This window comes from Natrix helvetica (assembly GCF_964273705.1).
Source record: "Natrix helvetica genome assembly, chromosome: 3".
NCBI lineage: Eukaryota > Metazoa > Chordata > Lepidosauria > Squamata > Natricidae > Natrix > Natrix helvetica.
The window spans coordinates 81,147,950-81,292,128 of record NC_138549.1 but is presented as its reverse complement, the minus strand read 5'-3'; the positions used below and the strand labels follow the sequence as shown (position 1 = coordinate 81,292,128).

The window sequence follows — 144,179 nt, the reverse complement described above, 5'->3', positions numbered from 1 at the left end:
GTATTTTAAGGTTCTTTTCTTTCAACTTAGAACTGGACAGCTCTTCAAAGATCCACACTGTACTTTTCTTTGAACATTAACACATTGGAACATAAGATTCCCAAATGTGTTGTATGACAAGGAGTTTGTTTGCTGTACAGCCCATCAAAGCCATGTGTGTGGCCTGAAAATCTCTTCAAAAGTTGCTTCTGGGTTTAATTTTAAAAATGACAGACGAGATAATTTATTGATATATTCTATTAACTGTTTTTCCATTTAATCATGTGGACTGCATTTAATTTTACTCAAATTTACGTTTAAATTAAATTAAATCAAAGTCAGTTTTTGTCCTTTTTTTTCTGTCCATTTTTAAACTAGGTCTGAGAATAAACATGGATATACTGTATATAAACATATAAATATGTTCTCAGCCCTAGGAAAGGGCTGTCTTTTGTCATGTGAACCTGATAGATTATTTAATTATGCAATATCCATAACATGGCAGAATATAATAAGATTAAAATATAATTAGATTAAAATTGACATGTTAAAGACATTCACCCAGTGGTGGGTTCCTACCAGTTTGGCCTGGTTCAGACGAACCAGTAGTGGTTAGGCAGCCTGGGTTGCTGGAACCAGCAGCGACCCAGGCCTGCCACAGCCCAAACCGGTTCTTGGGGCTGCACCATAGGCGTCACCATGTTGTTCTTTGCTTCTGTGCATGCACAGAGCAATTTTTATTGCACTGTGCATGCGCATGCAGCACGCATCAAGCATGTGCGCGGGATGCAACCATAGCACACCTAAACTTTTGGCGGGCTCGTCTCTGTCTCTGGACAGATTTCCTAACTCCCTCATGGTGTGCCTAGTGATTATGCCACTTTTTCCCTAAGGACCATCATTCCCACCATTACCCTAGTTATGCAGGGTCTCTCTCTCTCTCTCTCTCTCTCCCTCCCTCCCTCTCCCTCTCCCTCTTATTTTGTTTATAAGCAACTCAGGGCAGTGAACATACTAAATATGCTTTTCTCCTATTTTCCCCACAACAATCCTGTGTAAGGTCTGTTAGATTCGGGCAACGAGAGAACAGACTCCGGACAACAGTGACTTAACAGCTCTTTATTAGTAGTAGTAGTGATCCAGCTTAGCGTGTGGTCTGAAAGCTGCCCTTTTATAGGGATCGGGTACACCTCCCATCCAATCAGAACGACCTCTAGTTCCCGCCCTAGCGGCGGACCTGAGTGGAGACTTACGGCGATATATGCTAATATCTAACACCCCTCCCCTCTTAGACGGAGTGTTCCTGTTAGTGACAGTCCTTTAAATATGTTGGTTTCTGCCTTACTCGGGTGGATCGTCTGAGTTCGGGTTGAGTTGGAGTGGGCGTGAGATCGGCTTGTTCTGCTTGTTCCGTTTCACAGTCAGGGGTTGGAAGACTTTCCTCGCTTGGATGCCGTTCCGTTCTATCGTTGATCTCCGGTTCCACTCCTGGCTCCGTGATGCTGTAGTCCTCTGCGTTTGGGGTCTCGGGTTGCTGATTTTCCGACAGGGTGTAGTCCTCGTTAGCAGATCGCAAGTTGGAGTGCGTGAGGCGACCCCGGAGTTGGTCTATGTGCCTTTTCCAATTTCTAGCGTCCTCTAGTTCCCGCAAGTATGATCGCAGACCCGTGATACCAATTACCTTTGCCGGTATCCACAGTGTTCCCCCTGCATAGTTGTGGGCGTATACTGAATCCCCTATACTAAAATTCCGAATTTTGCTTGTAGAGTCTGGGGGCGATGTGGCAGAGTAATTTGGGTGAAGTCGGTCCAGGTGAGACCGTAGACGGCGGCCCATGAGGAGTTCAGCGAGGCTTCTACCCGTTGTGGCACTAGGGGTAATATGCTGGATTAGTAGGTAATGGTCAATTCGTGTTTGCCAATCACCTGGGCCCATCCTAGCGAGGGCCTCTTTTGCAGATCGCACCATTCTCTCCGCCTGTCCATTCGAGGCTGGATGGAATGGCGCGACAAGGGCATGCCGAATTCCCTGACTTGCTAAGTACGTTTCGAATTGCATGGCCGTGAATTGAGGCCCGTTATCGGAGACCAGGAGGTCGGGCAGGCCGTGAGTGGCGAAAAGTCGCCGTAGTACCTTAATGACTGCCTCTGCCGTGATTGAAGTCATTAGGACTACTTCCAACCATTTGGAGTATGCATCCACAACTATTAGAAACGTTTGCCCCTGGACTGGTCCTGCGAAATCAATGTGTATTCGCGACCAGGGTGCTTTTGGTTTGTCCCATTCTGTGGCGGGCGCTTCAGGGGGTGCTGGTCTAGACTCCTGGCACGGATCACAAGTGGCTACCCATTCCTCTATTTCTTTGTCCATGTTTGGCCACCAAACGTAACTCCTAGCTAATGCTTTCATCCTTACGATCCCCGGATGCCCAACATGTAATGCTTCTAAAACATTTCTCCGCAATGCGTATGGAACAACAACTCGATCCCCCCACAATAAACAACCTTGTAAAACGGACAGTTCATCATGTTTTGACCAAAACAGCTTGAATTCGGGTCCCACATTTCCCTTGGGCCACCCCCTCCATACCCAAGTTTGTACTTGTCTGATTACATTGTCCTTAGCAGAAAATCTAGCAACATCCAAAGAAGAAACAGGTCCTGAGTCCAAACAGTCAATCAATAAAACCGGTACCTCGGGAGTGGGGTCTGTTAATAGTTCTGGGAGTGGGCAACGGCTGAGTGCGTCCAGGAGGACAGTGATTTTCAGCTTTTTAGGCCGCTTGGTGCGGACCTGACCTATCGTTGTGAGATAGGTTCGCATTGGTTCTCTCTGGGTCAACTCTCTCTCCACATCGGTATCCTGGGAATACTCTCTCTCGGCTCTCTGGTAATACGCCCTTTCAGCTCTTTGTGTGTATTCTCTCTCGGCTAACTCCCTCGGTTCTCTCTCTGGGCGCCCTTTGTTTTTCCGCCAAGCCCCTGGGTTGGGCTTCTGTTGGCGATACATTGGAGGCTGCCTTCGTGAGGCAGGGACTTCGCTCCGGCACACTCGTGCGATGTGCCCAAGTTTGTCGCAATGCGAGCAAACAACATTTCTGAAACGACAGGTAGACCGGGGGTGGTTCCCTCCGCAACTTGCACATGGTGGCAAACGGAATTCGGGTTTCCCCACCGGTCTTGTGTGACTGCTCCGCATACGATGGCTGTCTTCGAACTCGCTGTCCTCGACCTCTTGATCGGTGTCCTCATAATGTACTCTGGCGTGTCTGGCTCCGGTCTGGATCACGCTGTATCCGCGTTGTATGGTCTCGGATGATCTGTCCGCTGATTCAGAAGCTCTCGCCTCATCGAGTGCAATCTGTAGGCTTAAGTTGGGTTTGGCCAACAACCGTTTCTGTAGAGAAATGTCCCTCAACCCGCATATGAGGCGCGCCAGGATTTGCTCGTCCAGATCCCTGAACTCACAATGCGTTGCCGCTTTCCGAAGTGCTGCAACATATTGGTTGATTGATTCTCCCGCCTTCTGGTTCCTCGTGTTGAATTCCTGGCGGCGAACGTGCGGGAAGGTTTTGGCGCGTAATGTGTTTGCAATGTCTGTTGTAGCGCCGCCCACGATACTGCCTGTATGGGTGTTGGCTCAGAAAGATCTCTGGCCATTTCGAAAACTTCTCGGCCGCAGTAGCTCAGGAATATATTCTTCTTTCGAGAGTCCGGTACTCCTGTGTACTCGTTTGCCTCGAGAAAACACTCGAACCTCAGCATGTAGGATTCCCAATGATCGGCGATTGGGTCGAATGGAGCTGGAGGAGTGTGCATCGCCATCTTGTCTGCGTTTGAATTTGCCGCGCTGAGATGGCTGCCGGAATTTCCGCCGAATTCCTTGGCTGGATCGAATCCTTGGATTCTGGAGGTAGCTTCTTCGTCCTATCTGTCTCTCGATCCCACCTTCGTCGCCAGTGTTAGATTCGGGCAACGAGAGAACAGACTCCGGACAACAGTGACTTAACAGCTCTTTATTAGTAGTAGTAGTGATCCAGCTTAGCGTGTGGTCTGAAAGCTCCCCTTTTATAGGGATCGGGTACACCTCCCGTCCAATCAGAACGACCCCTAGTTCCCGCCCTAGCGGTGGACCTGAGTGGAGACTTACGGCGATATATGGGCTGACAGAGTGACTAGTCCAAAAGCACCCGTCTGGCTTTCATGCCTAAGGCAGAACTAGAACTCAGGGCCTTAGCCACTAGAACAAACTGGCTCAAACTGGTCCTCAAAGTGTTGTGAAGCACTCTTTCTTTTCTTAGTACCTTCTCCCTGCCTCCCAGTCTCAAATCCCAGAGTAGAATCATTTTTAAGAGGATAGGGGGGGGAAATTGGAAAGCCATCCTTGGGATGTCCTTCCTACTGTGTATAAAGTAAGCAGAATTAATTTTATTTCTCTTATTTTTAAGATTTTTTAATTCCACCTTTATTACTTTATAAATAACCCAATGCTTCAAAAACACCAAATATTCCTTCCTCATCCTATTTTCCCCACAACAACTATCCTGTGAGGTGGGTTGGGCTGAGACACAGGAATTGCCAAAAGTCACCCAAATGGCTTCCATATGTATCATTTCTTAATTATTTATGATATGCTTTTTAATTGTAAGTTTTAAAAATCTTTGGATGTTTCTTTCCAGCGATAGTGCTTTTTTCCGTAAAGAGAGCAAATGTCATAGTTTTTTTTCCCTAAAGGTTTGTTTGAATTGTTAAGTGTTGCAGTCCTCATGTGGGGGATTGCAAATCCTTGTGTCAGAAGAGCTTTAGAACATTTTAGCAGGTTATTTTTTTTTTTTAAAGGTTCACATCTTTTTCTAGGCTGGCATGGCTACTTTGGATGCTCTTTTTGGAGAAGTTTTTATTCTGAAGGAAAAGGCTGTGTGTGGAACAGTTAGAAGCAGCTTCCAAGGTAACTGTGCTAACTCCAAAAAAGACACAGCTGCTTTAACAATTTGGGGGGGGGGGGAAGATCCTTTGTATATGCTCCGGCATGTAACTATGTATTTTGCACAGTGCCTTTGTGCTTAGGAATTCTAAACAGTTTTCATTTTCTTGTGGAATCATGTATGCATTAATTCACTTAAGCGGAGATGTGATCTGCCAGCAACAGAAATCTGACATAGTTTTTTTTTTTTTAAGGATTATTGATTGTTCCATATTGGTTCTGAAGTCTTTCAGCTTTCCCTGAGCCCAATTCTAATGTAACTGTGGGTTGCATTAAAAATAAGGGGGGGGCTTTTCTTTTTTGACTAGCCATGTGTCTAAGATTGTACTGCAGGCTTCTGAAGAGGACAGGAGGACTTGAAAAGAGTGACTGTTGGAAATCTATTACAATATTAATTTAGTGGCTTTTAATAATTAATGCAGAGATAGTGGCATGGTCATAATTTGCTTCAAGAACTCCTGCTTGAAAAACAACATGATACCAGCACTTCTTTTCTTCTTCAGAGCCGTATTAACTTAAACAAGAGATACATAGTTATGCAAATTGCAGGGTTTTTTGAAAAATATAAATATGGCCGCAGTTTCTATGGGCCTTGACATCTTTTCATTCCATTCAAGCAGAAATGCTGACTGAAAGGAAGGCTTCGGCTGGGTGGAGCAGTGACCTGCAAGGCAGCGGTTGTTACCATAGTCAGGGTGAGAAGCAAGAGGTCAGTAGCAACAAAAGAAGGAATGCAATCTTGCACAAGCCTTCAATCCATACAGCTGTAAGCACAAAGGCCTCTGAATGGTAGCACAGATTTCAGGAAGCTCAATAAGACAACTTGCCTGACATGGGGATGGGCCTCTTCCTCACCACATCAATCCTTGCTCGTGCATTCAGCCTATCCTTCAGCAGTTTGATGATGCCATGCTCTTTTAATTTAATTGCCATAGGGAAAAAAATAATAACCATTTTCAAATATTATGCGAAACATGTTTAAAGAGCAGAGCTTGGAAGTTTCAAAGGAAGCCTCTAGTGCAAGGAATGGGGGGGAAATCCCAGTGGTGTCTTATTACTAATCTCATAAACCCTGATGGATGATCACTGGGTCTCTGCACTCCATACCATCCTCTCTACTTTCCAGTTCTACATCTCATCTTCACTACAGCATACTTTACTCTCAGAAATGGTAAGAGTTCACTTGCAGGAGAAGAGCTACTCTGCACCCCAGTTACCTATAAATGTTGTGATGGATAAATTAAAAAATGAGTAAAATATGTAGTATATCTAGATGGTTTTCTCAAGCATCGTAACATATGTTTAAGTGTCTTAGTAAGAGGACTTAAGGCAAAATTGAAATAAATTGATCATGGCAGAAGGGAAAGATTGCTATATAATTTACTTGGCATATCAATTGAGAAAGGGAAGGCTATATCTAGAGCCTCAATGCCCTTTTGATATTTATTTTCCCTGAAGAGTGAATACTGTAGTGAATTTTCTATTTATGTTTCTTCAATTTCTGGCACTGTTTTTTTTTTCTAATAAAAAGAGGATTGTAGCCAACCAAAATAGAAACATGGTGAGCTCCAGCAATCAAGTGAGAACAGCTTACACACGTACAAACAGAGAGGCTGTCTGGTTAATTTTACTCTTAGAAACAAGGTCCTCTACTGTATTGGAGGTTTACACCTTAACAGTCTGTCAAGAAAATTAACCCAGAACAATCAAAGTGAAAAGAAAGTCTTCTCATTAAAGCTGTGGGCCACACTTTTCAGTCTGTATTGTTATTATTTGATTTTATTACGGTTTATAGCTAGACATTTGAAAATAACGTGGATTTACAGTCCGGTGAATAAATTCCACTTAATAACTGCAAGTTATTGCCTAATTGACATGGATAGCATTATTTGGCAAGGTAAAACACACATTAAAATGCTTCATAAACATACTGTCAGTTTTTGCACCTCCTATGGGCATTGTTGTCTAATTTATATGTGGTATCAGCTACACCAGGTAGACTGGGCAGGTGAAAATGCTTCCAATACTTAATAACATTGGAACCCCGGTCAAAGTTGCATCTGTTTCATTCTCCTAAAGGCAGAACTTTCCAGGCCTCCTTTACCCCAGGCTATCTACAGTGTTATGGGAACAGCTTTTCATTAGTATAATAAAAAACCCTTCTATTACTCTATATTTCTTCCCAAATCTGTTCTAGATAGAAAATAAATTTGAAGTACAGACATAGGGGCAAAGGGACAAAGGGAATCTGATGGTTCTATCAATGGGCAGTTTTATCTGGATTTGTTATTACTTAGATGGATGGGATCCAAAACCTTGTATATTTCTGTACAGGGAGACCTTGTTTTGAGAATATAGTCTCAAATGATCACTACATGTGAATGACTTGGGAGCTTTATAGCACAGTGCTATGTATATCTCTACTCAAGCATAAGTGCACACAATGTCACGAGACTTAACTGCTGACAAAAAAAAAATCTCCAAAGTTGCAGCCTCTGGCTTTTTCACATTTGAAATACCTGTACAGTTCACGGAAGATTTTCCCCCTTAAGAAACAGGAAGCATAACTTGTCTGCTATAATATATTTCAATTCATCATTTGAAGTTGCTGAAGGCTAGATCTTGAGTTTTGTTCAGTACTTTGGAGCCCTCTGCTGTTGCTCCTGTTTTTTTTCTTTTTAATTGCAGTTTTTCTGGCATTCTTCTCATGCTAAGGTTGCAATAAACAAGCATACTACTACAAATAATTAGATGTGGCATTTATTTTACACAGAGTAAATGGAGATTATGGTTAATATGAACTTCAAGGTTTGAAGCAGTGAAATACTTTTTAATATTTTCAATTTGGTTTGGAATAGTCAAGAACTTTGACTCAGGATGGTCTCTCCTCTAATCTGTCACCCTCATCTTCTTACACTGTTTTCCTTCTAAACCGACTTCTTTTGAAAAAATGGTTGATATTGAAGGCAATAAAACCAGTAGAACTCACATTTAACATTCCATGTTTGATATGTGAACTTTGGTGAATTATTTTATTCCTTCTTTTAATTATTTCCTTGAATTTCAGATGCAACCAGGGCCGGATTTTCCTATAGGCTAACTAGGCTTCAGCCTAGGGCCTCAAGATCAAGAGGGGCCTTTTATTTTTATTTATTATCCGTGCCACATTTTTTATAAAGGTTAGTACCAATTACAACATGTTTCATTTAATATATTGATATATATCACAGTAATGATGTATTTTATTATCTCTCATGTAATTTACAAACTTAAAAATGGGAGGTGAAAGGGCCCCATAAGTGGAATAGCCTAGGCCCTAGGGCCTCTTTTCATCTAAATCCGGCCCTGGATGCAACTTAGCTTTTATGCATCACTTTCATCTTGAATATATTTTACAGAAGTTTAAGTACTGTTCTGAGAATATATAAATGCAGTTCTGCGTATTGTAAAGCTGTATTGGGGGGAAAAGGCCAGGACAGGAAAATCTGGGAAGGGGTGGTGGAACGGTATAGCATTATCTCTCCCCTAACTTTATCCAATTCCAGTTGCTGTATTTGTTTACTTTCCCAGATATTTTCCAAGCCACAAATCTATTTTCCGACTCTTTGACAGTTTTGCCTGATAGGCCCTGTCTTCACTTTTTAAATATTAACAGCCTTCTTTTTGCGTGGGATCAAGTGACTTGCCCTGTTCTCTTCACCTGTGAAATTTCAAAACTGACATGAAAAGAGCCATTGTTTCTGAGGAATGTCAGGCCTATCTTAGGAAAAGAAAGTTTTCATTTTTAGCAGGAATTTAGAGTCTGTGTGAGAAACTTCTCCTAAGTGAAGCCAATGGCATTTCTGGGCTGAACCTGGCTGTTAATAGACAGCCGTCCTGGGCTGTTGATTTCCTCCCTCCCCCTTCTTTTTTCACTTCCCATGATGAGTGGGCTGGAAAGAGAAGGAAGGTTAACTGTAGCTTGACTATGATGCAGTCATCCAGACACAAGTCCCTCTGTTCTTGCTTCTGTCTTGCACATTGACGGTACTTGTGGGCACTCGTGTGAATAGGTTCCTATGTTTAGCAAGCGTTTTGAAATAGGCTCAAGCTTTCAACGTGGGATACAAAGCAATGACACAATGTGTGAATTGACGTTTGATAGAAGGTGTCTATTTCCAGCAAAAATTTCTGAGATTAAAACAAATTGGGAGAGAGGTAGGCAAAACCTGCTTATGCCATTTTTTTTTAATGCTTAAGTTGACACGGCAAACACAGCCATACCTTGTAAGCCATAGCCACGTCCTGTAAGCCTCTGCTTATATTAACCAGAGGGTGGGCTTTTTTTTTTAAAAAAAGAAAGTTTTACTGTTTGTCCAGAGGCTTCAGTGTTTTTTTTTTATAACTTTAACTTTAGACCTGAATAATGAGCAATTTTTGCAAGACTCTGTAAGAGGCATTTTTCACCTACCCTACTCTGCCTGTGCTTTAAAAATTAATTTATATTAGACAATCTATGAAAAAAAAGTTGCTGTGTATGCTGTAATGAATCACAACCAGGGACCGTGTACAGATGGGATCAAAAAGTCACAATATCAAACATGACCATGTGATCAAATATCTGTCCTTTTTAATGTGTACTATATATGAGATGCATGTAAACATAGGTGAGACTGTGCAACCTTACGGTTAATGTTGATTTTTGACCATCTATTGGTCAAAATTGTTTTAACCATCTATTGGACCCTGGTATTGAAGAAGAAGAAAAGTACCGTATCTGACAAAGGACTGTCTTTCTATTAAGTGAACAAGCCTGATCTGATTAGGAAATGATGACACTACTGAGCTGCTTCCTACATCTCTAAGCCATTAACACAAAAATCAGAATCAAATTTTCATGGTGTGAAAAATGGCTAATAAGTATTTGCAAAAAGAATTAGTTTTCTAAATAATAGATCAAAGCCATATATTAATTTAAAACAGTACATTTTTTTACTTTGTATTTTAAAAAGCTGTAATAAAAACATATTTCATATAGCTGCTATATATTAATAGGATCCAATACAACAGTGATTGATATGGAAGATGATGGTAGAGTCATAGCAGAAAGTTCATTGAAAATGTCAATATAGTGTGAAATTCATGTAAGGAAGTAGCAAATTCCATTTCTTAGTATCATTAGGAGAGGTATAAAAAAAAGAAGCCATCACTGCCCAGGCCTAGGAAAAGACATTTTACAGGAACATCCTCATGAGCTCCGAATTTCCTCTCCCCTTCCAATCGCTGGATAATCCTACCATTTAGTGAAACTTACATTGAAATCTATAGTGAAATTACATTTGGAATACTACAGGTAGTCCTCAACTTACAATAGTTCATTTACTGACTATCCAAAATTACATCAGCATTGAAAAAAAATGACTTATGACCATTTTTCACACTTATTATCACTGCAGCATCGCCATGGTCACCTGATCAAAATTCAGATGCTTCGCAACTGGTTCATATTTATGACGGGGCTGGGTTGCTGCCGGTCCTCTTTTCCATCTCGAGGACCGGGAATCCAGTTAACAACCACCCTGGCTTTTTCTAGGACCCAAGTTGGTCCTCCAGGGTGGTCGGATAGCCAGGGAGAGTGAGGAGAACGTGCCGGCTGGAGTTGGAGGCTGGCGGTATGGGCCGGGAGCCGGAAGCGGCGACAGCCCGAGCGGCGGAGGGACGGCGACGGCCCAAGCGGCGGAGGACCGGCGAAGGGAAGTGGCGGTGGCGACCCGAGCAGCGAATTCCCGGCCGCTGCGAGTTACGAACCTGCTGGAAGCCTGGCGAGGGCCGTGTGAGGGCTGAGCGAGGCTCGAGGCGCCGGAGGCCAGCGGAAGGCCGGCTGGAGGACCGTAGGCCGGCCGGAGCGGCGCTCAGACCTGGAGCGGCGGCTGGGGGTCGCCGAGCATGCGGAGGGCCACGTGTGGCGGAGGCAGGCCATGACGGGGACGAGACGCCGGAGGTCTGCGCCGGAGGTTTGGCAGGAGGAGGGAGGCCTGTGGCACTGGGGGCAGGGCAGGGACTGCCCAGTGACTGGCAGGAGGCTCAACGCCAGGTTTGGCAGAGGATTCATCTGCCTCCTGCTGGCTGCCTGCTTGGCTGTGTCCATCCGCTCCCCGCTGACTATTTACCAACTGTCTGCCCTTGTTTACTATCTGGTTGTGTCCATCCGCTCCTCGCTGACTATTTACCAACTGTCTGCCCTTGTCTACTATCTGTGCGCGCCTGGTGGATCACCCCCTTGCCATCTTTACCCCTGCCGTTTTACTGTCCATCTGCCTCCTCCGCTCACTACCAACTACCAACTATGGGCTATCTGCCCCTTGCCGCCCACCACTGGCTTACCATCCCTCCCATCTAGGATTGTGGACTATTGGCACTTGTTAATCCTCTACTCACATGGAGCCCTGGCTTGCTAATTTATGCTAGTTATACTGGTCTTAAAGGCATACATGCCACAACATCGACAGCACCCAGAAACGATCTTGGCCCTGCTGAAGTTATAAGTTCACCATATATCTGAAGTCAGACCTGTTTTTACTGCGGGAGTCCCTCCTCTCGCAGGTATGGCCCTCCGCCCTTTCAAGGGCCCACCTTGATGACGGATTCATTAATCCAGAGAGGTGGAGGAAGCGGAGACTTAGGGGTTTTTTAACTAGATGTTTTTTAACTGTTTTAGGGGGTTCCAGGGTGGGGGGGAGGGTTAACCAGGCCAGGAGTGGGGTTAGTGCCAGGCGAACAGGTGTGGTCGGGAGGGGAGTGAGCGGAGTGAGGGAGGGGAGGGAGAATGATATTCCATCAGAGGGCCTTGTTATTCCAACGATCATGGGGAGGGTAGGTGCGAGGATAGACGAAAATCTTGTAGCCGGTTGGGAGACCGTTGCCATTGGACACGCCCGGTCACTTGCACCAACCCCCGCACTCTAGGTGGCCAGGACTTACAGAGCCAGGGCCTGAGGCTGATGTTATGCAACGCGAGGTCCGTTGTCAACAAGGCCCCCCTCATTAATGATCTGATCTCGGAGGGGGAGCCGGACCTTGCAGGGATAACGGAGACCTGGTTGGGCCACGAGGGGGGTTTACCCCTCGTGGAAATGTGCCCACTGGGCTACCGTGCATTCCATCAGCCACGGGCCCTGGGTAGGGGTGGGGGGGTAGCGGTGATTATACGGGAGGGTCTGGAACCGAGAGAGTTCACTGTGCCACAGATATCCGGGTGTGAGTCTCTTGGCTTGAAGTGGGGCCCAGGGAGACAGTTGGGCTTGCTGGTTGTATACTTGGCTCCTCGCTATGCATCAGCGGCCCTGCCTGAGCTCCTCGAGATGATCGCAGAGATGGCGGTTGAGACCCCCAAACTGTTGGTTATGGGGGATTTCAACCTGCCGTCAATGGGTGAAGCATCCAAGGTGGCTCGGGAGTTCATGGCTTCCATGACAGCCATGGACCTGACCCAAATAATTCAGGGCCCCACACACGAGGGAGGCCACACGCTGGACCTTGTTTTTGTCTCTGGCCAGTGGACGAGTGATCTAGGAATAGGGGAATTAGTTATTACGCCCCTGTCATGGTCAGATCACTCATCTCTCCGGCTCGACTTCCCTGGCGCTACCCCCCACCGCGGGGAGGCGGAACCAGAATGTCCTAGATGGTTCCGCCCCAGGCGCCTGATGGAACCGGATAGGTTCCAGACGGAGCTTGGGCCACTTCCTGTAGCCCTGACTCGCTCCCGGATGGAGGACCTGGTGGCCGCATGGAATAGTGTGGCTGCCAGGGCCTTGGACCGGGTTGCGCCTTTGCGGCCTCTCCTGCGGCAACAAACCACCCTGGCCCCTTGGTTTACCGAGGAGCTAAGGGTGATGAAACGCCGCAAGAGATGCCTAGAGAGCAGATGGAGATCTTCACGATCCGAATCTGACCGAACACAGGTAAGAGCCTATTTACGGACCTACCTTGTGCCATTAAGAGTGGCCAAGCATCGGCACTGTGCCGCTCTTATTGCGTCCGCAGACAACCGCCCTGCCGCCCTGTTTCGGGTGACCCGCTCCCTCCTTTTACAGAGGCCGCGGGAAGCCCCCCTGCAGGGTAGAGCAGAGGAATTTGGGGAATATCTGCAGGACAAAATCGCTCAAATCCGGAGTGAATGGGTCCCCCTCAGTGGTCTAGGGGGGACGTCGGAGGCGAGTCTTGAGGGACCACTCTGGGAGGAGTTTGACTCTGTTGCTGCCGATGATATGGACAGGTTGCGTGGGAGACTGCGAGCCACTACATGTTTACTGGACCCGTGTCCCTCCTGGCTTATACTGGCATCCTGGGAGGTCACACGTGGCTGGCTCCTGGGACTAGTGAATGCTTCACTGAGTGAGGGGTCCTTGCCGGCCGCCTTGAAAGAGGCGGTGGTGAGGCCCTTACTCAAGAAGCCTTCTCTGGACCCAGCCGAGTTAGCTAATTATCATCCTGTCTCCAACCTTCCCTTTTTAGCGAAGGTTGTAGAGAGTGTGGTGGCACAACAGTTCCCACGTCACCTGGAGGAAACTGATTATCTAGACCCGTGCCAGTCCGGTTTCCGGCCGGTCACAGCACAGAGACGGCCTTGGTCGCATTGGTGGATGATCTCTGGAGGGCCAGGGATGGGGGTTGTTCCTCCATCCTGGTCCTATTAGATCTCTCAGCGGCTTTTGATACCATCGACCATGGTATCCTACTGCGCCGTCTGGAGGGGCTGGGGGTGAGGGGCACCGTTTTGCGGTGGTTCTCCTCCTACCTCTCCGACCGGACGCAATGCGTGTTGGCAGGGGAGCAGAGGTCGACCCTGAGGCCGCTCACTTGTGGGGTGCCGCAGGGGTCGGTCCTCTCGCCTCTCCTGTTCAACACGTATATGAAGCCGCTGGGTGAGATCATTCGTGGTTTTGGGGTCGAGTACCATCTGTACGCTGATGATACTCAGCTGTACATCTCCACCCCGAACCACCCCAACGAGGCCGTCGAAGTGATGTCCCGGTGCTTGGAGGCCGTACGGGTCTGGATGGGAAGCAACAGACTCAAACTCAACCCCTCCAAGACGGAGTGGCTGTAGTTACCGGCACCCCGATTCAACCAGTGGGCTCCATCGCTGGCCATTGGGGGCGAGCAACTGGCCCCCGTGGAGCGGGCGCGCAATTTGTGCATCCTCCTAGATGCCCGGCTGTCGATGGATGACCATGTGGCAGCCATGGCGAGGGGAGCGTTCCACCAGATTCGCCTGGTGCACCAATTGCGTCCCCTATTGGACCGGGACGCCCTTCGCACAGTCACTCATGCACTGGTGACATCCCGTCTGGACTACTGCAATGCTCTCTACATGGGGCTCCCCTTGAGATGCACCCGAAGACTGCAGCTGGTCCAGAATGTGGCCACACGGGCAATCACGGGGAGTACTAGGTACTCCCATATAACACCTCTCCTGCGCGAGCTGCACTGGCTACCTGTGGTTTTTCGGGTGCGTTTCAAGGTATTGACTATCATCTTTAAAGCGCTCCATGGCACAGGACCTAGTTACCTGCGGGATCGCATCCTACCCCATTCATCCCTACGACCAACTCGCTCTCACAGAGAGGGACTCCTCCGGGTGCCGTCCACTAAGCAATGCCAGTGGGCGGCGCCCAGGAGTAGGGCCTTCTCTGTGATGGGCCCAACCCTCTGGAATGACCTCCACTCCGATATTAGAATCACCACTGACCTCCGCTCCTTCCGCAAGAAACTCAAGACCCACCTGTTCCAACTAGCCGGCCTGGCCCAATCATAGTTTTAATCTTCAACCCTCCTGGCCGGTATTTTAAATTCCTGGGGTAGATTTTTAAGTTATTTTAATTTTTATTACTATTGTACAGATTTTTATTTAATTTGTTTTTACGGGGTTCTGATGTCTTTCTATGTATATGGTATTTTAACCTTTGTCTGTACACCGCCCCGAGTCCCTTTGGGGAGAGGGAGCGGTTTCTAAATTTAATAAATAAATAAATAAATAAATGACGGTTGCAGTGTCCTGGGGTTATGTGATCAGCTTTTGCAGCCTTTTAACAAGCAAAGTCAACGGGGAAGCCAGATTCACTTCACAACCATTTTATTAACTTAACAACTGCAATGATTCACTTAACAACTGTGGCAAGAAAAATCGTAAAACGGGGCAAACTCACTGAAATGTTTCACTTAGCAACATAAATTTTGAGCTCAATTGTGGTCATAACTCGACTATCTGCATATACAGCTTTGGTCACTACACCTGAAAAAAAACATTGTAAAGCTAGAAAAGGTACAATAAAAAGAGAGAACAAGCGTGTTAGGGGATACAACAGGTTACAGTTCATTTTGGTTAGGACCAAAGATGTATAAAGGGAATTATGATAGATATGGGTCATAGGAAATCCATTTCCTATCCTCATCTCTGTCTCTTAGCCCCCTCGGCGTTGTCCAAAGACGCTTCAAGGGAGCACAGATCGTTGTTACCTTCCTACTGAAGTGGTACCTATTTAGCTACTCACATTTGCAAGTTTTTTAATTGAGTGGTGCAGTGGTTTATAGGTGGAGCTCTCGCCTCACAATCAGGAGGCCGTGGGTTCAATTCTAGGTAGAGGCAGATATTTCTCTCTCTGAGAATTACTCTGAGCATATATTTGCTAAATAACACTCTGTGTTGGCGACAGGAAGGGCATGCAGCCAGTAAACACTCAGCTCCATTCAGTTGCCCAGACTCCACCCTAAAATGGATTATGGAGTCACTAAAAGAGGATGATGATGATTTGCAAGTTTTTGAATTGTTACGCGAGTTGGAGCGAATAATGCGATCACGCCCCTTGGTGTCTCGAACCCGGCTGTCAGTTTTCCAGCTAACAAGCTCAGTGCGTTTAACCGCTGAGCCATCACCACCCCCAATGACTAAGTTTTTGTGTTAAATGTCCAGTAAGCTGGAAGAGAACAAAAGTAGAATGTTGTAGAAGAGAATGTATGTCAGCCTTCATACGCTTAGCATTTAGTGTCAGGATATTGCCCCCAACAATCTTGGTCCTCATTTTACTGACCTTGGAAGGATGGAAGACTTAGTCAACTTTGAGCCAGGTAGTGGGAAGAGTCAGCCTGCAATACTGCATTCTAACTACTGTGCAAATATGGCGCTTATATTGACATTGTAAACCGCTCAGAGAATGCTGTAAGTATATAAGTCTAAATGCTATTGCTATTGCTAGTATTTCCCATAAGAAATGATGGGAATCGAGGACCTGGAATGTACTAGTTAAGAATACTGTTTATGGAACATATAATTCCTACATAATAGCGCCATATTTGGCAATTACTTATCTAAAAATAAAAATATATAAATATAAAGAAACTGTCAAGTTCAACTCTGGCCCTGAAAAGCACACTCATCTGCAACTTTCCTATGGAGTCACAGAAATGGATTCCCATTGCCTTCTTTCAGATGTGTGTGTGTGTGTGTGTGTGTGTGTGTGTGTGTGTGTGTGTTAAGCCACGGGCTCTGTTCCTTATCAGTTGAGCCAGGGAAATAGGCATGTATTTATGTTACAACCCCTGGTATGACTAAATATGGGAGGAAGGTCACTACTCCCTCTTTCTGTCCTTTGGCTTATCACAATAAAGTCTCCCTTTATTTATTTATCAGTACAAATATAACACAAATATAAAAAGACAACATTAAAAATAAAAAATATGGTTTTCTGCCTGCATGGTCTTCTGTGATAAGCCGAAGGACAGAAAGAGGGAGTAGTGACCTTCCTCCCATATTTAGTCATACCAGGGGTTGTAACATAAATACATACCTATTTCCCTGGCTCAACTGATAAGGAACAGAGCCCGTGGCTTAGTGGCTAAAACTCCTGCCTAAGATATATACAGCCCGGGTTCAAATCCCAGTAAGGGTATGGCTAGCTGATGAGAGCTAATTAGCTCGAAATAGATCTATACTAGTCTCCCTTTATTTATTTATCAGTACAAATATAACACAAATATAAAAAGACAACATTAAAAATAAAAAAAATATGGTTTTCTGCCTGCATGGTCTTCTGTGATAAGCCGAAGGACAGAAAGAGGGAGTAGTGACCTTCCTCCCATATTTAGTCATACCAGGGGTTGTAACATAAATACATACATACATACATACATACATACATACATACATACATATATATTTCAACTCCCTAGGTCTACAACTTCATAAAAGCAAAAAAAAAAAAAATCTTGTCTTGTATGAAACAAAATATAACCTTATGATAGGTCTGAAATTAAATCAATTATGAGATAACAACAACAATGAATGAATGGGATCAGATTCACAAAATTGGGAAGGCAGAAATTTCCCTGATAAAAATCTTATTCAAGCTACAGGAAGGAGGAGATATTAACTGAAGAAAAGGCACAATGAAAAGGCTCTCTTCCTCAGGCACAACATGCAATGTCTACTTCTGAACATTTCTGTAGATGAATCAACATTTAGAAAAGAATGCTGGAGAGCTTTTCAAAGATCTGGGACAGTGTATTTTGTGTTTAAACATCTGAAGCAATATGACCTCAAAAATGAAGATACTTATCTTGCACTTCTATTATGCCTATTAAAATTGCCTCTTATTCATTAGTCAGTTGAGTAAATTGTTATGCTAGGTTTCCTTAGCCTGACATTATCCAGACTGAACAGAGGCCTAGAGATGGGAGGTTGATGAGGGAGGAAGGTAAAACTGGCAAAAGAGCATTGTGAATGTATCTGTTGCATTGAGGCATGGATGAAAAGGCTTGCATTAAAATTGCCTGTTTTTTTCACCATCTTGCTGAATTTGGCACTTTCCTTACAGCTTCCTCTGGGATTCCAGAGCTCAGAATTCCTGACTAGCATGTCTGACTGTATTAGCTGATTAAGTTTTACATTCCTACTGGGTGCAGTCACCTGTCTCTTCATCTTACATGATATGTATTTTTTTTTTAAAAAAGGATCTTCGATTATCTGATCAAGAATAATGTAAATTTACGGGCCAAATAGGGAAGTCATCCTTCCGCGCAGGAGGATTTCAAAAGAGAAAGCAAATTAATGAGCATGAAAATTACAGCATTCAGCAGAACAGCTGATCTTTTTAATCAGAAACATTAATTTTATTTGATGGGATTTTGTCCTTGTTTATATTTGAACTTGCTGGTTGAAAACATCCGGAAATTGATAAATGGTTCAGCATGGCTTTTGAATTTGTGCATGGTTGCTTACAAAATGGAACAAGTTAATGCAAGTTGAGGCGTCCAGTCTGTCATGACTAAGTATCCAAGATAACACATCAGCAAATGAAACATACTATTCACAGACATAATCAAACATCATGCTAGATGCAGATTGCTTTAATCAGATTGGATTAAGCCACAATGACTTGGTTCACATTATACTCTCGATCAAACATAAACAAATCACATTTGTATTCATGTAATGTTTGAGTCCAGCTGTAATGACAGATATGTGTTTATATTTAATGTGTGTAATTTAAAAAAGAAAAGAAAAAAAAGCGTGCTGAGATATCAACCACCAAGAGGATGAATTTTAATTTTATTTTCTTCCTTCTCCACCACAGTCTGATTAAAAGAATGTTCTAGAGAGAAGATCCCTCTCTGGTGTCCTGTCTCATGGAAATGGATCCTTTAGCCTTGCCCCATTCACTCTGGCAGCGTACCTCATTCATACTTGGCATCCTATGTCAAAGCACAATGCCCTGGCTTGAGCTATAGTTTTTCCTTGGAAGAGCTATAAAGTATGCATGAAAGCAAAGCAACTAGAAACATTTGATAGATAATTTATAATTTTTAAAAAAATCTTTACAACTGAATAAAAGTGAGTTGCACATTTAAATCTTTTACTTCTTGTTTAGCTCCCCAGCTATTTTTTTTTAAAGAAAGCTAGATTAAGATGAAGTTAAAAAATGGTGCCCAAGTATTGGTTTATGATGCATTCAGATTATGATCACCGGCCACAAAATGTGACATCCCTGTAGCAATTTTAATCAAGTAACTTCAATGTATTTTAAAATATAAAAGGTGGTTCAGGGAAAAGAAAGACAGAAGTTGTTCAAGCTGGGCAGCAGAATTAGAATTCACACACCTGCAGAAGCAGAGGCTTTCGCTAAAAAACACAGTGCTCTTTTAGGTGAAATGGGGGATGTTACACAAGAAACAAGGGGGGGAGGGGCTGAGGCTCAGCCGGTGGATGGGAGAGAGGATGCAACAGCTAGAAGACTAAGATCACAAAAGTGACTTGGAACACTATTGCAATTGTTGCTACAATGTACTTTCATGGAAGTGATACAAAATAAATGATTGAAACATACTGATGATTTTGTGTTAAATTTAAAACTGCTAATACTTAGGTAAATGTTGATATTTTTCTATCATTGTTTGTAAAAGTTGCAAGACCTGGGGGGGCTTCTCCCCCCCCCGCACGATGTAGCTGTCAAAATGTTTTATAACCCTATAACCCTTTTTCCTTGAAATTTTTTTAAAAACCAATAAAAATTTGAACAACAAAAGAAGTTGTTCAAGCTACGATCCAGTCTGACTCACTGGTTTTTAATGTCCAGGAAGAAGCAAGTGACAATACACAAAATAGTGTAACTTTGAATAGATTGTTCTCTTTATGTGCGTGAAGGATTTTCCAACATGTGAGCAATTTTAAAACAGGTATTTATTTATTTATTTATTTTCCTTTTTTAGACCACAGATCTCCAGCAAATCTCCAAGTGGTTTAAAGCAATTCCATTTTAAATAAACAAAGCCAATACATAAACAATAGCAAATAAAATCCCATTACTTAATGATTGCAATCCTGGCCAATCCCATTACCATTGTTAACAAAATTTCATTGATCTTTAGGCTAGGTCAGGGGTCTGCAATCTTAAACACTCAAAAAGCCATTTGGACCCATTTCCCACAGAAAACACCGAAAGCCACAAAACCTGGGTGGATGTGGCCAACTCGACATCAATCACTCCCACCCAGTCACATCACACACACACACCCAGCCACGCCGACACAGATTTTGTGGCTCTCAGTGTTTTCTGTGGGAAATGGATATCTCCCTCTCTCTCTCTTTTTCTCTCTCTCTGTCTCGCTCTCGCACTCTTCCCCCCCCCCCGTCTCATCTCTCTCTCTCTGATCTCAGGCCAGGCGAGGAGTTACTGGAAGGGGAGGGCAACAGGCGGGGCCAACCAGTGGTGGGTTCAGCTGACAGGGAGCCACAGCAGGAGGATGAAAGAGCCACATGCGGCTCTAGAGCCACGGGATGCTAACACCCGGGCTAGGTTCCACTTTGATCCAAGTCATCTCTGTCAGCTCCAAATTCAATAAGGTAAAGGACTGTCTCCTCTTCAGCTTCCTCCACTTGCCTACCCTCCCCCCCACCCGCCGCCCTTTTGGCTGCTCTCATCTGTTTCACAGACTGTTCAATATAACGTATACAGTTTTCTTTTTCAATTAAGCCCCACATAAGGGTAAATGAAATGGTATATTGCTCGGTATTTTTTAAAAACAAAACAAAACAGTAATTTTACATTCTTCATCTCATTATCATGATTTGTTTAACATATTCAAGACATGGTATGTGAAAGCTGAGCTTCTAAAGTAACTGCCACAAGTTAGAGTTGGCAAGAATTTCTGTAACGGTGGTCATAATGTGGAATTATAGCTAATTGCCATACCTTGGACACATTACTATCGATTAAAGAACATTTTGGCTCAGGTTTGAAAGAACACCAAGAACCCTTCACATTGCTATCAGCTATTTATATTTGGTGGTAAGTCATGCTTTATTTTTGTTACTGAATAGGTAATAGTGGATTAATTCACATGCTAAACCAAAAGCTGTAGCTTATATATTACGCCAAGCAAACATCGGGCATTTTAATTATAACATACTGAAGATCCATTTCCAAAATGACACCTTATTAGGCACCATGCAAGGATGTCAGAAGATGTCACAGGTAGTCTTTGTGACAAAGATGTCACAGGTAGTCTTTGTGAACAACTTATACTTCCAAAAAGGAACTGTGCACATAGCTATTGCAACCTCTACAGATGGTAATACTGACATATATAACCCCCATGGCAATTCACAAAACAATAATTCATATAACCAGGCATTGGCATATCCCTAGGCATAACAGTATCAGCATATCTGAAAAGGTCTTCCATTACTTTATCTTGTCATCAGAACAAGTTGAACAATAATTTCAGGAGAACCAAACTCATCCTCAGTTGAGCGTCCATTCATGCTCAGAGCAACTTAGACAAGAGTTTTTCTGTTCTGCTTCAAAATTGCATACTATGTCTCCTTGAATCCTGGCACACTCCAGCTGGCTGGAGTGTTAAGCAGTTCATTGGCTACTTGTAAAGGATTTAGATGTAGTCCTGAGAAGGAGAAGAAAAACTGTTACTCAGCCCTGGGAAAAATAGAAAACATGTGAAATTTTTAACAGGTCCTGCCTTGACTCTTTGGTTCTTAAAAGGAGCAGTGAATAGACTTTCAAGATTCTGTTAATATTCTCTACAACATATAAAGTAGGATTCTAACAATCCATGTGGCATCTGTTTCTTGACTTGGCCATCTCTAGTTTCTTTTAAAAAATGAACACCTTTCAATTGAGCCAGTGCTTACGGTACATTTGAATGTTTCTATAGGTGCCTCATTTAGCAATCAGAATTGGGATTGTCAACTCAGTCATTAAGCAAAGTGATTGCTAAATAAAACCACTGACTGCATATTATCCCACTTTGCTTTACAGACCTGCAAAGGCCATAAATGCAAGGATTCATTTGCAAGTCACAAACTTGCTTTTTTTAAAAATCACCACCGTAACTGCAAATGATGGCTAAATGAGTCAGTCACTAAACAAAGGCTACCTGTATATCTTCTTTTATTAGCACAAATAATGGGTTAGAATAGAGAAGATTACCAGATCAAACAGGGCAGACACTCTGTTGTTTTAAATCTCGATTTTTATTTTCTCGAATAGATTTTCTTGAAAAATAAAATGCCACAGGGCTGCAGCTTAGAGATTTGTTTGTCTGCCCACACTACATTATACTATTTATTTATTATGATCATTTATTTTGATCACCTACAAAATAAAGCAAAGGTAAAATGATGTGCTAAGACAAGCTGGAGGTTGTAATGGGAGTAGCCTCACCAATTTGGCATTCCTACCATGGGAGATATTTTGTGAAGGCTCACCCCTAACATACCCTTAGTATTCCAAATGCATCCTAAGTGTCCCCAAAAGATGAGGAATTCTTATTATATGTCCCCCCTCGCCCCCTACGAAGGGCCTCACATTTTTTTCATCTAATATTATCATCAGCAATTATATGCAGATCATTAAAATTGTCTCAAGACCGATATGTAACTAACGCAAGACTAAGATCTTTCTTATTTATAAAAATGTATAGTCTGACAGCTGCATCCCAGGTGGTCATGACAGAAAAAATTACTCACAGAAGTCATGTCAGCATTTCTGGAAAGAAATCTACCATACAGGAAAGACTTATAAATGATCTCCCTTGCTACAGTACGTTCTTTATAAATGCTTATAAGAGGGGGGGGGGGGGGACCGAAAAGGTTGAGTATATTTAGAACTGAAACTTTGTGGTTGAAGTGTTAGGAATAAGTTGCCTCCCAAAAAGCAATCCAAAATAAAATAATTCATGTGTTAACAGACACCAGAACACTTGTTAAAATAAAGTTTGGCAGAGTATACATGTTTCAAGAACTGTATGTAGAAAGGGTGTATCTTGAATCAGTCTTTTAGTGGTCCTATCTTTTCTGAAACAAGTTATCACATTCTTCTGTTGAAATATGACACACTGTGGAGGGACCTAATGAAACAGCATTGCAATTAGTTTTTAACTTTCAATTGCTTTCCAAGTTCTTTGCTAATTCTGTTAGATAATTCTTATTTTTATTTCACAAGGGAACTGGATTGAAGATAGGGCGTGAGTTCATAGATAATACAAAATTACAATAACTTGCTTGATGTTATCCATGATTCCAGAAATTGTGCACCAAGCTGTAGTTAATGGCTTAATATGATATGGAAACCCAGACATTTATGCTATCAAACGCATGTTACTAATAATGTTGTCCCCAGTTTATGATCACCATAATTTCTTTTACAACTATTAACAATTTCTTCCTTTTGGCATTCACTTCAGTTGAACAGCAGATTGTGGTTTGATGCCTACAATTGGAAACAGACTAAATGAAGAACAGAGCAGCTTGCTGCAGGATGCATATGAATAAAGTCTTGCAAGTATAACTTGTCTACTTTATAACTTGTTCCCTTTTATTTTCGCGCTACTAGTGGTCTTCCCAGAAATGGTTCTCCTATGATCCAGCTGCAGGGAAAACAGCAAGGCATCTCACCAGATGTACAGGAAGGAGTGGGCAGCTGCACAAAGGAATAATGTGGCGTACACACTTTCCTTAATGAACTTGGAACTGGGGAATATGTGCTTCCTAAATAAATTTTTCAACAATATGATCAGGCATGGAGGAAGTAGAAAGGTCATCTGACCCAACTGTAAATGTTTTAGGCAATAGCATTATTTCAATTAGCAAGTGCCGGGGTGAAGTGCAGGTCTAGAAGCTTACGGATGCATCGTATTCTGTGAATCCGCATTTATGACTCCCACTTTAGTTCAACGTTTTGCATCAGATGCTGCTGCTATTTTTATTGTTAGTCGCACAATCAATCAGATGTTTAGACTGGATTTGGCATTTTTATTCATTTATCGGGTCCTTCCCAAAGACCTGGAATACGCAGATGTCCTTGTTGTTATTATTAGTTTTTCCTTTTAAAATCTGTTATAAAAGGTATCATTATGCACTGAATTTAGCAAACTCAAAGGAAATGTCTTACCAAATTCTGAAGTGTACTTCTGAATTTGCAGAAGGTTCAAGCTTCTATGTTTTCTAGATTAGGATAAAAATAAACATTATGTAAAGGGAGGGGCTACGCTGTTCTGTAATCTGAATCCTGATCGATTTAATATTTTATTCAGTTATACATCTTGTAACCTATCAACATTTCTGTTGCAAAAACACCAGCAGATTGCTCTACTGTTTTAAACAAAAAAACCCATGCACATCTGGGAGTGAGCATGAAGGCAACTATTTCAGATAGCTTGGCTTTCCTTCTTAAACGAGCTCTAGTTCAGGATAAATGTGCGCAAATAGTTTGCAGCAGCTGGCAAGAACTCAATATAATCTAAAGGCTCAGCCTTATTGTTAGGCAGACTAAGGCAACCATTGCGATTTTTAAAAGATAGCAAATTCTCATTTAATTTGTGCTTTTGGGATTCCTGCTTCAAGTGCCTAGTTAACCTGGCTGACAAAAAATTGAGTGGAGTGGTGCCATCTGTTGCTTTGCCTCAAGCAATAAAATGTCGCAGGCCAAGATGGATAATCCAGCCAGTCTCAAACTCACTATTTGGGGGTCAGTAAATGATAGTAGATTCTGGTCAAGACTGTCTTCCTTTAGCAAGTCCTCAGCTGTCTAGGTTTAAGAAAAAGTATATTGGAAACATTATCCCCATCAATCAAATTGACACCCCTACACACACACACACACACACACACACACACCTCTTACAAAACTAGTCAAATATCTGTGATTGCTGCTTTGACTACTGAAAAGACAGGATATAAATTATGAAGAAGCTACCCATTTAATTCACAATATTTGAATCTTTAACATTTTTACTGTATTCATTTCTTTTCTAGCTCTTTTCTGTCTCGAGATAGAGCAAATGGCAATCAATCTTACCAGGCCTCCATGCAACAAAACGTATTCCATATTTTCTCCAATACTATTTCAAATCTGCTTCTTTGCATCCTATCAGAATAGCAAAGCCTGACTTAATTTAATGTAAATCCCAAAGCTTTCAATATACTTGATATAATTGTGACTAATGAGTTTTGGTATTGCAACCTTAAACTGCTTGACTCCCAGGGGTAACCTAGATGGAAATGAATCCTGTTGAAGAAATCCCATTCCAGATTTCAACACCTTCATCCTCATTGGTAATGATGGTGAGCTGATGTTCTATCTGGGCTGTGTAAAAAAGAAAAGAAAACACACTGCTGTTTTACCACCCCCACCACTTAAGACTAGAAAGGGAAAATGGGAGTGCTGATGCCAATTTCACTTAGGTGCAATATTTCATTGTTTCATTAACATGAATTCCAGATTTTCAGAATTCCAGTGGTGTGTATGTCTGTGTTGTTTATATGTATTGTATATAAACAAACACACAGACAAACATAGACTATCTCAATAGAGATAAGGTACCAGTGTCTGATAAGGATGCGTTATTTATATATAGGACAAAAACCAAACTAAAATAAAAAGAGGGGTTTATTATTTTGAAGAAAGTACATTTGACATAGCAATTGAAGGCAGAGGAAAGTTACCTTTTTGGTGGGCCAAGCAGTGGCTGGTATTTGCATTCCTGCCATCAAGAAGTAACTATTGACCTGTACTGGCACTAGGACAAGAAATCTGGTTGTGTGGATCAACCCTAAGTTTACTAAGCCAGAATCTCAAGATTTATTTTTAAATCTTTATTTATTTTTTTCAAATAACATAGCCCAAAGCTGTATGGATCATAAAGTCTACCAGGAGTGCCATATTTTGAATAGAATAGAATAGAACAGAACAGAATTCTTTATTGGCCAAGTGTGAGTGGACACATAAGGAATTTGTCTTTGGTGCATATGCTCTTAGTGTACATAAGGAGAATAAAATCCATTCATCAAGAATAAAAAGATAGAACACTTATTAAGTGTTACTAATAAGCTATCAAACTGTACTAGGAAACAAATAAAAACAATATAAGTTGAAAGATACAAGCAAATGTGGTTATGCCTAGAAATAGCAAGCCTCCAGCCATTTGGGATGGTGCCCACATCTGAAACCATCTTATGAACAAAAGGATTGCAATGTCTTGTCACTAGTTACAAAGCACCATTTCCTAAAAGGTAAGTTAGTGAATTGTTTTCCCACCAAAGCTGTTAGCCCCTCAGGATCCCATCCCCCTTCCTCTTCCAAACAGATCTCTGGACCATTTTTATTACCTTAAAAATACTTTTGAGGCTCAGCGATAGGTAGCATCTAACTAATTTTGTCTGGATTGGGAAGATAAACTGACGAGTGCTTAAATGGGAAATAATCAGGGAATTCTAGCATTGATACGGTGGGGGGGGGAAAGCATTCTGGAAAAAGGCAATGACAAGCCACTTCCAATGCTGAGGTCATGAATGTACCAGGAGCTGAGCTCAACTCAAAGTAGCCCTTAATTTTCAAAGCTGCCCTTATGGTATTACAGGTAGTCTTCAATTTATGACCATAACTGAACCCAAATGTCTGTTGCTAAGCGAAAGTCATTGTGAACTTTGTCCCATTTTACGACCTTTCTTGCCACAATTGTTAAGTGAATCACTACAGTTGTTACGTTAATAACACTGTTGTTAAGTGAATATGGCTTCCCCCATTGACTATGGTCAGAAGGTCACAAAAGGTGATCATATGAGCCCGGGGCACTGCAACTGTTCACAACTATGAACCAGTTGCCAGGTGTCTGAATTTTGCTCACTTGACCATGGGGAGGCTGCAACAGTGGTAAGTCTGAAAAATGGCCATGTCACTTTCAGTGCCTTCGTAACTGCAAGCAGTCACTAACTGAATTGTTGTAAGTCGAGGATTACCTGTACTCTTCTGCCTCTCTACTAAAGTTGCTCTGCCATATTAATATGTTACATTTTTAATCCCACTCTTTCTTTATAAATAACTCAAGGCAACAAATGTTCCTAATACACCCTCCCTCATTCTATTTTCCCCACAACAACCAACCTGGGCTTGTTTGAGCTGAGAATGTGACCTGCCCAAAATCACCCAGAGCCATTATGTCTCACTAAAATGTCTGCAACCATCTCTAACAAATCAACTACAACAAAACATCGAGTGATTTGGCATCAATGTGATTTTAAGACCATTGTGTAAAAGCCACCATTTTTTTATTCCAAGTAACAGAGCAGATCTTTTAATAAGACTGGAGATTCTACCTCTCCCAATTCCTGCATAGCAGCCATTCAAGCCCTGGGTTCAGGGTGTCATGCAAATCCAGATAACCATGCTGAAGCTTTTAGTCAAGTAAGAGCAAGGAGAATGGAAACAAGTTTAATAAAGGCATAGGCCTGCTAGACAAAGCAAAGACAAAGAGAGATAGAGCTGGCCATGGTTAACTGGGTGAAATGAGTTGTGTTTCTAGGGGGTCTCAATACAGTCTATTGAGTTAAACTGTTGTTACTCAATTTTTTTCCCCGTGCCCAGAGTCCTTTTAGTAGACAGCTATATAAATTGAAGAAAGTAAGAAAGGGAAGGCACGATTTCTCTAACCAACATACATGTTTCTACCCTGCCTGGAACTAGTTCCATAAGATCAGCTTTCTCTCCATTGATTGAATGGAAAACATCTGACCAGGATCTCTGCAATCTGAAATCATTTAGGCTTGTTATCAAGCAGGTTTGCTTTCAGCTCACAGATGCAATTGGGCACCTTCATAATCAACAAGATCTGGTGTTCCTTATAGATACTATGCTTACAAATTGGATCAGCAGATAACTTTTGAAACTAAACCAAAGTGAAACCATTTCCATAAATGTCTATGGAGATTCTCAGCCATCCAGGTCATGGTTGTCCCAAAGGTGCTTTTTCAAGAAGCAAGTGGACTTCTTCAGCTCTGACTGGATGGTGGGGAATGGAAGGATTTATACTCCTTGTGGACAGCTGGTTATTTGCATTCTTTTAGAGAGTTGTTAAGGTCACCTGGAGGTTTACCTGTCTCATCAGGATCACCTGCGTGGTGTAAATGGATATGGAGTTCTTGGAACTGTTGAAATATGAACCAGTTTCTGTTCTGCTTCAAGCGTTGTAAGCTTGCTTGGGGCATGCAGTTAATTCCATGCAGAATCTCTTTCAGATCAAGTTTATTATCAGGCATTCTTAATAGCAAACTTGCAGTTCAGTGTTAAAATACTTCTGACTTTCTATGATCTGTCCCATCACGTAGTGTAAAAAAACGATGAATTTATCCCAATGCTGAGCGGAGATGTAAAACGCTACTATTCCGGTTCACAAAAGCATTTAAACTGCCCGGCTATAAACTTTGCATGTGGGTAAGATGCCCCAATGGCCAATCATAAATAGAGATGTGATCACATGCCATGGAACTACATTTCCCATAAGGCAATCTCTGCCTACAATTCCCATGAGGTAGTTTCTTAAAGGAGACAGTCCTTAATTCCTACTATAGCTGTATACTACTGGGGCAGCAGAGTTTCCCATAAGATTTTGGGGAGTTCTTGATGGTCCATAAACTTGTTTCTTTTTCTCCCCGACGGGGAGATTTTTTCATGTGGATCTCTAGATAGGAGAATAAAGCAGTAACAAGTTCAATTTGAGGAAGCTCGCTACAAAAGAGAAGAGCATCCATGTGCGGATATTGCTGTCATATAAAAAGCAACTCTCAACTAGACGATCTCTTTTACTCCGCTCCATATTCAAACTTTCGCGGCCATTCCCCTTACTTCTTAGTTTGAGAACAGACTCTTTGGGTTGAGAGGCTATTCCCATAGGGAGTTCCAATTCTCGCGAGATTCCCAGGGCCTCCGCGTTTTGCGTTTCGGTCTACGAGCTTTCAAGCGCAAGATCGCCAGCGGGCCTTGCAAACGGAGGCGCATGCGCAGCGTCAACCTCTCCGCCATTGGTTGGAAAATATGGCGGTGGCCAGTTCGGAGATAGGTGGTCGGCAGCTGCGACCGGGAAAAAGCAACCGGATCCTGCTGGTGCGACATTTGCCCGCCGTATTGACGACCTCGGAGAAAGAAGAGTTGCTGAGGCACTTTGGGGCTTCGTCAGTGCGGATCCTTTCGGACCACGGCAGGCTGGTAGGGAAGAGTCACCTGGGTGCATGCAGGGTTGTTTATATCTTAAAAGCGTTATCGAGTTTTCAATAGTGTAAGTCCCGGGATGGCGTCTCCTGGATTGGATGCATACCTGAGGTGTCCTCTCTCCTCTACCTGAAGTACGAAATATATTTATTTTAACGCCGTTTATTATATTCCACCCAGAGTCGCGCCTGTAAGATAGTCGGCAACATAAATTTGATAAATAAATACCTCCTATAAGTGCCAGAGATACAACTGTCCCGAAGCTAACGAGTCGTCAGACAAAAGCAACAAATTTGATTAAGAGAGTGACAGAGAGAGAGAGCAAAAGAGCGAGGCTGGAAATCTAAAGGATCACAGATACAAATATATTCAGAAAATGATGGTGAATTCAATCACGATTATATAGATTATTTGAAAAAGGAATGAAACAACCTGCACTTTGGTTGTGGCGTAGAACATGGTTTTTTTTCTTTGTACAAAAGCAAACTTATGCCTGGTTTATTTTTCAGAAACATACAGCTTTTGCAACTTTCCCCAATGAAAATGCAGCTACTCAGGTTTGTATTGGACTTTTAAACTAGCCCTTCCTCATTGATTTCATTCTCATACTTGTATAGCACTGTGTGCCCATACAGCAGAGTCAGGTGCCCTGGTGCATTTCTACAGCAATGCTTATACATAAAATCTAATGTGAAAAACGATTGCTTGACTTGTGAACTTCTATGTAAATGCAGGCTGGTGCTTGGTATGCCTTCCAGTTGATACTGAATTTTAGACACTAGCTGTCATAGCCAGCCATGGGATGTTGGAAGAGCTATTAAGTACTTATTCTAACATTATCATATACAGGTAGTCCTTGGCTTATGTTCATTTAGACAGTGACCATTCAGAGTTATAATGGGCTGAAGAGATGGTCTGAGGATCATCGCTAACCCTAACCCATGCTTCCTAACACCCGATTTCATCACTCTCCCAACTATTAGCTAAGATTCCCACTTGTTTTCATTTAATGACCAATGCATTGTGGGGTTATGATGTTAACTTGGACTACTAAGGATTGCCTTCACTAAGTGATAGGGTCACATGTTTTCACGCTTTACAATTTCATCGCTTAGCATGAGCCATCTTGGTCCTACTTGCTGTCATACCCCAAGACTGTCTTTATTCCATTTTATTTTATTTAAGAGTGCACAGTAGCACTAATTGTGGTGCAGCACTAATTTTTCTTCTATTCATCTCTGATTCATCTTTATTCACATATTGGTACTCTTCAACTTTTCTCCAAGCTATCTCAATTAGTTATGAAATTATATTAAACTGATATAGGTAAATGGCATTCACCAATCTTTACTCCATATTGTAGTTATTGCTTCAAAAAGGTGTGCTGTGAAATCTTAGGTGTAATAGTACCAATAATTATGTCTATGGTATTTTCAGTTGTTCCATTATTTACACAAATATGTTAAGTCATATATCACAAGAAAGTGTCTGTTCTATGGACGAGCAAAAAAATGTGGATGTCATTTACTTATGTCAGTTTCAACATATTTCAGAGCAAATTAGGATTAGAAAGTGGAGGAGTACCGTTCTTTTCTGTGCAGTGTTTTTGTTTTGTTTTGTTTTGCTACAATGCTCAGTTCTAGGCAAATTAGAAGAGGGGGAAAATGAAAAGCTTAAAAAAAATCATTGATCCTTTTCTTTTAAAATAATATTGGTTCGTCTATCTTATTGTTGTATTCAATTTATTTAAGGCTTTATCAAAACTACATCAGCTCAATCTTCTAGGCCACACTCTTGTAGTTGAATATGCAAAGGATCAAGAGAGTGGTCTTGCAATTAGCCAACCTTCTGAAAAAGACAAAAGGTATGTGAACATTTTAAACTCAGTAGCTGTATAACAGCTGGTGCTTGGTATGCCTTCCTTTAAATACTGCAAATAGTTAATAACATATCCCTTCACACACACACACACACACCCATCATGTGATTAATATGTAAGGATCCATACTCTATCCAAATCATATTTTCATTACTGGTAATAATAATATAACTAGTAATGAAGTTAAGATTGTCTTTTTCCAGTTAGTGTTTTTATCGCTGATTTTATAGTCCTGATGATACCTGTAAACATTCAAAGATCACATATTTACAGGAATATTTTATATTACTGATTAAATAATGGAGCATAACAAATTTAAATAATGATTTGGATATTTGATTAATGTATTGTCTACTAATAATTTCATAGAAATAGCATAACTTACTGATGCATATGTATTTGTCCTTTCTTTAATGTGTTTCTTTAGAGAGAAAAAAATTAGACAGACTGGAATAACATGAATGAGAAATTTAGAAATTTTGCTTGTTGAATGAATATTAGATTAAATTCAGCCTGCCACATAATGTATTCATTGTTTATTGGTATTATTGTTTAGTCCTGAAGAACCTGTCAAAGAAGAGAAGGGACAAAAAGACCTAAGCTGTCTCAGAATTGAAGGTGGAGTTGCTCCTAGCCATGGGTTAGTACCTGGTTGTGATCATGTTTTAAGATTACTTCATCATAACCTCAAACTATTTGAATGCATGTAAGCAAATTTGAAATCAGTGAAGGACTCTGATTATTAGCTTTGTAGATCAACCACTTTCCCTTATACCCTTAGAAGTACAATATTTTCCAGAATCATTCTACCTTAACATTTATATAGGATTCCCTCCCCACTTTTCTTTGGATAAAACTTGTGTTAGATCTAAAAGCTGGAAAGCAACAGAATGCATACTTCCTGAAATCATCCCTGCACCCCATCATTAGTTGATTTGGTATTCTAATGCCCCCAAATTTAATTTTGGTAAAGATGTGTTAAGAGTATGCTGATTTCTGAATTTTTTTTCCCAATACAGTTCCTTTTCGGTATTGCCATTTTACAATGGTTGAGGTCTAACTTGCCAATGTTTGTGTACATCAGCACTAGAACATACTAAATGAAATATTAGAGGTGGTGCAGTGGTTAGAGTGCAGTACTGCAGGCTACTTCTGCTGATCACCGACTGCCAGGAGTTTGGCAGATCAAATCTCACCAGGTTCAAGGTTGACCCATCCTTCCATCCCTCCGAGTTGGGTAAAATAAGTACCCAGATTGTTGGGGGCAATGAGCTGACTTTGTAAACTGCTTAGACAGGGCTGGAAAGCACTGTGAAGCGGTATATAAGTCTAAGTGCTATTGCTATTATATATTGAACAATATAAGGCAGCGTTTTAGAAATTACCCTTCATTTCAAAAGTAGCTTCCATGTGATATTAGAAAGACAAACACAATGTTTCCAAAACTAACAATACAACCTGTAATGTTTCTTTTAAGTATGTTGGCGGGCTATTGGCTGTGAATTTTAACAGGATCACATAGAAAAATGGTAAAATTCCAATAGAGAGATACAGCATCAATGAAGCAGATAAATAAATAAATCCAAGACTATATGAGGCCAGACTGTGCAGTCTGTGCAGATGTATAACCTTGAATATTTAATGTGCTTAATCAAGTTAAGACACCAGTCCAGAAAGCAAGAGACCATGAGTTCAAGTCCTATATTAGTCATGAAACCAACTGGGTGACCTTAGGCCAGTCATTATCTCTCAGCCCAACTCACATCACAGGGCTGTGGGGAAAATAGAAGGGGGAAAGTGTCCTGGATATGTTTGCTATCTTGAGTTATTTGTAAAAATAGATGGAATATAAACAAATATCTCATTGTTTTCTACAGGTTAACATTCCCTATAAATTCGTGCCTCAAATATTTGTACCCCCCACCGTCCAGTTCAATCTTAACCAACATAGCAAATGCTTTGGCAAGTGTTCCTAAATTCTATGTACAGGTAAGTGTGTATAGCTTTTTCTATTTGAATATAATATTCAACAGTATCGACTGCTTATTCCCAAGTGTGGCAAAAACATTACTTCTGGGTATTAACTGCTTAAATGTTAGTTTTTAATGAATTATTACTTTAAGGGACAAATTTAATAGGTGGAAAAACCTCCGGTTAATGTGTATGTTCAGTATTTGATAGAAGTGATAAACCTATTTTCTTTGGGAACAAAGTAGAGATCATTGTATTCCTTCTATGCCTTTGCTGTCTTTGGTCCTCCAAAATGAAGGTTTCACACTTGGCTATAATATTGTAGCTCACACAGATGCTAGAATACCTTTTCAGACCTAAAGGAATCTTTTGTAAGATGCTTCTGATCTACAGTTTTTATCTGTTTCTATTTATTAATTGATGATTCCTAATTTATTGATAAGAAACACTTCTTTTTTTCAGTATTGATTGGTAACTTCCACATTTACTCAAAAGGAAGATGAATCTGGATTTAAAATGATCCATTCCAAAAACGAAGAGCAGTTACCCTTTTACCCACCAATAAATATAGAGGGAAAAAAATTACCCAGTTTTTCTGTCCTGTCAACTTAAGGTTACCAAGGCTAACTGAATCCAATCCTTGTAGTTCCTTACTGCCTAAAAATGTAACATGTTTATGAGGCCAAAAGAAAAAATAACTGGATACCGAAGGTAACACCCCATTTAGGCATTACAGAAAAGTTTAGAATTCAATAGGAAGCAATCCCTTTCATTCATCATCTGCAAAAGCATTAAAAGTCATATCGGCTTTTGGTATAGTTGCATTTAAACAAGGAAGTAATGGTTTAAAATTATGTAAATTTCAAGCATCGCCATCAGTAGACTTTGAGCAATAATATTTTGTTTTTCAAGTTCTTTGTTTTAAAATCTGACTTTTAGGCAATTATTATAATTATTTAATATTCCTATTTTAATTATTTTAAAATTGCACATTTATAATCGTTTTTAGAAGCTTGGACCCATCCTAGGCACATTTATTCTGTGCTCAAACCATTAATTTGCTTCATTTTACGCCGCTGTTTTTGGAATGACAATAATTGCATTATTGCATTACTGTGTTACTGTATTGTATTAATAGATCATTGTGGTTTAAAATACGTTTCTATAAACCTGCCTTTCAAAGATGCTTAAACAAGGTTATTTAATTTCACATGAAGAATCTTTCCCTACCCTTTTCTCCAATTCCAGAATTTGGTCATCAAATGCAAATTTCTACTTAGCTGTGCAGAGTGTGAAACAGTTGTACAAATCTGTAATGCCTATTGCTGAATGTGGAATGCTTGAAGTACTATGGCAAGGCAATGATGTAATGATCAGGAGCATAATTACGTGAATCCCTTGCAATATTTTTAAGAATTGCTGTTTGAATATTATGCTACTATTCCATTTCAGGTTCTGCATCTTATGAACAAAATGAATCTTCCACCTCCTTTTGGACCAATTACTGTACGGCCACCCACGGTAAGGAACTTTACTGTTTACAATACTGGGAACAAAAGCAATTGTGCATCTAGAGCATAATTTTAATTTACATTTTCTCCCTGAGGTTAGAGACCAGAGTATTGATAACTTTCTTTTAAAAGCTGTATGAGCGTACCGGAGATTTTAACTTTTTCTTAAAATGGAGAGCGTTGTGAAAACCTATTTTAGAAGGTTGCAGTAAAAAATTTGCCACGGACCCTAAAATGGAAAAGGCTTGGTTTCGGCCTAGCTCAAATTTGCAGTATCTTGTTGAGTTTTCTACCATTTTTTTAGTCTTTATTTCTGTTGCTCTTCTCCATGGTGGAGCAATGGTTGAAGTATTCAGCCCACTGTGGAGCATCTCTCAAAATAACTGGAGCAATTTTGATAGTCTTCAGATATTAGGCTAAGTATCATCTGAATAATCCAGAATAAATGAAGAATACGAAATTGCAGTTTGTACTTTCTGTTCCAACTTCTCATTGCAGTCAAATAGTTTTTTTTTTTTTAAAAGTTGCATACACAGAAGAATGTTTTTCCTAGTCCCCTTTTGGGCTTCACTCTGATGTAATTGTTGACTTTCCATTTGGGAATATATTGCAAATGTGATGCAGTAACTTTGGTCTTTGGCTTTATGATTGCATGTGATGTAGTTTGTGATAGGAAAGGTGACTCGATAGATCACAGTGTGATATTGTATAAGTGTGTACGTTTATGTGTGTGTAAGAATTCCTGCATTTAAATGATTACTTGAGAGGTGGTTTAAATAATTAGAAGTTCTATGTTTTACTCCGTTTAGTATGAAGAGTACTTCCCTTTGCCACCTCCTATTCCTCCTTTACCTCCCGAGGAGCCTCCATTGCCTGAAGACGACAGCCAAGACTCAAATAAAGATGAGTCTGAATATGAAAGTGCCGATGAAGAAGAAAAAGAAAGGTTGATAAGACTGCAGCAAAGTGCTATCTTTTGGGTGCAGGTTTTAGTTTCTTTTAGCCTGTAGATAGTAAAATTTGGAGTTCCAAATTAATGCTAATGTCTGTAGCATTATACAACCTTGAAAGTAGTAAAATCAACTTCTTTCAAATATATGCGTAGAACTGCAGTTCAGGGTTTGCCTTTGGCTACAGTGAACTTAAGTCATACGAGTCATGGTTTATTTGCACCTCTTCTAGAGCATGGCAACATAGAAACCCAATCCTGCTACTTAGATACCAACTTTGGTTCATTATCCAGACTTCATAACTATTGAGGCATTCTGTTTCTTTTGGGACTCTGCACTGAACTGAATCCTTATGTGATTCAGAGAAGAAATTGCAAGTAAAAAGGGATAGGCCCCATGCTTAGGTTTTAGCAGAATCGTTTTGGTAGATTTTCTGCTATCTTGGGCTTTCAAGCATGGGAGAAACTAACCTATAAGAAAGCATAAAGCTATAATTAACAATTTTTATTTTCTGTGCTATAATGATCTATTACAGTATTGGATCTCTTAGAAAGACATTAACATTTTACACAAGAATCGGCCCCTTACTCCTTCTCCTTCTCCAAAATGTTAATATTTATCTAAGAAGATAATAGAAAAAAACATTTTTCTGTATAGATATAAAAAGTTAACTATATATTCAATTTTTAGATTTACAAAATTGGTGGAACTAGCGACACTTCAGCCAAAACGACTGATGCCAACAAAGCAGCGTCACACAAGAAAAAAAAGAAAGATAAAGGACTTATTAAATGTTTCCCTAGTTGCTCCACCCAGGTATGACACAAAAGTTAATGCACGATATTGCCAATTAAACCTCATTGTACACTTGTGGATGTCTTGAATGAAAGACTAATTGCTTGTTGACCTACAAATAGCACATTAAGCCAGTTTTGCCAGCTTGTATTATAGATCATGTTTGGGGAGCATACTGTGCCTTATATTTCTATATAGAAAATAGTATATTTTCTCCTAGGATATGTACATTAAATGATTAAGAAAGCTGTTTTGTTGAATTTCTGTGTAGCCATGTTATTCTGTAGCCAATAATTGGCCTGAAAGTCTAAGGCAAGCTGTGTGTATGTGGCTCATGAAATCAAAATTCATCATCATATACAGTATATGTGATGTGGATCATAAGGAATATATATTATTTTCAATTTCCTGGGTTTTGACTCAGTGACAATTGAAAATACCAGCTTAAGCTGGTTTTGGAAAAAAATATTCAATATGGATTTTTTAAAATAATAGCAATAATTTATAGCATGCATAAAGTCCATGTTTAACATGAGGCTGTAGCTTACATTTTTGTAGAAAACATTATAAGTTTAATTTAGCATATAGTGGCTTCTGTTGGGACAGAAATACCTTAACTAGAATTATTCATGAAAAATGATGGGTTGAGATTTGACTTCTCTCCCAGTATTAAACTTCTGTCTCTGTGGCCTGTAGGTGCACAGGGGAACTATAACTGAGTTGAATTAGATCGCTACTCCACCTGCTTGTCCCTGGATTATTTTCCAGATCTTCTTACTTCAAGCATTATAGATATAGACTATTTCTTCAGCTTCTTGACTCGCTGAATTGAGCAAATATTCAATCAGAAAAGTTTTTTTCTACAGGGATACACAGAGATGGCAATTCTATCTCTTCTGAAGAGCAAGTTTTAGAATACCTGATTATAATAATGAGAGCCTGTCCGAGTTTTGTCTCAGGATTTAATACAATTGTTCTAATGCTTGAATAGTTTTTTTTTCCCACAAGCATGTATTTCTAAATTACCCTGAATATTCAAAAGAGTGATCAAAACCATAGAAAAATATATTTTCCTTAATAAAAAGTGTCTATGGAGATTCTCAGTCATCCAAGTCATGGTTATCCTGGAGATGCTGTGTTCTGGCTGAACAGACAAAGCTTGGTGAAACATTTTCAAGGAAAAAACCAAGAAAGTTTGGCACATTTGGGTTCATAAAAAAGTAAAGTTGCCTCAATATTATGCCTAATGAATAAAAATTGAAGATTTATGAATGAGATAGACAGTCTCTAAATTTGATTGATAAACAAACAATTACACGTAAGCCGTCGTTCACTGACCAGTCGCTTAATTTTACAACCAAACTTTGGAGTTCAATTGTAGTTGCAAGTCAAAGGCCTACCCGTATACCTTAATTTTTCAAATTACATTGTTCCACATAATCTGTAGCACACAAAGTTACTTCAGAAAGGAATGCCTGCTGAAAGATACTAGATTGCTTATTGTCTGCTATTGTATAAAAGATGAAAATGTTTTCAAAGAAATGTAAAATGGTTAGGAGATGTGGGGGGAAATTGTTTGGCAATTTAAAAAAAACAATATGAACTTCATGTTTTGTGAACAGTCATTTGCACCCAGCACTGACAACTTCAGATGTGTTTGAGCAGCCACAGACTATAGGAATCAAGAAGATTGAATTTAACATTTCTTCAGAGACGCCTACTATTCTTCAGAAAAGCATGGAGAAGGAGCACAATGATGGTACAAAATGAGTGTTTGCTTACCGACAACTTACAATTTAGATTTTTTGTGGTATGCACTAGTGTGTGAGGATTGAGTCAAATTGCTAATCCCTGTGATCTTTCTCTGAGGAATCAGCTAGTTGGGCTTAGGCAAGCTACTTTCTTAACTTCTAGTAGAAAAAATAATGCCAATAGTGATTGTTAAAGTTCTGTAAGCTTTAAGCATTCTAAAATATGATGTTAGCGTTAAACATAGAGTCCTTGTTTACTGACCATTCAGCGATCATTCAAATTTACATTGGCACGAAATAAGGAGTCTTATGACCTCCTCTTAAAGTTGCAGCCATTACAGCATCCCTGCAGTCATGTGATTGCAATTCGGGCGCTTGGCACCTGGTGTGCATTTGGGACAGTTACAATATCCTGTTGTCATGCAACATTTGTGACCTTCATAGTTGGCTCCCAACAAGCAAAATCAGTGGGGAAACTGGCAAGAGGTCGCAAGTTATGGTCACAAGACATCACACTTAATTGTGAATGATTTGGTTAACCATCACAGCTGGAACTTGATGAGATACCATAAGTTGGGTGTGATCACACGATTGTTCACTTTATAATTGTATCATTAGAATTGCCAATCCCAATTGTGGTCAATAATAAATTGCGGCTACCTGTATTTATGTGGAGTTGACACAAATGGTCTGAATTGTTTAGTTATTACCATAGTATTTTCAGACATATCTGCTGTGAATTTCTATTTCTAGCAGTTACTATTTCTGCTGATGATGGCATCTATCCAGAATACTTTTAAGATTTTTGAATTCAGTGAGATTAAGGATGCTGAAATTTACCTTATGCTGCTGCTGTTGTTAAATTGTTCATTCAATTCTTGTGACTGAATTAAACACCATTTAAACATTTTGCATCTTTCTTTTTTTTAAATAGACTCTTCCTCCGAAGCTGATGATATAGCTAATGAAGGATTTGGAAAAATTTTCCCGGCTCCCAGTTCTAATCATAAAGAGGACACAGAAGATGAAGAGGATGAAATTCCTTCAGAATTCGTTTCTAAAAGAGAGTTAGAAAAAGGCAGAATCTCAAAAAAAGGTGAGTTTATAATTTTTTAAGCCTTTTGTAGCATACAGTGGAAATACTGAATTTGATTATATCCCCATGTGATACTGGTATTAACTTTTTAATTTTAATCCATCACTATAGTCTTATAATCAGTTGTAAATATTTAATCAAGCAAGTTACCCAACAATGCAAACTGCAAATAATAATCTGAATTTTATGTATGTTCCAGAAATGGAAACATTTTCTGTCTTCAAAAATTATGACCCTGGAGATCCAAACTGCCGAATTTATGTGAAGAATTTATCTAAACAAGTTCAAGAAAAGGTAACTGGAAGCAAAGCAGAATATTTTGGCTCTTTCATTGTGGTTACTAACTTTTTTTGTTATGTTTTTATTTCAATCCCAGGATTTGAAATTTATTTTTGGAAGATACATTGACTTTTCATCAGAAACTGAACGAATAATGTAAGTGCCTGGATAAGTCAAATAATAATAATATTATTTTTAGATTTTTTTGTATCCCCCTTTATATATATATAAATTCAAGGTGGTGAATATATCTTGCCTTCTGTTTTCCCCACAACAAAAACCCTGTGAAATGGGTTGTACTGAAAGAGAGTAACTGGGCAAAGGCGCCAACTGGCTTTCATGCCAAAGGGAGGCCTGGCACCCACAGTCTCCTGATTTTTGGACCAACACCTTAACAAGCAATCTGAACTATGTATATTTCCAGGAGAAGACTTTGGTTGGGAAAGAGACTATAGAACTGAGAGAAAGTGGAAAGGTTTGGGGACAAATATTACTGAATAAAAAAAGTTATGGCAATGGACAAGCAAAAAAAGCGCTATTTAGATATGGATATCTTGAGTAAAAGAACATGGCAGATAAAGTATATCTTAAGGTGATGTTTTATATACATTGATAAAATGTAAAACATGAGGTCTTTAGAATAGATAATGTTAAAAATGTTAATGGGAATTAGTTGCAGACATAGATGCTAGAAATTGGGGGGGTGCTAGCAAAAGGCAACCTGGCAGATATAGTTTAACTATTATGTATCAAAATAAGCCAAGGTTAATAGGGGAAATTCAAGGCTTCAGAAAATACCTCTTACTTTTATTCTAAGTCTTGTAAGAACCCGATTTTAAGTGGCAATTTTTTATATAGAATATCATCTTACCAAAAAAAAGGCGGCTGTATTGGGCTTTTTGAAGAGATAGTTAGATGAATGGTATATGATCTGAAACTATTATTAAATTGCATGAATGGTCCACTCTTGGATATTGAAAAAAATCAAAAAATAATAAATTGCTTTCTCTTGGCATATCCTAGGTTTGATATACGCTTAATGAAAGAAGGCCGCATGAAAGGACAAGCTTTTATTGGCCTTCCTAATGAAAAAGCAGCTGCAAAAGCTTTAAAAGAAACAAATGGATATCTCTTATTCGATAAGCCAATGGTGGTTGTATCCTTCGTTTTAAAAATTGTGTTTCATTTTAGTTAACTGGGCAGTCTCAGAATCCTCCATTTAGTAATGTATAATATTTGAACACAAGTAAGCTTTGCTTATTCTCACGTACAACTCAGATAAATTCAAATATTATTTTCTGGAAGTATAAAATCTTACTGGGAATTATTCTGTGGGAGTATCTTTTTGAGGTTCAGGTGTGAGCATCATACATTACACATTGTGTCTACGGATAGTTCTTGACTTACAATTGGTCCTTTAAGTGACTGAAGTTACAGTTGATCCCTTAAGGACCATTTGAAGTTACAACTGACCCCCCCCCCCCCAAAAAAAAAAAAGGTTCTTACAACTTGGATTCAGAGTTCTGACAGCTACACTCCCCTCTATTCCCTGGGCCACATGATTGCATTTTGGGTGTTTGGCAGCTGTCCTGCATTTACAACCATTTGCAGCATTCCCATAGTCTTATAACTGTTATTTATGTTCTTTTTTCCCCCCTGGAAACTGGCATTTACTTCCAATTTTCAGCAAAAAAAATACCAATTGCTGACAATGAGCTTGCTTGTGTTCACTTAACGACTGCGGTGTTTGCCTAATGGCCATTGCAAAAAAAAAAGTTGTAAAATGAGGCATGGTCACACGGTGATCCATTTAAAGAGCAGCCCAACTTACAACTGTAATTCTGGGCTCTTACAGTCATAAGTCAAGGACCAACTGTATTTAAAAAAATTTGTGGCTTGCTACAATGTGTGAACACAGCCATTATAGTTTCTAATCGCGATGTATGACTTAGCATTTGATTCTAGGCAACTTGCTTATTTACGAAAAAAAATGACTTCATATGTAAGCTAAGACTCTGCCTCAAAATAGTTGGGAATGGGTTTTCCATAGAATGGTAAGTTGTAATGCATTTATTTCTAATATGTTTTTGTATTTTGCTAAGTTTTAGATCAATGGTTAAAGTAGTATAATTCTTTGAAGAGTTTAAAGAACATTTGATTATCTCCACTATATCTAGTATGAATGAAGAGAAAAAATATGTCCTTTCTGTGCTTATCTTTTTTTATAACTCCCAAATAATCCTGAAACAGACTGAAAGTTTTCTAATTGAATGAGCAGCTGCTTAATTACTGAACTTATTGGGACCATTTGTGACTGTTTTGTTAGCTTCATCATTACTTCGCCATGAGATAAAGATTATTGCAAGAGTTACAAATAAAATGTAACTTGCAATTAGGTTTTTGTTCCTTAATAAATACCTAGCAATTCGCTCGATCAGCAAGACCAAAGCCAGATGCCAAAGACAAGAGAAAACTTAGAGGGGAAAAAAACGTGAAAGTAAGTTACATTCTCACAACCCATTTTGACTATTATTATTATTATTATTAAATTTAATTTGTTAGCCGCACCCTCTCCACAAGGGACTCGGGGCGGTGTACAATCAAAACAGATACATATATGAAAACATTTATATAAAAATTGCTTGGGTTGGCTGAATTTGGAAGGTGGAGCTTCAGTTGACAAATAATAGTTTATAAGTTTAATTGCTATTCTTTCTTTTTTTTAATTCACAGCTACATTTTAGCTGATTGGACTTTTTCTATTGATAAATTAAATTTTCTATGTATAGGTAGTTCCCCTCCTCCCCCGCAAAGGAACATTATGAATGTTAACTGCTGAGCAATTGTATACAAAACTCCTTGTCCCAGGAACAGAAAGTGAGTTCTCACTGGGAAAATATATGAATGGTGGATTGGTGTACTTTGGAAGATAAGTGTTCTTATGAATATTGGAGTATTTTGTCCTAGGAAATGAGTTTTGCATATATCTGCTGTAGAATTTGAAATAATAGCCCAGATAGAGTTTATCCAAAGTGATACTTAGCCCACAATCTTAAATTTTGTTTAAACAATATTGATTTCTGGTGAATCAATACATTTTTCTGTTTGTTGGGTGTTTGCAAACTTTTACAGTGTTGTTTTTTTAAAAGTGACATTTCACTTACGAACATCAGCCTTGAATGAATCCATTTGTAGTTTGTGATTTTGACTAGTCTTCCTGAACTGGGAAATATCTAGCTCTGTTCTCAATTAAATGGTGGAGGAACTCCTTTAGAATTTTGTCACAAAAAGGTTAATCTAATTTTTCATTACTAGGCAAAGTCCTTTAATACCTTTGTATTTGTTTAAAAACTTAAATGGTTGGTGTTTCATTTATATTGTTTATGTTTGCAACAATCCTGAGATCCTGGATATTGAATCTGTAGGCATCCAATCACATCAAATGGCACATCTAGCTACGCTGGATGTGCATTCATTTATCAGATGTTTTAAATCCCACCTTTACTACTTTGTAAATAATTCAAGGCAGCAAATATACACAATACTTCTTCCTCCTATTTTCCCCATAGCTACCCTTTGAGGGGCTGGGGGCTAAGAGAGAGTAACTGGCCCAAATGCACCAGATGATCTAGACACATTTCAGCAAGCAGGGAACTGTCTTCGTAGTTTATTAATTGTCTTGGATTAGAATACCAGTCAGTCTTGATTGTTTAATTTAAGATTTATTGAGCCTTGGAAATAGCAAATTCAGCATCAGATATCATCACATGATACTGTACTACAGGGGTGTCAAACTGGAGGCCCACGGGCCAGATGCATCACATGGAGGCCACACCCACCCCAGCTCCGCGAAGGCAAAAAGCGTTGCGATACATCATGTGACATCAATGTGACGTGGCAAGTTTGACACCCGTGTTGTACTATGATGTGAATACCTAAAAACAGATAATCATTTTTAAAATGATCAAAATCTCATGAGGTTTCAACACTTACCTCTTAATTTTCATGTTTTTAGTGTTATTTCCTGAACTTGCGGCCATTTCTATTTAATGTTTTTAATATCCTTAACGTTGAGATTTGACAGATTTTGAGTAATGATGTCAGAGCTCAAGAGTTTTTTCTAGTTGGTTTGGCTAGGCTGTTTTCATCCTTAAAATAAACATTTAAAATATGTCTTAGCTAATTAAAAATTCTGGTAACATTTTTTAATTATTTTGTTGAAAATTTTTAGGGTGAATTATTTTTACGGATATCAAAATAATGATTAGAAAAGAGTTTCGGATTTTTCTTTTCATCCCAGACAGGGTGAAACTCTCCTTTAAATCCACTGTATCTCAAAAGTGCCTGGGGCCAAATTTAAAAGTTTTGTTCCTGATAAACCCTTTTTGTAAAGAGAGACAATAATTAATGTTCACATACTGCTTGCTCTTTCAAGTGGTTAAGATTACTCACCTAGGATCAATGAAACTCAGCTTTCAAGTCCATCCTCAATCATGGAAGTTTACCAGGTGATTTTGATTCAGTCACTTCTGTTCTCAAATTGATTGTAGACAATTTGTGGGCAAAACTGGAGCAGGGAACGCTTTGTATGTCACTTGTAACATACTTGACAGTGAAATAGAAAATTGACGATAAAATAGTAGGTGTTCTGCTTGTGGCTGCTCAATCGTTTCTCAAATTATGAATAAATGTTCAGAATACAATGATCAAACCAGCATTCTCCAGCTTCTCTACCGCCAGATTATTTAGGTAATAGCTAAGCAGTGATGAAGTAAGTTCCTTCAACAACCTGGTCAGCCCTATAAGTCTGCAGAAAAAGCAGAGCATTATGCCCTTTAGTTCCGTTTCAAAAAGACAGAAACTAACCCAGCCCCTCAGGAAAAAAAGCCAAGCTTGATGACTGAAGCCGTTTATAAATTCATAGGTTAGGGCAGTGCTTGTAAGCACCACGTAACACCCAAACCTTCATTATCCATTGTACGGTGTAAATATGCGTGTGTGCCATTCTCATGAGATCATCAGCTCTCGAGATTGAAGTAATCTTCCATTAATTTCATTAACTTAGAACCACTTTTGTAGCTGTTGAGATTTAGTGCTTATTGCCAGTCTCACCCCTTTGTTTGATAGATACACTCTGACAGTCTGGTTAGACGTTCCAGACCACCTAAAACTTCCAAGGTCCTCCACAATAACGGAACTCTTAGTTCTGTTTCTTAGCTCCAAACCTCTCCTTTTCCAAGACTGAGTGTTAAATCAAGGAGAATTCTTGTCTCTGTTCATACTTCCCATTCGATTCCAGATTTTACTACTAAAATAATCCTTATAGGTAACCTTAATGAACACATTTCTTCATCGTGCCTGCATGTGGTGCTATGCTTATAGTGTCTGGAGCGAATTCAGAAGGTATACCTTGAATTGCAGAGTCAAGGGAAATGTATATTATGAAAATGCCCCCCCCCCCCATTTTATCTCTGGATTTATAACAAAGAAGTACGGAGTAGTTTACTGACACTGTTGTGACAAGAGTGACTTCCTGCTGTGTAATTTCAGTGAATATATTTTGAACAAATACATTTAATGTAGTTGTGTAAGCAGCATTTAGATTGGATCATAGTTACATGTTCTAGATGTACATTGCTTAGCTTCTGCCAAAGATTGTCACCTTGGAAAACAGCACAAAAAGTGAGGAAGCTCAACAAAATTGATGTAGTGCCTTTTTTTCCCCAAAAAACTATGTCAGGTAACATAAAAATAGTGTAAAATATTTGCTGTAGATTTCAGATGTTGTGCCCATTTAAGTTACATTTGGTTACAAATTTTTAAATGATGATCACTATTTCAAAATGGGCAGTCTAGATGAAAAAAAAAAACCCCAGAGAATAAAAGGATTAAACCACATTCTGCTGTTCTTCTTTAGAAACATTCCTGCGTAAATACTGCAGTAATACTGTGTCATGAAAAGTGTATCCTTTCTTGTTGTATCCTTTTTGTGTATCTTTTTGGAAAAAACCTTATTTTCTAGCATTGACATAGACAAAAAAGTCGTAATACAGGCTAAAATAGTAAACTATTCTTCTTTCATTTAACAGGATGCCCATAAGGTTTCTAGCTTTTAAATGTGCCTTTTAAAATCCCAATTATGGCTGCCAGGCCTTCAGTAAGTGCAAGTGCTCTGCTTACGTTGGTAGAGCTTAAACGTTGTACTGTATACTAACTGATGGCCTGGACTCAAGTAACCACTGCACTAAAATTACAGGGAGAAAAATGTAGTCTTCGTATGTAGTTATGTGCTCGTTCTGATCTACACCTCAGCTGTTACTATCATGTATTTTATTTATTTATTTATTTGATTTCTATAGCCGCCCAAATCAGGAAGGTCGGCAGTGTAATATGAAATGTAAAAACTACCCATTTTGCTTATGATTTTGCTCTCTATGTAACAGAGTAAAGCACAATAGCACTTAAAGACCATTGGATTCAGAACTGGCCTTCGACAAATAGAAGGGCTTCTTGAATAAAAGAGACTGTAAGCTAAAGGATATTCATAGTGAAGAAAGGAAAGAGACACAGTTCTGACCCCTTAGACTACTACTTGCCCTTTAGGGCGAGTCTCCCAGTTTTCAGGTGCAGATTTACAAGAAGGATAATTCACAGGTCTGCAAAAAAAATTTTTTCTAGAGCTGTTTTGCTTATTCCATGTAATCTTTATGTTTTTTGGTGCGCTGAATATGAAAATGACCTCCATTTGTCATAGGACATCACGTTTCCTGACAATTTAGGTAACTATGTTAAATAAGGCAATACCTCAAAATAAATTGAAATAGACTTATAAAATTAAAGTTTTATTACAATATTTTCATGAAAATCCTTTTTTGAACTGAAATGAGCTCACCTACACACACTAAACTCGATTCTTCTTCCTTGTGAGGTTCCTCTTGGTGCATTTACGCTTGTTAGTAGCATCTGGAATGTCTCTGAAGCATCCAACAGTAGTCTGCCATTATTGTAATGCTCCATTTTCCCTGGTATCTCCTTTCCATCTCTTTAATGTCTTGGTGGAATCGTTCACCTTGTTCCTCACTCACAGCTCTCAAATTTTCAGGAAAGTAGTCAAGGTGGGACTGGAGGAAATGCACTTTCAAACTCATCAGACAACCTAAAGCTTGAAATGCTTTCAGCATTCTTCCGACGATCTTTTTGTAGTGAGGATCTTTGTTATTGCCTAAAAATTTGTGTACGACTTCTTTAAATGCAATCCACCCTTCTTTTTGAGGATCCGTCATGGTATTGACAAACTCTTGATCAACTATAAGCCTTCTAATGTCTGGTCCGACGAACACACCATCCTTCAATTTTGCCTCCGACAGGCATGGAAACTTGGTGACCAAGTATTTGAAGCATTTACTATCTTTTGGAAGTGATTTTATGAATTGCTTCATCAATCCCAATTTTATGTGGAGAGGTGGTAGAAGAACTTTATGGGAAGGTACCAAAGTTTCTTGGACGACATTTTTTTTCACTGACTGTTAGCACCCTTGCCTGCCAACTCTTCTTGGTCCAGTGATTTTGTCAGTCTCAACAGTCCCATAGACACAGAAAACAAGGGTATTTGTATACCCAGCTTGTTGCCCGAGCAGCATGCACAAGACCTTCAAGTCCCCACACACTTGCCAACCATGGTCTTCATATTTAAGTTTACAAAGAACCAATTCCAAGTTCTCATAGGTTTCCTTTAAGTGTACGGAATGACCTACAGCTATGGAAGCGTAAAAACGGTTGTGGAGTAAAACTGCTTTGAGACTTCTTTTTGAAGAATCTATAAAAAGATGCCATTGCTCTGAATCATATTGGATTTTAAATTGACCCATCAGACCTTCAACATCGATGCAATAAACCAACTTGTCTTCCTGGGTGAAGTAAGGAATGAACTCCTTTTCATGATGTCTGAACCATGAAGATGACACTCCTGGCAACAATAAATTCCTGCTTTTCAGCCTTGATCTGAGTAACTCAGCAGCATCTTTGGGAAGGTTCAAGACTCTTACCAAATCAATCTGATGATGATTCGTGCACAAGTGTGGCACACAGGAGAGAGCAGCTCTGTGTCTGTACACAAGACGTCACAATGCTGGCCATGCCCCCTGCACTGACCCGAGATGCTGCTATCTGCCCTGTGTCTGCCTCCCACTGGATTCTTCAGGAAAGATTAATCCCTTCTACCATTAGAAGCACAGACTTAAAACTTGCTTAGATTACGTGAGTATATATTGCTGACCATCAGATTTACAGTGCTATATTTTTTTACATAATTCGGACCCTTTAAGGTTTTTTTTTGGCATTTTATATCTTAAATGCACTTATGTGAATTAATTAATAATAATTTGGACTTTAAATTTGGTTGCAAACCCATAATATTAAAAAAATACCAAAAATTTTAAAAAAATGATAAATTTGAAGACAATTTTGCATGTTGTGACAAATCATGACGTCTAGGAATTTTTTCAATATTTTATTTGTTTTCAGCACACCAAGATACATGGAAATTAGATGAAAATAATCAAACAGCTTTTGAGTCGCAGACCTGTGAATAAATCAAAGAGTTATCTCCTTTCCTCCAATGGAAGCATCCTGCTCAGTAGAACTTCACCCAACAGAAATATGGGTTCAAGTATTAGCTTGGCTTTTTTTTAAAAAAAAAATGAATTCTTTTCTGTTGAATAATATATGGGTATTTAATGCATTTTTAAATTATTCCAGGTGCGTTTTTGAGTTCCGTGTCTTACAAGTGTGTTCGAGCTCTGGGAAGAAGATGCATGGTAGCAGAACTTTTGAATAGTATGTAAAAAGTACACAAAGTACCATACAACATTCTGGTAATTATAGGGGCATCTATCTTTAAAAAACAACAACTCTTCCAATGGTTCACATAGCATTTGTGAAAAATGCTTCATTTAAAGCTCTAATAAAATATTCTGTTTTGCATTGTTATTCATTGTTTCACCAAAGCACATTTTTTTTGTCTGACATCAAACCAGAAAATGGTAACACAAGAACAAAATATCCAAAGGGGCATTTGGTCTTTGTCTTTGAAACGTCTTAGAAAGGGGGTTTATTGATGTGGGGAGTGGAGAAAGAAAAGAGGTAAAATGAGCTGTGCCCTGATGCGTAATTTCCTTTTGTGGATGCAGCTGCTGGAAGTGCTTGTCTTTCCACTTTGCTCCTTTTTCTTGCATTGTCAGAGTGTCTGCCCTTCGTCTGTATGATGCTGCCACAACAGCATAAAGGAAGAGGGTCAAAAGGAAGAGGATATTATGAATTGGGACATGACTCAGCATCAATTCTGTTAGAATGTTTAGCCTGTTAAGTTATTAAACAGGGTTCAAAGCATTCTGGCGATCTCCTTGGTGCCCAAGCCCAGTTCACTAGATAAACCTGATCCTATACTCTGATATAATATGATGGGGGGAGGGGGGACTTGAAGTTAGCAAAATGGGTGGGTGGGGGCGCTACAGGGTGGACTTGCTTGTATCTGCAGTTCTTCAGAGCTTCTAACAATGGATGGAGATGGAAGAAGAGAGTTACTCCAGTAAAGCACGTTGGAGGATAAACGAAATGTCATGAAGATTCATAATAGAAAGAAAAGCTCAGAAGAAGATAAAAAAGAGAAATGGCTGGCCCTGGCTTAATCCAAAGAGTTACTAAAGGGCTTACAGGCCTAAAAAGATTTTTCAGGCTCCTTTTCATTATGGAGAGAGATTTCAGGGAACAATAAACACTGACAAATTTATGCTTATGGATCTGATAAGGGAAAAAAAGTGGTATAAAGTAGATCCAACTCTGAATATTATCTTACAAAGATAATTTTTCCTATCCTGCAGTCAGCAGTGCAAATTGGAAGAGCTGGGGGAGGGGGGGAACATCAGTGCAATCTCAGTTTGGAAAGGTCTTTCCTGGGTCCTTTAAATATATTTATTTCCTGCTGCTACTAGAACAGCTGTGCACAGGGTATCATGGAAGGAACTACTGAAGACCCTGCTTTTCCAAGTGGGACTTTAGCCTCACTTGACATACCTGCCAATCTTCTACTGCTGCAAAAGTTTATTGGCATTGACTGAAAATATTTCCCTGCAATAGTGATTTTGACTTCTTGCTTGTAGCGTTAAATTTGTGCTTTCCTTGAATGAAATTGGGGTACAATTGGGGGTGAGTGGATGTCAGAGATATTCAGAGAGAAAGATCTGGCGAGGCCATCTGCCATTTCTTTGTTGATGTCCACGATGGAATTAGTAGTTCTTTTTGTCACTAGCTTGAGGGAAGATGGGCATTATGGTGGTTGGTTCTCTCTATCCTCTCAATTGGAGGACACCAGAATGGGAAGAGACTTCAGTATAGTCTCAATGCAACTTAAAAACATAGTTAAAAGTTCTGCTTCATACTCCTGTCATCTCAAAAAATAACATCCAGCATGTAAGAGAAAATACTATGGAGATTCAAAACAAGCCAAGCCAAGGTTGACCAATGAGTCTCATGACATAACAGAATTAGAAGTTGGAAGATTGGCAAGCAAATATGATTGCGATCCTCAAGAGAAAACTTAAATCTGACCCCCCATCTCAAATGCTGACATCCAACCATTACTCCAGCACAGCTCAAGTAGTTGCAGCTTCTAAGCTGATTAGAAGGATTTTCAAAAATTTATTCTAATCACCTGGGTAATAGTTTCAGACTTGCTGGCAGCTAAAAAGTTCACAATGCTGATGTAAAGCAGGTTGGGAATTTGGAAGTGATTTGTCTCAAAACACCTGGAAGTCACTAGAAATGGGAAATGAATTCAGACAAGAAATCGGATAAAAGGCTATAGTGCCAGAATAACTTGATTATGAGGAAAAGTGGAACAATACTTCAATGCAAGCAAGTAAAGTGAGGTATGCTAAAACAAGAAAACACTAAATTTTATACACATCAGTAGGAGTTCAGGTGATGGTCTTAATGGGAATCAACTTTTGCATTGTGATATTCCTTAGGAATGGAGTTAAAAATCCAAACGATCACGTTTGCAGAAACCAGTGGCATACAAATAGTATAAAGTATGTCTACTTGCGCAACCCACCCCTATTAACTTTTCACTTTCTATTTTGCTCGTTCCATTTCCTCGTTAGGGCTTCCATTCACACAGCGAACCACCTTGCAAAATCCATGTTTGTTCGTTTTTTTTAAAAAAATGTGCCAATGACGTTTCATTTCAGCCCGTGGCTCTTTTGTGGACCTGTAACGTCTACTGGGAAATAGGTTTGTGCGATGGAAGTCGGGATGATGGGTTTGGGGCGAGTGACCATATTTGCTTTTGCAATACAAGGAGGCTTAAGTGCGGGTGGCTGCTCGCCGCGGGAGCAGAAATCATTAATCGCAACGAGCGGACGGTGCGTGGTTTGGCTGCGTTGCGGACACGAGAGGGCAGCAGCCAAATGTTTGTGCTCTTAAGGTTTAGGAAGAGAGGGAGATAGGTGGAGGAGAGAGCGTTTTAACCGTAGAAATCCGGCGCAGGAAAGGGACGCCATTCAATCTCCTTTCAAGGATTGGTGTAAACGCCTTGTTTGACGGGCGGCTGGAGAGCAGCAGAAACACAACGGACGGATTAAGCAACCGAGCCGTATGTAGGTGGTGCACGGTGCATTCTGCTGCGCTTTCCTCAAAACAGCCTTTTTTCCCCCTTTGGAGGCGGGCACGTTTCAATACAACGCCCCATTTTATTTTGGCAGAGTAGAAACCGCAGCGGCTTTAATGAGCTGAAGTAACGGTCTGTCAAGGCCCCGCAGTAAGCGGGGCCTTTGTCGCTGCCAAAGCAAAGAGCGGGCAGTTGTGAAAGCGAGTAAGGTGCTTTTCCTAAACATTAGGACGATGTCCAGTTTTCGAAGCGCTTCGAAAAGTCCGGACGACAGCTAGATGGCAGCAAAACTAGCGATAGTCTGGAAGTTTGCAGCCGGGAAATGATAGCGAGAGGGGTTTTTGTTTGCAAAACTAGGGATAGTCTGGAAGTTTGCAGCCGGGAAATGATAGCCAGAGGGTTTTTTCTTTTGTTTTGTTTTGCAGAGTTGACCTCCCTCTGCCCTTGATGGCCCAGTCAGGTCTGCGTTTGCTCCCGTGTCCATGCCCAGGCACGAAAATCCGACGCTCTTATTCATATTTAAGGCCCAAGATCAAGGTAATGTGGAAGGTGTGTGGAGGTGCATCTTCCAGTAGTTAAAGGAACATCGGTATGTCTGTTGTTTTCTTCTCTGGGATTGGGAGTGGCACATTCCCTTACTAAGGTAGTGTTTTCTAAAACAGCGGTCATCAACCGTTGGTCCGTGGACCACTGGAGGTCCACCAGAAAATGTTGGTGGTCTGCAGGAAAAGTATTTGCATTTTTTTATATTGCACTAAATATATTTATCGTTTTAAAAAATTGATATTAGTGGTCTGTGGGATTTAAAGTTACGAATTTAGTGATCTCTGAGGTTGGAAAGGTTGGTGTTCTAAAAGATGATCCTAGGCCTCTGGAGTTTCCCAGAACCTTTTGCAGCGTTCCCAAAGGGCTCAGATTTATGATGGACCTGAAAAAGTAATGTTATGATTTACGATTCCCCGGCACTGCCACATAATTGCCTATTCTGTTCTTCACTGCCAGTTTTCAATAAGCAGAGTCAATAGAGAAGCTAGCAATAAAATTGGAAGTCATAGGGTTTCAATTGCAGTCAGGATTACCTATAAATAAACACCTTAATTCCTGAATGAGAGGACTACTTATCCTTAATAATTCTGTCTTGTCAGGATTTAGTTAATACTTACAAACTATTAGTCCAGAACTCACACAGCCTTGCTGATTCTCATTTATATAGAGGACTAAAGGTATTATCAAGTATATTGATTGTCAGTTTACCCCACTCTTGTTGGCCACTCTGAATAGCTTCATAACATATTAAGTCGTGCAGATAGCCCTCGACTTACAACCAACACACAAGGATAGAAAAGATAATAACTTCTATCTGTGGAGCAGTGATGTTCTTCCATTTAATTGCAAAGGCTGCCTTGATGACACATAGAAAAGGTTTACTAGTCCCCCAAAATGTTCCTTCTTTGCTTAATTCAACAAGTAGCTTTCAACATCTGATGGGAAAGTATAAAACACAACTTCATCTTGTAAGGAAAACAATTCTGAACTGAGTTGATTCAGATTTACAGTGGACAGAGCTCATTGAGCAGTTTGTAGACTTCTGTTCTGCCACTGTTTGACTGGATTTACTGCAGTTCCAAAACTTGATTTCCTCACTGAAAATGGGTCTGTGTCACATTTATTCCTTCTAAGTAGCTCTGCTTCAAGTTATGATCATAAAGTATAGGGATAGCAGATGGTAGCTATCTGACAACTTGGGCAATATAAACTAGAGTACTCTGTAGTGTAACATATTCTTAAGGAAAAGATCAGTTCAACTTTGCCAATCAAACTCCTTCACTCTTTTGGGATTTTTTTTCTTTTCTGAAGCAATAGGAGTATGGATTTCTTTAAAATACCAACAGGAGACTGTTCAGTGTGTCATACAACTCTGAGGTAAAGAAGTAGAGAAAATATTTTTTGCAAGTATCTGTGGCTGACTAAGAACCATTTACAAAAACAAATCCTCTGTAAGTTCTTCTAAGCCAAAACTATATGAATGTTCTGCTTCTCAAAGCTTCCTTAAACAATTGCTCCAAAAGAAATAACTTTAGAATAAAGGGACAACAAAAGCTACAGGAATAAAGCTTGGGTTTCTTGTGTGTATTGCACTTGAGCTGGCAAACTCCATTTCAAGATCCAACCTCCCCAGTCCACCTTCTTAGCGAATAGGTGTTTATTAGGTTAATAGAGAATCTGGTCTTACCAAGTCAGCAATATTTATTCTAAGAGAGGTTCATAGAAGATGTTACAGCATTTCTTAAGCAATCTATCTATCCACATGCACTCCAGTTCACAAACAAGCCAAGTCTAACCCATCCCAAGTCCTTAGCCAGAGTATAACCTTTCACATTTGGCCCATACTCCAGTTCTGGAAACACAAGGAGCCAATGCTGATGGAATCCAAAATCATTGCTGTCCCAATTTACAGTCTCATAAATCCTGTAGCAGGGCCCAACTGAAGGTTATTTATTTATTTTCAGGACCTATGTGACCCATATATAATGATTCTAAGATCATAACAATTCCTAAAAAAAAGAAGAATAAAAATAAAAGTACCCTTCCCCTCCACCAGACGGCAGACCAAGCAGCTTCGCGGACTTACAACAGAAAAGCAGAAAATTGGAACATCTAAACAGTGAATTAGCTTTTTTTTTTTTTGTATTGTAAAATTTTATTGGTTTTTTACAAATGTTTTGAGGAAAAAGGTAAATAGGTATAGAAAATTTTGACAGCTACATCATGCGGAAGATAGAAATCCCCCCAAATCTCACAATTTTTACAAAAAAGAAAAAGAAAACATCAAAATTTGAATAAACATTGGCAGCTTTTGGTTTTTACATTCAATCATCAATATATTCAATCATCTTTTGTGTCACTTCCAAAAATTACATTATAACAACAATTGCAATAATGTTTCAACTCATTTTTGTGACCTGAGTCTTCTGAGTGTTGCATCCTCCCCCATGTCTGCCGGCAGAGCCGCGGCCCCTTCCTCCTTCATATCTTATGTACTGTCCCCTGTTTCATCTAGGAGGGCACTATGTTTCTTAATAAAGGCCTCCGCCTCCACAACTGTGTTGATTCTAATTCTACTGCCCTCCCAGAAAATCAGCATTCCTTCTGGCAATAGTCATCTAAACCAGGTTCCATTATTATATAATTTCTTTGCTAAAGCGGAATATTTCTTCCTCTTATCTCTTACTTTCTTTGGAATCTGTTTAAGAATGGCTATTTCTTTATCTTTATATTTTAGTGGTCCCACCCTTTGAGCTCCTAAGACCATATCTCTTTTAGTCTTGCTAAGAAATTTAACATGTATTTCCCTTGGCACGTTGTGTGTTCTAGCGTATGCTGAGTTAATTCTATAGATCAGATCAATATCCCACCATAGCTGTTGTTTATCTCTTTTAATATATTCTGCTAAAATTGTGGTCATGATCTTGAGATCTTCATTCTCTGTTTCTGGCAAGTTTTGAAATCTAAGAAAAAAAAAACATTCTCTCAAATTCTCTCAAACAGTGAATTAGCTTTGATACAAATTATTTTGCCCTACTGTTAGCCCATTGAGAAAGTCCAGACAACAATGAAATACTAGCTCTGTCTTTATTGCAAGGTTACATTAACAGAATCTTGCAAGTCAGAAAATCCCTCCTAACCTTTGCATTCTATGAGTTAATGATTCATTTTCCTTTCAAATATCATTTTTCTTCTTTCTAGAGTGCCTCTCTTGATAATTAAGCTGAATTTCATGCTTTCCGTTGGGATCTCTTAGAAACAACTGAGTGGCCATTGATTTTAACTAAAATTAATTTATACAGTGCCTTTTTTCCTCCTCTTGAGCTTCCTTTTAGCATTGTCCTCTTACAGAGTGTGGCCCTTCTGTAAAAAGGATTACTTACATCCTTGATATCTACAATTTTTTTTAAACAAAGTTTTATTGGTTTTCAAATATATAGGGAAGGGTAAATAGGTATACAAATTTTTTTGCCAGCTTTCATACTGCTGGTAGAGATCCCAGCATGGTACTCATTTATATAACATTGTAAATTTATAGAAGAAAACAGTAAACCAAATCTTACTCTATATTGTTAGTCTTGTGTTCCTACATGTTTCTCTTTGTCGTTTTCTAATATATCACTAACTGCTATTGTTCCAAATAATTTTATTTTTGAGATCTGAGCCTTTTCGATATTGCTTCTTCCTCCCTGTCACCAGAGAGAGCCTCAGTGCCCCCCTCCTTTCCGTCTTGGATCTTACTGTCTTGTGTTTTACTGTCTCTTTCACTACTCCCACTCTGTTCCTCCTCTGAGAGTGGAAAATTCTTTTTAATGAAGGCCTCCACCTCCTGGACTGTATTGATTCTGATCCTTTTTCCCTCCCAGAAGATTAACATCCCCTCCGGAATCAGCCATTTAAACCAGATCTCTTTTTCATATAGATTTTTTGCTAGGGAGGAAAATTTCTTCCTTCTATCTCTTATTTTTTGGGGGGATCTGTTTGAGAATGGTGATCTCTTTACCCTTATATTTCAGTGGTCCCTCCCTTTGGGTCGCAAGTACCTCATCCCTTGTGGATCTCCTGACAAACAACATGTATCTCCCTCGGAACATTGTGTCTTCTAGCATATGCTGAATTAATCCTATAAACTAGATCCACCATATTTGTTTTTTATCTCTCTTGAGATAATCTGCTAAAATTGTACTCATAATATCTTTAAGGTTTTCATTCTCTGTTTCTGGTAAGTTCTGGAATCTAAGAAAAAAGGACATTCTTTCAAATTCTACTTTTGTCTGAAAGTTTTCCATATCTATGTTTCCCTTATGCATTGCTTTCACTTCTTCCCCCAGCCCCGCCATTCCGTCCTCTAACACCAAAATTCGTTGTGTATTTCCAGCTATATGTTCTTTAACCACTCTGAGTTCTTCTTTGATCTCAGCCCTCATTTCATTCTGTCCCTTCATAAGTTCTTTAAACATTTCCGTAACAGACAATTCCTTAGGATCCTCCCCAGCCACTGCTTTCTGCAACATTGACGATATCTTAGACTGTTGCATCGTGGGACTTGGGGCAGCCGATGAGGGGGCTGAGTGTGCTTTGCCGGTAGGGGGTTTCCTTGCCGCCATTTGTTAAGTTCAGAGATGCAAATCCTTGCCAAGGGAAGTGGTGTCAGAGGGTTTCACAGCTACACTGGTCTCCAAAGGAAAACAATCGCAACGGCACCAATTTGCAGTTCCAAGAGTAGAATACACCAAGTTGAATGGAGAGAAAAGTCAGCCAAAGATCAGAAGATCCTACACAGGAGGAGGTCCCAGTTTCCCTTTGGGAGGGTAAACAAGCAATCCACTTTTCTTTATTCTCTCTTTGGGAGTAGCTTCAGAGGACAGACTTCATTTGCATAAAGACAAAGAAAGATGGGCGAGCGCCATCTTGGCCCTCCCCTTCGCAGGGAAAGAAGTCGCCAAAAGTTTTTTGTTTTAAAACAACAGTTCAGAATCGTTTCCAGCAATTGTGAAAGTCATTTTCAATTAAAAGTCAAATAAATCAGTCTTTTAACCTCTCTCTTCCCGAGGGTCCATTTTCAAAGCCGCTTAGTCCGAGGAGGGGGAATGGTAACCCCCCCCCTCTAATCTCTCTTCAAGGACAGAAACACAAAAGACTCACAAAGTGATTGTTGCTTTTCTCCTAAATCCTCCAAGAGCATCGGTCAGGATTCCCACCTTCAGTCTCCAGCTGAACTTCTCCAACTTTTAGCCTCCGGAGCCATCTGACGAGGGGGCGGGCAGCGCGAAGCTGTCTCTCGCCCCCCCCCGCTCCCCAGTTCCTAGGCGAAGCCGAAAAGCACCCCAGCTGGCTGCCGCCACATGCGGGGTGCCTCGGCCAGCCACCCTTCGGCAGGACCCCCCTACAAGGGCTCCTGTGTCCCCTAAGGGACCCACCGAGGAGACGAGCGGCGGACAAACATGTCCGTCGGCGTCCGATCCCAGAAGTGACAATCCCCTTGATATCTACAATTGAGGGTGTTGCTTAAGAGAGAAATTTAAAAAATCAAATTCCAGGAACATCCTCAAGAAAATAGCATGGTTCTGGTTGGGCATTGATTAGAAGAGCAAAGGGCTTGTTTTTAGAACTCAGGGGAAACAGGATTCTAGAATCTTGAAAAGACCATCCAAGAATAGAGAATAGTAGAGTCAATCACTACTGTATATTGAGGTTAATAAAACTGCCAAGGGAGAAGGACTAAATAAGGTTGTGTTCTCTTGGGGACCTTCTGTTGACACCACAGCTTGAGATGGGCTTCTTAGGTGCATAATTAAATTTAATGAGTTGCCACGGGAAAACCTTGTTGAATCATTTGCCCATATATATGTTTATCATGGGAGGCCTCTCAGATATCAGATCATTACATAGTTGTTTTTACATTTCTTGGAGTTGGCAAGTTCCAACTCCCAAGAGTTTTGCAGAGTTCCTCAAAAGTGTAAATTATCCATCTTTTGGACTTTTGCAGAGGTGATGCTTAGTGAGTTTGAGTACACAGTTCTGTGAAGATTGTGTTCCTATTTAGCTGAAATGAGGTCACTGGAAAATTGGATGGCTCTTTTTTTGGAAAGTTGGAAAAATAAATGCAGTTTCTAGTTGGGTTATTCACACTTCTTGCAAAGCTTCCTGAGTGATCCTAGCTACTTGCTTTTCAGAAAAAGCCCATCAGCAATGAAATATATACCAAAAAGAAAAGAACAATCTTTTGTGCATGCCCTGTTGAAATGTAAGATAAAATAATATTGAGAAGCTTTTGGGAGAGGGGTGGGGGAAATGTGATTGGAAGTACTCTACTACCTTTCTCAGCTTGAAAATGTTCAGCTAGGCTTCACATCGTCATCAGAAACAATATGAATAATGTTCACTTGAGTTTCAATATAATGATGTTACCAAGTTGGTAATGAAATGTCTGGAAGCAAACAGTGAAGTTCAGAGAGCACCTGGGACTCCACAGCAACAAATATTCTCTTCTATTATCACAACAGAGAGCAACATAGAAAGAGAGCAGTTGTTACTCCTTGAATTACCTCAAGCCTGTCCAAATGGATCTGACCCCCCTCTTGTTTTTTGCTCTGCTCTGCTATGCAAGTATCCTTTTTCTTTCTTTCTTTCACCTATTTCCATTTCTAACATCTTTCTCTTCTAAACTCTTTCTTTCCATCCACTCTGGAGATAATTACAATCTTGGCAGCTCCCACACTCCATTAGTCCATCCTCTTGATGGTTCCTGCAGCCAGCTTGAATTGCAATCTGCAGCAATAAAAAGATGTAGCATCTACTTTGTTCCAGGACCTTCCTTCAGCACCTGTTGCTGTGTAATTTTGAGTGTCAGCTCTTCCAGTTTTCTGGAAACAACAACTACTACAACAAAAACTCCTCCCTCAGCTCCTTCTCTAAATTCTTCTCTCACTTTTCCAACCATTAACACAGTATCCTTATCAGAAGATGCATTTCATTACATTCTCTTCCACATAACAGAGGCAAGTGACATCTTTTGCTCTTTTAATAAATTAGGAAGAATTCTAAATTTTGTTACTTGCTTCAGACTCACTCTTGTTTTCTATGATGCCTGCAGTTCTAATGGCTATCTGTTAGCTATGTATTTAAATCACGGCTGTCAAACTCCTGGTCCACTGGCTGGATGCATCATGTGCTGGCCACACCCACACCTGGTTTAGCGAAAGGGGGGAAAGTCCCGATATGTCACGTGATGCCGCCGTGACAACGTGAGTTTGACACCCCTGATTTAAATGTTCTCTACTAAAGATTGTTTATTTCAAGGGTTGAATATCGATAGATTTAAAAACAACAACAGTAGAATGTATTAAATTAAATAAGGTGTTTAAGTGGGTCTGATGTCCTCTGCATAGAGTTGCCGTAGAGCAGATTTAGAAGGTTTATTGTATTATTATTATTATTTATTATCCATTCATATCTTCAAATAAAACATGAATGGAATGGGGCTTTAGGTTTGTGTGAGTGGCTGCTTTGGATTTCAAATATTGCTAATTTGGCAGCTTGCAAAGGTGAGGAAAATAGGAGGAGGAACGGATGTTATGTTTTTTGCTGCCTTGAGTTATTTATAAAAATCACAAAAGCAGGATATAAATATATACATACATACATACAACTCCCATCCTGTCAGTGGCACGCGGAAACATTTGTCAAGGCACACGAGGCATTGCCCTGTCAGCTCCAGCATGTGCGCATGCGCTGGCCAGCTAATTTCAGCTTTCTTTTGAGGCCATTTTTCGCCCTCCGGAGGCTTCCGTTCAGGAACAGACTTCCAGTTTGCTGGTAGGACCGTTTTCTGTCCTCTGGAGTCTTCAGGAGGCTTCCCTGAAGGCTCTAGAGCAGCGATGGCGAACCTTTTTTGGCTCGCGTGCCATAAGTGGGGGGAGCGCAGGGGGTGTGCAGGCGTTCCGCACCCATAATGCAATGCGCGACCCCCAGTGCACATGCACGCAATGCAGGCTCCCCCCCATTTTTACATGCTTTTTTTGCCCTCCCCAGGCTCCAGAGGCTTTATAGGAGCATGGGGAGGGCGAAAACAGCCTTCCCCGCCCCCCCGGACACCCTCCGGAGGCATCAGGGAAGCCTCCGGACAGTCCCCGAAGCCTTCGGAGCGCTCAAAACGATCCTCCGAGCAAACCGGAAGTGACTTCTGGTTTGCTCGGAGGATCGTTTTAAGCGTTCCGAAGGCTTCAGGGAAGCCTCCGGATGGTCCCTGAAGCCTTTGGAGCGCTCAGAACGACCCTCCGAGCAAACCGGAAGTCACTCGCCATAGGTTCGCCATCACTGCTCCAGAGGGTGAAAAACGGCCTTATGGCCAAACTGGAAGTCACTTCAAGGATTTTTGGCTGTGCCTTTTAACTGCTAGTTGATATTCATGATATGTCTATGCACCTGAATTTGATAAAATAGTTTATGCCTGCTGTAGTTGGGATTAGTATATAACAGAGACTTATTTTCTCTGAACTTTGGTTGTTGAGCCTGGTGAACAAACAAGTGTCTTCTGCCTTGTTAATACTTAGTTCTTGTGTGATGATGATGATGAAGAGTATATGGCTTTAAACGTAGTGTTGACTATAAGCCAGAATTTAAAGTGTATAATTGGTAAAGGTGCTATTTTCTCCAACAGGAAAGCAGAAGGCTACTGAGGAACATAACACTATGTGCCAAAGCGAACATGAGGAATATTGTGCTGCTGTTTCTCTTGCTAGCTTTTGGACTTTACTGGACCCGGTACAAGTCCAGTCCCAAACCTGTAAGGACCTCTATTGTCCATCTTTTTGAATGGCGCTGGGTTGACATTGCTCTTGAATGTGAAACGTACTTAGCTCAACATGGATTTGCAGGTGTTCAGGTGAGTATTTTTTTCTCTTTAGTCATGGCTAAATAACCACTGATAGAATCTGAGCTTCCATATATCCTTCTGCCTTGAAATTTTGTAAGATACAATCCCAGAATATCTGACAACGTTTAATTAGAGAGGTTGGGCCACTCTGAACAGATAAGCCACAAGTATCTTGCTTAATACAACAGCTCCAGTGCTTCCTGTATGCAGTAGGGAGACAAGCAAATATGCCTCTGACATATAGCGAGCTAGTTGCGAAGAGCTTAGCATACATAGAAGAAGTCTTCAATCTACAGCCATTTGTTCAGCGACAATTCTAAGTTACAATGCTGTCAAATGAATTGTGATTATGAGCTATGGCCATCCTAACTACTTCTTGGTTATCTGAATGGAATCCATTTTGCTTGGTAACCAGGTCATACTAATGATTAGTTGCAGCTCCCTCCAATCACGTGCCTGCCATTTGCAAACTTCTCTACTGGCTCCCCACAAAGTGAATGAGGAAGCCGGTAGGGAAGGTTACAAGTCACTAAGGTATGTCTCCCTTACCTGTGTACCTCTCTGCATTTACACCAACCACTCACACATCCCAACATCCTCACTGACTTGCACTGCACACCCTCTCATACTCACTCTCACCTATGCCACACATTGTCCCCAACCTGGACCATCCACCTTTCCTGATTCACATCACAGCCTCCCTGATTTTTTTCAAACCCAACCCATGCTGCACCCTCCTGCACCTTCCCAAACTCACACCATAACTCTCATGCAACCCCTTACAGTCACTCCCCAACCTGCATCGGATCCTCATGTAATCCAGTCTTGTGCTTCCCTGGAAACAGGGATCCTGATCACCCGGTGGGTTAAAGCATTTTACTCTTCAGGGATCCTTATTGGCATGTTATATAAGTGAAAAAGCAGAAAACTATCAGGGTGTAATTGCCTGTGTGTGTATATACCATCCTCTGCACTAATGCAAACTGTTTTGTGGAGTCATATGCAGGGCTGGGCTTCAAAAATTTCAGCAATGGGTTTTCTGCTTGGTTACTGGGTGGGTGTGGCCATGGTGGGCATGGCCTAGTCAGCCTCCTGCACTATGGTGGGGGGGGGACGTTTTTATCTTCCCCGAGCTCCAGAGGCTTTCCTCGAGCCTCTGGGAGGGCGAAAACTGCCTCTGGAGGCATTCTAGGAGGCTCATTTTTCCCTCTCCCCAATCCTTAGTGCAGGCTTGGGGAGAGCGCACTTACCTCACATAAGAACGCACTTACCTCACATCCAAAACAGGCCGCAAGGAGACTCCTGGGAGGGGCGGAGGTGGGGTGGGGTGGCAGCTAGGGGTGGGATTTGGAGGTTTTCTGAACCGGCCATAACATTAGCTACGGGTTCTCCCGAACCCAGGCGAACCCGTAGCAGCCCACCCGGGTCATATGAATCTTTTTTTTTTTCCAAAAATGTTGGGGATTGCTCATGGGAAGAAGGCAGAAGAATAATTTGCTTTTGTCTCTCTTCTGCTGCTTTTTCTAGGTTCAGATTCGTAACGTCAATGAGAATCCTTAATTTTATTATAAAATTGTATAGGGAGAGTGCAAAAGATTTCAAATTTAAACCTTTTCAAGATTAAATCTCTCCACGTTGAATGCAAAACAGATATTGTAATCCCATTTTCAATTTTTTTAGTAGTTTCTCCTGAAACAGTTGGCTACATATTAGACTCTAATTGAAGCTCAAGGGGTCTTCTTTCAGAATAAAATAGTTTCAGTGAAATTGAACCAGCCAATTTGAAACTCAAAGCAGTTCAAACTTGAAATGCTTCGTCTGCCTTTAATTGACCATTGTTTTTGCTGCTTCCATATTCGTCCTGATATTCTTTAAGCTATGAAATGGTTGGAACAGGTAAGATTAATAAAATTGAATAATAAAGATCTATAATTTGTTCTCTTACCTGCTCATTCTCTTTCTGAATATCTAGGTTTCTCCTCCAAATGAAAACCTTGTAATTATGAATCCCTGGAGACCATGGTGGGAGAGATACCAGCCAGTTAGTTACAAGTTATGTTCACGCTCTGGAAATGAAAGTGAGTTCAGAGATATGGTGACTAGATGCAACAATGTTGGAGTAAGTGGTCTTCACTATTTTAGGGCTTAGTTGAGGGGAAAAGGAGATGGGTGGTCAAAGGCAACCATAAGTGGAAATTGGATTTTTTAAAATGGTGTCTTATATTTTTAAAGGGTGTCAAATATGTCTTATATTTGTCCAATTTTCTAGATCCGAAGTTCTTACTAGATAAATTTGATTCTATATAACAAAACATTCCAGTTCCTCAAATTTCCTTGGGGGAAAACATTTAAGATAATAGAATCATTTTTGCAATAATGTATTTTTTTTATAATTAAAGGAACAATTTCCTATAATCTGGATCAGTCTGAAAGTTGTAGGAGGACCTAGTCTAAAAACGACCCATCAGCAGAGTCAATTTCCAAGGTTGCTTGTCACCAAAACGTCTTCATCGGGTGCACTGTTTGTATGTGTTTTTTCAATCCTCATTTTATTAGCATTCCATCTTACATAAGAATGTTCTCAGACTTTGCTGGGTTAGTATTTTTATGTCAAGCATCAGTTTTATTCAAATGTCATTTTGACATGCATTAATGTGATGCTAACACCAAAACTCACTGCTAAATTGCTCTAGATTGGTATTGGCACAACTCTGTATTCTGTTGAGTGAAAACTATCATGTCATTCTCCATATTGTCCTGAAAGAATTGAAGATTTGAGACATACATTGGCATTGGGCTCGTTCCCCAGCCACGTGGATGTGTTTTCCTTCAATCCTTGAGATAAAGGGGAAATAATGTTCTAAAAATGCTGCCGTAGCCTTGGGGAAGAGAGAAGCTGGCAGATAAAGAAGAATGTGGTTGGTAAGGCATTGGGATCTTAATTGGAATAGTGGCTGCAGTCATGCAGTGCCTGTTAAGTTACTTCGTTAAGCTTTTGCTGGCAAAGGCCATAGGAAGAGAGACAGCTGTAGAGATCAGTTGTTTAGTGAACAATTGAGGTGAACATGTCAACATTATTTATTAAAAATAATACATATTCCCTCTTCTGAAATGTGCAACCCATGCAACATTTTATTCAATTAAATCAGAAATTAGGAACAAAATTGTTGGTCACTTCTCCCACAGTCAGTATGCCATGCATGTGGAAAACTTACCATGGGAAATCTAGTGGAAGACTACCTTGGTTTTCCGTTGCATTGATGATCTCCTGACCAAGCCACAAAAAAGAAAAGAATCTGAAAGGGATGGAAGACAGTACTCCAGCCTCTATGCCAGCCGTAACAGAAATGGCCATAGAGACATGGACTCCAGATGGTCCTGAAAGAAACCAGTTAAAATCCAGCAAGTTACTGACCTTTGAAGGATCTTTCTGAGGGGATCAAAAATGTATGCACAGATCTTTTGCTGTGATGTGTGGGAAAACACCACTTTTCTGTTGGAATACCTTAGCTATAGGCTGACAACAGGATGGAGGCTTTGATGTCAGACTATGACTTCAGCGACTATTAATTAGGATGCGTTGACGGTGGGGAAAAGAAGTTGGATGATGGGCCCATAATGGGGTTACAGTTGCATATTTGTAGTTTTATAATATGCTGCTCTAATACTATAGAGGAACTACAATAGCACAAGAAATTATGTTTCCTACTGAAAGAATGGGACAGTCTTACGCCTCCTTATTTGTTTCATTTATATATGGATTTTTAGAGTGGCATTGATTGAAATTGGGAAAAGTATGTTTTACACCAATATGTGTTATTAAAAATAGCCCAGATGCCCCCAAAGAATGTTCAAGATTCTGAACTGTTGGGAATTTATTTTTTTAATGCAACAATCTGGGATGACCAAGAAAAAAAATAAGTTTAAGAATGTTAAGATTCTGCAGTCATCCATTTAGATGAAATGTGACGATGGATATTACAGATTGAATGAATGAGTTATTGAGAGGTGTAGCAAGCATCAGATTATATTTAAACATGACGGCTGAAACCTACAAAGGCTAATACTCATTTTCTCCCATTTCTGTGAACATGAAGATGAAAAGACCTAGATTTGTCTCTTGCCTTGGGCAAAGTTCATGTTCCTAGCTTCAGCAGAAAGCTTATGTTAGCAACCCCAGACTATGTGCATTTTTCTGCTTTCCTGGGTATGTAAACATTAGTGTGTTGATAATTGATTATCAATGGCTGAGGATTGTCTTAGATGGAAGAGGATTGTGTTCTAGGTGAAATACCTGTTTTTATATTTTGAACAAGTTTTTCCTTATTAAGGCTTGGTCATTTTCAAACGCAAGCATTTCAGTTGAGACGGCATGCTTTGTGTATAAGGAAAGACCTTGTGTTAAAAGAAGGAAAAAGACATGGCTATGATCAATTATATATATTTCGCTTGTATCTACAATAGGTCCATATTTATGTGGATGCTGTATTCAACCACATGCTCAATTCCGCAGCTGGATCTGGCAACCGTGGAATCTGTAATAGCTATTTCAATTCAGAACACCATGATTTTCCTTCTGTCCCATATTCGAGATTTGATTTTAATGATCCAATATGTAAAACGCCCAGTGGGAATATAGAAAACTACAGTGATCCTATTCAGGTAGACTTTCCCATTCTGATGTGTTCTGTGATGGTATGAGTTTTATTATTACAACTGGTGGTTTGCTATAGATAAATGCAGTTTTCCATTTTTGAAGCAAAACTTTAATTGCTCTTGAAGATGAAAATGCCGACCCGAGCACAGGTTTGTGAGTATTATTACGTATACTGTATCTTTATTTGCCAGAGAGGAGAAAGAGCACTCTTAAGGCAATTGTGCTTGTCGACGGTAAACACTTAGGTAAATTTGTTGACTGCTTCATAGAATGCTAAAAGGCAATTTTGTGATATGCAGCAGGAATTTTGCAAAACTCCTGCAGCTTTTTAGACATTCAGTATGTAGATATTAAATGAGAGATACCAGTAAGGAGTTGGATTTATTAAAAAAAAAATCCAAGGAGGATTTTCAATTGTCTGATATCATCTCATAATAACCAGTTTTGTGAATGTGTCTGAACTCCTTCTTGTGATCAGAGTGTGTGAATAAAAAGGTCTAGTGCACAGGTGTCAAACCCAGCGTGTCACATTGCCGTCACGTGACGTATCACAATGTTTTTTCATGGAGCTGGGGGAGGCGTGGCTTGTGCGTGACTCATCCAGCCCACGGGCTGCTAAGTTTGGTACCCCTGGTCTAGTGGTTAAGGCATAAGGCTGGAAACCAGGAGAGTGTGAGTTCAAATCCCACCTTTTCCATGGATGATCTTGGGCAAATTAGCTCAAACCACTTCACAGGGTTGCTGTTGTGGGAGAAAGAATATTAGTTATGTTCACTGCCTTGAGTTACTTATAAAATAATAAAGGCAGGATAAAAATTAAACAAAACAAACAAAATTGTACTTTAAAAAGGGAGGCAAAGCAAGCCACTTTTATTCGTAGTGGCTAGAAGACTGTTGTAAATGGTTGAAAACAGTATGGACAAATCCCATTGAACATTTTGAGATTCTCAGCTCTCATTCTCAGAGCATATTTGAAGGGGTTGAGGTTTGAATCATATATCCAGTTAATGGAGAGTGGAAAAAGCCCCTGGGGGCTTTTTCTTTCTTTCACCCTTTCAACAATTTTCCCAAATCAGATTTTTTTTTTTTTTGAATGGTTATAGTAATCATTTTTCCCATATGTGTAGGTGCGTTACTGTCGACTTTGTGGACTCCTTGACCTTTCCCAGTGGAAAGATGATGTGCGTTCAAAAATAATATACTTCTTAAACCACCTGATTGACCTTGGCGTTGCAGGGTTCCGAATTGATGCTGCTAAGCACGTAAGGCCCGAGGACATAAATGTAATTTTAAGCAAGCTAAATAACCTCAATGCCCGATGGTTCACCGAAGGTTCACGACCTTTCATCTATCAAGAGGTAAATAATAATAATAAAAGGAAAATTCCCAGTATTTGTCCATTGTCCTAAAACATTCAAGTGTTTCAAATGTGCTGCCTTGCTGCAGCCTTACGATTTGTGGACTGGGGGTCTTAGGAAGAGTAATATGCCAAACGTCAACAAATCTGATCTATCTATCTACCTATCTCTATCTATCTATCTATCTATCTATCTATCTATCTATCTATCTATCTATCTATCTATCTATCTATCTATCTATCCATCCATCCATCCATCCATCCATCCATCCATCCATCCATCCATCTATCCTGTCTATCCTGTCTGTCTTGTCTCTCCCCCCCTCTCTCTTATCTCTCTATCTCTCCCTTATCTATCCATCCATCCATCCATCTATCTATCTGCTCACAAAATAAGGATCTACAGTAATACAATATGTGCCTGCTCAATATAAATTTCATATCAGTTTGCAGCTCTAGTGATTTTAAGATCCAATGGATGTTTGGTCTGTTTCAGAAAAGCAATTCTTTACACATCAATTCTAAGACATTAACTTAAATGACTAGAAGAGCTAATGTGCTTGTTGGCATTTATGTAAAATCTAGGATCTGGATGTCTGGATATAAAAACCTTTAATTAAAAAATAATAATTGATTTGAGGAGAAACTTAGCTAAGACAATGGAAATTTGGAAGTTTGTTGAGTTTAACCTTGAGGTATTTACATTATTTATAAAAAGGTAAAATTTCAAACGGGCAAGAGCTAAAACGTAGAAGGAAGCATTTTTGAATTTATAGCCCCTTTTTCTAACCATGATGAGTTGAAATTAATAGAACAAGATGTGATTAAGTAAATATAATAAGGTCTGTGTGTGTGTGTGTGTCTGTGTGTGTTATTACAGAGTGCTGATTCTTTCTTTTTAAAGTCTACTGATGGCTTTCAAGCATCTTGCCAAAAAATGCAGAGGTTAATCTAGTCTTATTAGGAAAAGTCTCCACATTCAAGATTATGCAGCAGAAACACTGTAATGCCCCCTATCCATATTCCTTTGTTAGTGGTGACACATTTCAGAAGGACCACCAAAGCATGCCTGAAACTATTAAAAGTTTGTGTGGGAAGAGGTATAATTGCAACTCGTACATTTGGTGCAAGATTGCCTAAAATAATCCCCAAAGTATATGCCCAAAACTAATTTGGTGACTAAATGTTTGAAATTTCTAAATCACTTTTAAGAATGAGTCAATACACAGCATAATAGGAAGTAATCACCTTGCCAGATATGCTATATCTTGGAATCCTTTTTCTTATTCCTTCTATACCTTCTCTTGGCTTTTTCCAGGTAATTGATTTGGGCGGTGAAGCCATCCAAAGCTCTGAATACTTCAGAAATGGCCGAGTGACTGAATTTAAATATGGCATGCAGTTGGGGACTGTCCTTCGCAAATGGAATGGACAAAAGATGGCAAATTTGAAGTAATTATTTTTGACACTAACCAGGACCAAATAGGGATCCAGGTGTAAGAGGAGGGTACAGGTACCCTTGTACCTTCAAAAAAATGTTTTGTGTGGGCTTTTGATGAAAAGCTCGGCAACTGTGCTGCTCAAATTGGAAGGGCTGGATCATATCCTCCTATGTAGGCCTACTTTGAAATGTCTTGTAAATACATTCTTATTTCTTCCTGATTTAGGAGCTGGGGAGAAAGCTGGTACATGATGCCATCTAATAAAGCCTTCGTCTTTGTTGATAATCATGACAACCAAAGGGGACATGGAAGTGGTGGGTCCTCCATTCTCACTTTTTGGAACCCTAGGTAACCTGCCCCTATTTTTAGCATAGTTTATAAAAGCTGTTTTGTAGTTGCAAATTAAATTTCAAACCCAAATGGTGCACATCCCATCCCATCCCATCAGAAGTTTAAAAAGTCTTCCCACTAGTAATTTACAAATTAATACTATTTAGAGCATCAGTTGCAGACATCTAGTTGTAAACATTTCTGCTCCAAAAGCTGACTTAAGTAATTCAGTGAAGAGGAGCTGGTAAAAAGGATGCTTTTTAGATCCCCCGGGAAGCAGCTTAAGCAAAGTTGGGATACAATGAGAAATAAATGTAATTGTTCCATTGTTTCTCAAAAGGGAAGACACACCATTTAGAGAGGAGAGGAGGCTCACACACAACATACATGCTTTCTGTTAGAGGAGTAACCATACTTTATTTTCAGTTAATCTGGTTATTATTGCATATGTTTGCATGAAATCCTACAGTCAAGATTTTTTTTAAAAAAAAAAAAGCTTCAGGAGCAGTATTGAATTTCTTTTGTGTCCTTTGATTTTGAAATTCGTAGTTTTCTCACATTCAAGTGAAATTTGTGCAAATGTCATTATCAAATTGAAAATCACCATTTAAGACTCGGTATGAAAAATTTTATCTACATTGGCAGAGGCAAAACCTAAAATGTATAATTTCCATAGCTGGATGGCTACTGAATTAGAGGCATTTGAATTTTGATTCTGTGCTCTAGCTTGTGGCCAAATTGTAACATATCCAATTACTTTTAAAAAAAATCTTTCTCCAAAAGCAGTCCCCTAAATTAATAACATTCAAAATTGTTAATGCATACTTTTATCTTTTGTATTCTTTTGTATTAACAAGCTCAGGAATTCATTGATTTGACGCTGTGGCTTTTATCAGCTTAAAAACAAACATGTAATATACCCTTTATCCCATTTTCCTGAACATATTTATATGAAAATAAATCACATTACATTCAGTTGGGTGTAATCTCAGGAAAGTATGGGCAGAATGTCATCCTTGATATAATATACCACTGGAAAATCTTTGTAGTATGGACATGTTCCTGTTTTTTGAATGGAAGAATGAGATGGTATTAAAGATGGTGGTGATGATGACCAAGTGTAGTCTAAATCTTCTCCTCCTCATCTCCATAAATGGAAATTTAATTTACTGTAATTTAGCCAGGAATTATGGCTGTTAAATCATATCAGTCATCATGTGCTGATCTGATTTTACGACTTTGTTTTTCAAGTGGTTGTTAAGCAAATGCAGTGGTTGTTAAGTGAATGTGGCAGTTGTTAAGTGAACCCATCATTTGCACTGGGTGTTTTGCAGGAAACTGGAAGTTAATGCCAGTTTCTGACAAAAGTTGTACATTGCAGTCACGTGGCCATAAATGTGGACCAGTTGCCATGGGGCTAAAATGCGACGGGGGGGGGGAGGGGGGCGGCTGGCCATTGGAACTTTGAATCCAGGTCATAAATAACATTTTGTAGGCCTGTTGTAATTCTGTGTAATCACTAAATTGCTGGTCATTAAGTGCAGGTCACCTGTGCTATATACTATATACCCAAATGCTTTTGTTTTTGGAAATGAGCCCTCTTGCCCAGGAAAGCAGATAAAAATAAGCTATGATTGTTAGGAACATCGGGGGGGGGGGGGGAGGGAGATAATAGGAAGCAACCATATCAATTTACTTTTTGGTAAGCTGAATGCTCACACACACGATGGAAGGCATCTTGTGAGAGCGCCTGTCACCTGCTTTCAATATTCCATTCAAACAAATTATCTATTCTGTGTTGGTTCATTTCTTTGTCTGAAAACACATTTATACCAGAACTCTTTATCTATTTAATAGACTTTATAAGATGGCAGTAGGGTTTATGCTTGCTCATCCCTATGGATTCACACGAATCATGTCGAGCTACTGGTGGCCTAAAGATATCCAGAATGGAACGGTAACTTTTTGTTGCTTCACAAAAAAAAAAAAAAAAAAAGATATTTAAAATGCGTTCATTTTATTTCTAAGCCACTGTATTTTAAAAGATAGTCCCATTAATAATAATAATAAATAATAAATATTTATTTCTTAGCCGCACCCTCTCCCGAAGGACTCGGGGCGGCGTACAGTAAAACATATGAAATAAATATATAGACAAGACATACATATTACAAAAACATATATCAAGGCATGTACAAGGAGGAGGTCGGCTAATGAATAAAAACAATAAAATACAGTGTTTAGAAACCCCTAAATAATTAAATGCAATTAAAATACCCAAATAAAAACCCATCAGGAGCGATATAGTTAGATCAAAGTTGAGCCAGGCCAGCTACTAGGAATAGGTGGGTCTTGAGCTTTATACGAAAGGAGCGGAGGTCAGAGGTATTCCTAATATCCGGAGGGAGGTCATTCCAAAGGAATATGGATAGGGGAACATTACTTTGAAAACAGATTGAAATTGTTGTTGTCATGTCTCTGCTAGTGTAGTTTTACGGCAGCATTTTAAGCATTGTATTTTATATTTTTATCCATTTATTTTGTTTGTATTCATCTTTAAACAGCTGAGAGGATGTTTTGATGAGCAACTGTTTAGATTTTAGTTTATACAAAATATGAATTGTATAATTTCACTTTAAAAACATTTGCACAGAAACATTCACATATGGTAGAGAAAATTAACTTTTGCGAGTAGTTTAGCCTAACCGACATTTGCAGTGTCAGCTTAGACTTTTTTTTAAACTGTCAAGGATTCTCAAATTTTTGTGTAGATTATAATAAGAACCTTGATGGCTTTCCAGTGTCTAGGTCTGTTGCTCCTAGAAATGTTTAAAAGCCAGATAATATGAATGAATGCAGATATTTATTTAGCAAGTTCAAATCTTGCTTCTTATGGTTTAGTAATGATGTGCCATTTTTTAAAAACAAGGACTTGAATGATTGGGTTGGACCACCAAGCAATAGTGATGGATCCATTAAACCTGTGACAATTTATGCAAATGAAACTTGTGGCAATGGCTGGATCTGTGAACACCGTTGGGATGAAATTCGGTAAATGCTTTCAATGCTACCTTATACAGAGCCTTCTTGAGAGTAAATTTGCTCTTCTGTATAGCTAGGGTTCAAATAACCCATTTTTTTCCTAAGTAAGCGGATAGATTTTCAAGATTCCTCTCCCTGCAAAATTTTGTGCAGATGCTTTGAATTATAATTCCCTTAATTTGTGGACTTCAGAGCAATTGTATCCAAAAGTTGCTGTAGGCAGCAAGAAAGATAGGCAAGATCAGTTGTCAATGTAGCAATAGTAAAGAGACATTATATTTGGAAGTAACTCAGACAGGTACTTTCTTAAGTCACTGAATTATATGTTGCACATTTTTTTTTACATAAACAGATTTATAAAATTAATGTCAGCCCCATTAGGTAGTTTGGACCTGGAAATCAACTCCACATGAAAGCAGAAATTGCTTTGATTAAGATTGGCTATAATTTCAGAATCTTGCAACTCTGATTTTGCTGTAATTCTTCCTCCCCCTTGTACTTCATTGAATTAGGGAGGTGACCCTCTGAGCCTTATGTTATCTATCTGTTGTGAATTTAAAATATTTTACCCCTGGCTGCCCTAGCAACTGATCTTGCATATCTCTATCAAGATAATCTTCCGGTAGTTTCTACAATTACCAGATTGTGTAAAGGTGTGTGTGTGTTCCTTACACTGATCCATTTCCCCCCACATTTCAGGAACATGGTGATATTCCGAAATATTGTCTATGGGGAGCCAATTACAAACTGGTGGGATAACAATAACAATCAGGTAGCATTTGGACGTGCTGGCAAAGGATTTGTTGTGTTTAATAATGATGACAGGTATGTTTATGTAAGAATTGAAAGATGCTTGGATTTCTATCTTCTACTGTATATGTAATAGGTCAAAATAATTTTGATTTCATCTTTGGATCAAAACTGATTAACTGTTCAATAGTTCCAATCTGCTGCTTTTCTACTGTATGATTGGTCATATTGAAAAGAGTTGAATGTCCGTTGAAACACTGGATGTCACCATCAGTCACTCATACTCACCAGCTATCCACAGCACTGGATTTTCTGATATCCCTTCTCTTTAGATTTTATAGTGGGATCATTGGGCAGATGCATTCTAGCTTTTCAGCATACCATGCTAGGCTTTTAACGAAGCTTCCGTGACCCTCCAATCATTGTATAGCCAAAAATATTGTAAGGAACACAGATAAGAGTAGAATTCATTTGTTGGAACAGTTTGGGCGATTAAATAATATGGGTTGTTCTTCTTGAGGGTCAGATATCAATGCAAACTTGGTTGCTGCTATTGAGATGCCATTATAGTTTGTCACTATAAACCATCATTCTAGAAATAGACAGTCTCCTCTGTTTCTGCTCCAGAATATCTTCCAACATAGCAAGTGGGAGAAGAGAATTTGTGTTCGTCTGCATGTTGTGTAAGCACTACGGTTGGGTAGAGTTTCAATGGGATGATTTGATCAGATGATTATTTGAGTCAATTATCCCATCAAAGCAGAAGTGTAAAAGAGACACCACTACTTATCTGGAGCAGCCAGATACTTTTTGATCTCTTTGCTAGTATTCTACATGTACAGAAACCACTTTAATCAAAGTGTTAGACTTAATTGACATTTCACACCAAAGTGGAGGCATATTTCATTGTCTGTAATATTTGAAACAAAAGTCAAATTTGGAATATGCCCATTGTCTTACCAATGTTTTGCCTGGCTATAGCTGCTTGGAATAGTAATTCAACATTCTAAGCTAGGCTGTTACGCTAAAGTGATTTCTACTTTGGTTATACAATACTATGGATTTAATTCCAAAAAAAGAGCTTCAGCATGTGAGCATAGCACCTGTCTTAGCACATTTTCTCTCTCAGCAGCTGTGACTTTTCTGAGGATCACAGAGTATCTTACATGTGTTGTTTGCAGGCCATGTTGATTCTAGCAAGCTAAGTATATACTTAGTATATTCACACGTATTCATTTAAATGTATTGACAAAAGTAGATGAAATAGAGAAAAAGAAGTATGTATATAGACTCCATATGTCAGATCACATAAATAAGATAAAATTTGGGAGATACTTTGAGGTAAATGAAAGGCAATTTCGGCTTTTATTTATTTACGTAGCGTATGACAAGTAATTTGAGTTCGTTATGGATAGGATTGAATCTGAGGCAACCTGCCTATCATCATATTCAAAAACCATATAAAACTGAAAGTAAAGAAGCCCTTTTATTTATTTTGTCTGGTAAATGGGGTGCATCTCTACCTCATATAGGAGAGAGGCCTATCTTTGGAGACATAGGCATAGGTAACTTCAATTATTGTAATGGAAATATTTGATGAAAATGGTAGGGAAGGCAGTCCAAGAAATTCTGCTGGCCCAGAAATTGGCAGTTACTGTTGGTGAACATTGTTTGTGTTGGAACAGCTTCATGAATGGCTGGTTGCCTTCTAAGGTCATTACAAGACATGTTAGTTTAGAAAATGATTTGTACATGGGTTACCAACAGACTTTCAATATAGTAATTTTATGAAATAATGTAAACCAAGATAGAAGAATAGAAGGAGAAAAATAGAAGACGGAGAAGAAGAAGAAAAGAGGGGGGGGAGAATGAAAAGTAATAAAGAAAAATTAATCTATAAGTAATTTCCAACCTTCATCACAATAGCTATCAACAATTTTAGTAATTTGTCAACTCCTCTTAAAATACTCTCTTCTTCCCATCTTTTTATCTATAAATGAATCCATAAAGCACAATCATTTCAGTCCCGATGTTGGCAAAAGTCCCTTCAGGCTAACAGAAATGACAACAAATCTTTATGACCCTTGATCAAATAAACTAATTTTTATATTCTTTCCTTTTATTCCTATCAGTCTTAAACTTTACTCTGTTTAAACAATGTTGCAAGTTTTTTTTTTAAAAAAACTTGATTTTATTTTCATTCTTTGTCGCTTCTCATGAGATTTTTCACAATTTTAACAAACCTCTATTGTAAGTCCAATATAGGAAAATTATCCAGGTCATTCTCTTGGTTTATTGTTTGTATATCTCTTATAATTATTTTAAAAAATGTGGTTTCTTTGATATGTCCAATATAATATCTTTTTTCCATGTCTTTCTGTACATTCAAGTGTAACCTGTCATTTGTAAATCCACTTCCAACTTCTTGATCATGGCATGTAAAACATGTTTTACTTTGTTTTTTACTTGTTTATTGCTTCGTTTGTTTTCATGGCCCGGTTTTTGGCATGCCGCAGCCCAGTACTGGTCCATGGACGGACTTAGGGACCCCTGCTTTAATATGTCCAGTGTTAGAATATTTTGCTCCATTCTGTAATTTATACACTTTCCTTTAATTGTAATATTTAGCTCCCTCTGGTGTCCGATTTTTAAAATATTATCTTAACATGTTTTTTTAAAAACTAAGTAAGAATTTTCCATTAATAAATAATTTGCAATTAATTCCAAAACCTTATTTTAAATTTAACTGGACCCTTAGTCCATTTGTAATTTCTTAAAACCAAGGTTTTAATCAACCTTTTGCTGTTTATTCCAATAATTTAAATAAAAACCAGGGCTGCCAAATTTGTTGACCCAAAGGTTTTTAATAGCTGAAAAGCAGTTAACTAGTAATTTCTAAAAGTGATTAGAAAAAGAAGGATAAAAACTTAGTGTCCTTTCAAAGGTACCAAGCAGGGTTTGAGCAAGATGAATATTGTCTTGTATCTCACAACACTAAACATTCTGGAGGCAACACTCTTCCAGTCTCCTTGTCAGGAGCTGCTGTCTGGAGTATATCTGAGTGATCTCAAATAAACTCGTTGTCCAGAGAGGTTTGAAAAGCCAGTCCAGTTTCCAGCTTTTCATTCCTTACCACAGTTTTCAATCTGAAATTTCTTCCTCCAGAAGTCAGTTACTTACATATTTTCTATTCTTGTGTATCCAGTCTAAAAAGAGATGTATACTTGTTGCTAAGTTTGCCATGGATTGATGTGATAATTCTGCTTAACTTTTCTCTAAGTTATGAAACCACATTAGTCACTGAAGGTGAAAAAAGCCCCCTTCCCTATTAGCAATTTGGGAATAAGCTGAAAACATTCTTGTTTATTCAGGCTGCTTAATGTTTTAGTATTTTAATATTTTATATTTCTTGATTTAATGTGTTACCATTTTATTATACATTTTATGAGACATTCATAGCAATGGGTGGCATATCATTTTCTGAATATAAATAAAAGAATAAAATTATCTTTTATTGTACAGGAACTTGTCGGTAATCCTTCCAACTGGACTTCCTGCTGGGGTTTATTGTGATGTCATTTCAGGACGAAAGGAAGGCAAGACTTGTACAGGAATTCAAATCCATGTGGCTGCTAATGGCATGGCACATTTTCAGATTAATTACCAAGCAAAGCATCCCTTCATTGCAATTCATGTTGAAGCCAGACTGTAATATATACTGATGAACATTTCTCCTGTTTGATTGGTTTCTGTTCTCTGTGTATTATAAAGCTGATTTTATACATTATTATTTATTACTTCTATAGGCTGGTTCTATCATAACTCACGATGTTATACAATGCAAGGCAACTTACAGCAATGCAATTCAAAACAATACCAAAAACATGTGGAATAAAATAATATAAACTTTTAACAGACCAGTTATCCTGCAAGGAATCCATTTCTATCCGTTTCTAATCCAAGACCTGGGAGAAGAGCCATGCTTTTGAGGATTGTTTAAATATAGTCGGTGAAGTCCATGTGAATATCTGGGGGAGGTTTGAATTACCAAACAAGCAATGCAACAGAGAAGGTTTGCTTCCTGAGTCTTACCAGGTGACATTGCCTGATTGTATGGGATAGATAGAAACTATAGAAGATAGATGGCCCCTCAAACAATTCAGCCCTATGTCATGAAGTGTTTTATAAATGATAACCAATAACTTGAAGTGCAGCCAGAAGCTTACTAGTAACTAGTGCAGTTTACAAAACAGATTCGTTCCATGGACAGATTGTGGCGTGCCCATAACCGTCTGCACCATTGTATACTGGACCAGCTGCAATTTCAGATGTGGTCTTCAAAGATGGCCATATCTGGAGTTCATTGAAGTAGTCCAAATGGAAGGCAAGCAAAGCCTGAGTGATTGTCCTCCCAGTCTAAGTATGAACACAATTGGCCGCTAGATGAATTATGCAAGGAAGACCTTCAAAGAAACCCCCCAAAATGTGTGCCAATGCTGAAGGGAGAAATAAAACTTTTGGAATAAGCATTCCTGCATTTTCAGTTCCAGGTAGTCCAAATACCCCCAGGACATTAGTCTTGTTGAAATTGAGATTGTTCCTCCCCATTCAGACCCATGCAATCTTCAATCACTGAGATAAGATCTTGATAGCATCATTTGTTCAGCCTATGGTTGAGATTTATCACTAAGTATCAGTGTACTGATGATACCAGACTCCAAACGGATGAGCTCATCCAGCATCTCATATAGATAATAAAGAGAGGAGCAAGAGCATAAGGCCCTGAAGCACTGCCTTGATTTCTCCCTCCTGCCAATACTGATTAGACAAAAGAAAGGAGAATGATGTTCTGACCTAGGCTTCCCCAGCAGCACAAAGCCAAGTCCTCGTCCCGATAAACCCCTTTTATTTATTTTACAGTGAATTCCTCTCCATCAAAATCCTGGCCCACAGTCTTCAAGATAGTTCTCAATTGCGAACCCTTATCAGGCTTGGAGATTTGCCAGATTGATGTCTTTCAGACACCGCAATACTTGGCAATAATGCAGGAATGAACTAATTGTCTCCTGCAAGCACCCCTCCCCTTTCCTCCTCTTTTATTCCCTATGGAAGGGGCCTTTAACAGTCCACCTGTGGCTCTACTCCCAAGTCAACCCTTGTTCCTTAGCTGTTCCCTTCATCTGCAACTCTGCGCATGTGCACACTAGGAACAGTCCAGCTGTTTGTCTGCCTCACTGATCTCCGACTCCGAAGGCAGCTGATAACTCTCAAACGTCCTGGCCTTCGATGCAGAGCACTCGTCAGAGCCTTCCCCAAACTCCAGGACTGGCCCATGTTCCTCCCCAACCCCCTCACTTTCCAAATCTGCTGCCAGCTCCCCAGGCTGCTGGCAGGCCACAACAAATGACACCACCAGGTTTCCCATGCCTAATTCCTCTTAGTGGTTCAAAAGGATATGTTCTATGGTATTGATGCTTGCTGAAAGATTAAGAAAAAAACAGGATAGTTGCAATACCAGGATAGTTGGCTGCCTCACACATTGTCAGCAAGCATAATCTCTGCCACTTAACATGCTGTGAAACCTATCTGGAAATTTATTAAAAAATAAATGCCATTTATAGCCCAATCTTGTTAATATTGTTACATAAACTTTGGATGCCTTGTCCATACCGAGATACCCTGCAGAGTCATTCCAACATTGGACCCCAATTCTTGCTAGGTTGTTCTTGAAAAACCCATAAACAAGACATGAAGGTAGTTACTCTTCCTCATTGTTCGTCTCCCAACAAGCAATTGTTATGAAAATAGCCTCTCTAAACAGGGTGCTCAAATTTTACTACTTGTAGCCTTTAGACTTTAAAATGGACTTGACTGTGATATTTGTGGAAACTATTCTGAAGCTTTGGAGAACTGATGAAAAATCTTAACTTCCTGATAAGAATTTTTGTCCCTCCTCCAGGGCATGAAAGCTGCTTCCGCTAATCAGTGGGTATCAATGGAAGAAGGATCAAAACAGAAAAATGATGATCTCCTATCAGTGCTTGATAGGAAATAATAGCTTCCCTCCTCCTTTTTCCAGATAATAGTGTTTCTTGCCCAAACCAAAATTTGCATGACAAATTTATGGAAATAATTTTAAAACATAAAATAGGAATCCCCGATCTCACTTTGGCTGCAGGACTGGTGACAGATAAGCAAAGAGGAAAAACAAAAGCAAAGCAAAACTCATCTCTGCCACTTTACTATATAGTTACAATGCTTCATGCAGAATTCCCCCAGTGCAGAATAATTCTGGTCTGCAGAACTCAAAAACCCCCAAAATTCAAGAGAGGTGTTGAGGTAAAGACAAACGATCAACTCCCTACCTTGAGTGTAGAGAACAACTGCTTCAGACCACAGGTTTTAATGCATAGAAAAGTAGCAAGATTTTATGCCTTACCATATTCTGTGTTTATTATTGGGATAAGAGGAGAGTTGTGTGGGTTTTTATTGGTTCAGATGACATTTCTTGGTTTAGGACACTATATACTTTTTGCCATTTAATCTCAAGCAGGCAAATATATTGGGCTGTTTCCATGGCTTAATGCTAGGCTAAATTATGTATCATTTCCTGCTGTTTGGGGGAATAAGTGTTATAAAGTACAGCTTGCTATGTGCTGGAGGCCACTTTTTTTTCTTTTTCTTTTTTTGATTTGTAGATGTCCTTGAAGCAGATAGTACATTATCTAATATATTTTGTTGAAGATGGATGTGATTAATTCGTCTGAATCTTATCTTGGTTTATGCATTCAAAGTTTTCCCCAGGGAATTTAGTGCTTTATCTTCACCTGTTTCTCTTGTTTAAACCATCAAGTGGCGTGACCTTTGATTAAAGGAAATTTGCTAAAAGTAAGCCAATTGTGTTGAATGTCTCATGACTGATGTGTACTTTGATCTGTACCAGAAATATAAATACAGTACTGAAAACTGCAACTGGGAGCAGAGAAAGACCCATTACCCAAGGCAGAATGTGGATTTTAGTTCTCCTTGCTGGTCTGGAACTTTGTTTGGCTCAGTATAACCCAAATACATTGCCTGGAAGGACATCTATTGTTCACCTCTTTGAATGGCGTTGGAATGACATTGCTCTTGAATGCGAACGTTACTTAGCACCTAATGGATTTGGTGGAGTTCAGGTAGGTACATTTTGGTGGTAATTTCTGGGAAAGATGTCTAGTTCTTTTGGCACAATTTCTCTGATTCCAAGAAAATAAATATTGAATTTAATTAAAATTCAACAATGTTAACAATAGCGAAGGGCTGTGGGAATGTTTTCATGGTATAAATCACTAAATCATCTTCCAAGCATGCTGACTCAACTTCCAGGATTTCCCAGGCAGTGTGCCAGTTGCTTAGGATTCTGGGAGTTGAAGTTTACACATCTAAAGAACAATGTAAATGGAGATTTTCAGTCATTCAGGTCATGGTTGTTCCAAAAATGCTCTTTTTCAAAAAGGCAAGTGGACTTTGTTTTTCCTTGAAGACATTTCGTTTTTCATACAAGAAGCTTCTTTTGCTTGGTTTGGAAAGGACTGGCCAAAATGAATGACCCTTTTGTAAAGACTTGGCAGTGAAATTGTTGCATCAACCTATTTGTGATGTAGAGTAAATTCATGTTTTGTTGTACTGAGTATGTGAAGTTAACATGTAACTGTAACTGTTCCAACTAATTAATTGGGCATATAATTTGCAATTCTGTTTCTTTTCAAGCATCCAACTACTTGGTTAAATGAAGGCAAATGAATAAGTAGCGAGATGGATACTGGTAGAAGAATTGTTGCATCAACAGACAATCAGATTGCTGATTTATTCAACATTTATTTTCAAAATGGCAATCTGAGCACCTCAGCTGCCATTTAATTAAGTACTTCATTAATCATAAGGACTCTCTGGCACAAGAGAAAGAAAACAAAACCATATTATATTTTTTTAATGGTTACATCATGTGTAATGGGTATTGTGGAAATGAAAGCACTGTAGAGTATTAAAGCTGAGGAATTTTTACTGATGACCATTTTGCTTAATGATAATACTCCATCAAATGCTGATTGTTATACTTTTCCATCGGATGGTAAATATGTTCCCATATTATTCCAAAGAAATAGAAGAATAATGTGATTTATTATTATTATTACCCATCATGTAATATAACAAGCTGGACCAGTATTTTATTTACATTTTCCAAACCAATGTATAGCAAACAACTTATTTAACAAGTAACATCTAATTTATCATGCTGTCTAATATATATTCACTAGAGTTCTGGTCTTCTATATACACTGAATGTTCCTCCAGTACTTTGTTAAGAAATGATATAAAATGAAGACATGGTAACTTTTCTAGCTGGCTGTAGCTGACATAAAAATATGTTTCATGTACATTGAATCATGTTTATTTTATTAACCCAGTAGAAGTTGCTGTTTGTGTTGAAAATAAGGCAGTCAATCTCACTTCATATTCAAAATGTATTGCCACCCAAAATAAATCAATGTTTTGTCAAATGCGCAAGCAAGCCTACTGCCCAGTTGTGATCAAATAATATTCTGAGCATCAAATGGATTATACGTTCTTCTTGTGGAGTAATAGAAGTGAATTCAGAGTGTAGTTCACTCCTGTAGTGAATTAGACTTCTGGCTAGTTCTCCCAGTTTTCTCCTAATAAATATTTTATTTTGAAAGGATGGGAAAACTGATTGTGTGAGGGACATAGAAGCTGTTTTGCTGGCTTTTGATTAACTGAAGCAGAATTCATAGGATTTCCAGTCACTCTCTAAGTTTCTGATTTCAAGAAAACCCATGAACTTGAAGAGGAAAAAGTAAGGAAAGGCTTTCTGCACACTGGGCTTTTCCAAACTTTTTTTTAAAAAAGGATTCCTTAAGAAACCCAAGTGCTTTCAAATCAAGGTAAGGATTGTACCATAGAGAATCTCCATAGTCCCATGGGCTATGTAAAAAAGGATTTTCAGCCTGCCACTGAGCTACTGAAATAATGCTCTGTGTTGTTGGGTGATGTTATTCAATTCACAGATCTCTCCTCCAAATGAAAACCTCGTCATTACAACACCATGGAGACCATGGTGGGAAAGATACCAACCTGTCAGCTACAAGCTCTGTACACGATCTGGAAATGAGACTGAATTTAAAGACATGGTGAACAGATGTAACAATGTTGGAGTAAGTGATATTTTGTTTGAGACCTTTGATTCAAGCTAATTCTGCTTCCATAACAGTGATATGTATTCTTAGATTATAGATGGGACCATCTTTTAGTCAATTCAAAATGGAATCATTTTAATTGGATTAATTTAGAAAATGATCCTGAATATCCTAAAGTCATCTAATTTAAGATTGGCCCCTTCCAAATAATCACATTCCAGGAAATATAATGTCGAGTGCTATAAAATCTAGTCTCCTTAACTCTGAGAGACTGCCTGGAGTCATCTTTTCTTTGAATTAACAAAATGAGGACAAAAGTTACTGCTGGATTTTAGATATGTGATGTAATCTTCTACGATTCCATACACACGTACAGAAACATTCAGCATGCAAAAATGATAAGAAATGTAGTTGATGTGACTCTCAGTGCCTAAAAATGTAAGGAATTAACGAAAATTATATTTGACATAATTAACATAAACCTCAGTCCGTGTTGACTTACTAGTCCTGGGAATTGAGAGAACTATGTTTTGTATTATTCCTAGTCAGCTAGGAGCCTGGTCTACAAGCTGGGTCTAAATAATACAGGTGTAGTAATAGGAGCTATTTTGGGAACACAAACCAGCCACCAGCCATCTCTAAATTTTGAAAAGAGGAAGGATCAGCAAGGACCATTCAAAAAACACAGCATGGGAAAGCAAACTTCATCTTGAGTGAAATCATCTACTGGTTTTTGTAAATTGTTTCATTGCTACTATTTTTATGTCTGCCCTACAAAGGTGAAATGTAAATTAGGATTGGATAGGTTCTGGAGGTACGGAGTGATCACCCTCACAAGCACAAGGTCTCTTATTTGATATCCTTTGGCTGTGATGCTGCTAGCGTATACAGTTCAGAGCAGTACTTTGGCAAATCAGCAAGGGGAGGAATTTTATCACTGGGAAAGGAGCACCTGCCAGGAACGTGGTTTCCATGTCTTTAACTGAGCCTGGTGCACAGATGGTATCATTCAAAGGGCAGCTGGGTAGCTTCCAAAGGTAGTAATAGCAGCCCAAGGGAGAAAGTGTTCCTAAGATAGGTTGAATATAAGCAATTTGCAAATGTTGCAGCATCTTGAATTATGTGAGTAAGAGAGTGGGAAAATGCAATTATAATGCCTTGAAATTGTGTAGCAACACTTCCAAGCGTTTACGTGTGTCGTCTTACTTAGTTATCTTTACGATCAATTAGCTATTAATATCCCCCTATTATGGTATCCAGACTGCCTTGAGAAAATGATTTTCCAATTAAGGCCAAATTGTGAATGCAAGTCTGGATTTGGAGACTTCCTGATCTATAGTTTGTAAGGGAATTTTGGTTTTATTTTTGTTAAGCTACACTTCTAATTCCAATGGACTAGAAATTAATGTGGTTTTTTCCCCCACAAACCAAAGAATATCTTTCTTGCTCATGATTAACGAAAAAGATGCAGGCTATGTTCATATGACATTGCCATAGAACAGTGTTATGATGTCACAGGATGATGTCATCATGACATCACTGGGACGGGCATGGATTATATAATATGCATGATGATCTCAGGAAGTGCTTAGTGGTGCGGTGGCCTAGAGGTGGCGCTCTCACCTTATAATCGGGAGGCTGTGAGTTCGATCCTAGGTAAAGGCAGATATTTTTCTCTCTGGGCACAATGAGGATACGCGTATCTGCTGAATATAGCTCCACATTGGCGACAGGAAGGGTTTCCGGCCAGTAAATACTCAGCTCTATTCAGTTGCCCAGACTCCACCCTGCAAGGGATTATGGGGTCATTAAAAGAAGATGATGTCTCAGGAAGCGCTTGATGTCACTTCCCTCCCATGCCCATAGAGCAGGGCCTCCTTTCAAGTTGCTTTAACCTGATCGACTATTCTCTGCTCAGGTATACATTTATGTGGATGCTGTTGTCAACCATATGTGTGGAGCTGCTGCTGGATCTGGCCACCATTCTACATGTGGAAGCTACTTCGATTCAAACAAGCGAGATTTTCCTGCTGTACCGTATTCTGGATGGGATTTCAATGACGGGAAATGCAGAACCGCCAGTGGAGAGATAGAAAATTACAATGATCTTGACCAGGTACTTTTCTGAATTCATTCAAAGGTAGCCCTCAACTGACAGACACAATTGAGCCCCAAATTTCTGTTGCTAAGTGAGACATTTGTTAAGTGAGTTTTGTCCCATTTTACGACATTTCTTGCCCCAGTTGTTAAGTGAATCATTGGAGTTGTTAACTTAGTAATACGGTGGTTAAGGGAATTTGGCTTCCCCATTGACTTTGCTTGTCAGAAGAATGCAAAATATGGCCACATGACCCCGGGACAGTGCAACCGTCATAAATATGAGTCAGTTGCTAAGCAGTTGAATTTTGATCATGTGACCATGGGGATGCTGCAGTGGTCATAACTGTGAAAAACAGTCCCAAGTCACTTTTTTCAGTGCCGTTGTAACTTCTAACAGTCAGTAAATGAACTAAGTCGAATATCTGTATATATGTGCATTCTGTTCTTTATTTTTTAATGGTTGAAACAGTCATGCCCAGTGAGACTGCATATAGATGGCCTCATTCTTAAGCCAGGTTTCTGGCACTTATAGACAGAACATAAACATCCTAGAATAATATGTTGATCTTTCATGAGTGTATTATTTTAATGTTATTTATTTATTATTTTTAATTTATTTCTAGGCTGCCTTTATTATTTTACAAATAGCTCAAGGCAGCAAACAACAAATTTTTCCTCTTGATATTTTCCTCACAACAATAATCCTGTGAGGTAAATTGACTGAAGAAAGAGTGACTGGTTGAAAGTCACCTAGCTGGCTTTCATGAGTAAGGCAGGACTTGAACTCACAATCTCCTGCTTTCTAGCCTGGTGCCTTAACCACTAGACCAAGTTAGCTTAGTATTTCACAGGATTAAGCTCTAGTATAAATATGACATTGTGCACATGAAAGTGGATACAAGTAAAATTCATGTATACATGTGTGTATGTGGTTTACTAGAATTATATGTAATCCAGTGGTGGGTTCCCAATTTTTTTACTACCAGTTCAGGTGCGCTCGCGCTCACAACGCTTCTGCGCTTGCACAGAAGCTCATGCGCAGAAGTGTCCAGGTGGGTGGGCAGAACCTCCTGCCACCGCTACTATCAGTTCGCCCTATCCGGGCCGAACCAGGAGCAACCCACCTCTGATGTAACCTGAGCAGAAGAATAAAATTTGCAGAAAAATCAATTAGGATTTCTTAGCCAGAATCTTACATGTTGGTTGTGAGCTGTAAATCTGTGAGCTGTATAGAGATGCAAGCATTTTTGGGGCCCAGTGCCCCACATCTAAGAGCTGTGGCTGGTGGGTCAGATCCTTAATGATCCCTGGACTTGGATGTGTCCTTTTCAGGACAACTGCCGAAATATAACTGATCATTTTGCTTTCATGTTCGCTTAGCCATAACTACTTCTGTCATCCAAACTGCCAACGTATGGTTAACATGAATGACAGTTTGAGCCACGTAACTGACTTAAAGTAATAAATGCTGACTTAGAAGCATTCCTTATTTGTAGTAAATGCATAGGTAAAGGTTTCTTAAGTTTTCTTTGCTGAGATCAAGATGATTAAAGGTGCAATTAAGGTTTAGCTAGACTGGATCTTTCCTTGGCAAAATAGGGAGTCTGCAATCTGTGGATTGTATGTGGTCCCTGTGCCACATTAGGAGTCTTGACAAAGTAGAAAGGGCAGATATTTGCACCTGTGTTGATAACGTTTAGAGGAATTTACAAAAGGTATGATTAAAGCCTTGCAAGGAGATTAATTCCAGCTCCCCTTTTTTTTACACTGCTTAAAAACACACTATTCTCACCAATGCCAGGCTATATTTTTACCCATGTTAAGGGGAATTTAAGGGGCAAAAGGTGTTATTTAAGTCTCTGCCAGTTTGCTCATTAAACCGACAAAACCTTTTTTTCTCCTGTTCATTCTGTGACCACTTTTTTTCCAGTTCCAAGTCTTACATAGAACATTACACGCACACACCATATATGTACACATACATGTATGCTCCCACAGACACATAATGTGTACTTCTACTCTACACTATGGCTTGGTGTGATCTATAAATGTAGTAGAAAGAGTTGTGGTGGAACAGTGGTTAGAATGCAGTATTTATTGCTGGCTAATTCTGCCAACTGCCAGGAGTTCGATCCTGACTGGCTCAAGGCTGACTCAGCCTTCCATCCTTCCAAGATCAGTAAAATGAGGAGCCAGATTGTTAGGGGCATTATGTTGACTCTGTAAACCTCTTAGAGAGGGCTGTAAAGCACTGAGAAGCAGTATATAAGTCTAAGTGCTATTGCTACTCAACATAAATGTTGGTTAAGTTAGTTGAATACTTTCTCATTCAGCAGTTCTGAAGCTGTATGTTGCCATGTAGTAGTATGTTCTATTAAATGAAATCATTAAAACATTAAGACTGGAAGGCCACCTGCTGAGTCTCCACACGATCCTTTTTTTAATCATGTGCCGTTAATGAGAGGACGCTGTGGTATATCTCTGCATTATATTTTATGCTGGGCACAGAGGAATTACCTGTCCACAGTGAGTGAATTTTCAAAGTCAGTTTTATTTATGGATTGCAATAAGCAAGTTTTTGTATTGCCCAACCATCTCTCTGGACTGTTCCCAAAATAAACTTTAAAAAAGTATCAAATACCTCATCAAATATAATAATACTTAATACTGATGGCAAAAGAAGTGTGCCAGTTCAGATAATCAGCTCAGTAACAGGTAATGAACTGGAAGTACATTATTGAAAACTGGAGACATTAAAAAAAAAAGATTGGGAGAATAGAAACTGTCCTCACCACCACCACCACCACCACCCCAAATCCATCATGCAAGGCGAATCCATTTTGGGAAAACTGTGAAGAACTCAGCTGCAATGGCTCCCCTGAGACTAAATACTGTTTAATATTGTTGCAGAAAATAACAGTTTTGACGTTTATTTGGCAGCCAGGTTCAGAAAAGCCAGTCAAAGGCTAGCATGTAACTTCTGAACAACTCTTCTCATGAAAGCACACCTTCTTATACTTTTGTCAAAAGCAGCACAACACGGAAATACTTAACCCATTTCTGATTGGTTACCTTGAGGAAAGAAGCCTTATAAGCAGATACTGTCTTGCTTCCCCTTTTGTCTGGGCCGCAGGTATGGAGCTCTAGTCTTATAATGGCTACGTGGCTTTGTAAGAACTTTAGCTGAACTCTGCGGCTAGGCTTCATACTTCCTGTTCTTTGGCAAGCTTCAAACTCCGTCTTTTATTTTATAATAAGAAGATGAAAGCCCCCTCCCCCCCGAGGCTATCCAGCCTGACCCCATATGTTCACTCTTAATGTCCAAATCTCACTTTGCGTCCTATTTTAATATGTTGTGATTTTTTTTGTAAAAAAATATGTATAAAGTATGCCTTCTATTTTAAGAAAACAGCGTGTATCTTAGGTATCCGAACTTTTGGTAATTTCACTCTGTTCCAATTTCGTGGGCTTGGCGGGAAGCATCCTTATACCTTCTCCATAAGGCACTTTGAAATTAAAGGGATGAAGGACGGCTGAAACAGAGCTAGCATAATTAACTTCTGCTCAGACTGACCAAAGTTTGGGGGATGGGGCTGATTTGAAGAGTTGCAGGCGGGATGAACTGTCCCTTAGATCTCTTCTATGAAGAACTGCTAGCTGGCATCTCCTCATGGGCAGGATGCCAATGTGAACAGCATTTTGTTGCTTGATGATCATCATGAAGTCTCCATTGACTCATAAGATTGTCTGAATAATTGTCACTGCTCTCCTGGAATATTGCTGAGTATGAAGTTAGAACAAGGAATCCTGTCTTCATGACTTATATTACCCAGTTTGATATTCTTTTATTTCAGAAAGCTGGCAGGTAGTAATCTGTATCCTGAAGACCTTTGTCACATCTGGAAGTCCCTGAGACAGGATGAGAGAGATTCCATGTAGACTTGAGAATCCATATCTGTTAGTCGTAACACCATTATTTAGGATTGGAATTCCTTATTTTATTTGGGTTTATTTTAGTAACAATGTCTTTAAATACTTTTAGACACTGCTTATTGTTTTTCTCTTCTACACGTACACACCACACACACACACACACACACACACACACACACAGGTATATACAGATACATACAGACATACATACAGACATACATATACAGTAGAAGGATGTAAAATTTTTGTTATGGTGCAGTGGTTAGAGGGCAGTACTGCAGGCTACTTCTGCTGACTTCCAGCTGCCAGCAATTCGACAGTTCGATTCTCACTGGTTCAAGGTTGACTCAGCCTTCCATCCTTTCGAGGTTGGTAAAATGAGGACCCAGATTGTTGGTGGCAATATACTGACTCTGCAAACCATTTAGAGAGGGCTGTGAAGCACCGTGAAGCAGTATATAGTGCTATCTTCTTTGTATCTATGCAATAAATTTGAATTTGAATTTAGTCTTAATGCCGAGTTCACTTTTCTATATCCTTTTAGCAGTTATCCATGAGAAATTCATCCTTGTAAATGCGTATATACCCCCTAATACTGCTAACCTTTAAATTGTAGAAATCTGGTCAAAAACAAAAATCTGCATTAATATTTCTTGGTTCTGTCTTTTTAAATTTTAAATTTTAATTGTACATTGGGTTTCTTACAATTGGGGTATTTTAATGGTGATTTTTAACTGTCTAAATGTTGTAATTTGTTACCTCCTCCGTGCATGTGTGTCTTTGTATATATGTATGTTTATGTGTTTGTACACATGTTTTATGTTCTATATGCTCCATTGTACGCCGCCCCGAGTCCTGTCTGGAAAGGGAGCGGCTAATAAATTCAAAGTATTATTATTATTATTATTATTATTATTATTATTATTATTATTATTATTCTCACATTGCTATAGCTAGGGGTTTTAACATAAGATTAAATTTAAATGACAATCTGCTGTAATTCTAAATTTTATCATTGCAACTTGTCCGAGAGGTTGACCCCTCAACTTGAGTATGTATATATATATATTTATTATATTTATTATATTTATTATATTTATTATATTTATTATATTTATTATATTTATTATATTTATTATATTTATTATATTATTTATTATATTTATTATATTTATTATATTTATTATATTTATTATATTTATTATATTTATTTATAAGCCACCCATCTTACCTCAAAGTAACTTTTGGACTCTGAGTTCTATAGACTGGGCGTTCTAGTCCCACCTTAACCATAAAAGCCAGCTAGGTGACCTTGGGCCAGACCCTCTCTCTCAACCCAACTCACCCCACAGGGTTGTTGTTGTGAGGAATATAACAGGAAGAATGTGCGTTGGATAAGTTTGACACCTTGAGTTACTTGTAAAAATAATAAAAGTGAGATACAAATAAATAAACTGAAATTTTCTTTGGTTACCAGAGTCCAAGAATAGCTTTGGAGACATTAGAGTCTGTTTATGTTGGAAAACGTGCTTTGGATGTGTTGGTTTTTTAAAATTAACTTTCTGAACAGGTTCGGAACTGTCGCCTTGTTAGTCTTCTTGATCTTGCACTAGAGAAGGATTATGTGCGTTCCAAAGTTGCAGAGTATATGAATCACCTAATTGACATTGGTGTAGCTGGATTTCGCATTGATGCTTCCAAGCACATGTGGCCTGGGGATATGAAAGCCTTTTTAGACAAACTAAAACATCTCAACATGAAATGGTTTGCTGAAGGGACAAGGCCATTCATCTTCCAAGAGGTAAACTGCCTACATATCTATTTTATACTAAGGATCAATATCAAATACATCACGAGGATTGGAAAAAAGGCAAGGCTGGACATTTTCTTAGGCCTCCAGCTCCAGATAAAAGCCAAAGTTGGAGGCAGTAGAGGAACATGAGAACATAACCTTATTTGTTATGATAAGCCACCTAATGAAAATAATTTAAAAACAGTAGATTAAAAGATCATAATTCCAATTCTGGTGTGGAATATATGTCAACTTTAATTTATGCCACAAACTTGAGATTGCATTAGTAAAATTGGATGGTTCCTAATTGCATATGTGAACTGGCTCTACTGAAAAGCAAGTAATATGAAGTGATTTTGTATTTCTTGAAAGTTAACACCAGTGATGTGTGAACCAGGCAATCCTATTTGATTGACCTGAAGGCAAAGCCAGAGCTGAATTATTATGCCTGTGTTTATATAATTCAGTAAGCCATGGTTTACATCAGGACTGTCAAACTCGTGGGCCGGCTGCCTCATGCTCTGGTCACGCCCACGCCCAGTTTAGCAAAGGGGAAAAAAGACGCCGACATTGTCACGATGTTAAAAAGTTTGCTAGGCCTGAACTGCCTAAACTGACATTCAAGAGTTAAACTAAGAAAGCTTTATTGCGCAGGTCATAAAACAAAAAAAGGTTCTTATCTGAAAGTGATTTATTGCGCACGCGTTACACATTCCAAAATTCCTCTCTTCTTTGTTCGGCAGCCAACTTTGGCAGACGTAGTTTTCATTATCAAAATGTAACCAATTAGTTATTTTCTGTTTCATTTACTTTTATTATTTTATTATTAAAAGTTTGTTTATTAATTAGAATTCTTAAAGACTTTTACTTTTCTCAATATTTCAAAAGATATGCGGAAGGGAATCAGCCACGGTCCATTGATCTCCAACAGGGTGTTTTTCCCCTGACAGACATGACGACGTGAGTTTGACACCCCTGGTTTACATAGTTGGGTTCATTGAGTTGGTTAGGTTCATATTAAAACTTAAATCCTGATTTAGAAACCTCACTGACATCATTCTTACGGTACAATAAACTAAACTACAGACAAGCAAAATGTACTTAGCTTAATGAGAAGGAGGATCTTATTCAACATAGACTCCATATTAGATTGCTCTATTGCAGGGGTGTCCAAACTTGGCAATTCTGGGAGTTGAAGTCCTCAAGTCTTAAAGTTGCCAAGTTTGGACACCCCTGCTCTATTGCTTTATATTATCAGGAGATGATTCCTGTTGCCAGGTATATTTATGCAAACTATATAGTGGTTTTTTTTTTCATTTATAGTTGTATGCCACAATATCTTTCCTTCTGATTTTTACCAGGTGATTGATCTAGGTGGGGAGGCCATTTCATCCAGTGAGTACTTTGGAAACGGCCGAGTAACTGAGTTCAAATACGGTGCCAAACTAGGGACAGTCATTCGCAAGTGGCATGGAGAAAAGATGACTTATTTGAAGTAATTTAGCTTTCCACTTTAAAAAAAAAAGTTTCCTAACACATTGACATACTGTATTCACTTAATCTGACTCTTGCTGTCTTTTTTTTTTAGGAACTGGGGTGAAGGCTGGAGTTTTATGCCTTCTGATAAAGCTGTTGTCTTTGTGGACAATCATGATAACCAGAGAAGTCACGGAGGTGGTGGAGCTTCTATTTTGACCTTCTGGGATTCCAGGTGAGAAGCACTTCTGAAGGTCCTTTTGCCAGATGTCTTGTGGACTAATTGGCAACTGCCTCAAGTAGGAGGAATTGGGATAGTAGCAACAATTCTCAAAAGTGTTCTTACTGAGTTTTTCAGTTCTTTCTCTGCTTTGGTAGGCAGAACTGTGTGTGCCACGCAGCCTGTTCTGCACCCCTTAAACTAGCCAGCTACCCTCAAGTCGACTAAAATACCTGTGCCGAAGAAAGATATAACTGTCAATCCAATTGCTTCTGTGTATATGGAATGAAGTTAGGTATCTTTTTCTCTTGATCTCAGACACCAAAATCATTATGTCCAGAAGGCTTGACTGAATCTCTCTCTTGCTAGAGAAATACAAATCTGAGTTTCTCTGCTTTTTTTACTCCATATTTAGGCTCTATAAAATGGGAGTTGGCTTCATGCTTGCGCATCCATATGGCTTTACAAGGATCATGTCAAGTTTCAGATGGCCAAGATATTTTGAAAATGGAGAGGTCAGTATGTGTTGTAAACTTAACAAGCAGCTTGGGGAAATGAGTGGCATCTATTAATTATGTATTCAGCATATAGTAGTTGAACCTCACCTCTCCACAACAAAGAGGGAAACTTGGATGTCCCGATGGGTGCCTTTTATTAGGACAATGATGTGACCAGGCTGATTCCTCTTCATCCTCGGCAGTATTTCATAATACTGTTTAATATCTGTACCAGAGATAGGGAATCTGTGGGGCATAGGCATTCCTACCATATCTCTTATGGTTCTCAAGAACTCGTAGAATTGTCTGGTAGAACATTTTGAACGCTTTTTGGGGGACTTGAATATTTTAAATGGATTTGAAGAATGAAACATCCCATCCTCCAAAGCTTTAGGAATTTTTTTCCTGTTAACCAGCCCATCCCACTTACTGGGACCCTTAAAGTGAGCAAGAGACAGAACATGGCTGAGAAAGCCATAAAGCCTATAAGCCTGTAGGTGCCAAATATATTTAATGAATAAATGAGATCATACTAAGTTGGCACCTGGTCTGTAGCTCCAAGGTTGTGACCTTGACTCAGTAATGGGCTGGACGAGATCCAGTCAACAGAAGATAAAGAATAATAGAGTTGGAAAGGACCTTGAAGGTCTTCTAGACTAACCCCCTGCTCAAGCAGGTTACCATATACCATTTATGACAAATTCTGAAATGGTATAATTTTTCCTGCTTGAGCAGGAAATTGGACTAGAAGATAAATTCTGAATTCTGTTACATTTATTAATTTATTTGCCTATATAAGTCTTTCTATTAAGCCTGAGGAATAAACAGTTGGAAAAATTGGAATTCTGTTTTTGTATATGATAACCACAATGAAATTATTGTATGCACAAAGATAGAAAGATTTGGGAGATGTGCGGCAAATAAACTTAGTAAAACAAACATAGGAATGGTTGGTGAAGGTGATAGAATTTATTGAGATGGCCAAATGGACATTTGATTAGAGAAAAGACATTTATTGATGACTGGAAACCCTTTATGGGCTTTTTGCATAAAAGAAAAAAAATGAAATTATGATTGTCAGGCAGTTTAGTTTATAGGTATTTTAATCTCGCTTGTTTTATTTATTTTTTACATTTTCTTTTCATGTCTAATTTGTATTTAACAATCAGGATATTAATTCATGGGTTGGTCCCCCAAGTTATGAAGATGGATCAATTAAGTCTGTAACAATTAATCCAGACACAACCTGTGGCAATGGCTGGATCTGTGAACATCGGTGGCGTCAAATAAGGTTAGAAAATTTCACAATTCCTAGATATGCATACTTCCCAGATCCTGTCATCTTCTCTAGACCAATTGGATTTCAGTTCCCATAATTTCCAGTCAAAACATGTTACACATCAAGCTGGGAAAAAGCTACTGCAGGTCAAGGTTTTGAATAACTATTTTTCCTTCTCTCCTCCAAGGAATATGGTTATTTTCCGCAATGTTGTGGATGGGCAACCATTTACCAATTGGTGGGACAACAACAGCAATCAAGTGGCATTCGGTCGTGGTAACCAAGGATTTATTGTCTTCAATAATGATGACTGGTAAGTAAACAGGAATTTTACATATAGGAGGCAGACATCTTCTTGGAACTTGGGACTACATTGCAGCATTTCCCAAACAAAATGCCTTTCAGTTCTGTGACTGTGGACTCCATAACCTTCATCTAACCTTGCCCTTGGTTTTTTTGGCTAGAGAATATGGGATCTGTAGTCCAGAATTCTATAATGTACTGGGCTTGGAAAGGCTACTATCTGTCTCAAACATGTTAGTCAGATTCAGATAATTCAGGAAAGTGTTTATTACATTTTGCTTATTTAGAAAATCATAATTAATCAATCAATTAATTAGTATGCTGCCTGGGACACGGTAACTCAGAGGCTCAGTGGCTAAGACGCTGAGCTTGCCAATCAGAAAAGTTGGCAGTTCAGCAGCTTGAATCCCTAGTGCCGGGTAAGGGAGTGAGCTCCCGTTACTTGTCCCAGCTTCTGCCAACCTGGCGGTTTGAAAGCACATAAAAAATGCAAGTAGAAAAATAGGGACCGCCTTTGGTGGGAAGGTAACAGCATTCCGTGTGCCTTCAGTGTTTAGTCATGCCAGCCACATGACCACAGAGATGTCTTCGGACAGCGCTGGCTCTTCGGCTTTGAAACAGAGATGAGCACTGCCCCCTAGAGTCAGGAACGACTAGCACTTATGTGCGAGGGGAACCTTTACCGTTACCTTTCATGCTGCCTGACTTCAAACAACACTGGCCAGCTTTTAGCTGATCTTTGGGTTTGCACCTTTGCCAACTACTATTGAAAGAAGAATATGGTCACACACAACTCACAAAATAATAGTAACAGTAGTGTGCAAACTACTTTGCAAAGCAATTGGGCCCCATAAGCCAATTCTTGTGATTTTAACTCAAAACATTCTTAAACAAATGAAATACAGGAAAAGATGAAGTACACATCTATAGGAAGGATTAGAGATATTATCAAAAAAGCCTGACATAATCTACTTTGGGACTTTAAATGCTAAAAGACACTTTGATTTCATTGTATTACAAAATAGAGTCTCAAAGCAACAAAATTAAATCTAGGGAATAAAGGTGTATGATATAAAATCACTACATTTGCCTAATTTGAACACTTTTCTTTATTAATAGGAATCTGAGTGCCACGTTGCAAACTGGCCTTCCTGAAGGAATTTACTGTGATATTATATCTGGACAAAAGGAGGGTAATACCTGTACCGGAATTAAAATCCATGTCCATGGAGATGGCACTGCTGATTTTAACATTAGCAATTTTGCTGAGGATCCATTTGTTGCCATTCACACCAAAGCTAAATTATAATCTTAGTATGAGAAACATAGTTCAGCAATTTTGTTTTCCAAAGTAATGGACGTCTTCAAAAATCATTTTTGTCTTCCGATAGTTTTTCCATTTGCTTTATTGAGAAAAGATCTTAGCTCTTTGTTTTGTCTGTGGGTTTTTTGTTACGTTTAGCCTGTTAAACGTATCTCAAACAACTTCAGGTGGCCAGTCCTGAGCATAATAATGGATAAAATAGTCACAACATTTACTGCCCCATCACATGTTGATGGGGCAGCTAGCTACTTCATCGCATCAGTAGCTAGCTCTGACATCTGCAATGTGGGGTCTTTCTCGCCATATCAGTGGTCCCCAACTTTTTTGGCTCTGCAGACTGGCAGCCGGGTGGGAGAGGAGATGATTTCCCACAAGCACTCGGGACCAGGGATTGGGGATCCTGCTATACATAATAATTCATCACAGAATAACCACTGTTTAGAAGTGGTTTCAGAAACCACCTTTTGGTAACAATTTATCCTAGGTCTAGATTCATTTTTTTTCAGTTGAATTGGTCTATATCTAGTTTAATGAAAAGAAGGACTAGGGGTGACATGATAGCAGTGTTCCAATATCTCAGTATTCCAATATCTCAAGGGTTGCCACAAGGAAGAGGAAGTCAAGCTATTCTCCAAAGCACCTTAAGGCAAGACAAGAAGCAAGGATTGGAAACGAATCAAGGAGAGAAATAATCGAGAACTAAGAAGAAATTTCCTGACAATTAAAACAATAAGTGAAACAAATTGCCTCCAGATGTTGTGAATGCTCCAACACTGGAAGTTTTTAAGAAGACTTTGGACAACCATTTGTCTGAATTGCTATAGGCCTCCAAGGTCCCTTCCAACTATTCTATTCTACTCTACTCTTCTCTAGTATTCTGTCCTCACAACAAATGGAGTTACATGACAATAGAAAGATAGATTTGGGGAGGCTGTCCCCTAAAATGAATTTTCGTTAGTTCTTTGAGGTAGTCCAGACAAGAAGCACAATCAGGAGTATTACCTTTATTATTATGTTAAGAGAATCTAGTTAGAGTGAAAGTATCCCCCCCCTTACTTTTGTGTAAAGTAAAAAGGAATTTTACTTTACAGAAAACTAGGGAAGGTCTCTTCTGAAACATTTCCCATACCCTCCTTCCTTTTGAGGGCTGAATTGTCTTTTACATGCCAGTTGTCCAATCTACATTTCTCTCTCCTGTGTTGCAAGGTTATTCCCACATGCCATTACAGTTTCCCACCATCTTTGCATAGGGAATGTCTATAGAGAGAGGTAGCTTAAGCTGTAGGTGACGTTTGCATTGAATTGGATCTGTTCTAACTATATTTAACTGATGGAGACCACAAAAGGTAGCTACGATAGATGTTGAAGAAGGTAAACACTAGCAATGTTTTTTAGCAAGACATTTCCCAGGAACAAAAATAGGAACAAAGTGGGATTGTGTAGTAAAAGAGTATGAACATGCCTTAAGCAACCAAGCTCGTAAGTCTGAAGTTGGCTCAATGCCAAGTGTAACAGGATGTGAAAAATATTTGCCATTCAGAAACATATGTATCTCTGTAATTATTTTACTTAGAGTAAAACAGTGTTATATACACCATTAACTTAAAGTACTGGTGTATATACATAGACTCAAAGCCACACACACACACACACACATCCTTACCATTGCACCAGATATGTTTAAAATGGTTGTAAATATTAGGCAGTATTATAGAATAACATAACTTAAAGCTGTGTCTTGTCTTATTTTGAATTTGTAATATCCAGAATCAGATAAAAAAAATTTCTTGGCTTATAAACCTTGACAATAAATCAGTTACCAAATGAGAACTTTCTGTCTTTTATTTAAATCCATATCCATTGTTACAATATTGCATTACAAAGAAAATAGGAAAAAAACACAAGGTGATACATAAAAAGATTACTACATTTGAATTAAACAAGGTATGATGAAAAAAGAAAAAGTAATTTTTTAATAGTATAGCTTACTTTGTCCTTCTGTTGGTATCCCCAACCACTAGCCGCTGTTTAAATATTTGGGCTTTGCATCAAATACTAATTGTTGCCAGTTTCTATTTGAATCCTAAAAAACTTATTCCATGGGTCCAAATCTGCCTTATATTTTATATAAGAGAGCCATTTCTGCTTCAAATTAACTACACTTTAGAGTGCTTACTGGCCAGATGCTCTTCCTGTCGCCAATGTGGAGTTTTGTTCAGCAGATATATTCTCATTATGCCCAGAGAGAGAAATATCTGCCTCTACCTAGGATTGAACTCCCGGTTGTAGGAAGGACCCCAGGTTTTATTGTGACAGTAAAATGAGCTTCTGTCATGACAATCTCTTCTGACTTTCTTCATCTTAAGTGGTTTGCAGCTGGTGATGTGTTTTGCAGTGTGGAAAATAATGTAGTAATGCAGCTTGCTTCACAACTCAGGGACAAAATGCCAGCATCCTGGGTATAAAGAGGGCCAGACTGTTCTGGTGACAGCCAATGAAGGAGGGTTCTCTGTGGACCCATTGGAAGGTGAGCGTTTTGCCTTTCATGCTAAAAACAATCCACAAAGGATTTTTTTTTAAAAAAAAAACAAGCTAAAAAGGCTTGGCTCCTTGTCCCTCTTTGCCCCCGTAAAGCTGTAAAAAGGCAGGCTGGTGTTTGTCAGGCTTAAAATAAAAGAGGGAGGGAAATGTAATGGGATCTCACAGGCATTTGCACTCTTTCAAAATGAAACATAAAAGAGGACCTTCAAAGATCTTTGATTAGGAAACGAACAGATGGGGAAACCATGCAGTCTGTTTGTTCTTTCTGTCCTTGAATATAAATTCTGGGGGGAAAAGGAAGTCTATGTGTGTCTCTGTGATTCAGCTTATTTTGGAATGAGATATTTGCTACTGCAAGTATGCACAAGTACAAGGCATACAGAGTAAAAATTGGCGATGCGGTATCTTTCTTTTTCAACGCCTTCACCGTGTGACTGATAATTATTTAAAGCCACACATTTTTTTACTTTATCGGGGTTTTTTAATCGATTCCTCCCCCTCTCCAAAGGTTTCTTTCATATAGTTCTATAACCATCATTTTTGAAAAGAATCTTTATAGGAAAAACATTTCGTGGAACAAAATGGATGCATGAAATAATTTTTCCCTGTTTGGCCACACAGATGGTTTTCCAGGAATGTTTATAATACGCGTTGTGCATAGTTTGGTGGGCGTTCTCTATGTTAGTCAACGTTCCAATATAGAAGAGTTTTTACAGGAGGAGGAGGAGGAAGAAGAAGAAGAAGAGGAGAAGAAGGAGACAGAACAGGAAGGGAAATAAAATGCAAGAGTTAACAAATTACAAGAAACTAGATATTTTACGCTGCATCACTTTGTTGCAGTTCCCACTGCCCAAGTGCCTTCCTTATCAGAAGTACACTGGGCAATTATTGGAAGCTCATTAGATAATTATAAAGAATAGGCCTTTTTCAGTGAAAACACTGGGATGGAGTGTTAGAATATTCATGACTGGGAGGCACATGGTAACAAGGTCAGCCAATGAATAGGTATAACAACTAAGTCAGCCAATGAGAGCTAAAACAGATTTGATTCTCTGTACTGAGAATCGAAACTGAAACTACTGTGTCTGCTCCGACCTTTGAGATGAAACTAACTGTTCTCTCCTGCTTGTGTTCTGCTTGCAACTTCTACCACGTTGAAAAAAATCTACTATTGGTATTGTACATTTATTCATCAATTATGTATATAAAGAAGTTAATGAATCCAGATGAATCAGTTATCTGTGTGCTTTCTGGATTTGATTTTTCTGCAACAAACTCTTGAAATGGAGGAGATAATTTTCTGGGATAATGAGATGTGTGGCATATAAATTTAACAAAATAAATAAATTTAAACAATGTACAGCCTAATTTTACTTATCCAGATAGCCTGTCCTGGTGACAATCCTCAAGTGACAATCTATTCAGGTCTGGGTTCCCCATCTCAGAAGACAGAATGATTCATTCAATGTGGGGAAATCTCCTTTTCAAGAAATTCAGACCCCAGAAAGGTAAAAAGAAGAAGCTTGACCTGTTCCTCCAGGTAGCTGATGAAAACAATTGAACCGTGAGCAATCCAACAACACAGAGCCCATCAGGAGGCTGGGTTTCATTTCTCAGGTGAGTTTTTCCTAAAGAAGAGAGCTGCTTTCGTTTTGTCTTTTGGTTTCCCTCCTTCAAGACTGAAGGAAAACCAGGCAAAACTGAAATTGCTAGGTAGCAAAAGGCAGCAGCAGGGCTGAGTCTAATGAAACTGGACAGCAAGTTAAGATCAATTGCAATACAGCCCCTGTTTTATTTCATCGGTTGAGATCTGGACTGTGTGAATTTGTTCTGGCATGTGAGTGAATGAGGGATGCTGGGTCTGAGATGAATGTAGCTGGAAGGCAGGGGTGGGTTCCTGCCAGTTCTAACCTCTTCTATAGAAAGGTTCCACAAATCTACTGTGCTGTTTAGAACCGGTTCCAGCTCCCTCCCCACCCCGTCTGCACAACACTTGCCCCACCCGCTGCTCACTAAACCTTAAAGTCTTAAAGCTGTCAAGTTTGAACACCCCTGGGGTTTTTTTTCTAAAGGGTTAGGGGTACAAGGGTCTTGTAACTTGACAGCTTTAAGACTTGCGTGCTTCAAATGCCAGAGTTTCTGAGCCAACATTTTGGTTGCTAAGCAAGACATTGTTAAGTGAGTTTCACCACATTTTACAAGTTGATCATGCCCACCCAGTCACATGACTGCCAAGCCACTCCCACTCAGTCACATGGCTGGCAAGCCACTCCCACCCGGTCACATGGCCGGCAAGCCACTCCCACAAAGCAGGCCACACCTACAGAAGAGGTTCTAAAAAAAATTGAAACCCACCACTGCTGGAAGGTATTTGTATATTTCTTCCCCCTTCAGTTTTCCTTCAGGTCTCCCACTGTATTCTATACAATAAGATTTAAACGCCTAATGAATTCTGGAAGGACCCTTCACCTTTCTTGCAGGCGAAAGGGACTGCAGGAAACCCCTTCACTGCTGATTTTCTCCACTGTGAAGAGAAATGCAGTATATTGAAGAAAGGATCATAAGTGCATGCTGGTCATGTCCCATACATTTTGCTTTACTACATGTTACCAGTGTAATAAAGAGGTGGGAGGCCCAGTGGGCTTATTTCTTGCTTTTTATCTCCTACTGGTAAACTATATCTTTGTTTCCATCTGGTGTCGAATTATCCTTTGTTTCTCATGGGACTATCACCAGAAAAGCAAATAACAAGAAGAAGCTTGTTAATCTGAATTTGTAAATCCTCTTCAGGCTTGAGCTTCTAAACTAAGAAGCGGCAGGAGAAAAACTGCATTTTTATTTGCAGTGAGAAGAGAGAAAGAAGCAAGAAATATTCAGTTTGCATTCCTATGTATTATTCTATGTATGGTTTTAAGAAAGCCATGATAAATGTGTGTCCAGTTCTTTTTTAAGCTGTACACTCTATGTCCAGATCTACATTCACATTTTTTATTGTGCCCTCTTCCAAAGTATTGTAAGATGAAGTGAATGTGAACATACTTGCAAATATGAGGAATGATATGAATGTTTCTATTATTCTCCGGTACAGAAAACAAGTGGGATGAATTGGGTTGAGAAATAGTGACTTGCCCAAAGTCAGCCAGTGATTTTCAATGAGTGACGGTGGATCTGAATCTGGGTGTGATAACTCAATCGTTTTGTCAACTGCCCCTTCTTGTGGGCTGTTTTAAGTGATAAATAGAGGAAAATATCAAACTTCAAGAAAGAAATAAAACCTTGGGGAGGGGGGTGCCAGAGGTGGTGTTCAGCTGGTTCTGGAGAACCAGTAGCGGAAATTTTGAGTAGTTCAGAGAACTGGTAAATGCCACCTCTGACTGGCCCCGCCCCCATCTATTCTCTGCCTCCTGAGTCCCAGCTGATCGGGAGGGAATGGAAATTTTACAGTATCCTTCCCCTGTCACACATACCAAGCCACGCCCACCAAGCGATGTCACGCCCACCAAGCAACACTCACAGAACCAGTAGTAAATTTTTTTGAATCCCACCACTGTTCCAAAGTCTTCCCTGTATCCACCCTCTTCCATATGCAACCTAGAAACTGTTAAAGCTGGCAAGAGTTGATAGTGTGGATGGATGGATGGATGGATGGATGGATGGATGGATGGATGGATGGATGGATGGATGGATTGTTGAATGGATGGGTGGATATTATACTGCAATAATTTTATTTGAAATGGCTCTTATGAAATGGGGATTTTACAGTACTCTTCCCCTGCCACGCCCACCAAGCCATGGCCAAAGAACAGGTAGTAAAACGTTTTTGAATCCCACCACTGGGGGTGCCAATGTGAAAGACACACTCAGAACAATCAGCAATCATTGCTCAGAATGGAACTGGAATCAGAATGGTATTCAAGCTTGGTTAATCCTGAACTGTGCAACATATGGGGCCATTTGGGAGAGGTGAACTACAATGGAAGATCAATATAATGACAATTTAGATAATAAGTGTTAGATTGGGTATTGAGAAGGCAGACACAGGCTTATAGCAACAACATCTCTTTATTAACAGTAGAACAGTATGTACAATCCAGCAACTGCTTGGTTTGACAGCAGCCCTTTTATAGGGAGTTGCCAGACCTCTCAACCAATAGGATTAAACCTCTGTTCCCACCGGAACAGAGGACCTTGGTGGAAACCATGGTAGTTAGAGTGAATATCTAACAATAAGTATATAAGAATGCCTTGTTTTATGTTATCCACATGGTCTATGCACATTCATTATTGGCAATCATAGCTACCAGTAGTTTTCAAGAGAAAATGAGCATCTTTGATAGTAAGAGCTGTGCTACTCACTACCGGACTGTAAACATTTTTTTAAAAAAAGAAGTAAAAAAGGGTAACCAAATAAACTGTTCTTGGGCTGCTGGTCCCTCCTCTGTCCACAAGTAACTCTCTGTATTCATATTTGAGGTCCTCGTTATTATAAGGACTACACTGTCTACTTCTAGCTACACGGCTGGATTTAAAAGATTTAAAAGGAAAGGAAAGGGGGGGAGGGGGCTGACTCAAGAAGGAATGGCCTGCTACTTGCAGCCGAGCTCTGTCTGGCAAAGTCACACATGTCAGGGAGCTGACTTGTGAGTACCAGCAAACAAAGATGGACTTGCTGCAGTTTATTCTTTCCAGACCCTTCTGCCTTCAACATCAGGGGTTGAAAGCAAAAACAGGCTCTTTAGAGTGTCATAAAGATGCCACCGAGCCTGGCTCGCTGACGTGGGAGCAACTGCGGTGGCTGCCCGGTTGCTCCTGCCCTTCCCCCTGTGGCTGTAGCTCCTGGTCTTCTGGGGCGCCTGAGCCAGCCAGGCGCTCCAGACTGGATCCTCATCAGAGCCGCGGGCTGGAGCTGTGCAAGTAGCCCGCTCAGGTGGGGAGGGAGGAAAGCCTGTTCTTGCCGTTGCCGCCCCCTCGCTCCCGGTGGCTGTCATAGTGCTGCTTCTGGCTGGGGTGGGATTGGTTGCAGGGGCCGTCCGCCCGCTCCTGCCCTTCCCCTTGTGGCTGCCGCTGCTTTTCTGGGGCACCCGAGCCGGCCAGGCACTTCGTACCGCAGATGAGCCACCGGCTGGAGGGCTGGGGCTATGCAAGAAGCCTGCTCAGGCAGGGTGGAAGGGAAGCCCCAACCACAGCTCTACTCCCCTAAGAAATGATGGCCGAGAACCCCTCTCCGCGGGGCCGTTGCTCTTCCTGTTGCTGTTTTTTGTGTGTGCATGGTGCCAGGAACCAGATCACCAAATGGCCAATGCGCATGTGCATCCTGGAAACAAAAAGATCGTTTTCCTGGCGTGCGCATGCACACTGGGCAGTGATTGAAGTCTGGGAAATGGGCTTCTCGTCAGTCAACAGGAATGCTGATTTACCACCAACCTATCAAGTACTGTGCAGCACAAGCAAACGACAGCTAATGATTTGAAAGCCAGCCATCAACACACCCAATCAACATCTAAAAAGTCACTTACAACAGGCACTGTAAATACAACACACAGAACAGCACACACTGTGCTAGAGAGAAGTTCCCTGGACTCGGACACAAAAACTCTGGTCCCGGTGACTGATCCAGATTGGATCCTGAAAAAAATTATATAATGAAGTGCCTCTGAGTGGTTTGCCCAATGCTACTTGGAAGGAACTATTAGTGTACCTAAATCTGAATCACAAGTCCTATAAAATTTCACCAGAAAGAAAAGTGGAAAGAGATTAGAACCAGATTTCTAATAAGCACTCAGGAAACATGTAGGCTCAGAAAGAAACATAATTGTGTTTATTTCTGTGCAATAGTTTGGAATGCTTTGTTTATTTGGCATTAAAATATATATAAGACCTTTTCATTAAAGATCACATCACCTGTATATTATGGTGGAATTGAAATGAAGTCTTACACCCACTTAATAACAGTTTACTGACTAATAAAGTCTATTAGGAATAATTTATTATCACGATAATGTTTCTTCCCCACTTTGGTAAATTTACCAGGGTTTAATTGTGTTATAAATAAAACTGTGTGCTTTCCTTTGTAAATAACTAATGCAATAAGGTGCTTTAATTGAGCCAAGGTAGGAAATAGAAATGTTCTGTGCTGAAAAAGGAATCTGGATCTAGCTATTCATTTTAACTACAGGAAATGGGACCACATTGGGACAGGATGCCTATTGCAAATATGCTTCTTTTATCGGTACCTGATTATTATTATTATATAAAAAACACTCTGGCAACACTGCTTATCTATTGAATCACTCGTTAATGGGGCAGTAGCCACAACCAGGGGTGGGCTGCTACGGGTTCGGCCAGGTTCAGGAGAACCCATAGTTAGCATTATGGCTGGTTCTGAGAACTTCCAAATCCCACCCCTGGTTGGCCCCGCCTACCACATTCCGCCACTGCCACCCCACAACGCCCCTCCCAGGAATCTTCCTGTTTGCATCCCGTTTTGGATGCAAGGTAAGTGCAGGACCTGTGTGGAGGCTTGGGGAAGGAGAAAAACGGGCCTCCCAGAAGGCATCTGGAGCCCCGGGGAGGCAGTTTTCACCCTCCCAGAGACTCGAGGAAAGCCTCTGGAGCCTAGGGAAAGTGACAACGCCTCTCCCGCCGTGGTGCAGGAGGCCGACTAGGCCACGCCCACCATAGCCACACCCACCCAGCAACTGAGCAGAAAACCCATTGCTGGATTTTTTGAAGCCCACCCCTAGCCATAACTAGAAAGAAAGCAACACTTTAGAGAGTTATTGTCAGTAGAAAACCCCTGAATAAGATCACAGTTAGTGAATTAAGAACTTGACAAATTTGACTTGATTCCGAAATAATAAGATCAAAAGCAATGAAAATTTTTAAAGCAAATATTAATGTAAGAGCAAATCAGAAGATGAAAGCAACATACAATACTACAGTCTAAAAGTCTGCAAAAAAACGGAGAAAATGGTTTGTTTCACACTTGAAACAAACACATCATAATTCTGAAATTTTGCTGGAACAAACCCTGGAACATTTTTGTTATTCCAGGTTTCAGCAAAAACAAGGCCCAATAAAGGAGACTATTTATAGCTTAGGGTTAAAATGAGGAGTCCGTGATGCTCTCTGACTTTGGTTGTTTTCTTGCAGATGTTTCATTACCCAAACTAGGTAATATCTTCATAGCTAATGCTAGACTAGCTCAGAGAGAACCAAGGACCCCCCAAAACAAGAATGAAATACCTTCGAGTAACTTGTATGAGCTGTGTAGGGCAAACTGGTAGACTTGCTAATTTTGCCATTGCTGCAATGTACTCCAAATTTAGTTTCCCCATCTGGAGCCAGCAAAGTATCTCTTTTACTATGTTATACCAGATTTGTCCTTGCAGACATCAACATGTATTTAAATGATATGTTCTGATGCCAATCCTAACAAAATATTTGAAATTACAATTCAAGTTTTATTTTTAGCTTTTGTTTTTTTGTGTAAGTCCTACACTTTTTTTGATGTGCTACATCAGAGTTCTCCAACCTTTCCAGCTTTCAGGATCAGTGGCCGGGGGGGGGGGGGGGGAGGACAGGGGACGATTTTGCATACCCAGTGGGCCCACTCCTCATGCAAATGGAGCTCGCCGCTCCTGTGGCCCAGTTCCCAAAGGGCCACAGCCTGGTTGTGTTCCGTGGCCTAGTGGTTGGGGACTCCTTTGCTAGATTGTCCGTCTTCTGAAGACCTGTGTGTTACATGCTACAAGGTTTTTTTTAAAAAAAAAACAGGAAGCTTAAATGCACTTATTTAAAACTCTTTAAACAAATTTAAAACTCTCCCAAATGGCTTGCAGTAAAAACAATCAGTTCATTTTCAAAAGACAAAAAAAAAAAAAAATCCCATACATATAAAATCAATTTAGGTAGCAGCTTGCTAGAGTCAGCAGAATGGTTTAAAATAAATTTAAAACAGATTTTGATTAGATTAAAAAGTAAAGCTCACCCATTAAAAGTTTTGGACAACAAAAGAAAATTTAAAAAAGGTCTGTCCTGTTAACATGAAAATTGATAAAGTCAACACCTTCAGTACAGGAAGTATATTTCACAACATATTTAAATTTAAGAAGCCAATGCTAGTTAAAAATCCAGTTTTGTCTGAACAAGTGCAGCTGGAGCAGTTATTTTAGTATCAGGCAAATTGAAATGAGGGAAAGTATTTGCTACATGAGGAAAAAATATGACACTTTTTGTGGTAAGAATGTTGGTCTAAGTGCAAAACATGAGTTAGCCACTGTTGGGAGAAATGTCCTTCTGGGTTCGGCTCCAAGTGGGGAAAAAGACACTGGAGACATGGAGGCTGCTTGGAAAGATGGTTTAATGGTGGACAGGACCGCATGGCTTGAGCCCTGAACAGAAAAGGTGATCACATGCTTCAATGTTGGTGGAGAAGAAGAGAAGGGAAGAGAAGGGCTGAAGAAGGGCTTGCAGGGATTTTTATAATCAGTTCGGCCCCACCTATCTGTTTCCTGTTCCTGTGTAAGAAATGTATTCTGATTGGCTGTCAGACTCACATGGGCCCATGCAAGGGCAACCCTCTAGCTGAGTTTGAATCCAGGTTTGACTGAGTTCAGATGCCATGTGGTCAGTTGAGTAAAGGCTTATATTATCATGCCTTCATTGTCACTGCCAGAACTCTACACCCATCCCCCTGGAGCTGAACTCTTTATTATGTAAAGTGGACTAGCTTGGCCTTCTTAATGGCCCATTGACAAAGTGGGGATGGGCCGGAAGCTGCAGGAATTTACTTTAAAATGTGTTTCTCCCTTTTTCACATCCAGGAAAATATAATATTCTGCCTTATCAATATTTCCTAGGATATTTCATTTTTCTGGGAGAGGGCTAGGTGATAACTTCCTACACCACGAAGCTCCTTGGATAACTTTTCACTCTGATCTTCTTTCATAGGACTATTATAAGGATAAAATGGAATGAAGCTGAAGAGTAGAGACTCATGCACATTATCTTGAACTTCTGAAGAAAAGTAGGAATATTTATCCATGTCCAAATCCATATTCACATCTAATATATAAGGATCCTTCCCTTGAAATGGGTGTCAGTTTTCATTCCAGTGTTGGAGGATTTCAGTCTCCCTCTTTATTAAGTCAATTCAAGCAGAATACAGGAATCCATGGCATCCATTGTGATCATGGGCTTACGCTAAACCCAAGATTCTACACATATAGGCAAACAGTTCCCCCACCCCAGAAGAATGAAATATTTTGGGAAATATTAAAAAAAGCAGGATAGAACATTCCCCCTTGTAGGAAGTTAAAACCCTCTCCTAGGAAAGTGAAAAATCCTGGGAAATATTGAAAAGGAGAATATTATATTTCCCTGGATCAGAAATGGAGAAACATGTTTTTAGGCAGGAAGCAGCCTCACTCTTAATAGCCTCTTATCTTTGTCAATGGGCCATTAAAAAGCCTGGGTCAGTCTATTCTACATAACAAAGATCTCACTCTTCAACTCCAGGGTGATGGGATTAAGGCATGATTATGCTCATTTGGTTGCAGTGGGCAACAAATCAATCCATCAATCCACCAATCAATCCATCCATCCATCCATCCATCCATCCATCCATCCATCCATTAATTAACTACTTGTCCATGAAGGGGTCAGCACACACCCAAAGATTCCAGATAGTATTTATAGCAAACCTCAAATGCAAAATGATTTCTTGTGACAATATTCATTAATTTAGTTACTAATCAACATGTGTCAAAATCAGAAGCTGTTCTTATGGCATTTAAACAGTTCAGGTTTTTTTCCCCCTTGCCCTTATGAAAATTAACTTTTGCCAGAGAGGGGGAAACACAAACACTAATTAATCTCATCAATATACATATTGATGGAACAGCATGAAATCAGAGAGTGTTGATGTTTCCAACACTCAGATTTCATGCTGTTCCATCAATATGTACTTTCCTACTATGGATTAAAATTAGTGCAGGTTTACTTATTCATTGGAAAAGTATTTAAAAGTGAGGGTTTAGATTAAGTGCAGGGCTAGTACATCAGAATTTGCACTCACTATTTATCAGATGCAATCTGAAAATAATTCACAAACAAAACAAAAACTAGGACTACAGTTAGTCCTTGATTTACGGCCATAACTGATCCCAAGATTTCTGTTATAGGCAAAACAGTTGCTAAGTGAGTTTTGTCCCATTTTACAACCTTTCTTGTCCCAGTTGTTAAGCGAATCACTGCAGTTGCTAACTAAGTAACACGGTTGTTAAATGAATGTGACTTCTTCATTGACTTTCCTTGTCAGAAGGTTTCAAAGGGTGATTATGAGCCATGGTGGTGCAGTGGTTAGAGTGCAGTACTGCAGGCTACTTCTGCTGACTGCCGGTTGCCTGCAATTTGGCAGATTGAATTTCACCAGGCATGAGGACCCAGATTGTTGGGGGCCATATGCTGACTCTGTAAACCGCTTAGAGAGGACAGTAAAGCACTGTGAAGCGGTATCTAAATCTAAGTGCTATTGACTCTCGGGCATTGCAGTCTTCATAAATACAAGCCAGTTGCCAAGCATCTGGATTTTGATCCTGTAACCCTGGAGAAGCTGCAATGGTTGTGTGAAAAGCAGACATAAGCCACTTTTTTTTTCAGTGCTGTTGTAACTTCAAACAGTCACTAAATGACAGGTTGAAAGGACAACCTGCACTGTTTCTGAGTTCCACGAAGCCACAGCATTTCATCAAAAAGAGAGGGCAGGTTTTTGAAATTCTGTGTTCAAATAAGCTGCAGCTAAGGCAGAAATATATCAATTTAACTTTTCAGCACAGCTGATGCCATGGGCTCACAGAGCTCCAATGCTGCTTTTGTGTTAGCATATCAAAGTGCCCTCAGTAGGTTATCTATAAAAGTAAAACTGGCATGTATGTACGGGTGTAAAGTGTGCACTCGATATTTGCCAGTTTACATAAAATCTTTTTGTAAATCTCCATCCTCTCTCAAAATGCCAAGGAGGCAGAGCCAGAGCACCTGATGAAAATTCAGGTCCAGTGGTTGGGACACAAAGCAACCGGCCATCTGGCAACTGTCTGAAATGGGGAATGACTTTGCTAAAACAGCAAAGAGACTTATTTGAACTTTGGAATCTTTGTTCTTTGCTTAGCCAAAGATCGGCTGTTAAATTGCAGCCCCTGTTTTGCAGGACCCCTCCCACCCACCCCAAGTCTCCCTAGATCACATCTTTGACATTTAGTAGCAAATCTAGATTTTTTGGCAGTTGCTCTTTTTGTCGCTTGGGATAGAATAGGATAGAATAGTTGGAAGGGACCTTGGAGGTCTTCTAGTCCAACCCCCTGCTTAGGCAGGAAGCCCTACACCACTTCAGACAAATGGTTATCCAATCTCTTCTTAAAAACTTCCAATGTTGGAGCATTTGCAACTTCTGGAGGCAAGTTGTTCCACTGATTAATTGTTCTAACTGTCAGGAAATTTCTTAGTTCTAAGTTGCTTCTCTCCTTGTTTAGTTTCCACCCGTTGCTTCTTATCCCACCCTCAGGTGCTTATTTTGAAAGCATAAGCATACGAAATAGGTGAGCTAAATCTCCGGCATTCTTAATTGACATAACGTAATGATATTCCAAAATCAAAAGGGACCACCCTAAAAATGCACATTTATGGGGGGGGGGGGGGATGAAAGTCTTTTGTGGTAATATCAACATGCACCATGCTGAATTTTAAAACAAACAAAGTTCCCCCATTTGTGGTAAAGTTTCTTGTCTCTTGTACTAAACAGATTGTTAACTATTAATGTCAGGTACCACTTGAGTAACCTCTAGTGCCCACCTTCTTTTAGCTATTGATACTATTGTTCCTCGGCCTGAATATTCCTCTAGGAATCTGGAAAACAATGAAGGATTGTTGTGTATTCACTTCTCCTTTTGCTCTCCTCCCTCCTCTTCCTCCCCTCCTTCCCTCTGTTCCTCTTCCTCTTCCTCCATCTCCTCCTCCCCTCCCCTTCTCCCTGCTCCTGCTCCTTCCCATGCTCCTCCTCCCCTCCTCCTCATTCTCCTTCCCCTCTGCTCTGTTTCTCTCCACTCCTCCTTTTCCTCCTGCTCTTTTCACTGATGAGTGAGACCTTTGTTGGGTCCATTTTTAATTCCCAAAACTCTTCAGAAATACGAGATTTTTAAAAAATGTGGGAGAGAACCAAACTGACAAATGCCTTATTTGAAACTCTGGACTTTGAATGCTTAGCATCCCTGTATGTCCAGCCATCTGATAAAGCTGTTTTCAATTTTTTTTCTCCACAAGTACTTCCTCTTCATCAGCTACATGGCACTCAGATCCTATATAGACTCTTTCAAGGGACAGGAACAGCAGTTAGATTTGTATATCTCTTCACAGTGCTTTACTGCCCTCTCTAAGTGGCTTTAAGAGTCAGCACACTGACCCAACCACCTGGGTCCTCATTTTACTGACCTCAGACGGATGGAAGGCTGAGTCAACCATGAGCCGGTGAGGATTGACCTGCTGGCAGTTTGCAGAATTAGCCTGCAATACTGCATTCTAACCACTGCGCCATCATGAGGATGTATTTGTGTGTGTGTTTTCATGTGTGAACCTGCATGTCAGAAACATGAAGATGGCAGCTGCAACTATATGATCAAAGCCTGCCCTTCATTAATATGTTTCACAAATGTGAAGCGTGTAAAAAATTGGCGGGGCTTCAGTCATACAATATCTCGACTGGTTTTTACACACCCCGAAGATGGCTCTGGGTCCCTCCACATAGCGAATTTTACACTACTACATTTGGCTATGTAAGCAGATTGAAATTTTATTTCCATACCCACGCACGTACCTGAGAAAGGATGCAGCCTTTTTTCAATCAAATGTAAAATGAAATGTAACCAATCTCTCAACCCCATCAAATTGCTGCGACTCCTTCTCTCATCCATATCTCCCTTCTCATTGGAGTTGGACAGTTTGGGCTCCACTTCTTTCACTTGTTTGTCATTAAAATGACTTGGGGGTGGGGAGAGGTTAATTAAAATAGAATGAATTCATGTGCCCTTGATAAATATCTGCAGTGCAGTACTTTCCCTTAGAATAATAACCATAGCAGACTGTCTATACATGAAGCTGGTGTGGTTGCAATGGTTCCCTGCAAAAGCTTTGAATGTTTGGAATTAGGGATTCCAACTGCAAATTAATCCTGAGACCCTGATAAATTCAAACCGTGGGTGAGATTAAGAAATTCTTGACAGCCAATTAATGGTTGGATTAAAAGAAAAAAGAAAAAGAAACCAATGCTGCTTGTTCCTTCTGCCTATGATAAATCCATTGATTAGGTTTCTGCTGTTTAGATCACACTCTAATTTACACGTTAAATTTCAGGAGCAAAAATTCATTACTACCCATGCAAGACAGAAGAATCACTAAATGGACCAGATTAATAATAGCATGTCCTGGGTTAAAAATGAAGATAATTATGCTGCTGCCAACTCACATTGTAACCAAATATCCTTTGTAGGAATGGCTTGCTTTTATTCATGTATTACAAATAGTGAATACACCATAGGCTAGTCTATGGTAAGATGCATCTTCTGCCAGGAATATTGTTTTGTGCCCTCACCAGGGTAAGGTTTTTACCGAGTCCTTTGGCCAGGGAAGTGAGACACTTTGCTTCATTTCATCTGATCTGTTGTTCTTGCCATCTTTTAACTTTTTCCCTTTTATTGGTTATATTGATATTTCTTTGATTTGATTGTTGTAAGAGTTGTGGGAGGGGGGAGGGTCAGACACATACAAGTTCAATCTATTAATTATAATTGATTGCACAGTCAACCAGATGTTTAGATGGATTTGGGCATTTCTATCCACCTATAGAGTCCTTCCCAAGGACCTGGGATGGCAGATGTTGTTTGATGGTGATGGTAAAAGTTTCACTGCAGGATGTAAACTGGTCCAAGTAAAGGTGCACTTTGCAATTTTGCCAGTGCCAATGGTATTCAAATGGTACTTCAGATATTTTGGGATTTTATCCAAGGCACCAATTACCATTGGTACTATCTTTGCTCATTTCTTAGGGGGGGGGGGTCTATAGGTTTATTTATTTTGTTTTTATTTATTTATTTCGTCAAGCATGAATTAGATAACAGATATAAGTATAAACATGATTATGAATACATGGGATGAATGCAAATACAAGAGAATATTAGGACAGGGACGGTAGGCACGCTGGTGCGCTTATGCATGCAATTTTTGTTTACTACCGAACTGGTAGTAATGGCGGCCGGAACTCACCCCTGATGAGGACCCCAGATTGTTGGGGGCAATATGCTGACTCTGTAGACCGCTTAGAGAGGACTGTAAAGCACTGTGAAGTGGTATATAAGTCTAAGTGCTATTGCTATTGCTATTCTCTGACTATTCTTAGGACTTTTTTCAGATCATTAGTGAATGGAGCCTCTTCTCCAGGCGCATGTACAAAAAGAGTATTGTAATGAATAAGAGAGGTGTGCTATTCTTATGTGAACTCTGAAGTACTTCTTCTGAATCATTTCTGAGGCATGCCTAGCCATAATAGATACTATTTGAACATCATGAGAAATGTTGTCTTGACAACTATCGCACTTCCACAGGGGACAGTGACCTTCTCTTGACGAAGGCCTCCAAATGCAGCCTAATTAACTAGAAATGCTGAAACTACCAATTTGTGCTCGGAAATCCAAATTGAATGAATTTGCAATGCTGAAGAGGACATTTCTGTTAAAAAGGGGGTGGGGGGAGTGTGTGTGTGTATGTGTGTGTGAGGGAGAAGAACAAACAAAAGCAGGGTTGTTGTTGGTGTCTGCTATCATCCTCTCAGTTGAGGGGAAGATGTGCATGATGCTTTTCGAAAGCAGGTTGAAGTTGTTTCAAAAATAGAAAGTGTCACAACGATGGGAGGTTTAATTAACTGATTTCTATTGGGAAACATTCCAGGAAATTCCTGGCTTAGCTTGTTGAAAAATGTCTCTTTCAGGGAAGAAGGTGCAAAAAGGTCAAGTATCCTCGATTAAAGATTAAGTTCAAATGTTTATGGAGATTCTCAGTCATCCAGGTCATGGTTGTCCCAAAGGTGCTTTTTTTCCCCCAAAAGGCAAGTGGACCTTGTTTTTCCTTGAAAGCATTCTCAATGGTTGTCCTAGTGGACAACCATTTAAATATGAGCCAGCAGTGTGCAGCAGCTGCCAAAAAAGCCAACACAGTCCTAGGCTGCATCAACAGAGGGATAGAATCAAGATCATGTGAAGTGTTAATACCACTTTATAATGCCTTGGTAAGGCCACACTTGGAATACTGCATTCAGTTCTGGTCGCCATGATGTAAAAAAGATGTGGAGACTCTAGAAAGAGTGCAGAGAAGAGCAACAAAGATGATTATGGGACTGGAGACTAAAACATATGAAGAACGGTTGCAGGAACTGGGTATGTTTAGCTTAAGAGAAAGAAGGACTAGGGGAGACATGATAGCAGTGTTCCAATATCTCAGGGGTTGCCACAAAGAAGAGGGAGTCAAACTATTTTCCAAGGCATCTGAGGGTAGAACAAGAAGCAATGGGTGGAAACTAATCAAGGAGAGAAGCAACTTAGAACTGAGGAGAAATTTCCTGACAGTTAGAACAATTAATCAGTGGAACATCTTGCCTCCAGAAATTGCGAATGCCCCAACATTAGAAGTCTTTAAGAAGATGTTGGATAGCCATCTGTCTGAAACGGTATAGGGTTTCCTGCCTAGGCAGGGGGTTGGACTAGAAGACCTCCAAGGTCCCTTCCAACTCTACTATTGTATTGTATTAAAACCAAAGTCCAGTTGCCTTTTGAAAAAATGCACCTTTGGGACAATTAAGTTCAAGGAGAACTTTGTTCTCTTTGAACCAAGAAGACATTTCTCGACAATGAGAATTAACCGGTGGAATGGCTTTCCTTCCATTGTTATGAGTGCTCCAACACTGGAGATTTCTAAGAAGAGATTGGACAGTCATTTGTTTGAAATGGTATAAGGTCTTCCTGCTTGAAGAGGGGGTTGAACTAAATGAATTAGAACAACTCTGTTATTCTGATTAATACCATAATAGGGGAAATTTAATTAAAGAAGCAGAACGAACAGAAACATAGGGAACATACCAGTGGTGAAATTCAATTTTTTTTTACTACCGGTTCTGTGGGCGTGGCTTAGCAAGTGTGGCAGGGGAAAGATACTGCAAAATCTCCATTCCCTCCCCACTCTGGGGCTGGCCAGAGGTGGTATTTGCCAGTTCTCCAAACTACTCAAAATTTCCGCTATCGGTTCTCCAGAACCTGTCATAACCTGCTGAATTTCACCCCTGGAACATCCAACGATGTCATGCTAGAGTTCTTGATTTAATGGGAAAATAAAACTGTAGTCACATGCATTGTCTTGGATTCGAAAGGAGCTGACTATAAACTTAGAGAAACGAGAAGCAACATTCCATGGCAGGAGAAGATAATTGGAAAAGGAGCTCTCAAGATTAGTGGAAGTTTCTAAAGAAGAAAAACTTGAAAGCACAATTGGAAGTGGATGAGAGCAAAAGAAGCCAATGTAGCTTTACAGTACAAAAAAAAAAATCCCCCCAAAAAACCCAACTGAAAATCTGAACTGGAAAAAAGGACACATGCAGGAAAAGGAAAGAGGAGAGGCAGGGAGACTCGTAGAGCTGGTTTCAAGAAAGTAAAATGAGCGAAGGCTAGCAAAGGATGATAAGAATAACAAAAAAATAGCTTCGCTGGATATGCCCAAAATAAAAGGAAAAGGAAAAATAACACACCAGCTGCTGCATGAAGAAGGCCAAATGTGACAAGGGAAAGATTCAGAGAAAGGCGATGAAGGTGATCAGAAGATTAAAAACGAAGCTCCACAAAGAGAGATTGAAAGAGCTGTTTAGCCTTGAGACAAGATGGCCAAGGAGTTATGATAGCCCTCTTCAAATGCTCATTCCAGATATGGTGTGTGGAAAATTACAGGGTGTAAAAATATAGAGTGCAGAAAGGAAAGTTATACCATAAAAATATCCTAACAATAAAGATGGTTCAACAATAGAACCAATAATCTGAGAGGCGGTAGGCTGTTCTTGGGTATATTCAGTCAAGGGGTAGATTTCCATTTGTCTGGGTTTCATTTCTTTTTTTTTTAATTTGGATTCTTGCAGGAAGAGATTGGAGGTGATAGCCTAAATAGACACGAAGAATGCATGGCATTGGATTAAATGGCCAAAGGACCCTTCCTGCTCTACTTTTTTCCAATTATACCTTGATTTTTCTTGACAGCGCCAATACTATCCAGAGGTTTTCCTAAACTGTCAATTCACAGAGCCACCACATTGCGTTTTATGGCCAGCTGTGGCCTAAACTGTGACTTCTGTCATTTTCTGTAATACTGAAATCAGGGGGATGAAGGAGGAGAAAGCACTGAACCCTGTGGTACCTCACAGTGTAGGGACCAAAGGCAGGACCTCTCTCCCCAATCATCACAAACTGGAATTGATTCCAAAGGAAGGAGGCAAACTAGCACAACACCATCCCACCAACGCCCAATCCTTCGAGCCATTCCAGAAAGATACCATAGTTGAGAGTATCAAAAACCACAAAGAGGTCAAGTAGGATAATGATGAATGCATTACTCCATTCCACCCACTTCAGAGATTATCCAAAAACATGGCCAATGCCATTACCCAAATCTGAATCCTCTAGGTAACCTGCTTTCTCCAAGGTCCTCTGAAACTGTTGTGTGTCCATGGAAAAGCAGATGGGATACTGGATGAAAATTACCCAGTACGGTGGACAATTCACATGCCAAACTTGGAGCATGTGTGACATTTACCATATAATGCCTGACCATCACTTTCCATAGGTGCAATGATATGTGGACATGACCTTGCAAGACAGGGAGAAGAGCCATAGGCTTGGATAAGAGACAGCCTAGCCCTCAGCAAGAATATGGATAAAGCAAATTTCTCAGAAAGAACATTCCTTAGTTTCTTAGGCTGTAAAAAAATGTGTCAGACTTGGAAGATGCTGTCAATTTACAATAAAGTGGAAGTAGTTCATTTGTGTGTGCTTCCTGCCTAAACTACCTTGCAAGTCTGGCATAATGGCATGTGTCAGTTTGATCAAACTTCCTATTAAACATGGTTTAGAATGCTCTCTATAAGAAATGCTAATGTGCTCCACAGAAGGCCTATCTAAAGACAGAGAGAGAATATTACACATTTCCATCTGCTTCTGACAGTAAGAAGTTTCAAATGGCAATAAAGCTTGCCATTTTTATTACTTGGGGTCATGGTGCCCTTTTGCCTGCTTCATCCTTGCTTCAGTGGCACTAGGTATTCTGCTTGATGATCACTGTTCTCATGAGCTGGGCAATCAGAATGATGTGTTCTCAGTGAAACCTTTCCAAGACTGCAGCCCTGAGATGAGACCTTAATCACTAGTTGCCATTTGGCTATTCCCTTGCAGCACTAGACAAGGACAGAGGTCACCTGTTAGTATTTCCTGATACCTGTTCATGCTATTTTTGAGCTTACCTTTAGCGATCTATGCAGCAATAAGCCAACTGACATGGCACAGGTATTGAGGAGAGCTGTCTAAGCAAGAGCTGCACCAGCTTCCCCTGGTTCAAGCCACACAGCCCTCCATCTCTGTAACCTGTTTTCTGGGCAGCATGTCATTACTCACTTAGTCCTTCCCCTCTCCAGTTGGGAAGAATGTTTGGTGTTTGTTTCCCTACCAGTAGGTGGGTTAGGAAGAAGCCAGGAGAGTCCACTAATTCCTTTCCAAAATTTGGCCTGCAATAAGTATATATGAATGGCACTTGTGACTTGCCTTGTTACTTTTGAAGTTCAGGAATCAGCAGCACAATTTATTTCTGCCAGCTCAAGAATTGGCAGATAGGACTTTAACACAACTCTCTGGAAGACATAGGTCCTGGCCAGGTTTCAAAAATTTTTAGAACCTCTTCTGTAGGTGTGGCCTGCTTTGTGGGAGTGGCTTGCCAACCATGTGACTGGGTGGGCATGGCCAACTTGTAAAATGTGGTGAAACTCACTTAACGCTCTTGCTTAGCAACCAAAATGTTGGTTCAGAAACTCTGGCATTTGAAGCACACAAGTCTTAAAGCTGTCAAGTTACAAGACCCTTGCATCCCTAACCCTTTAGAAAAAAACCCCCAGGGTGTTCAAACCTGACAGCTTTAAGACTTGTGGACTTCAACTCCCAGAATTCCTCCTCTCGCTCTTCATCTTGATGATGTGCAGATGAGTGGAGGGAGGGAGGAAGTTGGAACCGGTTCTAAAAGGTACTGTAGATTTGTGGAACCTCTTCTATAGAAGAGGTTAGAACTGGCAGGAACCCACCCCTGGTTCTGGCAAACCTTGCAGTAAAATGCTAAACTATGTGATTGTAACAAGGTAAATGCTAAATCCCTCATACCTGTTGATTTGAACACCAAAATTATTCATCATCCTCAGTGGTTGCCATTTATAATTTTTTTAAAAAAAGTGCATTAAATCTAAAAAGCTACCTCTCATGTGAGGTTTAAGTAAGGTCCAGGTAAGAAGAGATCATGGCTGAATGAGGTGTTACACTCTAGTTGTCGAGCCTGAATTTGACATATGTGTAGCCATTTTATTTAATTCTCTATTATACTCATTTATTCCTTTTCTTCCTCTTTACTGTGTAAGGGGGATTTTGGGGCTCGCCACATTCTTAAGGTGTGTGTGTGTGGGGGGGGAAGGAGCAGATGGATAATGAGGATTGTTTTGGCTAGGTGACCTTCTTTCCTGTAGGAACAATGGCTGCTCCTGGTGAGAATGGAAGGTGGAGTTTGAAGGCACTGGGCAATGTGGATTGAGTGTTTATTGGAGAATGTGACTTTTGAGGGATGTTTCTAACTTACAATATTATGTGATGTAATTCCGGTTTGTGTCAGATCCGGAATTACAACAGAATTTGCCAATTTGATATCTGCCTAAATAAAAGAAATTTGTTTTTGAAGATGGACTTTGCACATTTCTTCTTTGAATGGGTTTCATCACTTGGAAACCTGACACTAGGGGGATGGACTAGATGACCTATAAGATCCCTTCCACCTCTGTTATTCTGTGACCTCCAAATACAACTCCCAGTGTCTTGATTTTGGACAGAATTCATATTATGGGGAAAAGTACTCCAAATCCTCCTGCCTTGCATGGTAGACCTGATCCCTTCCCAGCCTGCAAAAGCTGCTGCTTGGGGAGATAAAAGAATGCCTCTACATTAGGAATGGGGAAACTGTGACATTTCTGATGTGGCTAAAATGCAACCCCATATCCTGTTCATTCTGAGATTCTAGGCAATTGTGCAGAAGCATCTGGAAAGCCACGAATTTCCCACTGCTGTTATGTATTTCTCCCTATGCATCTAATCATTTAGGTGAGGAAGAGGGGAGACAACAGAAAACGCTTGAATGAGGAACGCAGCAACAGTTCAAGGAAAGAAGGTGATGTCAAGCAGTCCAGCCAGCAATAGATTCCACTGTCAACTCTTGTTTCGACCGTGCTGGAATTAAGCTTAGAAAGCTGCCTCAAAGTCCCGTCCAAGCACTTGTACTTTGTAGACACAGATCAATTAGTGAGTGCCCCCAAAGGTATCTGGCATAAGTGCTACATTTTGGTGAGAAACTCCTTAGCAAGTACAGAATTCAAAAACTGACGTCCCGCTGAAGTGATCTCACTTTTCTTTTCTGTTTTTATTCTCCAAAAGATGACTTTCCTGCTCTGTGCATTTATCAAATCCATTGTAATTGCTTCAATGCGGTGAGAGGAGGATTGTATTTCTATGCTCCAGCAATAATGTTAGTTGCGGGAGGATAATATAAGCCATAAGTCTTTGTCAAAACCAATTAGTCGCATTTTCAAGAAGCAGGCTAACTAGAGAAACCTTTGAAGTAAATGGAGGTCCTGAGCCAGTGCTCTTCAAAATTATTCTGTTGGGCATGAGCCAAGATGCAGGAATGATGCCAACAATGACACCACATGTGGATGAATACTCAGCTTCTCTTCCTGGTGTTTTTCAACACCCTGAAGAAATAGAACACTTAATTTTCCTAAATTTTGCAACCATATTCAGGTTTCTCAGAACGGTTTTGATTTGTATTCCTACCAGGGTGCAAGAACAAAGGTCTGGATATGGATAGCAACTCTGCCAAAGGCATCCTTGCTTGAAGGTGCCAAGAATGGAAGAATATCTTTTCCCAAATGCTTGTTGTGATAAGAATGGTAATAATGCAATCAATCACCAGGGGAGTGATTCTGAAGGATGAGTATTTCCTGTTGATTTTGTCAAAGGGGAAATTTTTGCTTTGAGTGGATTAGGAAATTTCCTGTTTGATAAACGGGGAAAATAGTGGCTTGAACTGATAATAAAATGTTGTCACAGATCTAATCTCCGTTTGCTCAGAAAGATTCTTTCTGCAAGGTTTTTGGAGAACTCTGTGCACAGGATTGTCCTTAAAACACAGCTGGCTCAAGACAACAATATTTATTGTTGGATCTGGGCAACGAGAGACAGACTGCGGACACGTAGTGACTTAACAGCTCTTTATTAGTAGTAGTAATGATCCAGCTTGCTCTGTGGTCGGAGGGTTCCCCTTTTATAGGGATCGGGTACGCCCCTCGACCAATCAGAACGATACCTGTTTCCCGCTGTAGCAGCGGACCAGAGGGGAGACTTACTACGATATATGCTAATATCTAACACCCCTCCCCTCCTAGATGGAACGTTGCGGTAGGTAACATAGTCTTTTAGGTATGTGGGTGTTTGTCTTGCTCGGGAGGAGCGTCGTAGTTCGGGCTGGTTAGAAGTGGTTGCAGGATCGGGTGCTTTTCCTGTTTCACGTTCGGGAGGTTTTGTGCCTTCGTTGCTAAGGCGTTCTGGAGTCTGCTCGGTTGCGTTGTCTGGGGTTTGCTCTGCTTCGTGCGTGTTTTCTTGTTCCAAGCTTGGTTCGCAGGTGTCGTAGTTTTCTATGATGGGGCTCTCGCGTGGTTGACTTTCTGTAGGCAGGGAAATCTCGTCTTCGTTTCGAAGGTTTGAGTGTGCTAGGCGACCCCGAAGTTGATCGATGTGCCTTTTCCAGTTCCGCCCATCTTCTAGTTCCAGCAAATACGATCGTGGACCCGTGATGCCAATGACCTTTGCCGGCATCCACAATGTTCCCCCTGCATAGTTGTGGGCGTATACTGAATCCCCTATGCTGAAAGACTGAATTTTACTTGTGGAGTCTGGGGGAGCTGTGGCAGAGTAATTTGGGTGAAGACGGTCCAGGTGAGACCGTAGACGGCGGCCCATGAGTAGTTCAGCAGGACTCCTACCCGTCGTTGCGCTTGGGGTAATATGCTGAATTAGGAGGTAATGGTCAATGCGTGTTTGCCAATCACCTGGACCCATCCTAGCGAGGGCCTCTTTTGCGAATCGCACCATTCTCTCCGCCTGTCCGTTTGATGCTGGATGGAATGGCGCGACGAGGGCATGCCGAATTCCCTGACCTGCTAAAAACGTTTCGAAATGCATGGCCGTGAATTGGGGCCCGTTATCGGAGACTAGGAGGTCGGGCAGGCCATGAGTGGCGAAAAGTCGCCGTAGAACCTTAATGACTGCCTCTGCCGTGGTTGAAGTCATTAGGACTACATCTAGCCATTTTGAGTATGCATCCACAACTATAAGGAAAGTCTGACCTTGGAATGGCCCTGCGAAGTCGATGTGTATTCGCGACCAGGGTGCTTTAGGTTTCTCCCATTCTGTGGCGGGCGCTTCCGGGGGTGCTGGTCTCGATTCCTGGCATGGGTCGCAAGTGGCCACCCACTCCTCTATTTCTTTGTCCATGTTTGGCCACCAAACGTAACTTCTTGCTAACGCCTTCATTCTAACAATCCCCGGATGACCCACATGTAAAGCCTCTAATACATTCCTACGTAAAACATACGGAATAACAACTCGATCCCCCCATAATATACAACCTTGTAACACTGAGAGTTCGTCCCGTTTTGACCAAAACATTTTGAATTCCGGGCCCACGTTTCCTTTCGGCCACCCCCTCCAAACCCAAGTTTGAACTTGCTTTATTACATTGTCTTTAGAGGAGAATCTTGCAACGTCGTATGAAGAAACCGGTCCAGAGTCCAAACAGTCAATGAGCAATACCGGTACTTCTGGAGTGGGGTCTGGCAGAATGTCAGGTAATGGGCAACGGCTGAGTGCGTCTGCGTGTCCGAGAGTGGAGCCCGGTCGATGGATCAATTTGTATGAATATGCAGCCAGGAAAACAGTCCACCTGGTCATGCGTGGAGAAAGGGAGATCGGGGTGGGGCGGTTTCCCGCCAAAAGTCCCAACAACGGTTTGTGATCTGTAATTAGTTCAAAATCGCGGCCGTAGAGGTATTCGTGGAAACGCTTTACTCCAGCTACAGCAGCCAGCGCTTCCCTGTCCATTTGGCTGTAATTCCTTTCGGCCGATGAAAGAGTTCTGGAGTAGAAGGCGATGGGTGCTTCTTTTCCGTCGGGCATCCTGTGGCTGAGGACTGCTCCAACTCCGAATGGTGATGCGTCACAGGTCAATACCAGCGGTAGGGTCTGGCTGTATTGAACAAGCAGTGAGTCAGTGGTGAGCAGGCGCTTTACCCCGGTGAAAGCTGCAGCTTCGGATCGTCCCCATTTCCATGGTGCGTTCCTCTGGAGTAGACGGTGTAGTGGCTCAGCAACGGTCGCCTTCTGCCTCAGAAAAACGCTGTAGAAGTTAAGTAATCCGAGGAAGGCCTGCAACTCGGTCTGATTTCGTGGTGTGGGGGCGTCCTGGATCGCCTTAATTTTCTTTGAAGTGGGGTGTATTCCCTGACCGTCGATTCTATAACCCAGGAAATCTACGCTAGGCACGTTAATTTGGCATTTTTCCTTTTTAAGGCGGAGACCCTTTTCTCTGATTCTGGCCAAAACAGTTCTGACTCTTTTATTTAATTGCTCATCGTTTGCAGCGGACACCAAGATGTCGTCAAAATAGGGGACGACTCCCGGTATCCCTTGCAAAAGTCGTTCCATGACGCTCTGGAACAATCCTGGGGCAATGCTCACGCCGAATTGTAGCCGGTTGCATTTGAATGCTCCTCTATGCGTCACTATAGTTTGGGCCTCCGCTGTGGCGCTATCAACTGGCAGTTGCTGGTAAGCTTGTGCCATGTCTAACTTAGCAAATACCTTTCCTGGCCCCAACGAGTGCAATAAGTGCTGTACTACAGGCACAGGATATGCACTCTGTTGTAGCGCGACATTAATTGTGCATTTATAGTCCGCGCAGATGCGGACTGATCCGTCTGGTTTGACTGGGGTCACGATGGGTGTTTCCCAACGCGCGTGATCCACCGGCTCAAGGATTCCTTGCTCCACTAACTTATCTATTTCCTTATCTATTTTTGGGCGGAGTGCAAAAGGCACTCGTCTCGGTTTAAGTCGGATTGGCGCCACTTTGGGGTCTAAATTGAATGATATTGGTTTACCCACATACTTACCCAGACCGGGGCTGAACACGTCCTCGAACTCCTTAAAAATCTGATCAGCGCTGCTGTTTCTCACGGCGTTGATTCCGGTGACTTCTAACCCCAGGGCTTCAAACCAATCAAGCCCCAGAAGGTTCTGTAATGGCGCGCTGGCGATGGTCACGGGCAGCTGGGCTTCGATGTCCTTGAAACGGATGTGGAATGTGCCTTGGCCCACGATGGGGACTTGGTTCCCCTGGTAGTCTCGCAGTAGGACGTCTGGAGCGCGGAGTTGGCTCTTTCTGAGGCTAGGGATAGCCTGTTTCATGGATGCCCATGAAATAATCGTCAGGGTATATCCTGTGTCAACTTCTAGCTCGCAGGGTGAGCCCTCCAAGAGGACTGTGACTCTCAGCCTTTTTGGTCGCTTAGGGCGGACCTGATGTGTTGTGGTGAGATACGTTCGCAACTCCTCTCTCTGGGTCAACTCTATCTCATCGTCTACATCCTGAAAATACTCTCGTTGAGCGTCTTGATAGAACGCTCTTTCAGCTCTTTGTGTGTATTCTCTCTGGGGATACGCTCGCTCAGCTCCTTGTGAGTAATCTCTCTGGGGATACGCTCGCTCAGCTCTTTAGGAATTTTCTCTCTGGGTATACACTTGTGGATTTCTCTCTGGGCGCCCTTTCTGATTCCGCCAAACCCCTGGGTTGGGCTTCTGTTGGCGGTACATGGGTGGCTGCCAAGAGGCAGGGGCTCCGCTCCGGCACACTCGTGCGATGTGCCCAAGTTTGTTGCAGTGCGAACAAACAACGTTCCTGAACCTACAAGTAGACCTGGGGTGATTCCCTCCGCAACTTGCGCAGGGCGGCAAGCGGGATCCGGGTCTCCCCCCAGGCCTCATGTGACTGCTCCGCATCATGTGACTGTCCTCGAACTCGGGATTCTCGTAGTCGGGGCTTGTGTCCTCGTAGTGTACTCTGGTTTGCCTCGGTGCTGGCTGGTTTACGTTGGCCCCTCGTTGTATGGTCACCGATGATTTCTCTGCTGACTCTGACGCTCTTGCTTTGTTCAGCGCCATCTGTAGGGTTAAATTCGGGTTTGCCAACAGCTTCTTTTGTAGAGAAATGTCTCTTAACCCACAGATGAGCTGCGCTAAGATGTGCTCGTCCAGATCCCTGAACTCGCAGTGAGTTGCTGCTTTTCGTAGGGCTGCAACATATTGATTGATGGATTCTCCCGCCTTCTGGTTCCTCGTGTTGAATTCCTTGCGGTAGACATGGCGGGAAGGTTTTGGCGCGTAATGAGTTTGCAGGGCCTGTTGCAACGCCGTCCACGATACTGCCTGTATTGGAGTAGGCGCGGTGAGGTCTCTGGCCGTATTGAAGACTTCCTTTCCACAGTAGCCGAGGAAGATGTTTTTCTTCCTCGCGTCGGTGATCCCCGTGTATTCGTTCGCTTCGAGGAAACACTCGAAGCGAATCATGAAGGCTTCCCATTCGTCGTTTGCTGGGTCGAAAGGAGCGGGGGGAGCATGCATCGCCATCTTCTCTGTTTGAATTTGCCGCGCTGCGGTGATCTGAGATGGCTGCTGGAATTTCTGCCGAATTCCTGGGCTGGATCAAATCCGGAGATTCTGGAGGTAGCGTTCTTCGTCCTCTCTGCCTCTCGATCCCATCCTCGTCGCCAATGTTGGATCTGGGCAACGAGAGACAGACTGCGGACACGTAGTGACTTAACAGCTCTTTATTAGTAGTAGTAATGATCCAGCTTGCTCTGTGGTCGGAGGGTTCCCCTTTTATAGGGATCGGGTACGCCCCTCGACCAATCAGAACGATACCTGTTTCCCGCTGTAGCAGCGGACCAGAGGGGAGACTTACTACGATATATGCTAATATCTAACATTTATGTTCTTGGTGTACCTATCCTAGATATAGTCAAACACTAACATGCTACAGTAGTGGAAACCTAGACAAGCAAATGAACCTGTTCATGGTGGCAATACTTACTTATGTTTCCATTTTACTACTGTGATCTGCAGGTCCAGCTGATTTTTTTTTCCTGGTTTTTTGGTGGCTCAAAATTCTGATTTAATGGAGAAGAACACAGCTGAGTAATCACTGCGACTGCTGCTGTCCCTGCATAACGTCAAAGTAAGAGAAATATGGGCAACATCCTTCTTGAGAGGAAGGAGGAGAATGGGGAAATCCCTTCCAGTTGGTAGGAAGGGATTTTGGCAAAGTTGTACAATGTATTTGACCACCTGCAGCAAGCCAGTCATTCTAGTAGCGACTGAAACATCTGACACACTCAACCAGGGTTGGGCTGCTAGGGGAGAACTTGTAGCTAACATAATGGCCAGTTTGGAGAACCTCCAAATCCCACCCCTGGCTAGTCCCAATCTCTAAAGAATCTTAGAAAAGAAATTAAGCTTGGTTACCTAAAATGTTGATAAACTATATGTCAATCCTTTGTCTTTATAATTACCTGTTTGGTAAATCCACTTTTGTCCTGATTTTTTCTCAATAAAACCAACAGTAACTAGCAACAGTAAAACCACCCTAACTAAAATGATTAAATAGGCATAGTAGAATGATCGAAAAATAGAAGCAACTATACCATGGGTAGGAACATTTAGTAAAACCACCCTAACTAAAATGATTAAATAGGCATAGTAGAGTGATCGAAAAATAGAAGCAACTATACCATGGGTAGGAACATTTATATTTATATGGAATTCTCTTCCTCCCCATGCCCCTTGAAATGGTAAATTTCTGGATAGCTACACCGTGGATTTCTGAAAGTACAAATCAGTTTTAAATATGGACTTTGACTCTATTATGTTATAGTTCTTTTTCCTAACAGACCAGCTGCATTTGATAAAAGGCCTAACTACAAATCCAAAAGAACCCCAACGGTTATGCTCCCCTATATATTTTTGTCTATATTTTCTTCTGCAGCAAAACTCTGCTAACTTAAGCATCTTGCAAAATGAGCTTTAAGGTATAATAATTATTGGTGCAATATTCACTGTATATGTGAGAATAGGTCTTTTGAAATGCCACCTATGGAGATATATACTATATTATAGTTAGGCTGAATGGACTCTATTTCTATGCAACTCAAAGTTACTTGAGTATTTACTGACTGCATATTTCCCAAGATCATCTTAATTATTATTTTTCTTTTGTTCAATCATGTCCAGTTCTTCTTATTTTCTTTTGTTCAATCATGTCCAGAACTCCACCTGGATGATTGGTTTCTTGGCAACCTTCTTGTCAAGGTTTTTCAGAAGCAGTTTCCTGCTTCCTAGGGCTGAGAGAAAGTGACTGGTCCAAGGTCACCCAGATGGCTTCATGCCCAAGGCAGAACTAGAATTCACAGCCTCCTGGTTTCTAGTCTGATGTCTTATCACCAGATTGGCTCTCTGTCTTAACTATAATGGAGTGCAATCAGAATATAGCCACTGTCAGACCTGCAAGTCATCTTTTCTTTTTGGACTTTAGGCCTGCCACACTTTCTACCGTGGGAAAATGGGAGGGGGGGATTATACAGAGTTGAATAATATGTAGTCATAACAACATTCTTTCTCAGAAAGTCAAGATCACTTTCGTCTCTGTACCTGGCTGGATGTAGATGGAAGGAATTTGTCTTCGTGACAGTGAAAGATTGGACCATGTGATGGACTTGTGAGTGTTGGGGCAGAATCTTGAACTTTCAACTGGGTGGGAAAACCTGGAAGCTTTCAGATTTGGGTTTTCCCAGATGTGCCAACATGACATCTCAGTGGAACTTTGAGGAAACACAAGCCTCGGGGGTTTATTTCATTGGGGGGGGGGTGTTTTTTGGAACCCTGACAGCCACATCCTTCTGCAATCATTATACAATCTGATGCCAATCTTTTCCCCAGCATAAATTTCATAAGATTCAGAGAATTCAGACTGCTTTCCTTTTCTTTCTTTTGCTTCCAATCAGGATAGTCATGTACACTATCCAGTGACGTGCGGTGAGGTTTATGGCTGGTGAGGCTGGTGATGTCATCAGGAAGGCGGGGAATTCTTAACAAGGCGCCGGCCACGACTCAGTTTCCAGGGTCCTTTCGCAAGCGAGCTGGCAGCGAAATGGTAGCCAACGGTCCAAAAAGTCTGTCGCACTTTCTGCTTTTGCGAGCAACTTCCCGTAAACCTGCCTTTGCTCAGTGCGAGGAAGGGAGCTGCTCGCGCATGCACATTCGCCCTGGAACATGAGCTCCGGCGTCAGAACCCGACAGAAGGCAGGGAATGGGACCACGTGTGCAGGAGGGAGGCTGAGGCTAGAAGAGCCTCCTGCATCTCCCTCTGTCCTGCACACATGGTCTCATTCCCCTCCTTCCTGAGTCAACATGAAGGGGACCACGGCTCGCGCAGTCCCATTCCCCGAGGCTCCTCAGTGCCTTTTCCCTTTTCCCTTTTTTTTCATGATGAGAGCGGTGAGGCTCTGCCTCCCTTGCCTCCCCTGACCGCACATCCCTGACACTATCAGAGTTTACGTTGTCAAAAAAGAACTGGACATGGTGTTTAAAAATTCACCAAAATTCCCAGTTGTCCACATAAACACATGTAACTTTGCTCCGGCTATTTTGTTAAAAGTGGCCTTCCTCTACTCCCCTCTTCCATCCTATTCTACTCAGTTTTTCTTACTGAGAAGTTTAGTCCTGATGGTCTGTAGAGATTCTCAGTCATCCAGGTCATGGTTGTCCCAAAGGTGTTTTTTTCAGGAGGCAACTGGACTTTCTGTTTTTTTTTCTTTTGAAAACTTTTCAATTCTCATCCAAGAAGCTTCTTCAGCTCTGAAAGGATAGTGGGGAATGGAAAGATTTATATTCCTTGCAGACAGCTGGCCATTTGCATCCTTTTAGAGGGTTGTTTAGTCTGGATGGTTTTGGAACATGCCTATGTCTTTACTTTTGAGAGAATTGATATCACCCATACCATTTATTCCCGAAAACCATTTATTCTGGCCGAGGCTGTATGACTAAGAATGTTAGCTGAGAATAAGAGGATCCTGATGATAGCAAGAGCTTCCTGCCTTTATTGTAATTACATCTTTGCTCTCCATAGAAACTGAATTCAGAAAAGTGGCTCTTTTTGCAATATATACAATATGAGAACCTTACATTGGTGAAGAATGGGAAGTAATGTTGTGGGTGAGAGTCAATCACACAGCTTGTACTATTTATCACATAGCACACGCTTCCTGGAATTCATGCAGAAAGAGACATGTATCACAATAAAATCACATTTGTTAGGTGAGTTTTGTTCCATTTTATGACTTTTCTTGCCTTAAGTGAATCACTGCAGTTGATAGGTCAGTAACGTGGATGTGAAATGAATCTGACTTTGACTTTGCGTATCAGAAGGTCGCAGAGGTGATCACATGACCTTGGGACACAGCAAATGTCATAAGTATGAAACATTTGCCAAGCCTCTGAATTTTGATCACATGAACATGGGGATGGTGCAAATAACTATGAAAAATGGTCATAAGTCACATTTTTCAGTGCCATTGTATCTTTGGTTATTAAACAAAGTGTTGTAAGTTGAGGACTACCTGTATTTATATCAGTTATATCAGCGGTGAGATTCACTTACTTTCCCTACTGGTTTGCAAATGTGAGCGCATGCTTCGCTCACATGCGCCGTGACATTACCGGTTCGCCCAAACTGAAGAGAACAGGCTGAATACCACCTCTGGGTTATATCCACAAATATTATATTCACATGTTGTCAGTTAGTTTTGCCTAGTAAATTATACTGTCTGTGTCTCTAAACTCTTTCTAGCATCAGAGAAAAACAGAGAAGAAATGGCAGTAGATTCTCTCCCACCTGTAAATGTAACTTGGACTTTATTCCCCCATATATAAGTTCTTTAAAAGCAGAAAAGGTCTTCCTCCTGTAAAATTATGCCATCTCATAAACAGGATCTGATAGTGATTCCACCAGAAAGTTAGAAAAGACCTCTGGAACATCTTCTGTACTTTTGACCAATGACTATGCTGCTCCAAACTCTGAGAGCCATTAACCTATTATAAATGGGAATTGCAGATTGGGAAATGGAGTAGAATTTTCTGAAAAGTCGTAATGCTTTCAAATTATGCAAATGGTGCTGGGACTATTGTACTTGTTAGCGTCAAGCTTGCTTTTTAATGGACCCATTTCTAAAAATAACCAATGTCAGAGTTCCAAGTAACACCCCCAACAGAAGTAAAACTCCAAGGCAGGCATTTCCCTCAAAGTTCTATTTTATTAGAGGTGTCATATTGGAACATCTGAGAAAACCCGAATCTGAAAGCTCCCGGGTTTTCCCCCACCCAAAGGAAAGTCAAAGCCCCATCCCCTGACCCACATATCCATCACATGGTCCAATCATGTCACTGTTCCAACTGGAGATGATTCCCAATCACTCCTCTCCAGGTGCAGGCTGAACGTCCTTGACTCCCAGGGAAAAGAATGTTGTTATGGCTATATCTCTCTCTCCAACTCCATCCAACCCCCCATCCAGTTTCCCACAGCATTGTTGTTGTTATTGTTGTTAGTTGCAAAGTTGTGTCCCACCCATCGCAACCCGATAGACAACATTCCTCCAGGTGCTTCCTGTCCTCTACCATCCTCTGGAGTCCATTTAAGCTCATACCTACTGCTTTGGTGACTCCATCCAGCCACCTCATTGTCTCTTGTTCCCTTCTTCTTTTGCCTCAATCTTTCCCAGCATTAGGCTCTTCTCCAGTGAGTCCTTCCTTCCTCATTCAGTGGCCAAAGTGTTTGAGTTTCATCTTCAGGATCTGGCCTTCTAAAGTGCAGTCAGGGTTCATCTCCTCTAGGACTTACTGGTTTGATCGCCTTGCAGTCCAAGGCACTCGCAGGAGTCTTCTCCAACACTATAGTTCAAAGGCCTCAATTCTTTGGTGCTCAGCCTTTCTTATGGTCCAGCTTTCACAGCCATACATTGCAACTGGGAAAACCATAGCCTTGACTATGCAGACTTTTGTTGGCAGGGTGATGTCTCTGCTTTTTAGTATGCTGTCTAGATTTGCCATAGCTTTCCTTCCCAGGAGCAAGCATCTTTTAATTTCTGGCTACAATCCCCATCTGCGGTGATGTTGGAGCCTAAGAAAATAAAATCGTCCTCTACCTCCATTTCTTCCCCGTCTATTTGCCAGGAATGGAGAGGGCCGGATGCCATGATCTTAGTTTTCTTAATGTTGAGTTTCAAGCCAACTTTTGCACCCTCCTTCTTCACCCACATCAAGAGGCTCTTTGGTTCCTCTTCACTTTCTGCTATTAGAGTGGTATCATCTGCATATCTGAGGTGGTTGATATTTCTCCCGGCAATATTAATTCCAACTTTTGATTCATCTAGCCCTGCCTTTTCCACAGTATGCCCATCCACAAAGTGTGACAGCCCTGAATATCCAAAGTAAAAGATGGTCTCCAGGGCTGACAACCAAATTGAGCCACAATGTACACTCCATCATTGCTAAGAAAGGATGTTTATTTTAATCCATCCTAAAAACACTCTCTTATCTCCTCGAGAAGTGTAATGTATTTTTTTTTAAACACAATATACATGTTGGCTCAAATAATAACAAGGAAATGATAAAATAAGGAAAGATTAAGGAAGATTATAGTCATTGTAAATTCAATGTGCATTTTTTTTAAAAAAATTAAGGTATATTACCAGAATAGTTTTCCAAAGCAGAAAAGTTACCCAGGTATCAACAACATATTTCCGGAGTGAAAAATGAGATACTTAAAAGATTAGAAGAAATGATAAGCTGGTAATAACAGTACAACTTGGATTGCTCAGATGGTGTCTTCCAAACAGAAGTGCTCTAACTGTGTGACATAAACTTAATTCACGGCACATGGAGACAAGTTTTTAGAAAGATGAAGAGAAAAATGATCTTATGGTTCAGATGTGGTCAGATCAGTGGGAGATCAGTAACAGGAAACAGATTAAACTCAGGCATTAGGCACAATAAATAATTCTCTAGATTTCTGTTTTAAGAAAAATATGTCAAAGCTTAAATCTCCTTCAAGCTAATAACAGGAAATGCTAATTCCCTCTCAGAACTGATAAATCATAGTTCAGTCCAGATTCAATCATAGGGAGCCAAACTCAAGGATTACAGGATAGGTGGTGTTGGTGCTAAAAAGTTATGGCACAATTTTACACAAAAAGTTAGTTTCTGCCCTAATAATAATAATAATAATAATAAATATTTATTTCTTAGCCGCACCCTCTCCCGAAGGACTCGGGGCGGCGTACAACAAAACATAGGAAATAAATATATCGACATACATATAACAAAACATATACCAAGACATATATACGACATATACAAGGAGGAGGTGAACTGATAGATAAAAACAAGTAAAAACACAATGTTTAAAAACCCCTAAATAAATTGAATGCAATTAAAATACCCCAAATAAAAAACCCGTCAGGAGCGATATAGTTGGATCAAAGTTGAGCCAGGCCAGCAACTTGAAAAAGGTGGGTCTTGAGCTTTACACGAAAGGAGCGGAGGTCAGAGGTATTCCTAATACTAACGAATTCGCCCTAACGAATAATGTTTCTCTTTTAGCAATAATACAACGGGTCTCAAGGTAATGGCCCAATATGTTGTTTTACTTCTATGTTACCTAAGAAATAGATAGGAACATACATGCTTGAGTTGAGAACAAATGCTCTTTTGAATATGTCTTACTACTATGATACTTAAGAAATGGATAAGAATAGGCTATTTTGAGTTGAGAACAAAGAGCTAGTACATGCTGTTCTAGAATCTTAGTCTTTTAGATTTGTTTATTGGCTTCATTGTTCAAAAACTTTGCAGAAAGAACCCTCTCAAGGATGTAGCAAAATTAATATTCAATATTCTAGTTAAACTGCCTTTAGTTTCCCCAGTATGTAACTGGATGGGTGAAATATTGCAGAATAAAAGTATGCCCATAATTTGATAATACCTTTATTAAAATATTGCAACTCTCGAGTTGCCATGGTTCCACACCTTACCACTGAGTTACTATATTGCTTCTCTGACTTAAACATCTGCTCCTTAAATTACCTTCTTTTCTCTTTTACTTAGAAATAGAAGTGTGTTCAAATGTAAAATAAGGTTATCATGTCTTAGTTAGCAAATCGGGATAATCCGAAAAACAACAACCAAACGCTTCCAGCTGCAGTATAGATTCTGACCTCCAGTCTTTGGATGGGTTGGCATGGCATATTTGGATTATTGAGAAAATATTATGAGTACTATGAAAAAAGATTTTCAGTGGTAGGCTTAGCCAGTAATAAAACATTTCACTGAAGAATAAACTGGTGAGGCTAAGATTAATGTTCCTTCCAAACTGAATGCAACACAAGTTGGAGCCAAGCTCCCCAAACACAAACCCATTGTTTTATAACCAAAGTTTTCTAGTCCTATAATCGCTCAACATTTATTACGACTGCCGAGAGTAACATTGTTTATGGTGAGAGGTAATTGTAACTAGCAAACCCAAAAGGGAAAAAAAAAATCTGAAATAGCATAAAAGAGATGTGCTATAAATGTCTTACATTAACCTTACAACATTCAGGCTGAGTTATACTGAAAACTCTCAGCATGGGCTAAATTTGGCAGACTTAAAGTCTTGTATTGGAGAGCAAGTCTGGCTAATCAACTTTGTTATGTATTGAATGTTTATAGTTGTGTTAAGTGTGCTAAAGCTAACTAACCTTTAGATCACACCCAACTGTTTTGGAGGGAAATGTAGGACATTTATATTTGGGTGGGCTTTTTTTAATTCTATGATTGATTAAGGCTCTGTGGGCCTACAGTATAAATTACAGGCATTTGCCTGCAGTTCCTCAGTTCAGTTTTTGAGTCAATAAAAGCTGTTGCAGCTATGCTGGTCTGGTTCCTGCCTACTGAAGCCCACTACACAATAAACTTGTTCAGATTCTTGTACATGAAGCAGAATTGGGAGTCCGAGACTAAGAATGCAAAATGGCTTTCTTGAATTGTTCATCCATGGTTTCAGCTATCACAGAGTTGTGACTTAGCATCACGAACATTTCAAAAGTTTTCTTTCTCCAGAGGAGGCTATATAAAATCAGATTACATGCTGAAAGCTCTCCTAGCCTTCTACAATCCCAGACTTCTTTTCCAGACCTTTATTTTGTTCAGAATGAAAAAAAAAATGTTTTAATTGTCATGCCCCTCCCATCCGGATCTATGGCTGCTGTGACTGAGAAAACATTTCAGGTTACTAAGTAATAGATGGAAGCTGTCAAAGTTTTGTCTGTGTTTAAGTGAGAACAATGCATCTAAGGTAGGTGATATTTACATTTAATTTTTAGAGCAAGATCAAGGCTGATGACTGAACAGATGGTCATCTTTGTTTGGGGCAGGAGAGGAAAAGAGAATTAAAATAATCAGATAGAATTTGGCAGATGTTAGTTTATATTCATGCAGAAATAAGATGGATCCTTATTAGTTAACCCAGCAATCTGGGTACTTTGGCACTGGACTAAGGCAATCAGATAGTGTCAATGACTAAAACAATACAATGGACAAGGAACCCATTAAATGTTGGACTCTTGAAATTCTCCTAAAATGTATGTTAACATTGAAGGCTTAATTAAAACTCTAGGAAGGAAGTTGAGAAAGTTATATATGTTTTAAGAGCTATTTCCACACGAGTCCTCTAAAAAAATATCAGGACTAATCCCATACCCTGCCCAGTATAGCAGTTTTATATGTATACAGCTTACTATGCTGAAGTCATTTTCAGCCAATGCAGTTTACTGCCCCTAAAATAGAATTTGATTTAGCCACAAGATGGCAATAAAGATTAAAATATAACAATATTGTCTAAACTAGATTTTATTTCCTTGCTTAAATGTGACTCAAACACTGTGACCAGAGCATTATCTAATTATATATATATATATATATATATATATATATATATATATATATATATATATATATATATATATATATATATATATATATATATATATAAGATATATATAATCAAGAGCTTGCAATGATATCTAATCTAGTATTTACTGTAAGGATAGCTTTATTTCCTATTATGACATATAATGCACTTAATCACACATAGTGCTGATCTTCCTTTCCTATAAATGCTAATGAAGTTCAAATTTATATCTAGTGGGGGGAAAGGAAGACAGGGAGGGAGTGATGGAGGAAGGAAGGAAGGAAGATAGATAGATTACGACCACCCCCTTCTCTCAGGTTTACCTTGTTGTAAGTCCTTTGTATGCAAAGTTGTAACTGTAAGATATCTACTATCATTAAATGGTGTCAGATAACCACCTCTGTTGATTAGCTATCATGTTAATAATTGCTGTCACTTGAAAGAAACAGACAAGGACTAAACGTACAATGCAGCAGCTTAATATAGAAATATTGATGATTGCAGGATAGAATATCCAATTTAAAAAAAAAAAACCACCAAGCCAGTGCAATGCACACACAGCACCACTCCGCACAGTTTAATGAAATGATATTTCATTCTCTTGTGTAAACATCAGCTTTCTGTCATACTCAGTGCTGGAGCACTAGTTGTTCATCTGCATTATTCATTATTTTTTGTCTGCTAAATTAAAAATGAAGCCTTCCAGAACGAAGGATTTTTGCAATAAGAAGAAAGAAGGGATATATGGCAACCGTTTAATTCACTGTTCAATGGCTAGATGACCTCCAAATCAGAAGAAAAATAGGTGTTCAGATATGGCAGTTGATCTTTAGAAATATACCCATGCATGCATTTAGGTGTATTGCATGCATGTACATTTCTACACACATTGTTATAAAACTGTGCATGGGGGAGGTTACCTATGCTATTAACAAAAAACCTCTCTGTATAATCATGCTTTGCAGTTAGAAAATGTCATGTTAACATGGAATTGACAAAGCTTTACCATAAATCCAATAAATAAATGAATAAAATATTACAATTTTATTCTCTAGGAGATTAATCATTCCAAAGAAGATATCTATTAAAAATAAATTCATACATGCACTTCCATCCTTTATGAATGCAACATCAAATGAAACAGAAGCATGTGTATTAATGTGTTTCTGTAGGAAAGAGCCATTTCATATCAAATTATTGCAGTATAATATCCATCCATACAACAATCCATCCATCCATCCATCCATCCATCCATCCATCCATCCATCCACCCACACTATCCACTGTTGCCAGCTTTAACAGTTTTTAGGTTGCATATGGAAGAGGGTGGATACAGGGAAGACTTCGGGGCAGTGGTGGGATTCAATTTTTTTTTACTACTGGTTCTGTGGGCATGGCTTGGTGGGTGTGGCAAGGTTTGGTGGGTATGGCTTGGTATGTGTGACAGAGGAAGGATATTGTAAAATTTCCATTCCCTCCCCTCTCCAGGGGAAGGTTACTGCAAAATCCCCATTTCCTCCCAATCAGCTGGGACTCGGGAGGCAGTTAATAGATGGGGGCGGGGCCAGTCAGAGATGGTATTTACCAGTTCTCCGAACTACTCAAAATTCCCGCTACTGGTTCTCCAGAACTGGTCAGAACCTGCTGAATACCACCTCTGCTTCGAGACTATTGCAAGTAATAAAAGTTCATTAATAAACTCCCAATACTTACAGTGTCAGAGAGATCCTATCCCAACTCTCCTTGCTGAACCTGGGTAGTGGTGAGGAATGGAATAAAACTTACAAAGGTTGCTTTCATTGGATAGGTTTTACAGACCTTCAATCTCTCCCTCCTATTTATTTACAAACAAGCAAGAAAATATTACATAATAAGAAGGGTTTATCTGTTTTGTTAGGTGTGACTTCAACTTCCAGAATTCTCCAAACACACATTTTAAATTTGCTGGGATTGAAAAAAAAACATCGGTCTATAGGTATTGGGCTCCTGTTAAGAAAAAGTGGGAAACAATGATCTGACTGAGATTAGAAAGGGGTGTTTGTTATTCTTCAGTTTGTGAAAGTAAATTGGAAGAGCTGGCCTGCCTCTGTTCCTAGTGTTAATTTAAAAAAATGCCGATCAATGATAGGATAACAATTATACTGAGTAACATATAGCCATGCCATCAAATGTATGTCATAGAATCACAAGGTTGGAAGGCACTTCAGCGTTTTTCTAGGCCACCCCCCTCCACAGGCTAGGAATCTTCACACCATCCCAGACAGCTAATCAATTTTTGTTTAGAAATTTCAGGTAATGGAGTACCCATGAACCCAGGGGGCAGGTTGCTTCATTGCTCTCACAGGTTTTGAGTTTGGATCTTGAATTTGGATCTTGATATAGGCCAGCGCAAATCAGGCTCAATTCAATCTGAACTCGAAAGTCAAAATAGGAGAAGGGCATGATTTGATTGAGTTTGCAATTTGAGCTTTGCAGGCAAAGTGATTTGATTTGAGCCAATTTGATATTCAATTAAACAAAAGATTGATCATAAACTCTTATGGGGAAGCATTAAAAGCACTTGCAACTGTTTTATTTGCTTGGCAGAATCCACCAGAATAACAAGAAAACAGCAGGTTGAGAGATTTGAGATGTCAATTTTCAGCCAGATATCTTGAAAGGTTTACTGCAATATATATTTTTTAAAATATTTCCCTTATACCTCTTCCAAGGCAGCATCTGTAGTGAGGAAAGGACAGCTTCAGAGCTTCCAAAATGCCCAGAAAAGAACTGAACTAACATATGTCCTATGCCAATTAAGAAAAAATGGAAAGCTTTGAAAAAATAAGCCTTCATTTTATTTTTCCATTTGCTTTTCTGGTGTGCCAACACTTGACAGGAAAACCGGGAATGCCCATTGACTTTCCTTATAGGGGTGTTGTAGTTTGCTGCTTCTAATTCCTGGGTTTTATGGAATTAGGCTGCACAGGGTTGTTAAATAAAGTTTGGCCTCTTCCAGATAGAACCTAGATGGGTCAGGTTTATGGCTTGCTGGCAGTAATCTATCTTGGCTAGGCAGCAGAGGCAACAGAAACAGGCTGGCATAGATAGCATGTGTTCTGACCTAGGCTTCCCAAGAGCATGAAGCAAACTCCTTCTCCCAACAAAAACCCCTTTTATTAATTTACTGTGAATTTTGCTCATTCGCATCCAGCAAAGTCTTTCAAGGGAGGATTTACAGTCACAGACTGTAAGAGCTGACAGGCCGATGTATGCAAAATTTAGCAAGGAGTCTCAGAGAGTTACGAACCAATTAAGTGAAGTAATTGTCTCCTGCAAACTCCACTCCCCTTTTGCTCCGTTTTTATTTCCTCTGGGAGGGACTATTCATCGTCCACCTGTGTCCTTACTCCCAAGTCGACCCCTGTTCTTTAGCTGTTTCCTTCGTCTGGCAACTCTGCGCATGCGCACACTGGGAACAGGCTCCAGCTGCTCATCAGCTTCACTGATGTCTGACTCTGAAGGCAGCTAATAACTGGCATATGGCTCTGGCCCCCTCTCTGCCTCCAACACAGAGCCCTCATCAGAACCTTCCCCAGATTCCAGGACTGGCCTATGTTCCTCCTCCCCAACCTCCTCATTGTTCGTATCTGCTGCCAGCTCCACTGGCGGGCCACAACAGCATGATTCTGATATGAGCCTGAATGGATGAGTGAGAAAACCAGATAGAGGTCAGCAAATTTCTCCCGATTCTTACTCTTAAGGAGAAAGAAGAGCAAGGGAGATGGAGGTTAAAAAAAATAGGTGAAATAAAAACAAATGCTGAATTTGTAAAGAAACCAGAAAAATGGTTGGCATACTGATGGATAGAAAATGTGGATAGCACGAAGGTTCTATTTCATTGTGATTGGTTCAAATTTCTAAGTTCAAATACATATAATGCTACAAAGATTTTTTAAAAATGTTGATAAGACGATCAACATTCAATTGAAAGAACTTTTCTTGCTGGGTTCAATGGACAATCAATTAAAAAAGAGTCATGGAAGATTATTTTTATACAGAATTACTACTATGAAACTATTGTATGCATAAACATAAAATATTCTGAATTACCCACAATGGTTAGTGAAGATGGAACTGGAAGAGATGACTAGTTTGAATAGAGAAAAATCAAGAACTACATTTATTGATAGGAATTTCCTTTTTTTTGCTTAAAAAAGAAGAAAATAACGTGATTTATGGGTTTGTGCCAGGGGTGGGTTCTGGCAGCCACTACTGCCGGTTTGCTTGTGGGTGCGTTTTGCGTGCATGTGCAGTGCAATAAAAATTGTTCTGCACATGTGCAGAAGCAAAAAACAAGATGGAGAACCGGTTCGGGGGCATGGCAGGCCTGAGTCACTGCTGGTTCCAGCGACCCAGGCCGCCAAACCATTACCGGTTTGGCAGAACTGGTCCGAAACAGTAGGAACCAACCACTGGTTTGAGGAATAGGAAGGGTACCTTATGGAAAGAAAAAAAGAAAAGAGAGAGTAAAATGTAAATATATTTCAAACTGCTGTCCAAAAGATTGGAAGTGCTTTCCTTCTTTCTTTATTCCTTCCTTCCTTCCTCTTTCTCTCTCTCTCCTTCCTTCCTTCTTTTTTATTTTCTTTCTTTCTATTTCTTTCTTTCACTATTCTTATTTTCTTTGATTTTTTTCTGATATATTATTGTTTCCATCTTAAAATTTAATCAACTAATTTTGTAGCCAGTGGTCCATCACACTAGCTTTAGTTGATGGATACTTTAGAGCTATGTGGGCTTGGGAAGAGATTTGTTGTGAATGAAGTTTCCCTGTGTTTTGGGAATGCGTTTTGTGTTTGGCTATTTCTCAGGAGTGAACTTCCTTCCTTCCTTCCTTCCTTCCTTCCTTCCTTCCTTCCTTCCTTCCTTCCTTCCTTCCTTCCTTCCTTCCCTCTTTCTTTCTTTCTTTCTTTTTCTTTCTTTCTTTTTCTTTCTTTTGTTCTTTCTTTCTGATGCTATCATTTCCTTTTTCTTTTTCTACTTTCTTATAGTCGAAAGCTATGTAAGCCACTGTAACTAGAGCAGGATAAAGAAGTGAATGGATTGAGAGAAAGGGGCAGACTGACAATGCTGTGGTTGGATGGAGTTGATGACATCCTGAAATCGAGAGGTGAGAAGTTGAAAAGCAAAGGGCACTGTATAAATCTATGTTTAGCGAATAGAAGCAAATATTGTTTCCAAGGCAAGAAAAGTATATAGTGAATAGTGGTTGTGTAAATGACATCTGGATTTCTGCCCTCTCTTTCTTTCTCGCCCCATTCTTTAAAATTTCTTTGCTCACAGTTTATCTTCCTTTCTCTTAATTAAGTTGCTTATTTTAAAAGGAAATATTTCACAATGGGGAGATTTGTGTGTATATAGTTTTTTTTTAAAAAAAAAAACAGCAATTGCACTCAGACTTATATACCTCTTCGCAGTGCTTTGCAACCCTCTCTAAGCAGTTTACAGAGTCAGCCTATTGCCCCCAACAATCTGGGTCTTCATTTTGCTGACCTTGGAAGGGTGGAAGTCTTGAGGCAGTGACAATTGAACTGCTGAACTGCAGGCAGCTGGCAGTCAGCAGAAGTAGCCTGCAGTACTGCATTCTAACCACGGCACCATCATGGCTCTGATGATTTTTGAATTGCCACTTAGAATGGAGAACTCTAATAGGTTTTCTAGTCTTTTAAGTTGCAGAATTCATCTTCAGAGGTATAGGATGTTTACTTCTATCACTTATCTGAAGACTGTCTCAGAGAAATACTTCTCTAAAGACTTCTCATGTGGCTGGAGGCACACTTCTCCTCTAGCTCCTTTTTTTTCACGAGACTTTTCCGTTGCCACAGGGTTTTGTAATTATATTTTCCCAATTTTTATTCCTTTTCTATAATGTAGCTCTAAAGCAGTATTTTTTAACCCTGGAAACTTTAACATGTATGGACTTCATCTCCCAGAACTCCCTAGTCAGCATGAACAAAATTCACCCCCCCCCCAAAACTGATTATTTTCATTCTCAAGGAGGCACAATGGGTGGGTTATTATCTCCATGCCTTGTCCTTCCTCAAAAGGAAAAAAAAGTAAACCCAGAAAGGAAGGCTGGATAATTTGGTTGTAATTGAATTTGCTTGAGCAGGGGATTGGACTAGAGGACCACCAAGGTTCCTTCTGTTATTTTCTGCTATAATCCTGGATGTGCCACCTTTGGTAATCTCTTTTCCAAGTCAAAAGGGAAAATTAGATAAACCTTTAAGTTAATACATGTGCTGTAAATAAACCAATTAACTCTTTATTTCATTTCAATTGAATAGTATGCCATACTGTAATATCCTTCATGTGGACGCCTTTGAGATCTTTCAGATGCCTGCTACCTTATGGATTCGTTCAATCTGACTCAGAGGTAGGATTCAGCCGGTTTGGACCGGTTTGGATGAACTAGTAGCTTTGATGGTCAGCTGGGCCTGCCTACCCACCCCTGCACTTACTTACCTGTTGTGGTCCAGCAGGATCCGGTTGAGCTGCTGATGGATTAGGATAGCGAGGAACCATATGAGTCTGCCCTGGACGATGAGGAGGGCCCTATGCAGGGTTCAGACTCAGAGCAGGGACCAGAGAGGCTGGTTGGCCACCAGGAGGCGCCTGAGGCATGGAGCAGTGGGGAGGATCAAAGGCAGTTTGTCCCTGATGCTAGATTGAGAAGGGCTGAGAAACGGAAGCAGCAACTACATAGGCAGACTCACAGAAGACGATTCCGCACAGGTGGTTGTGGATTGGCTCCTCCCAAGAGAGATTATAGGTGAGGCGTAGAGAGGGGGGTCAGAACACTTACCTATATCCTCTCAGCTGAGTTGCGCAGCAGAGCAGATTGCCGCGCCTCATCTGTGTCACTCACCAGAAGTAACATGGAAGGTAAGTTTTGTTAAAACTGTGCATGCTCATGCGCAGCACTCAATTACCAAGCCGGTTGTTAAACCAGCAGGATCCCACCACTGATCTGACTGCATTAATTGTAGAAAAACTATGCTATGCTAATGGCTAACCCTGGTTTCCAGGATCTATTCGGTCTAATTGAAACTACTTTTACAGGTTTGATAGTTTAGGAGCAACACACCAGAAGCCTGCTCCATTTATTTACATCTACTTGTACATTAAATAATGAATTGGGAATATTTTCTGTGAGGATCCCTTCCCAGGGGGATGGGTATGAAAGAAAAATCCTTTTCTAATGCTTCAACAGTGAAAAAAAAAATATCTCCCAGGAAGTGTTTCCCCTACATCTGTTTTTCTGATGAAATTTTTACATGCATTTTTTTTATCTTTATGTCAGTTTATATGGTTATAATTTGTTTTGTATTTACATATTAATTGATCTGTCTTGTAATAAACTGCCTTGGGAATACAACTGAAAGTCGTGTAAAAGCACTAATAAGAATGGATAAATGAAATACAGTCTCCTTAATTATAGGCAGTGTCATTCTTTCATCTTAGTAATTAATGTTAATTCATTACAAAAAGGTTAAGCATAACCCCCCAAAAAACAAAGTTAAGAATGTTCATTGTTATTTGGCTATTGCAGACTCTTTGAGTAATTTTATATGAAGATTACAATTTTAGGAAAGAGAAGTCAAACAGAAGCTGGTTGAAGAAAATACATGAGAGTTCCAGTTCTGGAAGTGATCTCTCTCTCTCCCCCCGCCCCTCTCTCTCACACACACTTCCGTTATAATTTGTCTTCTTTCCTATATGTTTGCCTAGAAATGGGAACATACATCTTCATAAAGATTTCACAAGAAATTGGCATAGTTTCCTATCTATAAACATTTGATGTTCAACTTGAAACTCCGCATCAGAATTAAAGTGGTCAGGAAAAAGGATTGTTGTTTTGGGATTTGCTGATTGCCTAAAGTTGTATTGTCATTCCAGGAAAGATTGCTTGTCAAGAGTTGTCCTTTGGAGAGTTATATCAAATGAAACTGCCAGGAGTTGTCCTGGCCAAGACAATGAATAGGTGAAGTTGGACAGCAAAACAGTTCTATAATTGAACCAAATTTACATCCAGGCTATCACTACAGCATTAAACTGCTGATTGAAATCTAGGTTTGGATTTTAATCAAATGTATGTTGTATCCAGATGGAATAAGGCTGGGGACTGTACTGTCATGGAAAATCCATGAGATAATTTAATAGCAAAGTTTTGATGCTTTCATCACTATTTGAGGATAGGATATTTGGAAATAAGTTTGTCTGTCAGCTATAATTTGGGAGTGAATGGGAGCATTTTTTTAAAGGAGACTTTCTAGTTTAAAAAATAGGCTTGCAGCCAATTCTTGCCAATATTTAGTCCCTCTTTGTAAATTTACTGTCTTACATTTAAAATATATACATAAATATTCTACAATGGCATGGGCTGTTTCTTGGCATTCATATGTTACAGAGCCATGTAGACTATATTTGCCAGAACTTCCCAAACTTCCGGTTTGCGCGCTGGAGCCGACAGGGCAACACCTTGCATGCCCTAAGAAATGGCTCTGCGTGGCACCTGTGGCACATGTTACATAGCTTCGCCATCACGGCTATAGAGTTATTTCTGTATCTCTTTAGAGACATCTAGATTTCTTCTATATTTATATTTATTCATGGATATTTTAAGAGGAATTTGAATGCTAATTCCTCTGTTTACTAAGCTGTGATTTCCATATGGTGTTGAAATTATTTATTATTATTTATTATCTTCAACTTGGCTTTAAGGTCTCTTTCTGGGGTGATGGAATCGATACAAACAGTTGCACAATGGAGTTGGTCAACCAGTTATTCTTCTAGGTCAGGGGTATCAAACTTGCATCACACAGTGTTGTCATGTGATGTATCATGACTCCCCCCCCTTCACTAAACTGGGTGTGGGTGTGGCCAGTGCGTGACACATACAGCCCAAGGGCTGCAAGTCTGACACCCCTGTTCTAGGTCAACTTTGTTGTTGCAGAAGTTACCATAGTGGTGCAGCCATCTGCCAGCAGTTTGGCAGTTCGAGTCTCAGTGGCTCAAGAGTGACTCAGCCTTCCATCCTTCTGAGGTTGGTAAAATGAGGAGCCAGATTGTTGGGGAGCAACATGCTGACTCTGTAAACCACTTAGAGAGGGCTGTAAAGCACTATGAAGTGGTATATAAATCTGCTATCACTATTGCTACATACAGGTGAAACCTGAAAAATTAGAATATTGTGCAAAAGTTCATTTATTTCAGTAATGCAACTTAAAGGGTGAAACTAATAGATGAGATAAGACTCATTACATGCAAAGCAAGATAGTTTAAGCCGTGATTTGTCATAACTGTGATGATTATGGCGTACAGCTCATGAAAACTCCAAATCCACAATCTCAGAAAATTATATTACATGCAATCAATAAAAGAAGGATTGTACATAGAACAATATCGGACCTCTGAAAAGTATAAGCATACATATGTACTCAGTACTTGGTTTGTGCCCCTTTTGCAGCAATTACTGCTTCAATGCGGCGTGGCATGGAAGCTATCAGCCTGTGGTACTGCTGAGGTGTTATGGAAGACCAGGATGTTTCAATAGCAGCCTTCATCTCTTCTGCATTGTTCGGTGTCATGTCTCTCATCTTTCTCTTGGCAATGCCCTACAGATTCTCTATGGGGTTTAGATTAGGCTAGTTTACTGGCCAATCAAGCACAGTAATCCCACGGTCATTGAACCAGGTTTTGGTGCTTTTGGCAGTGTGGACAGGTGCCAAGTCCTGCTGGAAAATGAAGTCAGCATCCCCATAAAACTTGTGTGCAAAAGGAAGCATGAAATGCTTCAAAATCTCCTGGTAGATGCCTGTGTTGACCCTGGACTTAATGAAGCACAGTGGACCAACACCAGCAGATGACATGGCTCCCCAAATCAACACAGACTGTGGAAACTTCACACTGGACTTCAAGTATCTTGCAGTGTGTGCCTCTCCATTCTTCCTCCATACTCTGGGTCCTTGGTTTCCAAATGAGATGCAAAAGTTGCTCTCATCAGAAAGAGGACTTTGGACCCCTGAGCAACAGACCAGGTCTGCTTTTCTTTAGCCCAGGTAAGACACTTCTGATGTTGTTTGTTGTTCAGGAACGGCTTGACAAGAGGAATACGACATTTGAAGCCCATGTCCAGGATCCGTCTGTGTGTGGTCGCTCTTGATGCACTGACTCCAACCTCAGTCCACTCCTTCTTTTGAAATTACCTTTTGAGGCCTTCCCTCCTTATGGAGGGTGTCAATGATGGTTTACTGCACAACTGTCAGGTCAGCAGTCTTTCCCATGATTGTGATTCCTACTGAACCAGACTGAGAGACCATTTAAAGGCTCAGGAACCCTTTGCAGGTGTTATGGCTTAATTAGCTGATTAGAGTGGGACACTTTGAGCCTAGAATATTGCACTTTTTCACAATATTCTAATTTTCTGAGATTGTGGATTTGGGGTTTTCATGAGCTGTAAACCATAATCATCACAATTATGACAAATCATGGCTTGAACTATCTTGCTTTGCATGTAATGAATCTATCTCATATATTAGTTTCACCTTTTAAGTTGCATTACTGAAATAAATTAACTTTTGCACGATATTCTAATTTTTTGAGTTTCACCTATAAATACTCTAAGGACTATGATTCTATAAATGACTTCTGCAGATACTCAATATGTTCCAAAAGGCTTACTTCTAAGAAAATGGATATAAGAATGTACCTCAAGCACTTTTTTTTTCTGGAAGTGAGCCTCATTGAACACAGAGTATGAGTAGAAATATACCATATAATCAGATTATATCAGTGACTTTTCTCCTAGCAAATAAAATTCTATACAATTCAGCAACAGGTTAATGCTTCCTGAAGCATATTCATTAGATTTCCAGGTATTTGGGACAGCTTCTGTTCTCCATTGTAGATTGCTTCTTGTGCCAAAATTGTTCTGTGGAATGATGCAATATCTATAGTTTACAAAGTCCAATGCTGACGAGTTTATGAAACACATATTTTTTTATATGTATGTGAAGCATACAACACCTGTTGAAGAAAGTTAGGGCTTCAAACATTAGGTCATGCCCACCAATTTGATCAATTGTCATCTTTCCCAGGCAGACCAGACAGGATACATGAGACAAGCTAATTCTACTTTATTATAAGACTACATTAACAGAATCTTGCAAGTCTAATCTCCTGTCATCTTTTTTATAGCCTGATAAGTTAGAGAGATTCCTTTCTGAGTTTCTTTCTATGCCCATTACACAGCTGCAGTCTATGCTTCCTCTTATCTGATCATTCCATAGGTAGCATCTCTGGGTGTTATGGTATACAGGAATGAGAAACAGAAGTGGGTTTTCCCCACTTCTCTTTTCCATTCCTGCATACCACAATACCCATTTCAGTTGGTCAACTGAACTGGAAATGGGAAAAATTGGGTCTTCAGGCATAAAATAATAGATTTACACTACTAAGGTATCTTGCAAGAAATTTTTATAAACTTCCAGTTCTCTTATGTAAGACCAGCAAATGTTAACTCAGCATCACCCACTATATCTCAAATAATCAGTCACCAAACAAACAAATAAATCCAAGAAAGGTATAAATATCTGCTAGAATACAACAACACAGTATATGATACGGTAGTCCAAACGATCTAATTTCCAAAATAATACAGTAGCTTTATTTAAGAAAACATTAATTAGAAATGATCACATCTCCAAATTTTTGTTTTGTTTTCTTCAAATGTAAAAAATGCTTCATAAACTGGAAGTGGTATATTATAAACTAATACACCACTTTCAGTTTAGAAAGTACTTTAGCTAGAGGGATAATCAGGTTGGCCAGCATGCTTGTCTTCATTTCCTCACCCCAACATAATATTCCTCTTAGAAGCATAATCACCATATTTTAAATAGTTTTTGCCTCTTTTGGATGCACAATCTAAAAAAACATTAGTTCATAACATCAGAACATTTTTAATTAAAATGGAAAGAACACCCAGTTCCTTTATAATTGCCCTCAGTTATGACTGATCTAAAGAAATATGCTT

The 144,179-nt window shown here is 40.0% G+C and overlaps 3 protein-coding genes across 20 annotated transcripts; all 3 read left to right on the top strand.

The window, feature by feature from the left end:
* Nucleotides 1-28,783: 28,783 nt before the first annotated feature.
* RNPC3 (RNA binding region (RNP1, RRM) containing 3) lies at nt 28,784-48,603 on the top strand. Of its 5 annotated transcripts, none has more exons than XR_014175047.1 (16): nt 28,784-28,995; nt 29,508-29,555; nt 30,750-30,862; nt 31,434-31,517; nt 32,755-32,866; nt 34,301-34,369; nt 35,169-35,305; nt 36,000-36,125; nt 37,727-37,863; nt 38,790-38,951; nt 39,151-39,245; nt 39,328-39,386; nt 40,254-40,386; nt 41,653-41,727; nt 45,148-48,065; nt 48,470-48,603. XR_014175047.1 is itself a non-coding variant. In XM_081948996.1 (15 exons), exons 1-15 carry the CDS (start codon nt 28,825-28,827, stop codon nt 45,250-45,252), a joined length of 1,626 nt encoding a protein of 541 aa, XP_081805122.1. In that variant the 5' UTR covers nt 28,784-28,824; the 3' UTR covers nt 45,253-48,218. The 5 variants fall into 5 exon arrangements, 3 of the variants coding, with proteins under 3 accessions (XP_081805122.1, XP_081805123.1, XP_081805124.1); XR_014175048.1 differs by having other exon boundaries at nt 47,988-48,065; nt 48,470-48,602; XM_081948996.1 differs by lacking the exon at nt 48,470-48,603 and having other exon boundaries at nt 45,148-48,218.
* A 1,410-nt stretch (nt 48,604-50,013) lies between these two features.
* LOC309389988 (pancreatic alpha-amylase-like) lies at nt 50,014-78,958 on the top strand. Of its 14 annotated transcripts, XM_081948976.1 has the most exons (13): nt 50,015-50,155; nt 51,321-51,444; nt 60,104-60,328; nt 62,292-62,438; nt 64,784-64,981; nt 66,104-66,334; nt 67,652-67,785; nt 68,001-68,123; nt 69,963-70,062; nt 71,035-71,156; nt 71,847-71,972; nt 75,420-75,493; nt 78,841-78,958. In XM_081948976.1, the coding sequence occupies exons 1-13, from the start codon at nt 50,136-50,138 to the stop codon at nt 78,846-78,848; spliced, it is 1,632 nt and encodes a 543-aa protein (XP_081805102.1). In that variant the 5' UTR covers nt 50,015-50,135; the 3' UTR covers nt 78,849-78,958. The 14 variants fall into 14 exon arrangements, with proteins under 14 accessions (XP_081805103.1, XP_081805102.1, XP_081805100.1 ...); XM_081948974.1 differs by lacking the exon at nt 78,841-78,958 and having other exon boundaries at nt 75,420-76,936; XM_081948979.1 differs by lacking the exon at nt 78,841-78,958 and having other exon boundaries at nt 71,847-71,919; nt 75,420-75,611.
* LOC309389991 (pancreatic alpha-amylase-like) lies at nt 78,905-95,845 on the top strand (the record flags this gene model as incomplete). The annotated part of the gene is made up of 10 exons (XM_081948999.1): nt 78,905-79,072; nt 80,963-81,109; nt 83,010-83,207; nt 88,695-88,925; nt 90,278-90,411; nt 90,505-90,627; nt 91,028-91,127; nt 92,279-92,400; nt 92,576-92,701; nt 93,811-95,845. 10 exons carry the CDS (start codon nt 78,905-78,907, stop codon nt 93,998-94,000), a joined length of 1,539 nt encoding a protein of 512 aa, XP_081805125.1. The 3' UTR covers nt 94,001-95,845.
* Between the last annotated feature and the right edge of the window lie 48,334 nt (nt 95,846-144,179).

Coding starts and splice junctions, on each gene's coding strand:
- RNPC3 (XM_081948996.1), top strand. CDS start 28,825: ATGGCGGTGGCCAGTTCGGAGATAGGTGGTCGGCAGCTGCGACCGGGA. Junction 30,863..31,433: donor CCTTCTGAAAAAGACAAAAG/GTATGTGAACAT, acceptor ATTATTGTTTAG/TCCTGAAGAACCTGTCAAAG. Junction 41,728..45,147: donor GAGGGGAAAAAAACGTGAAA/GTAAGTTACATT, acceptor GTTCTTCTTTAG/AAACATTCCTGCGTAAATAC.
- LOC309389988 (XM_081948974.1), top strand. CDS start 50,136: ATGCAAGCAAGTAAAGTGAG. Junction 51,445..60,103: donor AGATCAAGGTAATGTGGAAG/GTGTGTGGAGGT, acceptor TTTCTCCAACAG/GAAAGCAGAAGGCTACTGAG. Junction 60,329..62,291: donor ATGGATTTGCAGGTGTTCAG/GTGAGTATTTTT, acceptor CTGAATATCTAG/GTTTCTCCTCCAAATGAAAA.